Here is a 101,269-nt window from a genome sequence, read left to right on the forward strand (position 1 = left end):
CCCAGTCTACTCAACCTCTCCTCATAATCCAACCCCTTCAGCTCTGGGATTAACCTCGTGAATCTCCTCTGCACACCCTCCAGCGCCAGTACGTCCTTTCTCAAGTAAGGAGACCAAAACTGAACACAATACTCCAGGTGTGGCCGCACTAACACCTTATACAATTGCAACATAACCTCCCTAGTCTTAAACTCCATCCCTCTAGCAATGAAGGACAAAATTCCATTTGCCTTCTTAATCACCTGTTGCACTTGTAAACCAACCTTCTGTGACTCATGCACTAGCACACCCAAGTCTCTCTGAACAGCGGCATGCTTTAATATTTTAAATAATAATCCCGTTTGCTGTTATTCCTACCAAAATGGATAACCTCACATTTGTCAACATTGTATTCCATCTGCCAGACCCGAGCCCATTCACTTAACCTATCCAAATCCCTCTGCAGACTTCCAGTATCCTCTGCACTTTTCGCTTTACCACTCATCTTAGTGTCATCTGCAAACTTGGACACATTGCCCTTGGTCCCCAACTCCAAATCATCAATGTAAATTGTGAACAATTGTGGGCCCAACACGGATCCCTGAGGGACACCACGAGCTACTGATTGCCAACCAGAGAAACACCCATTTATCCCAACTCTTTGCTTTCTATTAATTAACCAATCCTCTATCCATGCTACTACTTTACCCTTAATGCCATGCATCTTTATCTTATGCAGCAACCTTTTGTGTGGCACCTTGTCAAAGGCTTTCTGGAAATCCAGATATACCACATCCATCGGCTCCCCGTTTTCTACTGCACTGGTAATGTCCTCAAAAAATTCCACTAAATTAGTTAGGCATGACCTGCCTTTTATGAACCCATGCTGCGTCTGCCCAATGGGACAATTTCTATCCAGATGCCTCGCAATTTCTTCATTGATGATAGATTCCAGCATCTTCCCTATTACCGAAGTTAAACTCACTGGCCTATAATTTCCTGCTTTCTGCCTACCTCCTTTTTTAAACAGTGGCGTCACGTTTGCTAATTTCCAATCCACCGGGACCACCCCAGAGTCTAGTGAATTTCGGTAAATTATCACTAGTGCATTTGCAATTTCCCTAGCCATCTCTTTTAGCACTCTGGGATGCATTCCATCAGGGCCAGGAGACTTGTCTACCTTTAGCCCCATTAGCTTGCCCATCACTCCCTCCTTAGTGATAACAATCCTCTCAAGGTCCTCACCTGTCATAGCCTCATTTCTATCAGTCGCTGGCATGTTATTTGTGTCTTCCACTGTGAAGACCGACCCAAAAAACCTGTTCAGTTCCTCAGCCATTTCCTCATTTCCCATTATTAAAACTCCCTTCTCATCCTCTAAAGGACCAATATTTACCTTAGCCACTCTTTTTTGTCTTATATATTTGTAAAAACGTTTACTGTCTGTTTTTATATTCTGAGCAAGTTTACTCTCATACTCTATCTTACTCTTCTTTATAGCTTTTTTAGTAGCTTTCTGTTGCCCCCTAAAGATTTCCCAGTCCTCTAATCTCCCAGCAATCTTTGCCACTTTATATGCTTTTTCCTTCAATTTGATACTCTCCCTTATTTCCTTAGATATCCACGGTCGATTTTCCCTCTTTCTTCCGTCCTTCCTTTTTGTTGGCATAAACCTTTGCTGAGCACTGTGAAAAATCGCTTGGAAGTGGCCTCACGGTAGCTTGGTGGTTAGCATCAATGCTTCACAGCTCCAGGGTCCCAGGTTCGATTCCCGGCTGGGTCACTGTCTGTGTGGAGTCTGCACGTCCTCCCCGTGTGTGCGTGGGTTTCCTCCGGGTGCTCCGGTTTCCTCCCACAGTCCAAAGATGTGCGGGTTAGGTGGATTGGCCATGCTAAATTGCCCGTAGTGTAAGGTTAATGGGGGGGATTGTTGGGTTACGGGTATGTGGGTTTAAGTAGGGTGATCATTGCTCGGCACAACATCGAGGGCCGAAGGGCCTGTTCTGTGCTGTACTGTTCTATGTTCTATGTTCTAAGGTTCTCCACTGTTCCTCAACTGTTCCACCATAAAGTCTTAGCTCCCAGTCTACCTTAGCTAGTTCTTCTCTCATCCCCTTGTAATCTCCTTTGTTTAAACACAAAACACTAGTATTTGATTTTACTTTCTCACCCTCCATCTGTATTTTAAATTCCACCATATTGTGATCGCTCCTTCCGAGAGGATCGCTAACTATGAGATCATGAATCAATCCTGTCTCATTACACAGGACAAGATCTAGGACCGCTTGTTCCCTCGTAGGTTCCATTACATACTGTTCTAGGAAACTATCGCGGATACATTCTATAAACTCCTCCTCACGGTTGCCTTGACCGACCTGGTTAAACCAATCGACATGTAGATTAAAATCCCCCATGATAACTGCTGTACCATTTCTATATGCATCAGTTATTTCTTTGTTTATTGCCTGCCCCACCATCTCGTTACTATTTGGTGGCCGATAGACTACTCCTATCAGTGACTTTTTCGCCTTACTATTCCTGATTTCCACCCAAATGGATTCAACTTTATCCTCCATAGCACCGATGTCATCCCTTACTATTGCCCGGATGTCATCCTTAAATAACAGAGCAACACCACCTCCCTTACCATCCACTCTGTCCTTCCGAATAGTTTGATACCCTCGGATATTTAACTCCCAGTCGTGACCATCCTTTAACCATGTTTCAGTAATGGCCACTAAATGATAGTCATTTTCGATGATTTGTGCCACCAACTCATTTACTTTATTCCGAATACTACGGGCATTCAGGTAAAGTACACTTATGTTGTTTTTTTTACCTCTGTTTTGAATCTTAACATCTCATTTAGTATCTCGCTTATCTCCTCAGCCTCCACACACAACTTCCCACCACTGTCCTTGACTGGCCCTACTCTTACCCTCGTCATTCTTTTATTCCTGACATACCTATAGAAAGCTTTTGGGTTTTCCTTGATCCTACCTGCCAAAGACTTCTCATGTCCCCTCCTTGCTCGTCTCAGCTCTCTCTTGAGATCCTTCCTCGCTTCCTTGTAACTATCAAGCGCCCCAACTGAAACTTCATGCCTCATCTTCACATCGGCCTCCTTCTTCCTCTTAACAAGAGATTCCACTTCGTTGGTAAACCACGGTTCCCTCGCTCGACCCCTTCCTCACTACCTGACTGGTACGTACTTATCAAGAACATGCAATAGCTGTTCCTTGAACAAGCTCCACATATCCAGTGTGCCCAACCCTTGCAGCCTACTTCTCCAACCAACACATCCTAAGTCATGTCTAATGGCATCATAATTGCCCTTCCCCCAGCTATAACTCTTGCCCTGCGGGGTATACTTATCCCTTTCCATCACTTTCCGCCACCGTAATACTGTCCTTGACTAGCAGCGCCACACCTCCCCCTCTTTTGCCCCCTTCTCTGAGCTTACTAAAACACCTAAACCCCGGAACCTGCAACAACCATTCCTGTCCCTGCTCTATCCATGTCTCTGAAATGGCCACAACGTCGAAGTCCCAGGTACCCACCCATGCTGCCAGTTCCCCTACCTTATTTCGTATACTCCTGGCATTGAAGTAGACACACTTCAAACCACCTACCTGAACACTGGCACCCTCCTGCAAAGTCAAATCTGTGCTCCTGACCTCTATACTCTCAATCTCCCGTACCCCAAAACTACAATCCAGGTTCCCATGCCCCTGCTGAATTAGTTTAAACCCCCCCAAAGAGCATTAACAAATCTCCCCCCCCCTCCCCCTGCCTCAAATGGTTGAGGCAGGGACATTGACAACATTTAAAAGGCATTTGGACAGATACATGGATAGGAAAGGTTTAGAGGGATGTGGGCCAATTCCAGGCAAATGGGGTTAGCTGAGGTGGGTTTTTTGGTTGACTTAGACCAGTTTGGCCCGAAGGGCCTGTCCCCGTGTCGTAGACTCGATGATTCTATGATATACATGATCATTTTAAATGTTTCCCTTGTGCACAGCTTATTACACGTTCAAAACGACATTGTCCTGTTGGTCTCCTGAACCTTGACCGGATACCTTGCTTCAACTTTCGGAAGACCGGTTTTTTGCATCACCAATATTTTCAACCTTTTGAAGCGATGCTTCCCACTCCGTCTCCGTGTTTTCTTGTATGTTGGTCTTCGTGCCAATGCTTGTGTCTTCACTGTCGCGGGTTCTATCTGGTCGACCAACTATGTCCTCAACTCTTCTTCTCTTCCCCTTCCTTCTCATTTGAATGATCTGCTCATTGCGTCTCCTTTTCTTTTTTACTTTAGTGGCATCCTTCTTGCTGCTGGACTCTGCCATGGGATTAGCTGCCACTGGATCGGTTGTTGCAATGGCTGCTTCTGGATTTTCTGAAAGCTAACTCTGGCTCTTCTGCCACAATAGCTGATTCTGAGGCCTTTGCTGGATTGAGGAGCTTTGGTTGATCCATGGTGCTTGCACTCCAACACTGTGATGCATGCCCCTCAACTGGTGAGGCATCCACTGTCAGCATGCATTTGGACGCTTTCGCAGTTGCAGGCAAGTCTGCGGCTTCAGGAATGATCTGCAAACTCTCGCATTCCGGTGTCTTAGCTGGAGCAATGTCCTCAACACTAGGCGCTGCTTCTTCACTTTGTGTTTTAGCCTCAATGAGCAGCTCATCCTCATCTGATATGAAGATATATGCTTCTTCTTTTGTAGGAGAACTAATTGGTGTCTCATCCTCATCTGATATAACAATACATGTTACATTGGAGAACAGGACGACGTATCCATCTGTTCTTGCAAGTCTTTTGGAGGACTGGCCTCAGGTATTGGGGAATCCACTGCAAGAACCATTCCGTAGGCACAGGATAATTCATTGTACTGTGCTGGAGCCAATTTTTCCAGAATGGGGATTATTTCTTCAGTTACCAGTTGGCTGTTTGCAGTTGATTTTCTCTCAGCTGATGTATCTGCTGCTGCAATCTCACTTTCAGCCTCTGCATACACCATCTTAGAGCTTTCACACTTATCATTGTCCAGCGCAGATTGGGTGCTCCTTGTGATCACCTTGTCACTACTGCCAAACCAACTGAATAGTTTTTCATGGTCGTCCTCTTCTGGTTCATCATCTGAGTCTTTACTTTCCTCATCATAATCATGGTTGACGTAATTATCATCGTAATCATCATCTGCAATGGCTTCTCCTGTAAAGTATGACATTGCATATGTGTTTACACAAGAAGTAACCAATTTCAAAGTCAGCAGCGAGTCTTGCTATAGAATCTTCATCCAACTCTTCATGCTCTGGAACCTCAGGAGGACTGAAGAAATTGAAGAAAGAGTTATTTGGTACAGTTTTCATAACTATTCTGCCAGTGCCCCAACGCTTAGATTTCTGCTTCATTTTAATGGTTTTCAATGGGACGTTTTTTCCTTTCTTCCAGTTGATCTGGCACCTGTGCATCCCAAGATTTCTGGTTCATCAAAGAAGAGAAAGTCTAACTTGTCAGGCTGAGACTTCATCTGGTATGATTTAGTGAGTACCTCATTTGTGAAATACTCATTTGGATCAAAGTTAAAATCCAGAGTGAAGCTCATTGGCTGTCCAAGCTCTGAACATTGTATGTTTATATCATGTAAATGCTTTAAAATAGGCTCATCATGCTCCTGTATCATGTCACTGACTGCATCCACATTTTTGAAGATTGTTAACCAGAATTCAGGAATTCCCTTTGGCTCCTCCATCTCTTCATCTGGTTTATCTTCCTCCACATCAACTCTTGCTTGTATCTCATCAGATAACTGCGCCATTATATCTCATTGCCAGTCACAATGATCCTCCATCGCCACGCTGTCTGGAATGTACAGAAGTTCAACTCGGTTTAGGGCCTCAAGCGTCCGCACCTATGATGGACTCGCGTTCCGAGACCACAATGGAAAATGGTATGATGTGACTTATTTTCTGTACCCATGCTTCAGGTTCACAAGCTCCCAGCGTCACAATCTCATTCCTATTGTTGCCTTTCAGCAGTCTCATTTGATTGGTGACTTTTAATTTAACTCGCAGCCCGTTCAAATTGGACAAACTGAGAAGGTTGGCCCTTGCTCCCTTGTTAAGCTTGCATTTGATCAATGTGGCATTCAGCATCACTGGAATTGTCCATCTGTCTTTGATGGCATCACCATCACTATTGCTGCAGCTGGTCAGTAAGACTTCTTCGCTCTCCATATTCAGACTTATCGTGTTCTTAGTCAAAATCAGATCACCAAAAAACAGGTCTTCAATGGACATCTCATCAATCACATTAACTGATCCTGCTTGGTCCACTGCTGGACGGGATAAGCATTGCTTCATGAAGTGATTTGTTCTGCCACACTTGGAACACACCTTCCCAAATGCTGGACATCGCCGTGGCCCATGTCGATTGTCACATCGCTGGCATAAAATGTGGATCCGGTTGGCCGCTTAAATTGGCCGCCCACACTGAGACCACGTTTCCTATTCAACTGAGTCACAGTGCTGATGGCGCTGGCGTCTTCTTCCAGATTGGCGGCAAAATGTTTCAGGTTGAGCGTACTGACCTGCTGTGCAGCTAGCGCGCTTGCATGGCAAAGCGTTTCCTGATTGAAGCTCAATTACCTCTCACTTACTTTATCATCAATGACTTTAACGTACTAAAATTGCATGCCTTCAACAGCAAGTCGATGACTAATCTATCAGAAGATTCGCCTGCTTTCTGGGCACGAGTATAAAATATATAACTTGCAAACTTTTCATTTTTCTTCGGAAGGCAATGCCGATCAAAGTACTTTATTACTTCATCTAAGCTCTTGCTGTCCTCTTGGCTGTCGAACTTGAAGGTATTTTAAATTTCTATTGCTTGAGGACCTGCTACCATGAGCAGCCACGCAATACACCACTGGTCAGGCTGTGACTTCAGGCCAAAGGCTACAGTCTGAATTGCTGCTTAAAAACACACCAATTCTCATCTACGTTACCAGTGACTTGAAGCTGGTGGGGTGTCTTCAGACCTTCCATCTCTAACTTCAGAGTCGTTCCTTGCGTTGAGTACCATAGAAGAACATAGAACAGTACAGCACAGAACAGGCCCTTCGGCCCTCAATGTTGTGCCGAGCCATGATCACCCTACTCAAACCCACGTATCCACCCTATACCCGTAACCCAACAACCCCCCCTTAACCTTACTTTTATTAGGACACTACGGGCAATTTAGCATGGCCAATCCACCTAACCCGCACATCTTTGGACTGTGGGAGGAAACCGGAGCACCTGGAGGAAACCCACGCACACAGGGGGAGGACGTGCAGACTCCACACAGACAGTGACCCAGCTGGGAATCGAACCTGGGACCCTGGAGCTGTGAAGCATTTATGCTAACCACCCTGCTACCAGTTGCCCATAGTTTACCAGGTAGGTGGAAGAATTAAAAAACATTTCTTCAGCCTGTTTTTTCCCGTCTCCTCCGTTGTTATCTTCAATATTGGTACTAATGACAGAGGCAGTAAGGGGCATGAGGTCCTGCAGCAGGAGTTCAGGGAGCTAGGCAGAAAGTTAAAAGACAGAACCTCTGGGGTTGTAATCTCGGGATTACTCCCTGTGCCACGTGCCAGTGAGGCTAGAAATAGGAAGATAGAGCAGCTAAACACGTGGCTAAACAGCTGGTGTAGGAGGGAGGGTGTCCGTTATCTGGACCACTGGGAGCTCTTCCGGGGCAGGTGTGACCTGTATAAGAAGGATGGATTGCATCTAAACTGGACAGGCATAAATATCCTGGCCGTGAGGTTTGCTAGTGTCACGGGAGGGTTTAAACTAGTATGGCAGGGGGTGGGTACCGGAGCAATAGGTCAGAAGGTGAAAAAATTGAAGGAGAACTAGGAAATAGGGCCACTATGGCTCTGAGGAAGACCAGACAAGGAGATGTTGCTGAAAACAGCGGGTCTGATGGCCTGAAGTGCATATGTTTTAATGCAAGAACTATAACAGGTAAGGCAGATGAATTTAGAGCTTGGATTAGTACTTGGAACTATGATGTTGCTGCCATTAGAGAGATCTGGTTGAGGGAAGGATAGGATTGGCAGCTAAACGTTGCAGGATTTAGATGTTTCAGGTCGGATAGAGGGGGAGGTAAAAGGGGTGGCAGAGATGCACCACTGGTTAGCGAGAATATCACAGCGGGAGGACACCTCAGAGGGCAGCGAGGCTATATGGGTAGAGGTCAGGAATAAGAAGGGTGCAGTCACAATGTTGGGGGTTTACTACAGGCCACCCAACAGCCAGCGGGAGATAGAGGTAGGTAGACAGATTTTGGAAATGAGTAAAGGCAACAGGGTTGTTGTGATGGGAGACTTCAACTTCCCCAATATTGATTGGGACTCACTTAGTGCGAGGGGCTTGGACGGGGCAGAGTTTGTAAGGAACATCCAGGAGGGCTTCTTAAAACAATATGCAGACAGTCCAACTGGGGAAGGGGCGGTACTGGACCTGGTATTGGGGAATGAGCCCGGCCAAGTGATAGAAGTTTCAGTTGGGGAGCATTTCCGGAACAGTGACCACAATTCAGTAAGTTTTAAAGTGCAGGAGGACAAGGATAAGAGTGGTCCTCGGGTGAATCTGCTAAATTGGGGGAAGGCTAATTCTAACAATATTAGGCAGGAACTGAAGAATCTAGATTGGGGGCGGATGTTTGAGGGTAAATCAACATTTGACATGTGGGAGGCTTTCAAATGTCAGTTGAAAGGAATTCAGGACTAGCATGTTCCTGTGAAGAAGAAGGATAAATACGGTAAATTTCAGGAACCTTGGATAATGAGAGATATTGTAGGCCTCGTCAAAAAGTAAAAGGAGGCATTTGTCACGGCTAGAAGGCTTGGAACAGACGAAGCGTGTGTGGAATATAAGGATAGTAGGAAGGAACTTAAGCAAGGAGTCAGGAGGGCTAACAGGGGTCACGAAAAGTCATTGGCAAATAGGGTTAAGGTAAATCCAAGGCTTTTTACACATACATAAAAAGCAAGAGGGTAGCCAGGGAAAGGGTTGGCCCACTGAAGGATAGGCAAGGGAATCCATGTGGGGGGCCAGAGGAAATGGGAGAGGTACTAAATGAATATTTTGCATCAGTATTCACCAAAGAGAAGGAATTGTTGGATGTTGAGTCTAGAGAAGGGTGTGTAGATAGCCTGGGTAATATTGAGATCCAAAAAGATGAGGTGTTGGGCGTCTTGAAAAATATTAGGGTCGATAAGTCCCCAGGGCCTGATGGGATCTACCCCAGAATACTGAAGGAGGCTAGAGAGGAAATTGCTGCAGTCTTGACAGAAATCTTTGGATCCTCACTGTCTTCAGGTGATGTTCCGGAGGACTGGAGAATAGCCAATGTTGTTCTTTTGTTTAAGAAGGGTAGCAAGGATAATCCAGGGAACTACAGGCCGGTGAGCCTTATGTCAGTGGTAGGGAAATTTCTGGAGAGAATTCTTCGAGACAGGATCTACTCACATTTAGAAGCGAATGGACGTATTAGGGAGAGGCAGCACGGTTTTGTGAAGGGGAGGTCGTGTCTCACTAACTTGATAGAGTTTTTCGAGGAGGTCACAAAGATGATTGTTGCAGATAGGGCAGTGGATGTTGTCTATATGGACTTTGACAAGGTCCCTCATGTCAGACTGGTACAAAATGTGAAGTCACACAGGATCAGGGGTGAGCTGGCAAGATGGATACAGAACTCGATAGGTCATAGAAGGCAGAGAGTAGCAATGGAAGGGTGCTTTTCTGATTGAAGGGCTGTGACTAGTGGTGTTCCACATGGATCAGTCCTGGGAGCTTTGCTGTTCGTAATATATATAAATGTTTTGGAGGAAAATGTAACTGGTCTGATTAGTAAGTTTGCAGATGACACAAGGTTTGGTGGAATTGTGGATAGTGATGAGGGCTGTCAGATACAGCAGGATTTAGATTGTTTGGAGACTTGGGCAGAGAGATGGCAGATGGAGTATAATCCGGACAAATGTGAGGTAATGCATTTTGGAAGGTCTAATGCAGGTAGGGAAGATACAGTGAATGGTAGAACCCTCAAGAGTATTGACAGTCAGAGGTTTAAGGTGCGAGGGGCAAGGTTTAGAAGAGATGTACGAGGCAAGTTTTTTTACACAGAGGGTAGTGGGTGCCTGGAACTCGCTGCCGCAGTAGGTGGTGGAAGCAGGGACGATAGTGACGTTTAAGCGCATCTTGATAAATACATGAATAGGATGGGAATAGAGGGATACGGACCCTGGTAATGCAGATGCTTTTAGTTTAGATGGGCAGCATGGTCGGCACCGGCTTGGAGGGCCGAAGGGCCTGTTCCTGTGCTGTACTTTTCTTTGTTCTTTGTTCAATTGTTCTAAACTCTTGGTACCATGTTGTGTTATTTGTTGTGGCCATCGTACAGATGCACACAGAACATCTAGTTCTTTGACTAATAAGATAGTTTTATCAACAAGCTGATCACGTGGAAAGATAACTAATGAACTATGATACAAATGGTAACGAGATAAATTATTTCAGTGAATTCTCCTGGAGTTACTTCTGGTGTGACTGTCCTCTAGTACAACTTACTACCAACTGTTGGATATGTCGAGTCACATGGTAGATATCTATCACCACCAGCTGGTTGAAGGTCGCATTGCTCACTATTTACATTGATAGATAACCATATACAAAACTGTGCACAGGCATTTCACTACAGTTCCAACTCACTGAAATTATCAGGAGCCTGCACACAACATATTGATCAAAGTCACTGTGGGCTGGTACACTTTCTCCATCAATAGGTTTATAATTTCCAGATCACAGGAAGTAGAACATTTCCCTGATAAAGAAAGACTTTTATATATCGACTTTTTCAAACTCTTTCAAACTTTTTCAAAGTAAGTACTTTACAGCCAATGACAAGATTTATGAAGTGTGACTTGAACCTAAAACTATCTGACTTGGAGTCGGAACTGTTACTAATCCATGGCTGACAATAACTTACAATATTTCTGTTGTGTTAGATTCAATTTATAAGGGGGTTAAGTCCCAAGGCTTAATAGAATGCTTTTACGTCTGTAAACTGGCAGCCTGAAAGTTTGCTTTGATTTAAAGTGCGAACTAGTTTGAGCTGCAGGTGTCAGTGTTGCCTTTGTGACTGGGTTCCTGAGGTGTTGTTTATTGATGCCCGTGTCCCTTTGAGGCAGCTCACAGAGAAAAGCTAGTGGGATGTTGAAGAACTGATTCAGGCACTGGTTACCATTAGTCCATAAGACAAAGGATCAGACTCAGGTCACTCGGCCCATCGAGTCTGCTCTGCCATTCAATCATGGCTGATATTTTTCGCATCCCCATTCTCCTGCCTTCTCCCCATAACTCCCTATTAATCAAGAACCTATCTATCTCTGTCTTAAAGACACTTAGTGATTTGGCCTCCACAGCCATCTACGGCAAAGAGTTCCACAGATTGAACAGACTCTGACTGAAGAAATTCCTCATCATCTCTGTTTTTTTTTTATAAATGTTTTTTTATTGAGTTTTCATATTTTATATATGACAAATTACAAGTTATTAGAGAGAGAGAAAAAAAAAAGGAAAACACAAAAATTTAACATGAATATTTACAGGTAAGCATCTTCATAACAATAATTGTGGCCGCCCCCTTTAGCCAGCATACATATTTTACATTCCCCAATATGGTTTTGGGCCTTGGCTTGCCATCAAACCCCCATACCGAGCCCGTAGCCCCCCCCCCCCCCCTCCCCCCGGCTACCTTCCCCCGATTCCCGTCCATTTTCCCCTGGTTCTTGGCCACCCGACTATTCTTCCTCATGTACGTTGGCCACAAACAGGTCCCGGAACAGTTGCATGAATGGCTCCCACGTTCTGTGGAAGCCGTCGTCCGACCCTCGGATGGCGAATTTGATTTTCTCCATTTGGAGAGATTCCGAGAGGTCGGACAGCCAGTCTGCAGCTCTGGGCGGTGCTGCTGACCGCCAGCCAAACAGGATTCTACGGCGGGCAATCAGGGAGGCAAAGGCAAGGGCGTCCGCCCTCCTCCCCAGGAATAGATCTGGCTGGTCTGAAACCCCGAAGATCGCCACTATCGGGCATGGCTCTGTTGCACGTTTTGCTATGGGCGCAAAACGCGTTTATTGGGGTGTATTAACTTGCCTGTGTTAAAGGCCGTGTGCTTAACACCACTAGGCTCTGTCTTATGTATTTTTCAGCTCAGGAGTCGCCAGTTGCCATATAGACAACTCACATATATCTCAAGGTCAAGTTCAAAGTAATAAAACGATACACCGATTAGTAAGTTCCAAACGATCAATATTTATTATACAATTATAATAAATACGCATGCACACACTAAGGGACTAAACTATGACTAGACTAAGCAAACAGAATACTTAACTACACAGGAACAGGCAAGGTCAGGGAGCGAGGCCTTCGTCCCGGTCTTGGGCTGCAACCTTCAGAAAGCGTGCTGGTCACTGGGGGTCTAGCGGGCTTAGTTCGCGTAGCAAGCATCGTACTGGCACTTACGGTTCGGCGGCTGGTGCTCAACGGCTGGAGTCAGGATGCGAGTCGGAGGTCTTGGTCAAAGCCGGAGCACGAAACAACAGACAGGACCATGTGTGGGGGTCTATATTTATAGGGGTCCCCGATGTCCTTCCCTCTTCTTGGGCGGGCTTTACCTTTGGTTATCTATTGGGTCAATTCCTCATCGATACTGTTTGAATTCCCCAATGCGAGGGGGTCTCCGTGATGGGGGGGGGCGTTTCTTATGCCCTTTTGTTTGGAGGTTTCTGGTGCCTCGATGTCTGGGCCTTGGTTCAAATGTGTCCATTCAGAGTCAAATGTTTCTATTGTGTGGGTGTTCAGGTCTGATTGCCTCATTAGTATGCAAAGCGTTTTGCCATTTGCACCTAACTAAGGTCTTCTCACCTGAGCCCAAACTGGTTTCTGCTACTTGCAGAATGCAAAATGCTCTCTTTGCAGACTGCTGTTTTGGCTAAACTGCCTTTTTCCCTGCAGTCTTAGCGCTTGGCTTACTTTGCAGCTCAGCGTCCATTTTAGGTGGCTACATTCCCTCCTTGTGATCCTCACAATCAAAATATTGTGAAGGATCACCTATGTACGTTGCCTTGAGTGCATCTGGGTTGCCTTCTTTGTGTTCCCTGACCTCTTGCCAGTTCCTGGGCTACTCTATCTTAAACTATGGGAGGAAAAAAATTTTTAACTGACATCTCTACTTGGCCCTATGTCAAAGGGACATGCATTACAAAGACTGGGAACCTCTACCTATCACTATTATCCTTAACCTTAACTTAAACATTTCATCACACTCTAAAACCTTAACCATTCACACCACAACATCACACTTCCTAACTCGGCAGTCGAGTATAGGACAATATAATACAGGGTCGAACTTTATTTACAGAGTGCTTTAATCAGTGAGGGGCTGAGGGGCTTGGTGAAATCCGAAGATGGGAGATTGAACTCCATAGACGGTTGAGGGGCAGGAACGGGAGGCTCTCCTCTTCCATTTCCTCAACCTGAGGGTCTGTACCAGTATAATGAGGATCGCAATCACCAGTAGTGATTCGATTACGTATGACATGGAGTACCATGTCATAAATTTTGTGCACCAGGTCTGAACCTCACTGATCAGAGCTGAGCACTGGGGAGTTGCTGTAAGGGAAACATTTACTGTGGGGGTTGTGGGGGAAACGTGTCTTGCTTCCACACATACAAATATAACATTTAAAAGCAATAGGTGAGCTTCCATCATCTTCAACTTGTTCTTCCTTCTTTCTTCCTCCTGTATGGACAATCCTTGCTTCGATCCCTGTCTCGTCCTTCGAAAGCTATGGGATCAAGCACAGTATCTGTCAATACACAGTTTAAGATCTTTACCTGTTAGTGCATCTGTCTTTTAAATTCCAATTGACCCTTTAAAAATGACTGGCCAAGTCACACCCTGTGACTCCCCTCATTTTTTTTTTCAAAAGCGAATTTGCAGACCAGAATACACCTAACAATCCTTCTCCTGCGAGCCGTCTCGCAGGCTTTGCTAGTTTACCATCCGAATGTTCCCGGATGTAAATAGCATGTGGGATGGCGGCCTAAGGGCTGCCTAATGAAAAATGAAAACAAATTTGAAATGAAAGGTCGAATGGGTTGCGTATGGGCCGCTACGGGTACGAGTTGGATGGGATCCCCGGGTAGGGCGTGCTGTGCCATACCCGAGCTTGGCTGACCAAGGTTGGTTCTCAGACAGGGCGGGTCCTCAGTGCCGTTTGTCCACTGCCTGAGTAACCTGGATTAAAACGGGTACGAATGTGTTAACCGTGACTTGCAGCCTCTATTCACCGAATAGAGGGGCACCTAAAAACAAGGGAGCCAAGATGCTCCCACTGAGGACTGAACTGAAGTTCTCAGAGATATCTGCGGACAAACTATTGGGTGTGTAAGGCGGTCACAAGCCTTACAACTTTGAAAAGATCTCCAATCAAACTGGTTGTTTGGAACCGAAGTTCTCAAAGGTATCGGCGGACAAGCTAACGTGAGGTGGTCACAATCTTTTCAGCTGAAAAGAAGATGTCCATCCTCCAACTGAACCATTTACATTCCTGAAAGACAAACAAACATAAAACGATAGACAAACATACATGCAGGTTCCATCAGAAAGGACATCGTTTCCCTCAAACGATTCCTATTTTACATCATCTGGACACCTCACTTTTCCTCTGTCTCTGTGAACAGGGTCACAAAGGGGTTGCCGTATCGGGATTCAGACACCGTGGCGTCCTGCTCTCCCGGATCCCACACCCTTGTGTGGATCAGGCATGATATTTTTGAATTGTGTGACCGGGGGTCACTTTCATCGTTGCGGACAAGTCTGTATGAATTGTCCCTGTGCCATAGTGTTGTGTCAAGTGTGTTGTCGGGGTAGTCGGGGTCGGGTGGTGGTTCTGGGTTTTTAAGGTAAGTGACTTCCATGGGGTCACTGGAGTCGGGGTCGTAGTTGGTGCAGTGTGGGCTGTATGGCTGTGTGCTGTCGCTGTCCTCAGAGTCAGTGTCTGTCCTGCTGTCTCTGCTGTGGCAGCTTGTGGGCGTTTCGGGGCGTGGTCTGTCGTGGTCTGTGGGCGGAGTCGTGGGCGAGTCCGTTGATGAAGTGGTCTGTGAGGGGGATGGTGGAAAGGTGTCTCTGGTGGGTGGGGTGAAGTGTTCTGCTGCGTCTAGCAGGACATGGTGAGCATGGTTGGCTTGTGTTCCATATGCCTTTAACTGGTTGATATGGAACCACGCGGTCTTCCCATTAGGATATTTTATCCTGTAAACTGAGGGGCTAATTTTATCCGAAATTGAGTATGGACCGGAATATTTTGGAGCCAAAAAACTGCTGGGGTTGTAAACAGATAACATTACCTGTTGCCCAACCTGGAATTCTGTGGGGTGTACGGTCTTATTAAAACAAGCTGTGCGTTGTTGACGGCGTTTCCCTAGCTGAACTGCGGCTGCAATCTGTGCAGACCTCACAGTCTCAACCAAGTCTTTAACCGTCTTTTCGTGTGTGAGGGCCGTCACTTCGGGGCTGGTCATGTCCAGTCCTAAAAGGAATTCTGTACCTTTCATAGGGCGTCCGGTCATGAGTGTGTGTGGTGTGTATCCTGTGGAAGTGGAAACAGTGTTCCTTATGAACATGAGTGCAAATGGGAGCACTGAATCCCATGTCGAATTGTTCTCCTGTACCAGTTTCCTAAGGGTAGTTTTTAGGGTCCGATTCATGCGCTCCACAATCCCGCTGGACTGTGGATGATACGCAATGTGGAAATTTTGTTTTATGCCGAATATTGTCAGGACGTTCTTCATGACCCGTCCTGTGAAGTGAGATCCCTGGTCCGAATCAATACTTCGGGGTAAACCCCATCTCGTGAAGATGTGGTGGGTCAGGATCTTTGCAGCTGTCTTAGCTGTATTTGTTCTAGAGGGGAATGCCTCTACCCATTTGGTAAAGGTATCGATGACCACCAGAACGTATTTATAGCCATTCCTACAAGGGGGCAATGGTCCTATAAAATCGATCTGGAGGTTTGTCCAGGGGCCGTTAACTGGTCGAGTATGCCGAAGTTGTGCTTTTTTAGAATACCTCTCCGGGTTATTCTGAGCACAAATAAGGCAATTCTCAATATAATGCGTTACATCAGTCCTGAGATTAGGCCACCAACAGAGCTGCCTGAGGTGCCTCGTGGTTGCATCAATTCCCTGGTGCCCGTGGTTATCATGAAATAAAGCAATCATTGTATTCCTGTCCTGCTGCGGGACCACATAAAGTTGTTCCTTTATGATCACACCCTCATGTGTGGTCAGTGCGTGTTTAAATCTCTCGTACTCTGGCACAAAGTTGCCTTTGAAAACCTCCCTGAGATCCTCATCCTGCTTCTGTGCTGCTACAAGATCTTTAATATCTGTCTGTGAGATTTGGACTGCGCTCACAGGGGCGCTAGCTGGTGCGCTAGCTGGGGGGGTCCATAAGTGTCCTCGCCTGGAACCTGCCTTAGCCAATGCGTCGGCTTTTACATTCCCAGGGGGTGATGACCTATGGTGACTTCTTACCTTTATTATTCCGAAGGTCCTGTCCTTCGCTTTTTCTAAAATATGCTGGAGTAGAGGGGCTGATGGAAGGGGTTTCCCGTCTGCGGAGACAAAACCTCGTGTCCTCCACAGGGGCAGAAAATCGGTTAAACTGTTACAGACATATAAGCTGTCTGAATATATGTCTGCTGGGCTGGGAAAAGAATCGGGGTGGTCCACTATATAAGCTATGGCCGCGAGCTCTGCTGCCTGCGCGCCTAAGTGTCCGGGTAGTTTTAAAGCTATCTCTTCGAGAGCGCGACCCTGCGCGTCCTCGACATAGATGCCGCATCCTGTGATACGCTCACCATTTAAAACTGTGGATGAACCGTCCACGTAAATCCTCAGGGGTCCACACGTGTCTGTGTGTGGGGTGCTTTGGGTTGGGTTCCCTAGCTTCCTGGGGGTGTTTTTGCGATAAAGGGTCCTGTGTTATGCAGGGGAGCTACAATTTCACAGTCTTGGGGCTGTCCGGGGTATTGGAGGTTGTCTGCTAAATATGTGTGTGTGCGGGTCCGTTTTACTGTAATGTCCCGTCCTTGTAAAAGGAGTGTCCATCTAGCTGCCCTAATCTGGCTAACTGAACCGTCCTTCAGTCGACCGTCTAGGAGTAGCTGTGTGGGTGTGTGTTCGGTCAGAATAGTAATGGGGTTGAGTCCGGTAATGTATGAGAAGTATTGTACTGCCCAGAAGACAGCAAGGAGGTGCCTCTCACAGGCAGAGAATCCTTGTTCTACCGGGTCTAACAGTCGGGAGGCATAAGCCACTGGTCTTAGCTGCTCGTGCCGTTCCTGAAGCAACACGGCCGAGAGGGTCAGATCTGTGCTCGCTACCTCTATTGCATAGGGGGAAAGTTGGTCTGGGACTAGCAGCGCGGGTGCTGCGCTAAGGGCTCTTTTTAACTCTTCCACAGCCTCTGTATGCTGCGGAAGCCATTCCCAGGGGGCTCCTTTCTTAAGGAGGTCTGAGAGTGGGGCAGCTTTTGTCGCGAATCCGTCGATGTGGTTCCGACAATAGCCAACCAGTCCTAAAAACGACCGGAGGGCCGAAACATTTTGGGGAAGGGGCAATTTGACAATCGAATCAATTCTTTTGAATTCGATCTCGCGTTTGCCGTGTGTGATGACTGTTCCCAAATACATCACTTTATTTTCCAAAATCTGGGCCTTTCTTGGGTTAACTTTACATCCAATTGAAGTCAACAGTTCCAGGAGTTCGGCCAGAAGCGTAATGTGCTCTGCCTTTGTGTCTGTCTGCAGTAGTAGGTCGTCTACATACTGTACCAGACATTCGGGGCGGGAGAATTTCTCTAAACCACTTGCCAGCTGTCGGTGGAAAATGGAGGGGGAATTGTGGAATCCTTGTGGGAGGCATGTCCACGTATACTGCTGTGATTTGAAGGTGAAGGCAAATTTGTACTGGCACGCTTTTGCCAATGGTATTGACCAGAATCCGTTACTGATGTCCAATACCGTGAAGTATTTGGAGTTGAGTCCCTGCTTGAGCATGGTCTCGGGACTAGTAGCTACCGTTGGGGCTACTGCGGGGGTTACTTTGTTGAGTTCCCGATAATCGATGGTCAGACGCCATGATCCATCGGGCTTCCTCACTGGCCAAATAGGGGCATTATTGGTCGAGGCTACCGTTCTGAGCACACCTTGCTCCAATAAGCTTCCTATCACCTTTTCTATTTCCACCTCTGCTTCCAGGGGAAATCTATACTGTTTCTGTGGTCGGGGGTCCTGTCCGGTAACGTGAACTGGTCCAGTCATTCTGCCACAGTCATGACGGTGACTGGCAAATGCTGTCCTGTGTTTGTTCAGTAGGGCTTTTATTTGTCTGTCGGTGTGGAGTGTAGTCAGGTCAAATGAGTACTCTCCCACTGCGCTAATGCGATTAGCGTAGTCTCCTACTGTGAGGGTGGCGGGTGCTCTGTCTGATCTAGCCATTCGCCAGACACACTGGTTCACTGGGTCGAATGACAAGCTATGAGCGTTCATAAAATCTATCCCCAGGATGTGTTCTGCTGTCCGGGGAAGATTTACTAAAACTACGGGGTGTCTTGTGGAAATGTTCCCTAGCTGGATTGCTACGGGTGCCGTAATGTGTCCCTGCTGCGAGTGTCCTGTGAACCCGCTAAGTGTAATGGTGGATGTGGTCGGCCACGTGTCTGCGTGTGCCGTGGTCGTAGAGTTAATGGTGGTGCGGGACCCTCCTGTGTCCCAAAGTAACTCTATGGGCTTCCCTTTTACTCTCTCTGTGACTACGGGTCTCCCTGATGGATCCCATAGTGTGTCACAGACCCAAGTGGGGGAGCCCGAACACCGTCAGTTCGTCTCGTCCACATTGGTGGGTCCTGCCTGTACTGCTATATTGTGGATGGGTTTTGCCTTACTGCGGTTCAGAGTGCCTGTCTGCTGGCCTCTCTGAGATCGCTGGGGTGCATTGCATTCCTTTGCCCAATGCCCTAACTGTCCGCAGTTATAGCATTCCTGTCCTTTCTGCTGCGGGCTGCTCTTCCCTTCATTTACCCATGCGGGTTTCTGGTGCTCTCTCACTGCCTGAATATCTGCTGCAGCCTGAGCCTCTTCTGGGGATTTAACCTTACTCTTTCCCTGAATTGATTGCTCCCAAGCGCGGGACAACCTTTTCAGGACCCATTTCTCATTATGGGCCTCTTCTGAGGGGTCATAACTGTTGCAAGCGCTCTGTCCTGCCTCTGTCGCGTGTGAGATTATGGTGCGCGTCCATTTAGCCATATTTTCCCGGTTCAAATGCGCTCTATTTAAATCGCCGAAAACTGCGTTGAAATGAATCCACAGCCTTCCTGCGAATGCTGTGGGGTGTTCGGATCTTTTCTGCCGGCACTTATTAAGTCCTTCTACGGGGTCACCTCGATTATACCCTATGGCATCTAAAATGGAGGTGTGCATCTCCTCTAGGGTGCCTCCGGCAACGTTCTGTGGGTCGGGGAGGGCTGCTACCACGGACTGGTCTAAGCTCAGCACGGTGAGCTTAACCTGCTCTCTCTCATCCAGGCCGTACATGGTCGCCTGCTGTTTCACTTTAGCGAAAAACTGGTGGGGGTCTGCGGTGGGGAGGAACGGAGTGATCTTCTCAAATGCGTCCCTGAGCTGGGTTACAATTAAGGGGGTGGTGTAGGTTATATCTGGTGCGCCTTCTGTTGTAGCTTTTCTCTGCGTGGTTACGGGATTCATGGGTGCGGTTATGATCTGATCTGTAGGGGGTTGGGGTGCTTGCCTTTTCTGTTGCGCTGCCGGCGCACATGTTCCCTGAACATAACGCTGCGCTGTCTCACTTAATTCTTGCCAATCTGGGGCATTTTCTCCATCTAACTGTGTTCCAAAGGTGCTTTGAAACCCATTTTGCACCGAAAGCAGCGATTGCAGCTCTGCAATCTGCTTCCTGCATTTCGCGTGATCCACAGTACTTTGCCTTTGCTCTGTGGTTGCAGCATGGAGCGCTCTCAAAGCTGCTTTAAGGTCAGAGCATTGCCTCTGCCAAGCCTCCACCTGCTTCTCTGATTCCTCTCTTATCAGAACGGCACGTTGCACGTCCTGATAGGCTTTTTCGTACTGGGTCTGGGAACTGCTGAGATGGGCTAGACAAGACTGGTGTGCCCTCTTGGCATCATCCACCTCTCTACCTTTCTCTGCCAACTTCCCTCTTAGATCCATATTCTCCCTTTCAATGTCCCTGACATCGACCTTACTCATTCGGTTCCTTTCTTCTAATTCTGCCCGGAGCGTCCTGACGACCTCCTCTGTGCCTCGCAACTGTGCCAAACAGGACACAATCGCCATCGGCTTACGTGCTTTACTCATGTTCTTTTTATGAATTTGAGAGAGGTTCTCCCACCAAGTATGTCCTATACTTCCGGGACCTGTCTCCTCATTCAAACAAAACTCTTTCCAAAGGGGCCATCCCTTTCCTTGCAGATATTTGCGGAGTTCCAGCTCCCACGTGGGACACTGACCTACTCTGCTACTGCTGCTGGTCGCTGCGACCACAAACCTTTCTGGATCCATCAGACGTTCCATTGCCTGCATGGCCATTTTCTCTGACTCTCTTTTAGTTAATTTGGAACAGGGGGTTGCTGGGGTTGTGTTTCAAGAAACGGGTACAGCTTACGCTATGTTCCGTTCACAAAACTACCGAAAGTTTGTCGCAACAAAAATGCTTTCAGTTTTACCTTACAGCCCTGTTAGTACGCATGCACTAAACACACTTCCGAATTACGCTTATTGCTTTGAACACCTTGAATATTTGTGATTTCTTTCCGTTTTCTTTACCAGATTTCCAATTCAAATTTCAGGGTCCTCGACGGAGTGGGGGTACCACTTGTAACCGTGTCCCGTCAGGAAGTCGCCACTAAATGTTGCACGTTTTGCTATGGGCGCAAAACGCGTTTATTGGGGTGTATTAACTTGCCTGTGTTAAAGGCCGTGTGCTTAACACCACTAGGCTCTGTCTTATGTATTTTTCAGCTCAGGAGTCGCCAGTTGCCATATAGACAACTCACATATATCTCAAGGTCAAGTTCAAAGTAATAAAACGATACACCGATTAGTAAGTTCCAAACGATCAATATTTATTATACAATTATAATAAATACGCATGCACACACTAAGGGACTAAACTATGACTAGACTAAGCAAACAGAATACTTAACTACACAGGAACAGGCAAGGTCAGGGAGCGAGGCCTTCGTCCCGGTCTTGGGCTGCAACCTTCAGAAAGCGTGCTGGTCACTGGGGGTCTAGCGGGCTTAGTTCGCGTAGCGAGCGTCGTACTGGCAATTACGGTTCGGCGGCTGGTGCTCAACGGCTGGAGTCAGGATGCGAGTCGGAGGTCTTGGTCAAAGCCGGAGCACGAAACAACAGACAGGACCATGTGTGGGGGTCTATATTAATAGGGGTCCCCGATGTCCTTCCCTCTTCTTGGGCGGGCTTTACCTTTGGTTATCTATTGGGTCAATTCCTCATCGATACTGTTTGAATTCCCCAATGCGAGGGGGTCTCCGTGATGGGGGGGGGCGTTTCTTATGCCCTTTTGTTTGGAGGTTTCTGGTGCCTCGATGTCTGGGCCTTGGTTCAAATGTGTCCATTCAGAGTCAAATGTTTCTATTGTGTGGGTGTTCAGGTCTGATTGCCTCATTAGTATGCAAAGCGTTTTGCCATTTGCACCTAACTAAGGTCTTCTCACCTGAGCCCAAACTGGTTTCTGCTACTTGCAGAATGCAAAATGCTCTCTTTGCAGACTGCTGTTTTGGCTAAACTGCCTTTTTCCCTGCAGTCTTAGCGCTTGGCTTACTTTGCAGCTCAGCGTCCATTTTAGGTGGCTACAGCTCCACCCTCACCCCCACCACTTTGGACATAGCCTCGAAGAAGGCTGTCCAGTACTCCACAAGTCTGGGGCAAGACCAGAACATGTGGGCGTGGTTGGCCGGGCCTCTCTGGCACCGCTCACATTTGTCCTCCACCTCCGGGAGGAACCTACTCATACGGTTTCTCGTTAAGTGGGCTCTATGTACCACTTTTAGTTGCGTCAGGCTGAGCCTTGCGCACGTGGAGGTGGAGTTGACCCTATGCAGTGCTTCGCTCCAGAGTCCCCACCCTATCTCCATCCCCAGGTCGTCCTCCCATTTCCTTCTTGTTGCGTCCAGTACGGTGTCGTCCCTATCTACCAGTCGGTCATACATGTCACTACAGTTCCCTTTCTGTAGGATACTTGCGTCCAGTAGGTCTTCCAGTAGTGTCCGTCGTGGCGGTTGTGGGTATGTCCTTGTCTCCTTTCGTAGGAAGTTTTTGAGCTGCAGGTACCGTAGCTCATTCCCCCCAGCTAGCTGAAATTTCTCTGTCAGTTCGTCCAGTGTTGCGATCCTGTCGTTCGTGTATAGGTCCCTGACTATCAGTGTCCCCCCGTCCTGCCTCCACCTTTTGAAGGTGGCGTCGGTCAGTGCTGGTTTGAACCTATGGTTGTTGCAGATTTGTCTTGTCCGACATTTTGTTCCCATGCAGGAGGCCTCCTCCGCACGCACCCACTCGGCTTCTGGCTCCATCCCCTTACTCGCTCGGCTGTTGCCGCCCAGTGGTAGAATTGTAGATTCGGGAGGGCTAGCCCCCCCCTGGATTTTGTTTTTTGTATGACCTTCTTTGGAATCCTAGCATTTTTACCCCCCATACGAACGCCATGATATGTTTGTCCAGCGCTTTGAAAAAGGCCTTGGGGATGTAGATCGGAATGGATCTAAACAGGAAAAGGAACCTGGGCAGTACGTTCATTTTGATCGTCTGGACTCTCCCCGCGAGGGAGAGCGGGAGTGTGTTCCATCTTTGCAGGTCCTTTTTAACTTCCTCCGTCAGGCTGGTGAGGTTCCATTTGTGGATCCCTTTCCAGTCATGGGCTATTTGGATCCCCAGGTAGCGGAATTTATTTCGGGCTTGTTTGAACGGCAGCCCCTTTAGTGCTGCCCCCCCCTTGCGGGTGTACTGGGAAGATCTCACTTTTGCTCATATTGAGTTTGTAGCCCGAGAAGGCTCCAAACTCTTTCAGGAGCGCTATGATTCCGTCCATGCTGCTTTGTGGGTCCGAGATATAGAGGAGCAGATCATCCGCATAGAGTGAGACTCTGTGCTCTCTACCTCCCCTTCGGATCCCCCTCCAATTTTTTGCTGCCCTGAGCGCGATTGCTAGCGGTTCGATTGCTAGTGCGAACAGCAGCGGGGACAGTGGGCATCCTTGTCTGGTGCCCCTGTGCAGCTGGAAGTATTGGGAGTTGGTATTGTTGGTCCGTACACTCGCCATGGGAGCGTTGTATAGGAGCTTTACCCAAGCGGTGAACCCTGTTCCAAGCCCGAACCGCTCCAGTACCTCTATGAGGTATTTCCATTCGACTCTGTCGAAGGCCTTTTCTGCGTCCAGGGAGACGATCACCTCTTGTGTTCTCTCCCCGGAGGGGGTCATTATCATGTTCAGCAGGCGCCTGATGTTCGCGGTAAGCTGTCTACCTTTGACGAAGCCCGTCTGGTCCTCTGTGACCACCTCAGGTACACAGTCTTCTAGCCTTTTGGCTAGGATTTTGGCCAGTATTTTGGCGTCTGCGTTCTGTATGAAGAGATATGGGTCTGTATGACCCACATTCCGTTGGGTCTTTGTCTTTCTTAGGTATCAGCGAGATTGAGGCCTGTGCTAACGTGGGTGGCAGTGTGCCCCTAGCTAGCGAGTCTGTGAACATCTCCCGCAGGTGCGGGGCCAGCGCTGTCGCGAATTTTTTGTAGAAGTCCGCCGGGAATCCGTCCGGTCCCGGCGCCTTCCCCGTCTGCATGGAGCTAATGCTCTCCATGATCTCTCCCAGTGCTAGTGGTGCTTCCAGATCCCGTTTTCTGCCCTCTCCCACGACTGGTATGTCCAGTCCATCAAGAAACCGGTTCATCTCAGCCTTCCCCGTTGGGGGCTCCGAGGTGTATAGCTCTTGGTAGAAGGCCTTGAAGGTTTCGTTAATCCTCTCTGATTCTGTTTATCATCTCTGTTTTAAAGGATCGTCCCTTTAGTCTGAGATTGTGTCCTCTGGTTCTAGTTTTTCCGACAAGTCGAAACATCCTTTCCAAGTCCACTCTATCCAGGCCTCGCAGTATCTTGTAAGTTTCAATAAGATACCCACTCATCCTTCGAAACGCCAAAGAGTACAGACCCAGAGTGCTCAACCGTTCCTCATGCGAGAAGTTCTTCATTTCAGGGATGGGGCTAGCTTAGCCCAGTGGGTGGCGGAATGTAGCGACCAGGGACTTTTCACAGTAACTTCATTTAAGCCTACTCGTGACAATAAGTGATTATTATTATTATTATCATTCTCGTGAACCTCCTCTGGACCCTGTTCAAGGCCAGCACATCCTTCCTTTTTTTTTTTTTTTATAAATGTTTTTATTCAGTTTTCGTATTTTATATTGAACAAATTACAAATTGTTAGGAGAGAGAAAAAAAAAAAACAAACAAAAACAAACACGCAAAAATTAACATACATATTTACAGGTAAGCATCTTCGTAGTAGTAACTGCGCCCCCCCCCCCCCCCCCCCTCAACATGTTTATTTAGCTTGGTTTTGGGCCTTAGCTAGCCATCGAACCCCCGTAACGAACCTGTAGCCCCCCCCCCCCCCCCTCCCGCTACCTTCCCCCGACTATTCTTCCTCTTGTACATTGGCCACAAATAGGTCCCGGAACAGTTGCATGAATGGCTCCCACGTTCTGTGGAAGCCGTCGTCCGACCCTCGGATGGCAAATTTGATTTTCTCCATTTGGAGAGATTCCGAGAGGTCGGACAGCCAGTCCGCAGCTCTGGGCGGTGCTGCTGACCGCCAGCCAAACAGGATTCTACGGCGGGCGATCAGGGAGGCAAAGGCAAGGGCATCCGCCCTCCTCCCCAGGAATAGATCTGGCTGTTCTGAAACCCCGAAGACCGCCACTATCGGGCATGGCTCCACCCTCACTCCCACCACTTTGGACATTACCTCGAAGAAGGCTGTCCAGTACTCCACGAGTCTGGGGCAGGACCAGAACATGTGGGCGTGGTTGGCCGGGCCTCTTTGGCACCGTTCACATCTGTCTTCCACCTCCGGGAAGAACCTACTCATACGGGTTCTTGTTAAGTGGGCTCTATGTACCACTTTTAGTTGCGTCAGGCTGAGCCTTGCGCACGTGGAGGTGGAGTTGACCCTATGCAGTGCTTCGCTCCAGAGTCCCCACCCGATCTCCATCCCCAGGTAGCACATCCTTCCTTAGATATGTGGCCCAAAACTGCTCACAATGCTCCAAATGGGGTCTGACCAGAGCCTTGTGCAGCCTCAGAAGTACATCCCTGGCGTATTCTTGCCATCTCGATATGAAGGCTAACATTGCATTTGCCTTCTTAACTGCCGACTGAACCTGCACATTAACCTTAAGAGAATCGTGAACAAGGACCCTTTGTGCTTCTGATTTCCGAAGCATTTCCCCATTTAGAAAATAGTCTATGCCTCCATTCCTCCATCCAAAGTGCATAACCTCACACTTTTCCACGTTGTATTCCATCTGCCACTTCTTTGCCCACTCTCCTAGCCTGTCCAAATCCTTCTGCAGCCCCCCTGCTTCCTCAGTACTACCTGTCCCTCGACAGATCTTTGCATCATCTACAAACTTAACAACAGGGCCTTCAGTTCCTTCTTTCGATCATTAATGTATATTGTGAACATAGAACATAGAACATAGAACACTACAGCGCAGTACGGGCCCTTCGGCCCTCGATGTTGCGCCGACCTGTGAAACCATCTGAAGCCTATCTGACCTACACTATTCCATTTTCATCCATATGTCTATCCAGTGAACAGTTGTGGTCCCAGCACAGACCCCTGAGGTACATCACTAGTCACCGGCTGCCATCCTGAAAAATACCCCTTTGTCCCCACTCTCTGCCTACTGCCAGTCAGACAATCCTCTATCCATGCCAGGATCTTACATCATGGGCTCTGTTGGAGGGCATTTTGTGATACTGGACTATGATATAAATTTTAGGTGGCCCTGTAACTACATTTGTGCTCCTATATTACTTTTGAATAGTTCTGATGAGACAAAAGGTACTCATTGGCTTAGATGCCTGTTTAGAAGAGGCAATTTGTAGAACTAGATAGTGTATACACAATGCTGTTAATATCAGAAAAGAGACAAAATGGCTGAACAAGCCACATTCTCTGTAAACTGTCTCATGAGACCCAAGCGTGGGTATGTATAGAGAGTGTCGCAGCAGCCGCTGATAACAGCTTCACAGAACAAGACTGTATCCTTGATAAGCTCAAGGTCTACAGCTGTAGGTAGGACACATTATTATGCTAGTTTTGAATGACTTCTGTATGAAGTTAGGGGTGGGTAAGACGACACCCACTTTACCATATACGTGATAATTGGGTATGCCAGGAAAATTGATTGGCTGCATGTAATAAGTGTGACGCGAATATAGTTGATTGATTGTATGTAAATGAGAAAAGAACTAATTCTGCACCTTGAATCTGTATATTAACCCGTCTGAGCTTTCGCTCAAGTGGGATAAGGTGCTGTCAGGGGCTGTGGAGTCCCCAGATCTTGTCTCCCAGAATTCTGACATAATAAACTGCTTTTTTTTACTTATACTTAGGCCTTCGTGTGAATATTTTCACCTCTAACAGGCTCTTAACCTATTTAACAGTCTCCTATGCGGCACCTTGTCAATGGGTTAGAGTATTTATCACCAAGCATGCTGGGCCTCTGTTGATCTATCTGCTCTTTTATTTCCGGCTACCATTTATCTACGGCCCTAAATATGCTTTCACCTCGAGTCCCCACTCAGTTGTGCAGTAAGTTGAATGTTGTCTGGCTCTTGGAGATAAAATTATCTGTCCAGAATTTCAGAGAGAATTTACAGTGCAGAAGGAGGCTATTCGGCACAAGTCTGCAAAAGCCTTTGGAAAGATCACCCTAGCCAAGCCCATACCCCCACCCTCCCCATAACCCAGTAACCCCACCCAACCTTTTTAAACACTAAGGGCAATTTAGCATGGCCAATCCCCCTAACCCGCACATCTTTGGACTGTCGGAGGAAACCGGAGCACCCGGAGGAAACCCTGCAGACACGGAGAGAACGTGCAGACTCCGCACAGATAGTGACCCAAGCCGGGAATCGAACCTGGGACCCTAGCGCTGTGAAGCAACTGTGCTAACCACTATGCTACCGTGCTGCCCTAAATGTGGGAAACCCACGTGGACTGCGGTGATCTGAGAAGAAGGTCCACCACCTCAAAAACAAGGAGAGTAACCAGAGATGGGCAGTAAATAAGTACCTTGCCAGTGACACGAACATTCAAAGTGTTTAAATGGCAGAGACGTGAGAAGTGTTCCCTCTGTCCTCTGGGGCCAATCCCACACCCGATATATATTTTTGCTTTTACTTGTGTCATTTTTACATGATTTTGCTCATCCTGTCCCTATCATTTCTCTTCCAAAAGCACACACTTCCTTGTCGAGGAATTCTCCGTCAGGTACCCGAATAGGCGCCTTAGTGTGGCGACTATGGGATTTTCACAGTAACTTCATTGCAGTGTTAATGTAAGCCGACTTGTGGTACTAATAAAAATCATTATTATTATTATTGTCAAAGGCCTTCGGGAAATCTAAATAAATCACGTTCACTGGTTCTCCTTTGTCTAACTTCATTGTTACCTCCTCAAAGAACTCCAACAGATTTGTCAGACATGACATTCCCTTGAATGAGCCGTGCTGACTCAATCCGATTTAATCATGCGCTTTCAAGTACTCCGCGATCTCATCTTTAACAATGGACTCTAAAATTTTACCAATGACTGAAGTCAGGCTAACTGCCCCATAATTTCCCGCCTTCTGCCTCCCTCCCTTCTTTAAAAAAAAAATAAATTTAGAGTAGTCAATTATTTTTTTATTTTCCAATTAAGGGGCTAAATTGCATGGCCAATCCACCTGAACATCTTTGGGTTGTGGGGGTGAATGTGCAAACTCCACACAGACAGTGACCCAGGGCCGGGACTCGAACCCGGGTCCTCAGTGCCGCATTCCCAGTGCTAACCACTGTGGCATATGCCGCCCTCTCCCACCCTTTTTAAACTGCGGTGTTACAGTCGCCACTTTCCAGTCCCCTGGCTCTAATGATTGCTGAAAGATCATCACCAATGCCTCCACAATCTCCTCAGCTATCTCTTTTCAAACTGGGGTGTCGTCCATCTGGTCCAGGTGATTTATCCACCTTCAGACCTTTCAGTTTCCCCAGAACCTTCTCCTTGGTGATGGTCACTGCACTCACCTCTGTCCCCTGGTTTTCCTGGAGCTCTGGCATCCCACTGGTGTCTTCCACCGTGAAGACTGATGCAAAGTAACTGTTCAGTTCGTCTGCCATTTCTTTGTTTCCTATTATCATTTCACCAGCCACATTTACCAGTACTCAAATGTCTATTTTTGCCTCTCTTTTACCTTTTATATATGTATATGTATATAAAAGGTAAAAGAGAGACAAAAATAGACATTGGAGGACATGGGAGGCATCCATGGCTGATGAAGGAAATCAAGGACCGCATAAAAGCAGAATAAAAAGCATTCAAAATGGCGAGGATTAGTGGGAAGCCAGAGGATTGGGAAGCATTTAAAAGCGAGCAGAGGACAACTAAAAAAGAAATAAGGGAGGAGAAGATGAAATATGAATGCAAGCTATGCAATATATATAACATATATATTTTTAAAAAATCTTCCTATCTTTTTTTATATTACTAGCTAGCTTGCATTCATATTTCATCTTCTCCCCCCTCATTTCTTTTTTAGTTGTCCTCTGCTCGTTTTTAAATGCTTCCAAATCCTCTGGCTTCCCACTAATCCGCGCCATTTTGAATGCTTTTTCTTCTGCTTTTATGCTGTCCTTGACATCCATCATCAGCCATGGATGCCTTGTCCTCCCCTTAGCATGTTTCCTATTCCTTGGGATGAATTTCTGTTGTGCCTCCTGAATAACTCCCAAAAACTCCTGCCATTGCTGTTCCACTGTCTTCCCTGCTAGGCTCCTTTTCCAATCAACTCTGGCCAGCTCCTCCCTCATGTCTTTGTAGTTACCCTTATTTAATTGTAATACCATTACATCTGATTGCAGCTTCTCCCTCTCATCTGCAGGGTCAATTCTGTCATATCATGGTCACTGCCCCCCGTGGGGTTCCTTCACCTTAAGATCCCTAACCAAGTCTGCCTCATTACACATCACCAAATCCAGAATTGCCTGTTCCCTAGTAGGCTCTGTCACAAGCTGCTCCAACCATCTCTTAGACATTCCACAGATTCATTTTCTTGGGATCCACGACCAACCTGATTTTCCCAGTCCACCTGCATATTGAAGTCCCCCATGATTATTGTAATATTGCCTTTTTTACATGCCTTTTCTATCTCCTGATTTATTTTCTGTCCCATATCCTGACTACTGCTAGGGGGCCTGTACATAACTCCCATCAGGATCTTTTTACCTTTGTGATCCCTCAACTCTTCCCAGAGATTCTATGCCTTCTGATCCTATATCGCTCCTTGATATCGATTTAACTTCATTCCTTATGAACAATGCAACCCCGCCCCCTTTGCCCATCAGCCTGTCCTTTCGATAGGACATAGATCCTTGTATATTTAGATCCCAGCCCTGATCCCCTTGCAGCCACGTCTCTGTGATGCCCACAACATTGTACCGGCCAATTTCAATGTGCGCAACAAGCTCATTTCCCTTGTTCCGTATACTGCGGCATTTAGGTACAACACCCTGAATCCTGCATTGACCACCTCCCTTCTCACATTTGTCACCTTTTTTGCTCTGCCTGAGGGTGATGGTGTTCTTTTATTTTGGTTCCCTATTTCCCCTTCAGTGTCACATTCTGGTTCCCACCCCACTGCCATACTAGTTTCAATCCTCCTGAGTGGCTCTCACAAACCTCCCAGCCAGGTTATTGGTGCCTCTCCAGTTTAGGTGCAACCCGTCCTTCTTGTACAGGTCACACCTGCCCCAGAAGAGATCCCAATGGTCCAAAAATCTGAAACCCACCCTCCTACACCACCAGTTTAGCCACGTGTTTAGCTGTACTATCCTCCTACTTGTAGCCGCACTGGCACATGGCACCGGGAGTATTCCTGAGATTACAACCCTAGAGGTCCTGCTTTTTAGCTTACTGCCTAACTGCCTGAGCTCCTGCCTAACTCCTCATCACTCTTCCTCCCGATGTCATTAGTATCTATGTGTACTACAACCTCGGGCTGTTCACCCTCCCCCTTCATGACTTTCTGTGTTTGTTCCGAGACATCCTTGACTCTGGCACGAGGGAGGCAACATACCATCCTGAAGTCTCTTTCACGTCCACAGAAGCGCCTATCTATGCCGCTTACTATAGAGTCCCTTATAACTATCACTCTCTTGCTGCACTTTGCCCTCCCCTGCTGAGCAAGAGAACCAGTTCTGGTGCCACAGTTCTGGCTGCTTTTGTTTTCCCGATAGGCTATCCCCCCCAACTATCCAAAACGGTATACCGGTTAGAGAGGACAGCCACAGGGGATTCCTGCGCTGACTGCCTGCCCTTTCTAGCGGTCACCCATCTGTCTGCCTGCACCTTGGGTGTGACAACGTCTCTATCTATGACGCTTTCCGGCAACTGCATGCTCCTAAGTGCATCCAACTGAACCACGTGGTTTGTGAGAAGCTGCCTTTAGAACATAGAACATACAGCACAGAAGGAGGCCATTCGGCTCATCAAGTTTGCACTGACCCACTTAAGCCCTCACTTCCACCCTATCCCCGTAACCCAATAACCCCTCCTAACCTTTTTGGTCACTAAGGGCAATTTATCGTGGCCAATCCACCTAACCTGCACGTCTTTGGACTGTGGGAGGAAACCGGAGCACCCGGAGGAAACCCACCTAGATACGGGGAGAACGTGCAGACTCCGCACAGACAGTGACCCAGCGGGGAATCGAACCTGGGACCCTGGAGCTGTGAAGCAACTGTGCTATCCACTTGTGCTACCGTGCTGCCCACGGTTGGTTACACTTACTGCAGATGTAGTTGACCGGAAATCTGGAACTGTCACGGATCTGCCACATCTCACAGTTAGAGCACTGCAGCCTGCTGAGTGATATTTATGCACCAGTTAATTAATTCAAAATAATACTTAAATTGTTACACCGGGGGGAGGGTCACAGTATTCATCAGAAAGAGAATGGTCACAATCATTCTAGTGTACTGAACGTTGAACAGTATCACTCTGAAATAAAGTCTAGAGCAGGACAGCCCAGGAGAGGAAGCAGGACAGGGGAAAGCCCTGGGGATGTTCTGAGACAGAAACTAGACGAGGTGAATGTTCAGCCTCTGACATTGGAGCCGACAAGGGGTGGCCTCTGGACAGGGCAGTGCTGTCAGACATCAACTCATGGGACATATGCTCACACAATGAGGCCCAGCTCACACTCTTTAGTCAAAGCTCAAGCACTGGATCCTTATCTTCTCCACTTGCCCCGCTGACCCACTCTCCTGTGCCCCTCTCTCACCTGTGCATGTGCTGATCCCAACACTGTGTGTCATCGCTGTCTTGGGTGCTGTGGGTCTTCCTCTGCCGTCAAACACATCCGAGGCTACACATTTCACACCAATGTTGTCAGTTTGAATGCCTTCGAGGATGAAGAATGCTATTCACACACTGAAAATCTCTGTCAAATGTTTACCCGGTAAGGAGCAATGTCTTTAAAATGATGTCATCCTATAATATCCACACTCGTTCAGGAATGAATATTCAATGAGTGATGGATGAAGACGCCAATGAATTACATCCCATAATATCCACACTAATGTTCTATCCTGTGGAGAACAAGGTGTGGAAATGCCATTGTGAGAAGATCCAGCCGAGAGACCTGGGGCAAAATTCTCTGACCCCCAGCAGGGTCGGAGAATCGCCTGGGGCCGCCAAAAATCCGGCCCCCACAGTGGCAGAGATTCTCCGCCACCCGGGAAGTGGCGACGGCGGGAATCACGCCACTCCGATCGGCGAGGCCCCTGCGGCGATTCTCCGGCCCGCGATGGGCCGAAGTCCCCCTGCTGGGAGGCCTCTTCTGCCGCCGAGGTTTGAACCACCTCTGGTGGCAGCGGGATCGGCGGCACGAGCAGGCCCCCGGGGGGCGATTGGATCCCGGGGGGGGAGGGTCCCCACGGTGGCCAGGCCCGCGATCTGGGCCCCCTGCTCAGACTCCGGGCCAGTGCCCTGGGTGCACTCTTTCTCTTCCCCGGCCGCCACGGTCTCCGCCATGGCGGAAGCGGAAGAGAAACCCACATCGCGCATGCGCCGGTGGTGACGTCAGCGGCAGCTGGCCGCTGACGTCACCGCCGGCGCATGCGCCGACCGGTGAAAGCCTTTCGGCTAGCCCCGCTGCCGGGGTCGCCGGTTTTTTGCGCCAGTCTTCTGGTGCCAACCGCTCTGGCGCGGGGCTAGCCCCCAAAGGTGCGGACAATTCCCCACCTTTGGGGAGGCCCGACCCCGGAGTGGTTGGCGCCACTCCCCTACGCCGGGACCCCCCGTCACGCCGGGTAGGGGAGCATCCCGCCCCTGTTTAGAACATAGAACATTACAGTGCAATACAGGCCCTTCGCCCCTCGATGTTGCGCCGACCTGTGAAACCCCTCTAAAGCCCATCTACACTATTCCCTTATCGTCCATATGCCTATCCAATGACCATTTGAATGCGTTTAGTGTTGGCGAGTCCACTATTGTTGCAGGCAGGGCATTCCACGCCCTTACTACTCTCTGAGTAAAGAACCTACCTCTGACATCTGTCCTATATCTATCACCCCTCAACTTAAAGCTATGTCCCCTCGTGCTAGACATCACCATCCGAGGAAAAATGCTCTCACTGTCCACCCGATCTAATCCTCTGATCATATTGTATGCCTCAATTAAGTCACTTTTTAACCTTCTTCTCTCTAACGATAAAAGTCTCAAGTCCCTCAGCCTTTCCTCATAAGATCTTCCCTCCATACCAGGCAACATCCTGGTAATTCTCCTCTGCACCGTTTCCAATGCTTCCACATCCTTCCTATAATGCAAGCAATACTCCAAATGCGGCCGCACCAGAGTTATGTACAACTGCAACATGACCTCATGGCTCTGAAACTCAATTCCTCTACCAATAAAAGCTAACACACCGTACGCCTTCTTTTTTTTTTTTAAAATAATTTTTATTGAAATTTTTCGATACAAACATTTACCCCTACTACATTTTAAATTATAACACAACAAATCCCCCCTGGAAAATCCTCCCCACGCCCCCCCCCCCCGCGCGCACCCCCCCACCCTCCCCCCCCCCCCCCCGCGCTACCAGTCTAGCAACCAAACCGTTTTTCCCTTTCTACTGATGGCCTCGGGCAGTCATTGCCCGCGACCCCCCGCTGACGTGCTCCCTTCGTTGCTATCCCCCCCCCCTCCCTTCCCCCCCCCCTTTCTCCCCGGGTTGCTGCTGTTTCGGCCTCCAGTTCCTATCTCTGATCCAGAAAGTCAAGGAAGGGCTGCCACCGCCGGAAGAACCCCTGTACCGACCCTCTCAGGGCGAATTTGATTCTTTCCAATTGGATGAAGCTTGCCATGTCGTTTAACCAGGTGTTAACACTTGGTGGCCTTGTGTCACCGTACGCCTTCTTAACAACCCTCTCAACAAATTAAATTTGGGCAAAAGCGAGGTTTTTGTGATACACCCGGGGGACCAGGGAGAGGGTATTGGGAGACTCCCCTTCAAGCGAGCAGGAAAGAGCTTTAGGTACTTAGGGGTGCAGGTGGCAAGGAACTGGGGGACCCTCCACAAGTTGAACTTTTCCAGGCTGGTGGAACAGATGGAGGAGGAGTTTAAGAGGTGGGACATGGTACCGTTGTCGCTGGCGGGGAGGGTGCAGTCAATCAAAATGACGGTCCTCCCAAGGTTCTTGTTTTATTTCAGTGCTTGCCCATCTTCCTCCCTAGGGCCTTCTTCAAAAAGGTGACGAGTAGCATCATGAGCTACGTGTGGGCGCATGGCACCCCAAGGGTGAGGAGGGTCTTTTTGGAGCGGAGTAGGGACAGTGGAGGGCTGGCACTACCCAATCTTTCGGGGTACTACTGGGCGGCAAATGTGTCAATGGTGCGCAAGTGGATGATGGAAGGGGAGGGGGCAGCTTGGAAACGAATGGAGAGGGCGTCCTGTGGCAACACAAGCCTGGGGGCCCTAGTAACGGCACCATGGCCGCTCCCCCCCACGAGGTACACCACGAGCCCGGTGGTGGCGGCCACCCTCAAGATATGGGGGCAGTGGAGGCGACATAGGGGGGAAATGGGAGGTCTGTTGGCGGCGCCAATAAGAGGGAACCATAGATTCATCCCGGGGAACATCGACGGGGGATTTCAGAGCTGGTACAGGGTGGGCATACGGCAGCTGAAGGACCTGTTTATAGAGGGGAGGTTTGCGAGCCTGGGAGGGCTGGAGGAGAAGTTTGAGCTCCCCCCGGGAAACATGTTCAGATATCTACAAGTGAAGGCATTTGCTAGGCGGCAGGTGGAGGGGTTTCCCCTGCTCCCCAGTAAGGGGGCGAGTGATAGGGTGCTCTCGGGGGTCTGGGTCGGAGGGGGGAAGATATCAGACATCTACAAGATAATGCAGGAGGCGGAAGAAGCATCAGGGGAGGAGCTGAAAGCCAAGTGGGAAGGGGAGCTGGGAGAGCAGATAGAAGACGGGACGTGGGCGGATGCACTGGAGAAGGTCAATTCTTCCTCCTCGTGTGCGAGGCTGAGCCTCATTCAATTTAAGGTGCTGCATAGAGCTCACATGACGGGGACAAGGATGAGCCGGTTCTTTGGGGGTGAGGACAGGTGTGTCAGATGTCTGGGAAGCCCAGCGAACCATGTGCATATGTTCTGGGCATGTCCGGTGCTGGAAGGGTTCTGGAAGGGGGTGGCAAGGACGGTGTCGAAGGTGGTGGGGTCCAGGGTCAAACCAGGATGGGGGCTTGCGATCTTTGGGGTCGGGGTAGAACCGGGGGTACAGGAGGCTAGGGAGGCCGGAATACTGGCCTTTGCGTCCCTAGTGGCTCGACGAAGGATATTAATTCAATGGAAGGACGCGAGGCCTCCAAGCGTTGAAACTTGGATTAACGATATGGCTAGCTATATTCAGCTAGAAAGGATCAAATTTGCCCTGAGAGGGTCGGTACAGGGATTCGCCAGGCGGTGGCAACCTTTCCTTGACTTTTTAGATCAGAGATAGACGTTCGGGGTCGTGGCAGCAGCAACCCGGGGGGGAGGGGAGGGGGGGGGGGAGGGAGGGAGGGGGGGGAGGGGAGGGGGGGGGGAGGGGGGGGGGGCAGCAAGGGTCGTGGGGGGACACGCACGACTGTAACGCGGGCAAGCCTGCTCGCTGCTCATGTCTGAAACTGTAGGCTGCCTTGGTTGTTAAGGTTGCCGGGGGGGGGGGGGGGGGGGGGGGGGGGGGGGACTGGTGCGCGTGAGAGGGCGGGCGAGGGAGGGACATTTGCCTAGAGGGATTGTGTTGTAAATAATTTAAAAATTAGTAGGGGTAAATGTCTGTATGGAAAAACTCTTTCAATAAAAATTATTTAAAAAAAAAAAAAACAACCCTCTCAACCTGGGTGGCAATTTTCAGGGATCTATGTACATGGACACCAAGATCTCTCTGATCATCCACACTACCAAGAATGTTACCATTAGCCCAGTACTCTATCTTACTGTTATTCCTTCCAAAATGAATCACCTCACACTTTTCTGCATTAAACTCCATTTGCCACCTGCCAGCCCAGCTCTGCAGCTTATCTATGTCCCCTGTAACTTGTAACAGCCTTCTGCACTGTCCACAACTCCACCGACTTTAGTGTCACCTGCAAATTTACTCACCCATCCTTCTACGCCCTCCTCCAGGTCATTTATAAAACAGATCCTTGTGGTACACCACTAATGACTGGACACCAGTCTGAACATTTCCCATCAACCACCACCCTTTGTCTTCTTCCAGCCAGGCAATTTTTGATCCAAACTGCTAAATCACCCTGAAACCCATGCCTCCGTATTTTCTGCAATAGCCTACCATGGGGAACCTTATCAAACACTTTACTGAAATCCATATACACCACATCAACTGCTTTACCCTCATCCACCTGTTTGGTCACCTTCTCGAAGAACTCAATGAGGTTTGTGAGGCACGACCTACCCTTCACAACACCATGTTGACTATCTCTAATCAAATTATTCCTTTCCAGATGATTATACATCCTATCTCTTATAAACCTTTCCAAGACTTTGCCGACAACAGAAGTAAGGCTCACTGGTCTATAGTTACCGGGGTTGTCTCTACTCCCCTTCTTGAACAAGGGGACATTTCCTATCCTCCAGTCTTCTGGCACTATTCCTGAAGACAAAGATGACTTAAAGATCAAAGCCAAAGGCTCAGCAATCTCCTTCCTAGTTTCCCAGAGAATCCTAGGATAAATCCCATCTGGCCCAGGGGACTTATCTATTTTAACACTTTCCAGAATCGCTAACACCTCCTTCTTATGTACCTCAAGCCCTTCTTGTCTAGTAGCCTGTATCTCAGTATTCTCCTCGACAACATTGTCTTTTTCCTGTGTGAATACTGATGAAAAATACTCATTTAGCACCTCTCCTATCTCCTCGGACTCCACGCACAACTTCCCACTACTGTCCTTGACTGGCCCTACTCTTACCCGAGTCATTCTTTTATTCCTGACATATCTATAGAAGGCTTTAGGGTTATCCTTGATCCTACCTGCCAAAGACTTCTCATGTCCCCTCCTGGCTCTTCTTAGGTCTTTTACTTTGTGCTTTGTGCTGAATTGTTTGATTGGAACAAACCCAACATGGGAGAAAGGGCCTGGAAGTTGGGATTTTTGATCCAGGGTGATGGAGAGCCCTGGGAGTAGGGCCGGGTGACCCTGGAATGAGTGTGGAAGATGCTGGGTGAGGAGACTGGATAGGTGAAAGGCCTAATGTGGAGAACCGGCACTGTATCACAATTTTAAAAACAGAGCAACATAAAACCGCCATCACCCCTCACACGCTCTCCAATCCCATCCACGCCAACCAATGCTCCCCACTCCCATGGCCACTCATACTCTCTATGTCATTCTATGCCATTCACTCATGGCGTCTCGTACACGCCATGCTAACCTATGTATCTAACCACATCCATGACTTCTCACATTCTCTGCCAACCTCTGTCCCTCACGCAATCCTCATGCCTGTTTATAGCCTCTGTGACAACTTAGGATCAACTCAAACTACCTCATGCCTATTACCCTTACAGCACCCATACCAACTCACCCACTATCCACAATGGGAAGACATCAGGACCCATGCTGAGCTTAAATAAAATGAAATTGCAAGTGTAGCAGACTTTATTTTGTTAAAACATTCATTCATGAAGAAAAACAATTATTGTTTTAAATTGTCTCAATTACATAATCCATTATGATACATCTCATTCAATTACATCCTTATAAAAATAAGCACTGAAATTCATAGTCCAACTTCAAAGTATCCGCATCTACATGGAGCTGTCAATCAAGTGTAAGAATCCTGCGAAAAACCTTTCTCTGTTCTATGTTTCTTTTTTAATTCCTGTCCTGCTGGCTGCCTTTAATCTTTTTACTAGCTGCTGCAACATTGAGACTTTTGCTTAAGCTACAGATTTGAGGCAAACTAAAACACCCCTTGTCTAATGAACTAGCCCAGGTCTTCCCATTTATGCTCTGTGGCAGAGTCCGTGATGTCAGATTGATAGATTTGGCAAGCAGTCAATTGGTGAGTCTGGAATTCTGAGACATCGCCTGTTCTCACTTGTAATTGGTGGAGCCATTCGGAACATTCCGGAAGAAAGGTGAGTCATATGAAGAGCTCAATTTTGTCCTGGGTTCTGTGAGGAAATTCAGCCAGAAAGCAGCTCTCTCTCTCTCTGCCAGGCGATTTAAGAGGCTCCCAGTCAGACCTGTGGAAGGCACTCTTATTTAAAAGACTGCAGTCAGATCTGTGAAGGGAAGGACTGGAGTGAAAGGCTGCGAGCAGGCTCTCCTCCCAGGTCTGTAATAGTTTAATCCTCTGTCTGAATGGCTAGGGGAAACCCAGTCTGAGTGCACCCTTTAAGATACAGGCAGAATCTCTGCACCATGATCAGACAAACAGAAAAAGGGAAACTGCACATAGGGTTTGCTTAATTTCTCAGGGGGTAGAGCTCCAGTAATATCTCAAGGAGAGGGAGGCTCCATCTGGTGATCGAAGGATAGAATTGCATCGACTTGAATCTCCTGCATGAGGCTTCATCCAGTAGTCGAAGGATGGAACTGCACTGACCCGAAACTCCTGCAAAAATCAATTTTCCAGAGGGTCACAAACCGGCGCCCTCAGAGACCACAACCCCATCAGCAAAGATCCTAAAATATCTCATACCTCTTAATCCTTGCTATTTTTGTAGCTTTCCTACTTCCCCTTACTGTGTGTCGGTCTTGTGTGGTCTGGGTGGAGGGTGGGGCGGGGTTTTGGGATAGGTAGACAAGTAGTCCATTGTTTCATTATTTCTATTATATGTTCATCTTTTACTCTTAGAACATTGAACGATACAGCGCAGTACAGGCCCTTCGGCCCACAATGTTGCACCGACATGGGAAGTCAAAAACTAAAGGCCATCTAACCTACACTATGCCATTATCATCCATATGCTTATCCAATAAACTATTAAATGCCCTCAATGTTGGCGAGTTCACTACTGTTGCAGGTAGGGCATTCCACAGCCTTACCACTCTTTGCATAAAAAACCTACCTCTGACGTCTGTCCTATATCTATTACCCCTCAATTTAAGGCTATGTCCCCTCGTGATAGCCACCTCCATCCGCGGGAGAAGGTTCTCACTGTCCACCCTATCTAACCCTCTGATCATTTTGTATGCCTCTATTAAGTCACCTCTTAACCTTCTTCTCTCTAACGAAAACAACCTCAAGTCCATCAGCCTTTCCTCATAAGATTTTCCCTCCATATCAGGCAACATCCTGGTAAATCTCCTCTGCACCCGTTCCAAAGCTTCCACATCCTTCCTATAATGAGGCGACCAGAACTGTACGCAATACTCCAAATGCGGCCGTACCAGAGTTTTGTACATTTGCAACATGACCTCATGGCTCCGGAACTCAATCCCTCTACCAATAAAGGCCAACACACCATAGGCCTTCTTCACAACCCTATCAACCTGGGTGGCAACTTTCAGGGATCTATGTACATGGACACCGAGATCCCTCTGCTCATCCACACTGCCAAGAATTTTACCATTAGCCAAATATTCCGCATTCCTGTTTTTCTTTCCAAAGTGAATCACCTCACACTTCTCCACATTAAACTCCATTTGCCACCTCTCAGCCCAGCTCTGCAGCTTATCTATGTCCCTCTGTAACCTGCAACATCCTTCCACACTGTCTACAACTCCACCGACTTTAGTGTCGTCTGCAAATTTACTCTTGTTAGAAATAAACAGTTTGTTGATGTTTTGCTTATAAATCTGGTGACTGTAACTCATTAGAGCAGTCAAGGGTTGAAGATCTCAGGAAAACACACATATTATTAGTTAATTCACTTATGTTGGGACTCTGAGGTCTGTGGGCCTGGAACTGACTATGCACTCACTTAGGGTGTTGTAATACAAGCCTGATGGCCTGTACCCTAAGGTATTAAGAGAAGTGGCAGTAAGGGCAGCACAATGGCGCAGTGAGTTAGCCCTGCTGCCTCACGGCGCCGAGGTCCCAGGTTCAATCCTGGCTCTGGGTCACTGTCCATGTGGAGTTTGCACATTCTTCCCGTGTTTGCGTGGGTTTCGCCCCCACAACCCAAAGATGTGCAGGGTAGGTGGATTGGCCATGCTAAATTGCCCCTTAATTGGAAAAAATTAATTGGGTACTCTAAATTAAAAAAAAAGAGGTGGCAGCAGAGATAGTGGATGCATTGGTTACGATGTTTCAGAATTCCCTGGACTCTGGAAGGGTCCCGGTGGATTAGAAACACGCTCATGTGACACCCCTATTCAAAAAGGGAGAGAGGCAAAAAGTAGGAAACTATAGACGGGTTAGCTTGACCTCTGTGGCGGGGGAGGTTCTGGAATCAATAATTCTTTTTAAAAATAGCAGCAGATGGCGCTGGAGCATGACGGTTCTCTGCAAGCTCTCCCTAACAGATCCCTTTTTTACTTATCTTACAATCGTTCCCTATTATGTATTTTCTTTTATTTCCTTTTCTTTTCATGTACTTAATGATTTGTTGAGCTGCTCGCAGAAAAATACTTTTCACTGTATCTTGGTACACGTGACAACAAACAAATCCAAATAAGGAGATAACTGAACATTTGGAAAGACAACGCTCAATCTACCATTGTCAGCATGGTTTTCTGAAGGGTAAATCATGATTGACAAACTTGCTTGAGTTCTTTGAAGATATAACCAGCAAAGTGGATAATGGGAAACTGTGGATATGGTATAGACATCCAGCTGGCTTTTAACAGGGTTCCGCATAAAAGACTGATCCAGAAGAGGAGATTGCAGGGGATTAGGAGGAGCGTACTAGTTTGGATTTAGGATTGGCCAACTGACAGAAATCAGAGGGTTGGGATAAATGGGTCCTTCTGTGGCTGATTAACTGTAAGTAACGGGGTGCCGCAGGGATCAATCCTCAGATTGTTTACAATCTGTATAAATGATCTGCAAGTAGGGACAGAATGTACTGTTTTCATTAGAACGACAGAGGTTGAGGCGTGACCTGATAGAGGTCTACAAGATGATGAGGGGAATGGATTTGTGCTGTACTTTTCTTTTTTCTTTGGAGGGATACGGACCCAAGAAGTGTAGAAGATTTTAGTTTAGATGGGCAGCATGGTCATCACAAGCTTGGAGGGCCGAAGGGCCTGTTCCTGTGCTGTACTTTTCAGTGTTCTTTGAAAGAGTTGATGGGCAGGCACTCTTTCCCAGGGTGGAGGGGTCAGTCACCGGGGTGCATAGGTTTAAGGTCTGTGGGGCAAAGTTTAGAGGAGATGTGTGAGCCAGGTGTTTTACACAGAGGGTGGTGAGTGCCTGGAACGTGTTGCCAGGGGAGGATGTGGAAGCAGGTACATTAACAGCGTTCAAAAGGCACCTCGAGAAATACATGGATTGGATGGGTATAGAGGGATATGGCACAAGGAAGTGCTGAGGGTTTTGCCAAGGGTGGTATCATGACCGGTACAGGCTTGGAGGGCCTAGCAAAATTTGCAGATGATCCTAAGATGGGAAAGCAGGCAGTAAAGAGGAAATAAAGATTTTACAGATGGATATGGGGCAGCACGGTAGCATGGTGGTTAGCATAAATGCTTCACAGCTCCAGGGTCCCAGGTTCGGTTCCCGGCTGGGTCACTGTCTGTGCGGAGTCTGCACGTCCTCCCCGTGTGTGCGTGGGTTTCCTCCGGGTGCTCCGGTTTCCTCCCACAGTCCAAAGATGTGCGGGTTAGGTGGATTGGCCATGCTAAATTGCCCGTAGTGTCCTAAAAAGTAAGGTTAAGGGGGGGGGGGGGGGGGGGTTGTTGGGTTACGGGTATAGGGTGGATACGTGGGTTTGAGTAGGGTGATCATTGCTCGGCACAACATCGAGGGCCGAAGAGCCTGTTCTGTGCTGTACTGTTCTATATAGATAGGCGAGGAGATTGGACCAAAATTTGGCAGATGGAGTTTAATGTGGATAAGTGTGAGGTTATCAACTTTGGCTGAAAAAATAGAAAGGCAAATTATCTGAATGGAAAGCAGATTCAAAATACATCTGGGCAGAGGGATCTGGGTGTCTTTGCTCATGAATCACAGAAAGTCGGTAGGTAGCAAATGGCTACCTACAGTTGCGGGACTTTGTTCGTAGACAGGTCCCATCTTTCCCACGCCTCCCGCCAATGGGGATCCTCGACAGAATAGTCTCTAGGAGGGAAGAAGGGGAGGGCAGAGTCTCGGGTATATATAAGGTGCTTATGAGGGAGGTAGGGTCCCAGACAGAGGAACTGAAACTTAAATGGGAGGAGGAGCTAGGCGGGGAAATGGAGGATGGGTTGTGGGCAGAGGCCCTGAGTAGGGTAAATTCGACCGCGACATGTGCTAGGCTCGGGCTGATCCAATTTAAGGTCGTTCACCTGGCCCATATGAGCTCGGATGAGCAAATTTTTCGGGATAGAGGACAAATGCGCTAGGTGCGCGGGAGGACCAGCGAACCATGTTCACATGTTTTGGGCATGCCCTGAGCTGAGGGGGTACTGGGAGGGATTTGCGGGGGTCATGTCCCAGGTGCTAAAAACAAGGGTGGTGATGAGTCCAGGGGTGGCAATTTTTGGGCCGATGTTTTGGCCTTTGCTTCCCTGATAGCCCGGCGACGAATATTATTGGCGTGGAGGGACTCAAAGTCCCCGAAGACTGAGTGGTGGCTTGCGGACATGTCGAGTTTCCTGGGGATGGAAAAAATTAAGTTCGCCTTGAGGGGATCTGTGCAGGGGTTCACCCGGAGGTGGCAACCATTTATTGACTTCTTTGCAGGAGAGTGAGCGTCAGCAGGGGGGTGGGGGGTGGGGGGGGGTAGAGTAGAGTAGGAGGGAAAATATGGCGGGTAGTACCGGTGGGAGGGGAGCGGGCTTGTGCAATATGTTACAATGGAAGTATTGAAAGTACGTGGATGTTTGCACATTTTTGCCTTTTTTGCTTTCTTTCTGATGATGTCTGTAACTGTTTATAAAGCCAAAAACTACCTCAATAAAATTGTTTATTAAAAAAAAAGAAAAGCAAATGGAATGTTCGCATTTATTGCAAAAGGACTGGATTATAAAAATAGAGATATATAGTTGCAATTGTATAGAGTATTGGTGAGACCTGATCTGGAATATTGTGTCCAGTTTTGGTCTCCTTATTTGAGGAAGGATGTGGTGGCAATGGAGGCAGTTCAGAGGAGGTTCACTAGATTGATTCCAGGGATGAAAGGGTTGAACAGTGAGGAATGATTAAAACATTTGGGCTCATACTCGCTGGAGTGGATCTGATAGAGGGAAATAAAACACGAAAAGAGATTGATAAAGTAAATGTAGATCCAATGTCTCCCCTTGTGGGGTAATCTAGAATGAGAGGTCACAGGTATAGGTTGAGAGGCGGTAGATTTAGAACTGAGATGAGGAGGCCTTATTTCTCACAGAGGGTGGTGAATTTGTGGAACTCTCTGCTCCAGAGTGCGATTGAGGCTGAGTCATTAAATGGCTTCAAGAAGGAGAAAGATATATTTCTGATACAAACGGGTTAAAGTGAGGTGAATTTGAGACCAGGAAGAGATCAGCCATGATCTGATTGAATGATGGAGCAGGCTTGAGGAGCTGAATTGCCTACTTCTGCTCCTAATTCTATGTTCCTAAGCTGTGAAATGTATTTTTGTATTCATTCATGGGATGTGGGCATTGCTGGATAAACCAGCATTTATCATCCTACCCAAACTGTCCTTGATCTGAGTGGCTTTCAGAGGGCAGTTAAGTGTCAACCACATTGCTGTGGATCTGGAGTCATATGCAGGCAGATTTTGTTCCCTCAATTACATTACACTCCACTGGAGTAGTACCGGATGATTGAAGGGAGGTGAATATCGTTCCCCTGTTCAAGAAAGGGAATGGGAAAATCCCTGGGAATTGTAGACCAGTCAGTCTTACGTGTGTGGTGAGCAAAATACTGGAAAGGATTCTGAGAGATAGGATTTATGATTATTTAGAAAAACATAGTTTGATTAAAGATAGTCAGCATGGCTTTGTGAGGGGCAGGTCATGCCTAACAAGCCTCATTGAATTATTTGAGGATGTGATGAGGTACATTGATGAAGGTCGGGCAGTGGATGTGGTGTATATGGATTTCAGTAAGACATTTGAGAAGGTTCCCCATGGTAGGTTCATTCAGAAAGTCAGGGAACATGGGATACAGGGCAATTTGGCTGTCTGGATACAGATTTGGCTGGCCGAAAGAAGACAGCGAGTGGTAGTGTCAGTGACCAGTGGTGTCCCACAGTGATCTGTTCTGGGACGTCTGCTCTTTGTGGTTTTTATAAATGACTTGGATCAGAAAGTGGAAGGGTGGGTTAGCAAGTTTGCCGATGACACCAAGGTTGGTGGAGTTGTAGATAGTTTTGAGGGCTGTTGTAGATCACAACAGGACATTGACAGGATGCAGAGCTGGGCTGAGAAGCAGCAGATGGAGTTCAACCTAGATAAATGCGAAGTGATTCATTTTGGAAGGTCGAATTTGAATGCTGAACACACGGTGAAAGGCAGGATTCTTGGAAGTGGAGGAACAAGGGATCTTGGGGTCCACGTACATAGATTCCTCAAAGTTGCCACCCGGGTTGATAGGGTTGTTAAGAAAGCATATGGTGTGTTGGCTTTCATTCACCGGGGGGATTGAGTTTAAGAGCCGCGAGGTTTTGCTGCAGCTTTATAAAACCCTGGTTAGACCACACTTGGAATATTGTGCCAAGTCGCCTCATTATAGGAAGGATGTGGATACCTTGGAGGAGGTTTACCAGGATGCTGTCTGGACTGAAGGGCATGTCTGATGAAGAAAGGTTGACGGAGCTTGGGCTTTTCTCACTGGAGTGAAGAGGGAAGAGAGGGGACTTGATGGAGGTGTACAAGGTAATGAGAGGCATGGATAGAGTGGATAGCCAGAGACTTTTCCCCGAGCAGAAATGGTTGTCACGAAACAACATAATTTAAGGTGATTGGAGGAAGGTATAGGGGAGATGTCAGAGGTAGGTTCTTTACACAGAGAGTGGTGGGTGCGTGGAATGAGCTGTCACCGGAGGTGGTGGAGTCAGAGTCATTCGGGACATTTAAGCGACTCTTGGACAGGCACATGGACAGCAGTAAATTGAAGGGGTGTAGGTTAGGTTGATCTTAGATTAGGATAAATGGTCGGCACAGCATCGTGGGCCGAAGGGCCTGTACTGTGCTGCACTGTTCTATGTTCTATTCGTGAACCAGATGGGGTTTCACGACAATTGACAATGGTTTCACGGTCATCATTAGACTTTGAATAAAAATTTTACCATCTGGTATGTTGGGATTCGAACCTGGATCCACAGGGCATTACCCTGGTCTCTGGACCACGAGTCCAGTGACAGTGACAGTACCACCACTTCGCCGCCTCCCAATAATGGATGGTGATAATGCGAGATCTGTCATGCAACACTGATCCAGTCCACAGAGTGAAAGGCAATCATTTTAACACTCCAATCAGTTTCTTCAAAGAGTTAAAGTTAAAGTGTGAAATGTCTTTTGAGCCTGACAACTTTCTGACAGTTTATCTTGACATTTTTAGCAATTGTTCTTGACAGTTCCAATGAGCTCTCAGTTCTAATGGATTTATGTACTTTATACACACATTCACGCCTACTTTTAGTATTTCCAAAGAACATTTTACTTTTCCCGGAGTGCAACCTACCTGCCCCAAAGATGTGTGGCAACCATATCCAAAGGAGTACCTTTCTGCTCCACAAGGGTACCCAATTTATCTATCCAAATGAATCAATGGATTTCAGTCCAGCACCTACTGGGTCAATTCTTTCAGACACCTCTCAGCCAAATCCACACAAGTGGAGGCAGCTGCTGATTTCTCTGGACAGCTGTCTCAGTGACATGCAAATCCTGACCCTGGCCTCATGAAAATAGGAAGTGCTGTTATTGTAGGGGACGGACTTCCAGATTCGGGGCTCTTCGGTCATTGGCCTCATGGCGGAGAGGCTTTCTGTCATGGCAAAAACCCAGACCAAAAAGAAAGGTATTCCTCATGATAGAGGAGGCAGAGTGAGATAGCGGAGGCAGTGAATCATAGAATTTACAGTGCAGAAGGAGGCCATTCGGCCCATCGGGTTTGCACCGACCCTCGGAAAGAGCATCCACCTCATTTAAGCCCACACCTCCACCCCATCCCCGTAACCCCACCTAACCATTTGGACATACAGGGCAATTTAGCATAGGCTATCCATCTAACCTGCACATCTGTGGGAGGAAGCCGGAGCACCCGGAGGAAACCCACGCAGACACGGGCAGAAAGTGCAAACTCCACACAGTCACCCGAGGCTGAAATTGAACCTGGGATGTGAGGCAGCAGTGCTAACCACTGTGCCACCGTCCAACACCAGTGTTGGAGGGAAGGACCCTAATTTCTTCTGCACCTTCCCCGTCCCCGTGACAGGATCTCTCCAGTGTTAGAGGCATGTCCAACAGCAGATGTCTCTGCACTGGGCTGCTGCTGGCCAGAAGGTGCAGGCACTTCAATCTGAGACAGAATCTGTCTCATTCCACTCAAAGTTTCATTGCTTCTTCGCAAAAGCTGACAAAGAACCTCACTCTGCTGCTGAAGAATTTCATTCTGCTGCTGAAGAATCTCATTGTTTCTTTGTAGATGCTGGTCTCGAATCTCATTCTGCTGTATCAGAACATTATTGTGCCACTGAAGAATCACATTGTTTTTTTGTAGATGATGCTGAAGAATCTCATTGTTTCTTTGTAGATGCTGCTGAAGAATCTCATTGTGTCTTTGCAGATTGTGGCTAACATCCATCTTAAATTCAGTCAAAGTTTGATGAAGCAAGTTAGAAGTGGCCTGACGACTGTCTGTACTTTTAACCTGTTCCTGATGTAAGCGCTCAAGAAGTTTCAAATCATCTTCATTTTCATCACCAGCAGCGTGGGCCTGATGCTTTCCATGTGCGCTTCTAGATTGCTGGACTTCTACTCCCAAAGCCGCAGGTTCCTCACCTCCAGAGGATTCTGAGTGCCTTCCCTCCATCACAGCAGTCAGGGCATTACAGGCCTCTTCCTTCACACAAGCCACAATATTTAACTTGAACTCATCAACATTAGCCTTCAAATCAGACATCTTCCCCTCCTGACAGTCCTCTCCCTCCTCCACTGCAGCTGCCATTCCACATTGCTGTGAGGTATTCACCTCCTTCCCTTCCTCATCAGCTCTTTCAGAAATCTTGAACACTGCTGCCAGCTCTCCTTCACCATCTGATATGTCCATAGACATCTGTGTATCTGTTACAGGCGGAAAATCACAATTATTATCACAGAGAAGAATCACAGAACAAGTGTAGAAAAGGCCCTTCAGCCATCGAATCTCCACCGCCGCATGAAAGGCGCCTAATCTGCCAATCCTAATCCCTTTTACCAGCACTTGGCCCATAGCCTCGAATGTTAAGATGTGCCAAATGCTCATCCAGGTACATTTTAAAGAATGTGAGGCAACCCACCTCTATCACCCTCCCAGGCAATACGTTCCAGACTGTCGCCATCCTCTGAGTAAAAATGATTTTCCTCAAATCCTCACTGAACCTCCCACCCCTCACCTTGAACTTGTGTCCCTTCGTAACTGACCTTGCAACTAAGGGCAACAGCTGCTCCCTATACACCATGTCCATGCCCCTCATAATCTTGTACACCTCGATCAGGTTGCCCCTCAGTCTTCTCTGCTCCAGCGAAAACAACCCAAGCCTCTCCAACCTCTGTTCATAACTTAAATGTTCCACCCCAGGCACCATCCTGGTGAAACGCCTCTGCACCCCTTCCAGTGCAATCACACTCTTCCTATATAAAAGCAAATTACTGCGGATGCTGGAATCTGAAACCAAAGAGAAAATGCTGGAAAATTTCAGCAAGTCTGGCAGCATCTGTAGGGAGAGAAAAGAGCTGACGTTTCGAGTCTGATGACTCTTTGTCAAAGCTAACAGACAAAGTGGGAAATATTTATACTGTGGAGTGACAATGAAAGATGAGTCATAGCCACAGAAACTCAGGGAAACTGGGTGCTAATGGCCACAGATATCAAGGAGAAAGAGTGTTAATGGCAGTCCCCAGGGAGAACAAAAGATCACAGCCAGCAGGTAAGTGATTGGCTGGTGACTGGTAAGTAGTTTTTCTTTTTTCTTTTCCCTGAAGTGTGTTGCCCCATGCCGGGCCGTGAGGTGCGGGAAATGGCGCCATTTGCCGAGGTGCGTTTGGCGCGGCGCCGGCCGCTGGAATCGGCGGGGCAGCCATTTCTCCGGCCCGGATGGGCTGAGCTGCCGCTCCGATACGACAGAATCCTGCTGGCGCCGTCCACCCCTGGTCGCGGCCGGCGGGAACTCTGCGGTAATGCTAGGGGGCTTCCGAAGGGGTCTGGCCCGTGATCGGAGCCCACCGATCAGCGGGCTGGCCTCTCCCGCCCGGGCCTACATTCCGCCGCGGCCGGCCCCTGAACACCGACCCCATGTTGGGTCGGGGTCAGCACACGTAAGAAGTTCCCTGCGCATGCACAGGATGGCACGGCCCAACTGCGCATGCGCAGGATTGAGCTGGCCCAACTGCGCATGCGCGGGTTGGCGCGGCGCCCATTTGGTGCCATGTACCGAGGCTGGAGCGGCGTGAACCGCTCCAGGAGCCGTGCTGGTCCCCTGTGGGGGCCAGAATAGAACGTGCCCGGGCACTGTTCGCGCCGTCGTGAAACGCGACTATGTTCACGACGCGCGAACACTTGGCCGCCATATCGGAGAATCGCCCCCAAGGTTTTTCTATTTCTATTTTTTTTTTATCGTGTCATTGGTAACAATTTTTCTTTTGTTTTCCTTTTTCATTTATCTATTATTTGATATTATAGTTGGACTAAGTTAAACTTAAGATTAAAAATGGCAGGAGATCTCAGACCCATGTTATGCTCCTCTTGCTCAATGTGGGAGTTCAGGGACGCGGCCGATGCCCGACTCCGTCACGTGCGGGAAGTGTGTCCAGCTGCAGCTCTTGTTGGACCGCATGACGGCTCTGGAGCTGCCGATGGACTCACTTTGGAGCATCCGCGATGCTGAGGAGGTCGTGGATAGCACGTTTAGCGAATTGGTGACAGCACAGATTAGGATTGCTGAGGGAGAAAGGGAATGGGTGACCAAAAGGCAGAGCAAAAGCAGGAAGCAGTGCAGGTGTCCCCTGCGGTCGTCTCCCTCCAAAACAGGTATACCGTTTTGGATACTGTTGGGGGAGATGGCTCACCAGGGGAAGGCAGTAGTAGCCAGGCTCATGGCACCGTGGCTGGCTCTGCTGTACAGAAGGGTGGGAAAAAGACTGGCAGGGCTATAGTCACAGGGGATTCAATTGTAAGGGGAGTAGATAGGCGGTTCTGTGGTCGAAAACAAGACTCCCAAATGGTATGTTGCCTCCCAGGTGCACGGGTTAGGGATGTCTCAGATCGGCTGCAGAACATTCTGAAAGGGGAGGGTGAACAGCTAGTTGTCGTGGTGCATATAGGCATCAATGATATAGGTAGAAAACGGGATGAGGTCCTACAAGCAGAATTTAGGGAGTTAGGAGCCAAATTTAAAAGTCGGACCTCAGAGGTAGTAATCTCAGGATTGCTACCAGTGCCACATGGTAGTCAGAATAGAAATGAAAGAATAGTTAGGATGAATGTGTGGCTTGAGAGATGGTGCAGGAGGGAGGGGTTCAGATTTTTGGGACATTGGGACCAGTTCTGGGGGAGGTGGGACTACTACAAATTAGACGGTCTACACCTGGGCCGGACTGGAACCAATGTCCTTGGGGGTGCTTTTGCTAACGCTGTTGGGAAGGGTTGAAACTAATGTGGCAGGGGGATGGGAACCATCCCCGAGCATAACACGGGTCTGAGATCTCCTGCCATTTTTAATCTTAAGTTTAACTTAGTCCAACTATAATATCAAATAATAGATAAATGAAAAAGGTTAGTGGACAGTAAGGATGGGAACTAAAGCCTGTAAGGAACTAGATCATGAAGTCAGCGTGACGAAGGGGACGAGTAGGCAGGGAGCGGATGACAAATGCAAAGAGACTAGTAGTCTGAGGTGCATTTGTTTTAATGCAAGAAGTGTAGTAGGTAAGGCAGATGAACTTAGGGCTTGGATTAGTACCTGGGAGTATGATGTTATTGCTATTACTGAGACTTGGTTGAGGGAAGGGCATGACTGGCAACTAAATATCCCAGGGTATCGATGCTTCAGGCGGGATAGAGAGGGAGGTAAAAGGGGTGGAGGAGTTGCATTACTGGTCAGAGACGATATCACAGCTGTGTTGAAGGAGGGCACTATGGAGGACTCGAGCAGTGAGGCGATATGGGCAGATCTCAGAAATAGGAAGGGTGCGGTAACAATGTTGGGGCTGTACCACAGACCTCCCAACAGCGAGCGTGAGACAGAGGTACAAATATGTAAACAGATTATGGAAAGATGTAGGAGCAACAGGGTGGTGGTGATAGGAGATTTTAATTTTCCCAACATTGACGGGGATACACTTAGTGTCAGAGTTCTAGATGGAGCAGAATTTATAAGGAGTATCCAGGTGGGTTTTCTCGAGCAGTATGTAAATAGTCCAACTCGGGAAGGGGCCATACTGGACCTGGTGTTGGGGAATGAGCCCGGCCAGGTGGTTGAAGTTTCAGTCGGGGATTACTTTGGGAATAGTGATCACAATTCCGTAAGTTTTAGAATATTCATGGACAAAGACGAGAATGGTCCTTAAGGAAGAGTGCTAAATTGGGGGAAGGCCAACTATACCAAAATTCTGCAGGAGCTGGGGAATGTGGATTGGGAGCAGCTGTTTGAAGGTAAATCCACATTTACTGGTTTAGCTGACCAGGCTAAATCGCTGGCTTTTAAAGCAGACCAAGCAGGCCAGCAGCACGGTTCGATTCCCGTACCAGCCTCCCCGGACAGGCGCCGGAATGTGGCGACTAGGGGCTTTTCACAGTAACTTCATTGAAGCCTACTCGTGACAATAAGCGATTTTCATTTTCATTTCATTTCATTTGATATGTGGGAGGCTTTTAAAGAGAGGTTGATTAGAGTGCAGGACAGACATGTCCCTGTGAAAATGAGGGATAGAAATGGCAAGATTAGGGAACCATGGCTGACAGGTGAAACTAGCTAATAGGAAAAAGGAAGCATACATAAGGTCTAGGCGACTGAAGACAGATGAAGCTTTGGAAGAATATCGGGAATGTAGGACCAATCTGAAAAAGGAATCAGGATGGCTAAAATGGGTCATGAAATATCTTTAGCAAACAGGGTTAAGGAAAATCCCAAAGCCCTTTATTCATATATAAGGAGCAAGAGGGTAACTCGAGAAAGGGTTGGCCCACTCAAGGACAAAGGAGGAAAGTTATGTGTGGAGTCAGAGAAAATGGGTGAGATTCTAAACGAGTCCTTTGCATTGGTATTCACCGAGAGGGACAAGACGGATGTTGAGGTTAGGGATAGATGTTTGATTACTCTCGGTCAAGTCGGCATAAGGAGGGAGGATGTGTTGGGTATTCTAAAAGGCATTAAGGTGGACAAGTCCCCAGGTCCGGATGGGATCTATCCCAGGTTATTGAGGGAAGTGAGAGAGGAAATAACTGGGGCCTCAACAGATACCGTTGCAGCATCCTTGAACATGGGTGAGGTACCGGAGGGCTGGAGAATTGCTAATGTTGTCCTCTTGTTTAAGAGGGGTAGCAGGGATAATCCAGGTAATTATAGACCGGTGAGCCTGATGTCAGGGTAGGGAAGCTGCTGGAGAAGATACTGAGGGATAGGATCTATTCCCATTTGGAAGAAAATGGGCTTATCAGTGATAGGCAACATGGTCATGTCTTCCCAAATTAATAGAATTATTTGAGGAAGTGACAAAGTTGATTGATGACGGAAGGGCTGTAGATGTCATATACAAGGAATTCAGTAAGGCATTTGATAAGGTTCCCTATGGTAGGCTGATGGAGAAAGTGAAGTCTCATGGGGTCCAGGGTGTACTAGCTAGATGGATAAAGAACTGGCTGGGCAACAGGAGACAGGGAGTAGTAGTGGAAGGGAGTTTCTCAAAATGGATAACTGTGACCAGTGGTGTTCCACAGGGATCCGTGCTGGGACCACTGTTGTTTATGATATATATAAATGATCTGGAGGAAGGTTTAGGTGGTCTGATTAGCAAGTTTACAGATGACACTAAGATTGGTGGAGTGTCAGAGAATACAGCTGAATATAGATAAGATTGGAGAGTTGGGCGGAGAAATGGCAGATGGAGTTCAATCCGGGCAAATGCGAGGTGCTGCATTTTGGAGCATCCAATTCAAGAGTGAACTATACGGTAAATGAAAAAGCCCTGGGGAAAATTGATGTACAGAGAGATCTGGGAGTTCAGGTCCATTGTACCCTGGAGGTGGCTGCGTAGGTCGAGAATGGTCAGGAAGGCAGACGGCATGCTTTCCTTCATCGGAAGGGGTATTGTGTACAAGAGTCGGCAGGTCATGTTATAGTTGTATAAGACTTTGGTTCGGCCACATTTGGAATACTGCGTGCAGTTCTGGTCGCCACATTACCAAAAGGATGTGGATGCGTTGGAGAAGGTGCAGAGGAAGTTCACCAGGATGTTGCCTGGTATGGAGGGCGCTAGCTATGAAGAGAGGTTGAGTAGATTAGGATTATTTTCATTAGAAAGACAGAGGTTGCGGGGGGACCTCATTGAGATCTACAAAATCATGAGAGGTATAGATAGGGTGGCTAGCAAGAAGCTTTTTCCCCCAGAGTGGGGGGCTCAATTACTAGGGGTCACGCATGGAAAGTTCTTTACGCAGAGGGTGGTGGGTGCCTGGAACACATTGCCGGCGAAGGTGGTAGAAGCAGGCATGATAGCATCATTTAAGGTGTATCTAGACAGATACATGAATGGGCAGGGAGCAGAGGGATACAGATCCTTAGAAAATAGGTGACAGTTGTAGATAGAGGATCTGGTTCGGCACAGGCTTGGAGGGCCGAAGGGCCTGTTCCTATGCTGTAATTTTTCTTTGTTCTTTGAAAGGCCAAACAGCAGAGAAACTAACATCTGAGGCTGAACTGCAGATGTGGGGGGGATGGGGAGGGGGAAGCAAAGAGGAGAAAGGTTAAGGAAAGATGGATAAGATTTGGGGGGGGGTTAATATATATTAAGAAAAGACAGATAAAATGAAATGGGATAAAAATAAATGGGTCGAGGTGGAGTAGAGCTGATCATCTGAAGTTGCTGAATTCGATGAGACAAGAAGATGAGATATTGTTCCTCCAGTTTGAGTTGAGCTTCGCTGGAACATTGCAACAGGCCAACATGTGGGCATGGGAGCAGGGTCTTTTGTTAAAATTGCAAGTAACGGGAAGGTCAGGGTCCTGAATGCGCACAGACCAAAGATGCTCAGCAAAGCGAGCACCCAGTCTGCTTTTGGTCTTTCCGATATAGAGGAGACCACATTGGGGGTTGTTGGGTTACTGGTGGATATGTGGGCTTGAGTAGGGTGATCATTGCTCGGCACAACATCGAGGGCCGAAGGGCCTGTTCTGTGCTGTACTGTTCTATGTTTCTATGGGAGCAGCTAACGCAGTGGACCAAATTGGAAGAGTTGCAAGTGAAACGCTGCTGAACCTGGAATTAGTGTTTTGGGCCTGGAATGTTAAGCATGGAAGAGGTAAAGGGGCAGGTGTTACACCTTCTGCGATTGCAGGGGAAGGTGCCATAGGTGATGGGAGAGGTACTATGTCTGGTGGAGGAGTGGACTAGATTGTCTTGGAGGGAATGGTCTCTGCAGAATGCTGACAGAGGGAATGAAGAGATGTGTTTGGTGGTGGCATCACGCTGGAGTTGGCGAAAATGGCAGAGGATTATGCTTTGCAAGCGGAGGCTGGTGGGATGAAATGTGAGAACGAGGGGGACTCTATCCTTGTTCTGGGAGGGAGGGGAGGGGGGAGGGTAGTGGCGTGGGAGATGGACCCCACACTGTTGTGGGCCCTGTCAACAATTGCAAATCACGGTTGAGGAAGAAGGAACACATTTTCGAAGCACCATTTTGGAAAGTGGCATCGTCGGAACAAATGTGACGGAGGCAAAGGAGTTGAGAGAAAGGGATGGAGTCCTTACAGGGTGTAGGGTGCGAAGAGCTGTAGTCCAGATAGCTGTGGGAGTCAGTGGGCTTGTAGTAGATATTAGTAGATAGTTTATTGCCGGAAATGGAGACAGAAAGATCAAGGTAGGGAAGGGAAGTGTCTGAGATGGACCAGGTGAAAGTGATGGAGGGGTGAAAACTGGAAGCGAAGATGATGAATTTTTCCAGGCCCGGGCGAGAGCACCAAAATAGGCATTGATGTACCGGTAAAGGAGTTGTGGGAGGGGGCCTGGAACAAGGAATGTTCCACATAGCCCATGAAAAGGCAAGCCTAGCTCGGACCCATGCGGGTACCCATTGCTACACCTTTGACATGGAGAAAGTGGGATGAGTTAAAGGAGAAGTTGTTGAGAGATAGAACGAGTTCAGCCAGGCGGAGGAGAGTGATGGTGGATGGGAATTGTCCGGGCCCCTTTTCGAGAAAGAAGCAAAGAGCTCTCAGGCCATCCTGGTGTGGGATGGAGGTGTAGAGGGATTGCACATCCATGGTGAATAGAATGCAGTTAGGGCCCACGAACTGGAAGCTGTCAATATGACGCAGGGCATCAGAGGAATCCCGGATGTAGGTGGGGAGGGAATGGACCAGAGGAGTGAGGATGGAGTCACAATAAGAGGAATTAAGTTTGGTGGGGCAGGTGCATGCTGACACAATGGGCCTGCCGGAACAGTCCTTTTAGTGGATTTTGGGAAGAGACTGAGGTTGGAAGCCGTAGGGGGAAGGCATCCGGAGAAAATTAGGACGCCAACGGCGTTGGAGATAATGGCTTGATGTCCAGTGGTCTGGTCATGGTCCAAGGGAAGGTAAGAGGGAGTATCTGAGAGTTGGCACTCAGCCTCTGCGAAGTAGAGGTCAGTGCGTCAGACGACAACAGCACCCCCTTTTGTCGGCAGGTTTGATGACAAAGTCTGGGTTGGACCTGACGGAGTGAAGGGCAAAATGTTCGGAGAGAGGTTGGAATGGGTGATGGCGGCAGAAAAATTAAGACAGCCAATGTCCCGCCGACAGTTCTCAATGAAAAGATCGAGGGCAGGTAATTGTCCCGGCGGGGGGGGGGTCCACTTGGGAGGCACAATGTTGGAGGCACATGAAAGGATCAGTGGAACGGGGGGAGGATTCTTGCCCAAAGTGGGCACGGAGACGAAGGCGATGAAAGAAGAGTTCAACATCACGTTGAGCCCGGAATTCATTGAGGTGGGGACGTAAGGGTACAAAGCTGAGTCCTTTGCTGAGAACAGCACGCTCAGCCTCAGAGAGGGGAAGGTCAGAGGGTATGGTGGACACGTGGGAAGGGCTGGGGATGGGAGTTATGGGGTACGAGGGATTGGGACTGGTGGAGAGTCTGGGATGGGCAGCGGTGTTGATGCATTGTTGAAGCTTGCGTTCCTTAACATCTGCAAGAAACAGGGAAAGATTCTTATTAAGACGTCGAATGATGCGAAGGATGAAATGAAACTGGGGAAAGGGACAGCTTTGAGAGAGAGTAAGACGGTGTTGCTGGAGAGAGATGTCGAGTGTCTCCATGTGATGCCGCATGGCACTGAGTGTGGCTTTCAGGATGCGGCGAGAGCAGCAGTTGGAAGAATGTTGTATATCCTGGAGGTACCTGTAATCCTGGAGGTTACATGCTGGGTGGAATTTAAGTTGAAATCCCCGTGGGGTAAGTCGGAGACGAAGACAATCACTGAGGAAGGAAATATGGCTGTGGAAGCGAGTCTTGGTAAATACCTTGTCCAACACTAAGAGAGAAATGGAATGCCATTACCTCGCCATTCACCTGAGGAAGGAGCTGCGCTCCGAAAGCTCGTGTTTGAAACAAACCTGTTGGACTTTAACCTGGTGTTGTAAGACTTCTTACAGAGAAATGGAAAGCAGTGAAGGTGGATAGTGGGGGAAGACCATACGGAAATTGTGTCGGAGAGAAGAGCAGCAATTCTTCAGGGTCGGCAATCCTGGAAGAGAAGTGGCAGTGAGTTAAACACTGGATATAAGCAAATTACTGTGGATGCTGGAATCTGAATCCAAAGAGAAAATGCTGGAAAATCTCAGCAGGTCTGGCAGCAGCTTCATCTTCCTTCCTAACAAGTATCTCCTCGAGCTTACCAGTCTGTTTCACACTGTCCTCTCCAACAATATGGCCGCTCTCATTCGTAAATACTGAAGAAAAGTACTCGTTCAAGACCTTTCCTATCTCTTCAGACTCAGTATACAATCTCCCGCTACTGTGCTTGATCAGACCTACCCTCGCTCTAGTCATTCTCATATTTCTCACATATGTGTAAAAGTCCTTGGGGTTTTCCCTGATCCGACCCGCCAAAGATTTTTCATGCCCTCTCTTAGCTCTCCTAATCCTTCTTCAGTTCCCTCCTGGCTATCTTGTGTCCCTCCAGCGCCCTGTCTGAACGTTGTTTCCTCAGCCTTACATAAGTATCCTTCTTCCTTTTAACAAGACATTCAACCTCTCTTGTCAACCATGGTTCCCTCACTCGACCATCTCTTCCCTGCCTGTCCGGACCTGCCAACATCTCCAATATCTTGTCCCTCCCTATGACAACTTCTTCAATAATCTCACAGTCTCTCTCCCCGAGTTCCATATCTGCCTCCTCATTCTCTTGGGTGAAGACAGATGTGAAATATTCATTTAACATCCTACCAATGTCTCTGGTTCAACCCACAGATTCCTCCCTTGGTCCCTAATGGGCCCTACTTTTCCCCTAGTTATCCTCTTCCCATTGATATACTTAAAGAATATCTTGGGATTTTCCCTACTTTTACCAGCTAGAGATTTCTTATACCCCCTTTGTTCCCCTAATTGATTTCTAAGCGCTATCCTCCATCCTCATCAGTAACTTGTTCCAATCCACTTTGGCCCGATCCTGCCTTATGTTACTAAAGTCTGCTCTCCCCCAATCCAAGACCTTTTTCTGCAATTTGTCATATTTCCTTGTCCATAACAATTGTACCATGTTGTGGTCGCTATCACTAAAATGCGCCCCCACCATCACATCAACCACCAGTCCCGCTTCATTCCACAGAATTAGGTCCAGCACTGCACCATCCCTTGTTGGACCCTCCACATGTTGAGCTAAAAAGTTATCTTTTATACATTTTACAAACTCTGCTCCATCTATGTCCTTAACACAATGACTATCCCTGTTAATGTTGGGAAAGTTGAAATCACCCACTATAATTCCCTTATTATTATTTTTACACACTTCTGCAAATTGCGCACATATTTGCTCCTCAATTTCCCGCTGGCTACCTGGGGGTCTATAATAAACACCTAGCAATGTGGCTGTCACTTTTTTACTTCTGAGCTCTACCCACAAAGCTTCATTTGACGCCACCAAGATATCATCTCTCCTTACTGCAGTAATTGACTCCTTCACTAATAGTGCAATGCATCCCCTGTTTTGCCCCCTCTCCTGTCCCTCCTGAAGATTCTGTATCCCGGGATGTGAAGCTGCCAATCCTGCCCCTCCCTCAACCACGTCTCCGTGATGGCTACTATAACATAATTTCACGTGTCAACACTCGCCCTTAACTCATCCGTTTTACCTGAAACACTCCGGGCATTAAAGTAGAGGCCATTCAGCCCCGTCAGTGGCACCACAACTGGCTCTATTGCTCAGCAGAGGAGGGCAAAGTGCAGGAAAACAATAGTTATCGGGGACTCTATAGTAAGGGGCACAGATCAGCACTTCTTTGGACGGGAAAGAGACTCCAGGATGGTATGTTGCCTCCCTGGTGCCAGGGTCAAGGAAGTCTTTGAACGAACACAGGACATAAGGGTAGCATGGTGGTTAGCATAAATGCTTCACAGCTCCAGGGTCCCAGGTTCGATTCCCGGCTGGGTCACTGTCTGTGTGGAGTCTGCACGTCCTCCCCCTGTGTGCGTGGGTTTCCTCCGGGTGCTCCGGTTTCCTCCCACAGTCCAAAGATGTGCGGGTTAGGTGGATTGGCCATGCTAAATTGCCCGTAGTGTCCTAATAAAAGTAAGGTTAAGGGGGGATTGTTGGGTTACGGGTATAGGGTGGATACGTGGGTTTGAGTGGGGTGATCATGGCTCGGCACAACATTGAGGGCCGAAGGGCCTGTTCTGCGCTGTACTGTTCTATGTTCTATAAGAAGGGGAAGGGTGAACAGCCAGAGGTCGTAGTACACTTGGTACTAATGACATAGGGAGGAAGAGTGTTGCAGAAGGAGTTCAGGGATTTAGGCAGCAAGCTAAAAGCAGGACCTCTAGGGTTGTAATCTGAGGTTTACTCCCTGTGCCATGTGCCAGTGAGAAATAAACTGGTTATGGGCAGCACATGTGGATAGTACTGTGGCTTCACAGCGCCAGGGTCCCAGGTTTAATTCGCCGCTGGGTCACTGTCTGTGCGGAGTCTGCACGTTCTCCCCGTGTGTGCGTGGGTTTCCTCTGGGTGCTCCGGTTTCCTCCCACAGTCCAAAGACGTGCAGGTTAGGTGGATTGGCCATGCTAAATTGCCCTTTGTGTCCAAAACGGTTTGGAGGGGATAGGGTGGAAGTGAGGGCTTAAGTGGGTCGGTGCAGACTCGATGGGCCAAATGGCCTCCTTCTGTGCTGTATGTTTTATGGTGGCTTAGGAGGGAGCGTTTCAGATTTTTGGACCACTGTGATCTCTTCTGGGGCAGGTGTGACCTGTACAAAAAGAATGGGGTGCATCTAAACTGGTGGAGCACCAATATCCTGGCTGGGAGGTTTGCTAGAGTCACTTGGGAGGATTTAAACGAGTATGGAAGGAAACCAGTACACTAGCGTAGAAGGCGTAATAACTGAAGGGGAAATAGAGAACAAAAATATGAGAACAACATCACCCTGTCTGCTTAAATGCATTGGATTGAAGTGTATTTGTTGCAAGCCAGATGTATAGCGGGTAAGGCAGATGAACTTGGAACACTTATTAGCACTTGAAATTACAATGGCTATCACAAAAACATGGTTAAAGGACAGGCAGGATTGGCACCTGAACATTGGAGGATATGGATGCTTCAGGAGAGATAGAGGGGGATGTAAAAAGGGTGGGGGCGGGGGGGGGGGGGGGGGGGGGGGGTAGCATTACTGGTTGGGGAGAATATTATAGCCATACTGTGGGAGGACACCTCTCAGGGCTCATTGCCCAATGAGGCAGTCTGGGTAGAGCTCAGGAACAGGAAGAGGGCAATCACAATGTTGGGCATTTATTACAGGCCCCCCAACTGGCAGCGAGAGATAGAGGGACAGATAGGTAGAGAGATTTTGGAGAGGTGCAAAAGTAACAGGGTTGTTGTGGTCGGGGATTTTAATTTCCCCTATATTGACTGGGACTCACTTAGTGCTCGGGATTTGGATGGGGCAGAGTTTATAAGGTGTGTCCAGGAAGCCTTCTTGATGGAACTAGGGAAGGGGCAGTTCTGGATCTGGTATGGGGAATGCGCCTGGACAGGTGGTTCAGGTTTCAATAGGGGAACATTTTGGGAGCAGTGACCACAATTCCGTACGTTTTAGGGTACATTTGGACAGGAATGAGGGTAACCCCCGTGTTAAAGTCCTAAACTGGGGTAAGACAAATTACAATAAGATTAGACAGGAATTGAAGAATTTGGATTGGTTGCGTCTGTTGGAGGGTAAATCAACATTGGACATGTGGGAGTGTTTCAAGCGACAGTTCATTAAGATTCAGGAAAGTCATGTTCCTGAGAGAACGATGGATCAGTATGGGAAGTTTAGGGAGCCTTGGATAATGAGGGATATTCTGAACCTCGTCAAAAAGAAAAAGGAGACTTTTGTACGGTCTAGAAGGGTGGGGACAGTCGAAACCCTTGAGGATATTAAGAAAGTGGGAAGGTACTGAAGCGGGAAATTAGGAGGGCTAGGAGGGGTCATGAAAAGTCCTTGGCAAGTAGGATTAAGGTGAATCCCAAAGCTTTCTATTCATATGGAAAAGCAAGAGGGTGGCCAGGGAAAGGTTTGGACCACTTCAGGACAGGGGGGGGAAATCTATGTGTTGAGCCAGAGGAAATGGCCGAAGTACTAAATGAGTACTTTGCATCAGTGTTCACCAAGGAAAGGGACTTTGTGGAAGATGATTCTTGGATAGGGTTTGTGAATAGTCTGCATCATGTTAACATCGAAAAGGAGGTATTGGGTCTTTTAAAAGATATTGAGGTACATAAGTCTCCTGAGCCGGATTTATCCCAGAATACGGAGGGAAACAAGGGAGGAAATTGCTGGGGCCTTGACTGACATCTTTGTATCCTCATTGGCTACAGGTGAGATCCCAGAGGACTGGAAAATAGCTAATGTGGCACTGCTGTTCAAGAAAGGTAGCAGGGATAATCCTGGAAACTATAGGCCGGTGAGCCTCACATCGGTAGTAGGTAAATTATTGGAGAGAATTCTCAGGGACAGGATTTATACCCATTTGGAAACAAATGGACTCATAAGCGATAGACAGCATGATTTTGTGAAGGGGAGTTCGTGCCCCACTAACTTGATCGAGTTTTTTGAGGAGGTGACAAAGATGATTGATGAGGGGAGGGCAGTGGATGTTGTTTACATGTACTCATGGAAGACTGGTACAAAGGTCACATGGGATCAAAGGTCACATGGGGTAAGATGGATACAGAACTGGCTCGGTCACAGAAGGCAAAGGGTAGCAGTAGAAGGGTGTTTTCCCGAATGGAGGGTTGTGACTAGTGGTATTCCACAGGGATCTGTGCTTGGGCCTCTGTTGTTTGTAGTGTACATAAACAATTTGGAGGAAAATGTAGCCAGTCTGATTAGTAAATTTGCAGATGACACCAAGGTTGATGGAGTGGCAGATAGTGTTGAGGATTGTCAGAAGATACAGCAGAACATGGATAGGTTGGAGACTTGGGCAGTGAAATGGCAAATGGAGTTTAATCCGGACAAATGTGAGGTAATGCATTTTGGTAGGTCTGACATAGGGGGGAAATATACCGTAAATGGCAAAACTCTTAGGAATATAGTAAGTCAGAGAAATCTGGGCGTGCATGTCCACAGATATTTGAAGGTGGCAACAGAAGTGGACAAGGTAGTCAAGAAAGCATACGGAATGCTTACCTTCATTGGACGGGGCATCGAGTATAAAAACTGGCAAGTCATGCTACAATTGTATAAAACCTTGGTAAAGTTGCACTTGGAATATTGCGCACAATTCTGGTCGCCACACTACCAGAAGGCTGTGGAGGCTTTGGAGAGGGTACAGAGGAGGTTTACTAGGATGTTACCTGGTCTGGAAGGTGTTAGCTATGTGGAGGCTGAATAGACGCGGACTGTTTTCATTTGAAAGACGGAGGTTGAGGGGTGACCTGATAGAGGTCTACAAGATTATGAGGGGCATGGATAGAGTGGATGGGCAGGCACTCTTTCCCAGGCTGGAGGGGTCAGTCACCAGGGGGCATAGGTTTAAGCTCCGTGGGGCAAAGTTTAGAGATGTGCGAGGCAGGTTTTTTTACGCAGAGGGTGGTGAGTGCCTGGAAGGCATTGCCAGGGGAGGTTGTGGAAACAGATACATTAACGGTGTTCAAAAGGCATCTTGACAAACACATAGATAGGATGGGTAAAGAGAGATACGGCACAAGGAAGTGCTGAGGGTTTTGGCAAAGGTTGGTATCATGACTGGTACAGGCTTGGAGGGTCGAAGGGTCTGTTCCTGTGCTGCATTGTTCTTTGTCTTACTCTCCTGAACTCTCCGTATCTTTTGACACGTAAATTAACTCTTGTCTTGATGGTTCAAACACTCATCCCCACTGTCTCACGAATAGAAGATAGAGAGTTGGGATAAGAGGGGCATTTTCAGGATGGCAACCTGCAAGTAGTGGAGTGCCACGGGAATCAGTGTTGAGGCGATAAATATTTGCAATATATATTCATGACTTGGATGAGGGAAATGAATGCACAATTGCCAAGTTTGCAGATGACACAAAAATAGATGGAAAGTGTTAAAGGTGACACAAAAATTCTGCAGAGGGATACAAACAGGTTAAGTGGGTGGGCAAAAAGGTGGCACGTGGCGCAGTGGTTAGCACTGGGACTATGGCGCTGAGGACCCGGGTTCGAATCCCGGCCCTGGGTCACTGTCCGTGTGGAGTTTGCACATTCTCCCCGTGTCTGCGTGGGTTTCATCCCCACAACCCAAAGATGTGCTGGTTAGGGTGATTGGCCACGCTAAATTGCCCCTTCATTGGAAAAAAATAATTGGCTACTCTAAATTTATTTTAATAAAGTGAGTAGGCAAAAACCTTGGCAGATGGATTATGATATAGGAAAGTGAGAAGTAATGCACTTTGGCAGGAAGAATAAAGGAGCTGAATATTATTAAAATAGAGAAAGACTGATTTAAGCTGCAGCACAGAGGGATTTGGAGGTCCTTGTGCATAAATCACAAAAGCTAGCATGCAAGTTCAGCAGGTAATTGGGAAGGCAAATGGAATATTGTCCATTATTTTAAAGTGAATGGAGTACAAAAATAAGGAAGCCCTGCTAAAACTATACAAGGCGCGAGTTAGACCACACCTATAATATTGTGAAAGTTTTGGTCCCCTTATCTAAGGAAAGATTGGAGGCAGTCCAAAGAAGGTTCATTAGGTTGATCCCGGGCATGAAGGGATTTTCGTATGAGGAGAAGTTGAGCAAGTTGGGACTCATTGAAGTTTAGACGAATGAGAGGCGACCTTGAGATTTACAGGATTCTCAAGGGGCTTGACAGTACAGATGCTGAGAGGATGTTTCCACTTGTGGGAAAGTCTAGGACCAGAAGGGATAATCTGAGTAAGGTGTTGTCCATTTAAGACAGCGTTGAGGAGGAATTTCTTCTCAGAGGGTAGTGAGTCTGTGGAACTATTGACTGCAGAGGGCTGTCGATACTGGGTTAAGTATATTCAAGGATGGACAAATTTTTAATCAGTAAGGAAATCAAAATTTATGGGGGTAAAGCAGGAAAGTGGATTACTGCATCAGATCAGTCATGATCTCATTGAATGGGAAAGCACACTTGATGTGCCAAATGGCCGACTTTCGCTTCTATGTCTGATGGTCTTATATATGATCCACCATTGGTTATCGTGGGTATGGAGAGGTCAAACAGATTCCTCATGAACTCCTCCTGTTCCGTCAGCTCCTTTATGTATGGAACCTTCCGTCCAGTCAATGGGTGCTCCTGGGCATTCGGCGCCAGCTCTCCCTAAAGGAAGAAATGAAAAAGAAATCATGATCCAGACTTTGGTGTGCTGTCTCTTGACACATTTTCCAAGTGCTGGAGACAGCTTTCAGCCTGCACCCAGAGGGACTTCGGATTAGAGATAACATTTATGACAAAGTCAAAGCCATAGAGGAGAGGTTTACAGCATGAAAACAGACCCTTTGCCCCAACTTGTCCACGTTGCCCAGTTTTTACCACTAAGCTAGTCTCAATTGCCCGCATTTAGCCTACATCCTTCTATACCCATCTTTCTCATATAACTGTCAAAATGCTTTTTAAAAGACAAAATTGTACCTGCCTTTCAACTTTCCCAACATCAACTGGGACAGTCATTGTGTGAAGGGCTTAGATGGAGCAGAGTATCTCTGCTCGGGAACCCGTAATTTCCTGCTCAGCCTCCCACAACGTCCTGGGATACATTTCATCAGGTCCTGTGGATTTATCTACCTTGATGCGCTTTAAGACTTCCAGCACCTCCTTCTCTGTAATATGTACATTCCTCAAGACATCACTTTTAATATCCCCAAGTTCCCAAACATCCATGCCTTTCTCAACAGTAAATACTGTTGAGAAATATTTATTTAGGATCACACTCATCTCTTGTGGATCCGCACATAGATGAACTTGTAGATCCTTAAAAGGCCCTACACTCTCCCTAGTTACTCTTTTGCCCTTTATGTATTTGTAGAAAGTCTTTGGATTCTTCTTTGCCTTATCTGCCAAAGTAATCTCATGTCTCCTTTTTGCCCTCCTGAACTCTCTTAACTCTTCTCCGGCAACCTCTATACTCTTCAAGGGATCCACTTGATCTCAACTGCTGATGCATGTCATATGCCTCCTTCTTTTGGACCAGGGCCTCAATATTCCGAGTCATCCAGGGTTCCCTACTTCTACCATCCTTGCCCTTCACTCTAAAAGGAATGTGCTTACCCTGAACCCCGGTTAATAGACTTTTGAAAGCCTCCCACTTACCAGCCGTCCCTTTGCCTCCCAACAGACCCCCCTAAAACGTTTGAAAGTTCCTTCGGCCTTGCCTCAATTTAGAATTTTAACTTTTGGGCCAGACCTATCATTCTCCATAGGCATCTTAAAACTAATGGAATTATGGTCAATGATCCCAAAGTGATCCCTCACTCACACTTCCATTACCAGCCCTTCCTTATTTCCCAAGAGGAGGAGGTCGGGCCATCCACATACTGAATGAGAAATTCCTCCTGAATACACTCAACAAAAGTTATTCCATTCAAGCCCCTAATGCTGTGACTGTCCCAGTCAATGTTGGGAAAGTTAAAGTCCCCAACTATTATCACCCTATTTTTCTTGCAGCTATCTGTTATCTCCTTACATATTTGCTCCTCAATTTCCCGCTGACTATTTGAGGGCCATCTCCAAGACAACTGCATTTTACAAAACCTCATAAAATTAGTGAAGAAACATTTGTGATTTCTGTCCTTTCAACTCAAAAACTACGATTTAAAGTTTCAAAAATTAACATATATATACACAGATTTAATATTCAGATATTGCCCTCTTGTTCATCGTCAGGAAACTTGTGCACAAGCAGGAGCTTCTATACATATTGATATCTTCTTTTGATGATGTCTGCCGATCTGGACAAAGGTTAAATTGACCTTTTTAAAACAACTGGACTGATGGTGGAGAGGTTGGAGGCAGACTGTGCTTTGGAAGGACAGCTCCCCTGTGTGAGGACTGGAGGGTAAACAACTTTAACATCTCTCAGTGTAAGCGAAGTAGGTGAGCCGCAGTGTGAATGCACTGGTATCTGAGGAGGTTGGTGACTGAGAGAATGATTTGTCGCACATCTCGCATATGAATGACTTGTCTCCTTTGTGAATGCGTTGCAGTGTGCAGAGGGAAGCAATGATTTGTCACAAAGTGTACATATGAATATGCTGGTGTATACAGAAGCCAGTGAGTCCAAGAATAATTAGCCTCATACCTTGCATGGGTAGGGTTTCTTTCCTGTTTGAACGCGTTGGTGCTGATGAAGGGTAGATGTGCACGAGAATGCTTTGTTGCACACCTCGTACATGAAGGGTTTCTCCCCTTTGTGAATGCGTTCGTGTCCACGAAGATGCGATAACTGCGAGAATGATTTGTCACACACCTTGCACCTAAAGGGCTTCTCTCCCGTGTGAATGCGTTGGTGTGCACGGAGGTTCGATAACTTCGAGAATGATTTGTCACACACCTTGCACCTAAAGGGCTTCTCTCCCGTGTGAATGCGTTGGTGTTCACGGAGGGTCGATGACACTGAGAATGATTTGTCACACACCTTGCACCTGAAGGGCTTCTCTCCTGTGTGAGTGCGCTGGTGTACACGAAGCATCGATGACTGTGAGAATGATTTGCCACACACCTCACATGTGAATGGTTGCTTTATGGAAAAGAAGAATTGAAAATGAAATAGAAATCATGATCCAGACTTTGCTGTGTTGTCTTATGACACATATTCTGAGTGCTGGAGATAGTTTTCAGTCTATTAGAGATAATGGGCTGGATTCTCTGATTTGGAGACGATGCCCCCACGCCGCCGTGAAAACGGTGGCATTTTTCGCCAGGAAAGCTGCCGATATGGCCTGGAGAATTGCTGGGACTCTGCCTGTGCATGCGCATGGTGGCGGCCTTCAGCAGCCGCGCCGTGCTTCATGGTGGTTGCCTCTTGCGGACTCGGCCCGCGAGTAGTCCCCCCTTTTGGCCAGCTCACGCACCCTGGACCGCCCCACCAGTGCTCCCAGCTCCGAATATGTCCACCCTTGCCTGCAGATCAGCCCTCCCCCGACTGTGGTGGTGCTGGACGGAGACCGCAGCCGCTGCGCTGACAAAGTCAGAGCCATCTCCAAGGCATTTTACAAAACCTCATAAAATTATGTTAAAAACTTGTCATCTTTCTGTATTATCGATTCAATAACTACGAGTTAAGGTTTCAAAAATTAACAGATAGATATTTAATATTCAGATATTGCCATCTTGTCCATTGTATTGAAACTTGTGCATGAGCAGGAACTTCTGTACATATGATGGCATCTTTTGATGATCTGGTCAAAGGTTAAATTGACCTTCTGGAAACGATTGGGCTGATGGTGGGAGAGGTTGGATACAGAGACTGCTCAGACAGATAGTTCTTTGGAAGGACAGCTCCCCTGTGTGAGGACTGAAGGGTAAACAACATAGTGTAAGGGAGCAGGTAAACCACAGTGTAAATGTGCTGGTGTCTGTGGGGGTCTAATGATTGGTCCGAGAATGATTTGTTACAACCAACACATGTGAATGGTTTGTCTCCCGTGTGAATGTATTGCTGTGCAAAGAGGAAATGAGACCCTGGGAAAGATTTATCACATTCAATACATGTGAAGAAGTAGGTGTACACAAGCCAATGAATCCAAGAATTATTTGTCACATACCTTACATGAGAAAGGTCTCGCCCCTGTGTGAATGCGTTGATGTTTGCGGAGGGTCGATGCCTGCGAGAATGATTTGTCACACACCTCGCATGTGAATTTCTCCCCTGTGTGAACTTGCTGGTGTTGACGGAGGTTCGATGCTTGTGAGAAGGACTTTTCACAAACATCACACCTGAATGGTTTCTCCCCTGTGTGAATTACATGGTGCCTCAGGAGCTTTGTAGAATTCACAAAACCTTTATCACAAACATCACACCTGAATCGTTTCTCTTCCATGTGTCTGCACTCGTGGTAACAGTAGTTGTAACAAATGCACCTCAGAAGATCTTATGTACCTGTATAGTTCCCGACACACACTTCAGACTGGAACAGCCTCTCATCTGCAGGAATTAGTCAGTGGTTCATGAGATTTGATGAGTGATTGAAGCTCTCACTTCACTTGGAGTCAACATACACTTATACCCAGCCTCACCCTAATCGATCAGCAACATGTGAAGCTTCAGAAAGGTTGGTTCTGATGGAAGGTTCCGTACCACTGACCAGTTTCAGATCTGATGATATGTCAAAATCTCTCCTGACCCAACTGATTTCCAGATGATGGTTTCAATACCTAACCTTCTCTGTGTTGAGCAATGCTGTGGAGGGACCAGATGTCTTCTCACAGTTGTGTAGTTGTTCCTTAGGTGATGGTCAGGATCTATCTGTGATGGTTATCCAATCTCTATGTATTCTCTGGTATAGTGCAGTGCAATATTTCTGTAAAATAAAAAAGTAAACATGATTTCCTCCAACTCCCTGTCTTCCTTTGCTGAAGGGGCTGACTCCTCAGTTAGAGACTGTTCCACAGAGAATGCCAGTCTGTTATTCCTGCTATCAGATACAAGTCCTTTCTTTTTCCTCTCTTGACTGTCACACATCCTGTTTCCAGCAGTAGAATGACCAGGAGCAGACAACATGGCTACTTACTTTCCTCCTCATCTTCCCAGAAACTGAAAAAGATTCTGGCTGAGGGTAAAACAGGCTTACATTCACGATGAGCTCATGTTGTGCGTTCAAAGACTAGTTTTACCCATAGAGTGTATGTTTAACATAAAAGCACTCAGTAGAAATGTTCATTCAAGGGCAGCACGGTGGCCTAGTGGTTAGCACAACCGCCTCACGGCGCTGAGGTCCCAGGTTCGATCCCGGCTCTGGGTCACTGTCCGTGTGGAGTTTGCACATTCTCCCCGTGTCTGCGTGGGTTTCGCCCCCACAACCCAAAAATGTGCATAGTAGGTGGATTGGCCACGCTAAATTGCCCCTTAATTGGAAAAAATAATTGGTAATCTAAATTTATAAAAAAAAAAGAAATGTTCATTCAATGGTAATTTGAAATTTCTCACCTTGTTTTCCCAAATTACTTGAAAAGACAAAGGGCAGGATATTTAAAATTTTTTTTAGAGTACCTAATTAATTTTTTTCAATGAAGGGGTAATTTAGCGTGGCCAATCAACCTACCCTGCACATCTTTGGGTTGTGGGGGTGAAACCCACACAAACACGGCGAGAATGTGCAAACTCCACACGGACAGTGACCCAGAGCCAGGATTGAACCTGGGACCTCGGTGCCGCAAGGCAGCAATGCTAACCACTGCACCACCCTATAGGGCAGGAAACTGGTGGCCTGGTGGCACAATGGATCTCACTTCTGTTTCACAGCGCTAGTGACCAGGGTCAATTCCGGCCTTGGGTGACTGTGTGGAGTTTGCACATTCTCCCCATGTTTGTGTGGGTTCCCTCCTGGTTCTCCTGTTTCCTTCTTTTGTCTAAAGCTGTCCAGTTGAGGTGGATTGCCAATGCTAAATTTTCCCTTGGTGACTTAGGGCAGGGAGTTGGATCTGGGTGGACTGCCCTTTTGGATGGTCGGTGCAGACTCGATGGGCCGAATTACCTCCTTCTGCACTGGAGGGATTCTGTAATTCTGTGGTGGATTCTATGAAGCGTTGGAAGCTGAGGAAAATGTTGCTTCATTGCTGGTTTATCCTGGGAAATTAGACACACAGCACTCACTCAGACTGCACATCACAAATTCAGATAGACACAGCTCTGTGCAAAACTATCAAATCCAGGCCCAGGCTTTTGGGAAAGGATGCGGCCTTCAGGTAAAATGTTTAAAGAAGGCATTACAAACATTTGAATAAATGTGTCTCTGCCGGGTAGCATGGTGGTTAGCATAAATGCTTCACAGCTCCAGGGTCCCAGGTTCGATTCCCGCCTGGGTCACTGTCTGTGTGGAGTCTGCACGTCCTCCCCCTGTGTGCGTGGGTTTCCTCCGGGTGCTCCGGTTTCCTCCCACAGTCCAAAGATGTGCGGGTTAGGTGGATTGGCCATGCTAAATTGCCTGTAGTGTCCTAATAAAAGTAAGGTTAAGGGGGGGCTTGTTGGGTTACGGGTATAGGGTGGATATGTAGGTTTGAGTAGGGTGATCATGGCTCGGCACAACATTGAGGGCCGAAGGGCCTGTTCTGTGCTGTACTGTTCTATGTTCTATGTTCTATGCCCCTGCCAGATAATTACACCTCATCTTCTCATATTCAGGACTGACCCATCAACAAAACTCAGCCTGTAAATCAGAGGGGAAAAGCTTCCAATAAACACTCAATATCCAACACAGTCAATCAAACAGTTCAGCACAAAGCACCGAGTAAACAGGTCTCTCAGCTGGATCTTCTCAGACAGAATAAGGGGCATTTCCACAGCTGATTCCCACAGGATAGTCAGACTGCCTGAACATTAGTGTGGATATTGTGCAATGTAATGATTCTAAATTCTGCTCCTTCACTCACCATCTCCTGACTTGGTTTGGAGTCCCTACAGGAAATGAAGCAGCTGTGGTAGAGGAAGAGGAGAGAATGGGCAGAGTGGGTGGGCCTCTCTGATTGACGTCTCTCACAGACAATCCAAATATTTCTGCAGTAACTGGAGTTTCCTGAAGCTTGGGAAACTGATGGTGAAACAGAGGCGACTTGGAGCAGCATCAAGTGGGGATTTAAACTTGTCCTTGTCCCCTCTGAATAAAACCTCACTTATTGTAACTGTTGTCTCAGTTCCCCAGGTAAATGTTGTTTTGTTATGCTCTTGGCGTAGCATAAGCGGCTTATTTGATGTTCACTCTGACAAAGGAAGGTTCAGACATGGAAATAATTTCAACACGTTTATTAAACTATTTACAATTCTCCTACTTAGGTTCGCCACTACTGTTAATCCTTCTATAACTACTCAGACTGACAAACAAGTCTGCTACAATCCATGTGGTGGGTGTGATCAACCCTGTGTCTGCACTCACTGAGTGTCTCCACTGGAAAGAGGAAAATCATGTGTGCTGTGTCCTTTATATATATATATATATATACATATTTATATATGGGTTGGTAGTGTCACCTCTGGATGTATCGTGAATGCCCATTGGTCGTGTGCCATAGGCCCACTGACCTATTGGTTGAATGTCAAAAAAGAACAAAAGAACGGGGCAGCACGGTAGCATTGTGGATAGCACAATCGCTTCACAGCTCCAGGGTCCCAGGTTCGATTCCGGCTTGGGTCGCTGTCTGTGCGGAGTCTGCACATCCTCCTCGTGTGTCCGTGGGTTTCCTCCGGGTGCTCCGGTTTCCTCCCACAGTCACAAAGATGTGCAGGTTAGGTGGATTGGCCATGATAAATTACCCTCAGTGTCCAAAATTGCCCTTAGTGTTGGGTGGGGTTACTGGGTTATGGGGATAGGGTGGAGGTGTTGACCTTGGGTAGGGTGCTCTTTCCAAGAGCCGGTGCAGACTCGATGGGCCGAATGGCCTCCTTCTGCACTGTAAATTCTATGATAATCTATGATAAACAAAGAAAATTACAGCACAGGAACAGGCCCTTCGGCCCTCCCAGCCTGCGCCGATCCAGATCCTTTATCTAAACCTGTTGCCTATTTTCCAAGGTCTACTTCTCTCTGTTCCCCACCCGTGTCATGTCTCTGGTGCTCCCTCTAGTGTCTAGCTAGTCGATGTGTACTTACATTAACCCCTTGTGTATCTACAGTGATGCATATCACCATATCCCCCCTTTTTCGTGTTACATATTTTCTGTACACTGTTGAAGAAAATTGAACAAAAAACAGGGAGATAAGCGATGCTCTGTTCAAGTTATGATAACAGTCATTAAACACTAAGTCCAAATCATATGTGTGAATCCAAAACCCATCAATTATCATAGTCGAATGTCTTTCTTCTTAGAACATAGAACATTACAGTGCAGTACAGGCCCTTCAGCCCTCGATGTTGCGCCGACCTGTGAAACCACTCTAAAGCCCATCTACACTATTCCCTTATTGTCCATTTGCCTATCCGATGACCATTACAATGCGTTTAGTGTTGGCGAGTCCACTACTGTTGCAGGGCATTCCACGCCCTTACTACTCTCTGAGTAAAAACCTACCTCTGACATCTGTCCTAAATCTATCTCCCCTCAATTTAAAGCTATGTCCCCTCGTGCTAGCCATCACCATCCGAGGAAAAAGGCACTCAATGTCCACTCTGATCATCTAGTATGCCTCAAATAAGTCACCTCTTAACCTTCTTCTCTCTAACGAAAACAGCCTCAAGTCCCTCAGCCTTTCCTCGTAAGATCTTCACTCCACACCAGGCAACATCCTTGTAAATCTCCTCTGTACCCGTTCCAATGCTTCCACGTCCTTCCTATAATGCGGCGACCAGAACTTCACGCAATACTTCAAATGCGGCCGCACCAGAGTTTTGTACAACTGCAACATGACCTCAGGGCTCCGAAACTCAATTCCTCTACCAATAAAAGCTAACACACCGTACGCATTCTTAGCAACCCTCTCAACCTGGGTGGCAACTTTCAGGGATCTGTGAACATGGACACCAAGATTTCTCTGCTCATCCACGCTACCAAGAATCTTACCATTAGCCCAGTACTCTGTCTTCCTGTTATTCCTTCCAAAATGAATCACCTCACACTTTTCTGCATTAAACTCCATTTGCCACCTCTCAGCCCAGCTCTGCAGCTTATCTATGTCCCTCTGTAACTTGTAACATCCTTCTGCACTGTCCACAACTCCACCGACTTTAGTGTCATCTGCAAATTTACTCACCCATCCTTCTACGCCCTCCTCCAGGTCATTTATAAAAGTGACAAACAGCAGCGGCTCCAAAACAGATCCTTGTGGTACACCACTAGTAACTGGACACCAGTCTGAACATTTCCCATCAACCACCACCCTTTGTCTTCTTCCAGCTAGCTAATTTCTGATCCGAACTGCTAAATCACCCTGAATCCCATGCCTCCATATTTTCTGCAATAGCCTACCATGGGGAACCTTATCAAACGCTTTACTGAAATCCATGTACACCACATCAACTGCTTTACCCTCATCCACCTGTTTAGTCACCTTCTCAAAGAACTCAATAAGGTTTGTGAGGCACGACCTACCCTTCACAAAACCATGTTGACTATCTCTAATCAAATTATTCCTTTCCAGATGATTATACATCCTATCTCTTATAAACCTTTCCAAGACTTTGCCCAGAACAGAAGTAATGCTCACTGGTCTATAGTTACCGGGGTAACAGCAGAGGGCAGCAGAGCTACTGATCAGCTGTTCTGGGGAAATTTGCATACGTGCAGTGCGGTCAGCCTAATTTGAAGGTGTACCTGCGAAGAAGACCCGAGGAGTTTGAGTGAAGGGAGGCATCCAGCAGAGGGCAGCAGAGCAGAGCTACTGATCAGCTGTTCTGGGGAAATTTGCATACGTGCAGTGCGGTCAGCCTAATTTGAAGGTGGTTTGTGGAGCGGCTGTTGTTTAGTGACAATTAAACCCGAAACACATCATTAGTGTTTCCCACCCTACCTCCTCCTCCCCCCCAACGGTTGTTGGGAAGCGGGAGCAGGGGCCTGTTGTGAAGGTGAGTGAGTGCCTTTAAATTTACTTACCTTTCAGCGGGAGCAGGGTTTGAGTGAATATCAGATAAGCTCTTCCTTTCTTTTTCTTGTTTTTTTTTTAAATCTAGAGGTGATGTCAGGGAAGGCAGTACAATGCTCCTCCTGCAGAATGTTTGAGGTGAGGGATGCCATCAGTGTCCCTGCTGATTTCATCTGTGGGAAGTGCACCCAACTCCAGCTCCTCAAAAACCGTGTTAGGGACCTGGAGCTTGAGCTGGATGAACTTCGGATCATTCGGGAGGCAGAGGTGGTCATAGATAGGAGCTTCAGGGAAGTAGGGCAAGAGTTATAGCTGGGGGAAGGGCAATAGCTGGGGGAAGGGCAATTATGATGCCATTAGACATGACTTAGGATGTGTAGGTTGGAGAAGTAGGCTGCAAGGGTTGGGCACACTGGATATGTGGAGCTTGTTCAAGGAACAGCTATTGCGTGTTCTTGATAAGTACGTACCAGTCAGGCAGGGAGGAATGGGTAGAGCGAGGGAACCGTGGTTTACCAAAGAAGTGGAATCTCTTGTTCAGGGAAGACTGGAGCTAGATGGGTAACTGTAAGAGGGACTGGGAAGAAGCAGTCAGTGCAGGGACCCCCTGCGGTTGTTCCCCTGAGTAACAAGTATACCGTTTTAAGAACATAAGAACATAAGAACTAGGAGCAGGAGTAGGCCATCTGGCCCCTCGAGCCTGCTCCGCCATTCAATTAGATCATGGCTGATCTTTTGTGGACTCAGCTCCACTTTCCGGCCCGAACACCATAACCCTTAATCCCTTTATTCTTAAAAAAACTATCTATCTTTACCTTAAAAACATGTAATGAAGGAGCCTCAACTGCTTCACTGGGCAAGGAATTCCATAGATTTACAACCCTTTGGGTGAAGAAGTTCCTCCTAAACTCAGTCCTAAATCTACTTCCCCTTATTTTGAGGCTATGCCCCCTAGTTCTGCTGTCACCCGCCAGTGGAAACAACCTGCCCGCATCTATCCTATCTATTCCCTTCATAATTTTAAATGTTTCTATAAGATCCCCCCTCATCCTTCTAAATTCCAACGAATACAGTCCCAGTCTACTCAACCTCTCCTCATAATCCAACCCCTTCAGCTCTGGGATTAACCTAGTGAATCTCCTCTGCACACCCTCCAGCGCCAGTACGTCCTTTCTCAAGTAAGGAGACCAAAACTGAACACAATACTCCAGGTGTGGCCGCACTAACACCTTATACAATTGCAACATAACCTCCCTAGTCTTAAACTCCATCCCTCTAGCAATGAAGGACAAAATTCCATTTGCCTTCTTAATCACCTGTTGCACTTGTAAACCAACCTTCTGTGACTCATGCACTAGCACACTCAAGTCTCTCTGAACAGCGGCATGCTTTAATATTTTATCGTTTAAATAATAATCCCGTTTGCTGTTATTCCTACCAAAATGGATAACCTCACATTTGTCAACATTGTATTCCATCTGCCAGACCCGAGCCCATTCACTTAACCTATCCAAATCCCTCTGCAGACTTCCAGTATCCTCTGCACTTTTCGCTTTACCACTCATCTTAGTGTCATCTGCAAACTTGGACACATTGCCCTTGGTCCCCAACTCCAAATCATCAATGTAAATTGTGAACAATTGTGGGCCCAACACTGATCCCTGAGGGACACCACTAGCTACTGATTGCCAACCAGAGAAACACCCATTTATCCCAACTCTTTGCTTTCTATTAATTAACCAATCCTCTATCCATGCTACTACTTTACCCTTAATGCCATGCATCTTTATCTTATGCAGCAACCTTTTGTGTGGCACCTTGTCAAAGGCTTTCTGGAAATCCAGATATACCACATCCATCTGCTCCCCGTTATCTACTGCACTGGTAATGTCCTCAAAAAATTCCACTAAATTAGTTAGGCATGACCTGCCTTTAACGAACCCATGCTGCGTCTGCCCAATGGGACAATTTCTATCCAGATGCCTCGCAATTTCTTCCTTGATGATAGATTCCAGCATCTTCCCTATTACCGAAGTTAAACTCACTGGCCTATAATTTCCTGCTTTCTGCCTACCTCCTTTTTAAACAGTGGCGTCACGTTTGCTAATTTCCAATCCACCGGGACCACCCCAGAGTCTAGTGAATTTCGGTAAATTATCACTAGTGCATCTGCAATTTCCCTAGCCATCTCTTTTAGCACTCTGGGATGCATTCCATCAGGGCCAGGAGACTTGTCTACCTTTAGCCCCATTAGCTTGCCCATCACTCCCTCCTTAGTGATAACAATCCTCTCAAGGTCCTCACCTGTCATAGCCTCATTTCTATCAGTCGCTGGCATGTTATTTGTGTCTTCCACTGTGAAGACCGACCCAAAAAACCTGTTCAGTTCCTCAGCCATTTCCTCATTTCCCATTATTAAAACTCCCTTCTCATCCTCTAAAGGACCAATATTTACCTTAGCCACTCTTTTTTGTCTTATATATTTGTAAAAACTTTACTGTCTGTTTTTATATTCTGAGCAAGTTTTACTCTCATACTCTATCTTACTCTCTTTATAGCTTTTTTAGTAGCTTCTGTTGCCCCCTAAAGATTTCCCAGTCCTCTAATCTCCCAGTAATCTTTGCCACTTTATTTTGGATACTGTGGGGGGGGGGGGGGGGGGGGGGGGGAGACGGGGGGGGGGGGGGGACGGGGGGGGACGGGGGGGGGGGGGGGGACTTACCAGGGGTAAGCCATGGGGTACGGGCCTCTGGCACGGAGTCTGTCCCTGTTGCTCAGAAGGGAAGGGGGGAGGAGAGCAGAGCATTAGTAATTGGGGACTCAATAGTCAGGGGCACAGATAGGAGATTTTGTGGGTGCGAGAGAGACTCACGTTTTGTATGTTGCCTCCCAGGTGCAAGGGTACGTGATGTCTCGGATCGTGTTTTCCGGGTCCTTAAGGGGGAGGGGGAGCAGCCCCAAGTCGTAGTCCACATTGGCACTAACGACATAGGTAGGAAAGGGGACAAGGATGTCAGGCAGGCCTTTAGGGAGCTAGGATGGAAGCTCAGAGCGAGAACAAACAGAGTTGTTATCTCTGGGTTGTTGCCCGTGCCACGTGATAGTGAGACGAGGAATAGGGAGAGAGAGCAATTAAACACGTGGCTACAGGACTGGTGCAGGCGGAGGGATTCAGATTTCTGGATAACTGGGGCTCTTTCTGGGGAAGGTGGGACCTCTATAGACAGGATGGTCTACATCTGAACCTGAGGGGCACCAATATACTGGGGGGGAGATTTGTTAGTGCTCTTTGGGGGGGTTTAAACTAATTCAGCAGGGGCATGGGAACCTGGATTGTAGTTTTGGGGTACGGGAGATTGAGAGTATAGAGGTCAGGAGCACAGATTTGACTTCGCAGGAGGGTGCCAGTGTTCAGGTAGGTGGTTTGAAGTGTGTCTACTTCAATGCCAGGAGTATACGAAATAAGGTAGGGGAACTGGCAGCATGGGTTGGTACCTGGGACTTCGATGTTGTGGCCATTTCAGAGACATGGATAGAGCAGGGACAGGAATGGTTGTTGCAGGTTCCGGGGTTTAGGTGTTTTAGTAAGCTCAGAGAAGGGGGCAAAAGAGGGGGAGGTGTGGCGCTGCTAGTCAAGGACAGTATTACGGTGGCGGAAAGGATGCTAGATGAAGACTCTTCTTCCGAGGTAGTATGGGCTGAGGTTAGAAACAGGAAAGGAGAGGTCACCCTGTTGGGAGTTTTCTATAGGCCACCTAATAGTTCTAGGGATGTAGAGGAAAGGATGGCGAAGATGATTCTGGAAAAGAGCGAAAGTAACAGGGTAGTTGTTATGGGAGACTTTAACTTTCCAAATATTGACTGGAAAAGATATAGTTCGAGTACATTAGATGGGTCGTTCTTTGTACAATGTGTGCAGGAGGGTTTCCTGACACAATATGTTGACAGGCCAACAAGAGGCGAGGCCACATTGGATTTGGTTTTGGGTAATGAACCAGGCCAGGTGTTAGATCTGGAGGTAGGTGAGCACTTTGGAAACAGTGACCATAATTCGGTGACCTTTACATTAGTGATGGAAAGGGATAAGTATACCCCGCAGGGCAAGAGTTATAGCTGGGGGAAGGGCAATTATGATGCCATTAGACATGACTTAGGATGTGTAGGTTGGAGAAGTAGGCTGCAAGGGTTGGGCACACTGGATATGTGGAGCTTGTTCAAGGAACAGCTATTGCGTGTTATTGATAAGTACGTACCAGTCAGGCAGGGAGGAATGGGTAGAGCGAGGGAACCGTGGTTTACCAAAGAAGTGGAATCTCTTGTTAAGAGGAAGAAGGAAGCCTATGTGAAGATGAGGCGTGAAGTTTCAGTTGGGGCGCTTGATAGTTACAAGGAAGCGAGGAAGGATCTAAAGAGAGAGCTAAGACGAGCAAGGAGGGTACATGAGAAGTCTTTGGCAGGTAGGATCAAGGAAAACCCAAAAGCTTTCTATAGGTATGTCAGGAATAAAAGAATGACTAGGGTAAGAGTAGGGCCAGTCAAGGACAGTGGTGGGAAGTTGTGTGTGGAGGCTGAGGAGATAAGCGAGATACTAAATGAATACTTTTCGTCAGTATTCACTCAGGAAAAAGATAATGTCGTGGAGGAGAATGCTGAGACCCAGGCTATTAGAATAGATGGCATTGAGGTGCGTAGGGAAGAAGTGTTGGCAATTCTGGACAAGGTGAAAATAGATAAGTCCCCGGGGCCTGATGGGATTTATCCTAGGATTCTCTGGGAAGCCAGGGAAGAGATTGCTGAGCCTTTGGCTTTGATTTTTATGTCATCATTGGCTACAGGAATAGTGCCAGAGGATTGGAGGGTAGCAAATGTGGTCCCTTTGTTCAAGAAGGGGAGTAGAGATAACCCCGGTAACTATAGGCCGGTGAGCCTCACGTCTGTTGTGGGTAAAGTCTTGGAGAGGATTATAAAAGATACGATTTATAATCATCTAGATAGGAATAATATGATTAGGGATAGTCAGCATGGTTTTGTGAAGGGTAGGTCATGCCTCACAAACCTTATTGAGTTCTTTGAGAAGGTGACTGAACAGGTAAACGAGGGTAGAGCAGTTGATGTGTATATGGATTTCAGTAAAGCGTTTGATAAGGTTCCCCACGGTCGGCTATTGCAGAAAATACGGAGGCTGGGGATCGAGGGTGATTTAGAGATGTGGATCAGAAATTGGCTAGTTGAAAGAAGACAGAGGGTGGTGGTTGATGGCAAATGTTCAGAATGGAGTTCAGTTACGAGTGGCGTACCACAAGGATCTGTTCTGGGGCCGTTGCTGTTTGCCATTTTTATAAATGACGTAGAGGAGGGCACAGAAGGTTGGGTGAGTAAATTTGCAGACGACACTAAAGTCGGTGGAGTTGTAGACAGTGTGGAAGGATGTTGCAGGTTACAGATGGACATAGATAAGCTGCAGAGCTGGGCTGAGAGGTGGCAAATGGTGTTTAATGTAGAGAAGTGTGAGATGATTCACTTTGGAAAGAAAAACAGGAATGCGGAATATTTGGCTAATGGTAAAATTCTTGGCAGTGTGGATGAGCAGAGGGATCTCGGTGTCCATGTACATAGATCCCTGAAAGTTGCCACCCAGGTTGATAGGGTTGTGAAGAAGGCCTATGGTGTGTTGGCCTTTATTGGTAGAGGGATTGAGTTCCGGAGCCATGAGGTCATGTTGCAGCTGTACAAAACTCTGGTACGGCCGCATTTGGAGTATTGCGTACAGTTCTGGTCGCTTCATTATAGGAAGGACGTGGAAGCTTTGGAACGGGTGCAGAGGAGATTTACCAGGATGTTGCCTGGTATGGAGGGAAAATCTTATGAGGAAAGGCTGATGGACTTGAGGTTGTTCTCGTTAGAGAGAAGAAGGTTAAGAGGTGACTTAATAGAGGCATACAAAATGATCAGAGGGTTAGATAGGGTGGACAGTGAGAGCCTTCTCCCGCGGATGGAGGTGGCTAGCACGAGGGGACATAGCCTTAAATTGAGGGGTAATAGATATAGGACAGACGTCAGAGGTAGGTTTTTTACGCAAAGAGTAGTGAGGCCGTGGAATGCCCTACCTGCAACAGTAGTGACCTCGCCAACATTGAGGGCATTTAAAAGTTTATTGGATAAGCATATGGATGATAATGGCATAGTGTAGGTTTGATGGCCTTTAGTTTTTGACTTTCCATGTTGGTGCAACATCGTGGGCCGAAGGGCCTGGACTGCGCTGTATCATTCTATGTTCTATGTTCTATGGTTGTCTCTACTCCCCTTCTTGAACAAGGGGACAACATTTGCTATCCTCCAGTCTTCTGGCACTATTCCTGTAGACAAAGATGACTTAAAGATCAAAGCCAAAGGCTCAGAAATCTCATCCCTAGCTTCCCAGAGAATCCTGGGATAAATCCTGTCCAGCCCAGGGGACTTATCTATTTTAACACTTTCCAGAATCGCTAACACCTCCTTCTTATGTACCTCAAGCCCTTCTAGTCTAGTAGCCTGTATCTCAGTATTCTCCTCGAGAACATTGTCTTTTTCCTGTGTGAATACGAACAAAAAGTACTCATTTAGCACCTCTCCTATCTCCTCGGACTCCACGCAGTACTTCCAACTACTGTCCTTGACTGGCCCTACTCTTACCCTAGTCATTCTTTTATTCCTGACATATCTATAGAAAGCTTTAGTGTTATCCTTGATCCAACCTGCCAAAGACGTCTCATGTCCCCTCCCTGCTCTCTCTTTAGAGCCTTCCTAGCTAACTTGTAACTCTCAAGGCATGTCTTTGTGAATGCCATCAGTGTCCCTGTGCATAAGGAACCAAGAGGTGGTCAAACCACTTTGTTGTCTGATTTAGAGCCTTTTTTTCTTCCTATGCTTGTGATAGCGATGTTAGAACATAGATAGAACATAGAACATTACAGCGCAGTACGGGCCCTTCGGCCCTCGATGTTTCGCCGACCTGTGAAATCATCTGAAGCCTATCTGACCTACACTATTCCATTTTCATCCATATGTCTATCCAGTGACCACTTAAATGCCCTTAAAGTTGGCGAGTCTACTACTGTTGCAGGCAGGGCGTTCCACACCCCTACTACTCCCTGAGTAAAGAAACTGCCTCTGACATCTGTCCTATATCTACTACCCCTCAATTTAAAGCTATGTCCCCTCGTGTTAGTCATCACCATCCGAGGAAAGAAACTCTCACTGTCCACCCTATCTAACCCTCTGACTATCTTATATGCCTCTATTAAGTCACCTCTCAGCCTTCTCCTCTTTAACGAAAACAACCTCAAGTCTCTGAGCCTTTCCTCGTAAGACCTTCCCTCCATACCAGGGAACATCCTAGTAAATCTCCTCTGAACCCTTTCCAAAGCTTCCACATCCTTCCTATAATGTGGTGACCAGAACTGCACGCAGTACACCAGGAGCGGCCGCACCAGAGTTATGTACAGCTGCAGCATGACCTTGTGGCTCCGAAACTCAATCCCCCTACTGATAAAGGCTAGCACTCCATATGTTTTCTTAACAGCCCTATTAACCTGGGTGGCAACTTTCAGGGATTTATGTACCTGGATGCCGAGATCTCTCTGTTCATCTACACTACCAAGAATCTTGCCATTAGCCCAGTACTCTGCATTCTTGTTACGCCTTCCAAAGTGAACCACCTCACACTTTTCCGCATTAAACTCCATCTGCCACCTCTGTTGGATGGCATCTGTCCTGAAAGCTAGGTTGCCTGTTGGTAGTGCAGCACACGTGAATGGGAAGTTGCATCATCCTGCCATGGTATGTCATTGTGCTGAGCTGAGCAGCAACATGGGCAGAGTTGTACCATGCCGTACCAGTCATAGTTCCATTGGTGTAGTCTTTGTCGTGCTTGCTGTCGACGATGTTGTTTTTGGTACGCTTCTGGATGTTGCTGTTGGTTCTGTTGTGGTGTTCGCTGTGCTCAAGGACCACACTCTGTGGATAATATGAGTCCATCACACAGTTACTCGTGTCAGCGTGCTCTGTGGCATCTGCTGTCATCTTGAGCGTGACGTCACTGAGTTTGCGGCACTCCCCGTTTGGAGTCATGTCCGGCTTACTTGAATCAGCTTTGGCGTTTCGTTGATTCTCCCCATCTTGAGTCTGGTCTGTTTCACCTTAGTCTGTGTTGGCTTGTCAATGCTCCCCATCCGGAATCATTTCAGGTTCACTTGTGTCAGCTGAGGTTTCTTGATGCTCCATGTCAGGAGTCAAAATATTCAGGAATTCATTTTCTTGTGGAGAGGCTCGAGCGAATGAGGTTTGAAGTAACGTGGTGTCACAGTGATCGTCGAGTGCCTTTGTACACACTAGCTGAGGTCTGTCACATTGCACATCTTGCATGGGAAGTGGGATGCTGTGGTCACTTGTCTCACATACAGTGGCTCAGCCTCAGTAGCTTCTTGTTGTTCACTTGGGCTGGGTCTATTGCCAGAGTCTTCTTCTGGTGGCTCAAACAATGTGGGTGGACTGTCCTAGTCACTTTGTTGTTTACTGGAGCGTGGTAGACTGTCACAGTCTTCTTGCTGTGCACTTGAGCATGGCAGACTGTCATAGTCTTTCTGTTGTTCATTTGAGCGTGGCAGACTTGCATCGTCTGCTGCTGGTTGCTCAGAGGAGGTTGCTAGAGCCTCATGGTCTTGTTCAGGCAAGGACTGGGCTTTGGAGTCTTGCGTTGCTTCGATCGTGGAGGCTGTCCACAAGCTCGCTGTGGAGGCTTGTGTCACTCGAGTCACTTCTTGTTCATGCAAGGACTGTGGTGTGGAGTCTTGCGTTTCTTCTATTGTGGAGTCTGTCCACGAGCTCGCTGTGGAGGCTTGTGACACTGGAGTCACTTCTTGTGTGGAGACGTGCAGTTGTCTCACTGTCGAGTCTTTCATCGCTTCCTGTGTTGAGGCTGGGACCCTTTGTGGTGCGTGGACCACTCTCTGTGTGGCAGCAGGCCGCTCTCTGTGGGCTTGTACCTTTCTCTGTGTCTTGGTGTCAGGCCGCAGCATAATCCTGCACTCGGGATGTCGTATATGCTGGGCTGAAGATCCTCAATTCCGAAGAACTCGTCATCGGGGTCTTAAGAACATAAGAACTAGGAGCAGGAGTAGGCCATCTGGCCCCTCGAGCCTGCTCCACCATTCAATGAGATCATGGCTGATCTTTTGTTGACTCAGCTCCACTTTCTGGCCCGAACACCACAACCCTTAATCTCTTTTTTCTTCAAAAAACTATCTATCTTTACGTTATAAACATTTAATGAAGGAGCCTCAACTGCTTTGCGGGGCAAGGAATTCCATAGATTCACAACCCTTTGGGTGAAGAAATTCCTCCTGAACTCAGCCCTAAATCTACTTCCCCTTATTTTGAGGCTATGCCCCCTAGTTCTGCTTTCACCCGCCAGTGGAAACAACCTGCCCGCATCTATCCTATCTATTCTCTTCATAATTTTAAATGTTTCGATAAGATCCCCCCTGATCCTTCTAAATTCCAACGAGTACAGTCCCAGCCTACTCAACCTCTCCCCGTAATCCAACCCCTTCAGCTCTGGGATTAACCTCGTGAATCTCCTCTGCACACCCTCCAGCGCCAGTACGTCCTTTCTCAAGTAAGGAGACCAAAACTGAACACAATACTCCAGGTGTGGCCTCACTAACACCTTATACAATTGCAGCATAACCTCCCTAGTCTTAAACTCCATCCCTCTAGCAATGAAGGACAAAATTCCATTCGCTTTCCTAATCACCTTATGCACCTGTAAACCAACTTTCTGTGACTCATGCACTAGCACACCCAGGTCTCGCTGCACAGCGGCATGCTTTAATATTTTATCATTTAAATAATAATCCCTTTTGTTGTTATTCCTACCAAAATGGATAACCTCACATTTGTCAACATTGTATTCCATCTGCCAGACCCTAGCCCATTCACTTAACCTAGCCAAATCCCTCTGCAGACTTCCAGTATTCTCTGCACTTTTCGCTTTACCACTCATCTTAGTGTCGTCTGCAAACTTGGACACATTGCCCATGGTCCACAACTCCAAATCATCTATGTAGATTGTGAACAATTGTGGGCCCAACACGGATCCCTGAGACGTACAACACGTCTAGTTGTGGTTCGGATTTGGGACTGGGGTATCCTCCCAAGGTGAAAGCTTCGCCTGAGTCGTCGTCTTCCAAGACCATATCATCACGTTTTGTGTCGGAGCTGGCATTGGGCTCATGATGTAAAAAGAAGAATTCAAGGTCTGAGTCAGAGTCTTCAAGGACTGTATCATCTCTTTGGGCGGTGCTAACTGCTTGTTGCAGGGTTCTGCGGAGGTTACTTTCAGCTACTGGTTGAAATTCAGGCACTGTGCTGTCGTTCCAGGTGAAAGAATTTTGTTTTACGGCTTTAAATCTTTTTTTCCGTGTTTTCTGAGACTCATTTAGCCCTTCCCGTTATTCTCCTGAGATGTCCTGGACCATTGATTTCTCCTGGAATATTCCAGTCCATTTTCCTCTCCTGGGATGTCCAGGTTTATAATCCTCTCCAGGAGTGTCCCTATCCATTCAACTTTTGGGATGTCCCGATCCATTCACCTCTCCCGGGATGTCCTGGTCCATTTTCCTCTCCCAAGGTGTCCCAGTCCATTCTCCTCTCCAGGATATAAGCAAATTACTGCGGATGCTGGAATCTGAAACCAAAAAGAAAATGCCTGAAAATCTCAGCAGGTCAGGCAGCATCTGTAGGACCCTAAGGGTCATCTGAAGTCGAAACGTTAGCTCTTTTCTCTCCCTACAGATGCTGCCAGACATGCTGAGATTTTCCAGCATTTTCTTTTTGGTTTCACCTCTGCAGGATATCTTGGTCTATTCAATTTGCCTAGGATGTCCTGGTTCATTCTCTTCTCCTGGGATGTCGCAGCCCCAGGGAGTTGGTCTCTGAATGCCCAAAACCCCTGAGCGTAAGTTGAAGAATCATCTCAAACAGGCACAATCAGCAGATACTCACCACTCATTATTCCCATCTTGGACCGTGGTCATTTCTGTGGCTGGTAACAGCTTTCTGGGTGATGTTTAATGAACCAGCTTTAAATATCGCAACATTCAATTTACACTTTATATCCAATTTATATTTTAAATTCTGGGTATGGCCAATTTCAGCCAGATTACACAGCACAGTACTGGCCCTTCGGCCACGATGTTGTGCCGACCACTAATCCTAAACTAAGATCCTCGACTTCCTCACCAACAGACTGCAACCAGTCAGACTAGGCAACAGCACCTCCTCCCCAATAGTCCTCAACACCGGAGCCCCGCAAGGATGTGTGCTCAGTCCTCGACTGTACTCCCTATACATACATGACTGTGCGGCAAGATTTAACTCCAACTCAATCTATAAGTTTGCGGATGATACGACTGGTGGGCTGTATCTCAAACAACGACGAATCAGACTACAGGAGGGAGATAAATCACTTGGTTGCATCTCAATGTTCTCTCTGTCAATGTTGGAAAGACCAAGGAACTGATCATCGACTTCAGGAAGCATAGCTCGAAACACACTGCATCAATGGCTCCGAAGTGGAGATGGTCGATAGCTTTAGTTTCCTGAGGGTCACCATCACCAACAGTCTGTCCCTGTCCACTCACACTGATGCAACAGTCAAGAAAGCCCTACAACATCTCTACTTCCTATGGAAGCTAAAGGAATTTGGCATATCTGCATCGACTCTCACAAATTTCTACAGATGTGCGATAGCGAGCATCCTGTCCAGCTGCATCACAGCCTGGTATGGCAACTGCTCGGTCCAAGATCGCAAGAAAATGCAGAGTGTGGTGAACTCAGCCCAACGCATCACACAATCTTGCCACCCCCACATTGATTCAGTATACACCTCCCTCTGCCTCAGGAAGGCAGACAGCATTATCAGAGACCCCTCCCACCCAGGCATTGCCTTCTTCTAGACCCTTCCATCAGGCAGAAGTACAGACGTCTGAAGACTCGCACATCCAGACAGAGGAACAGCTTCTTCCCCACAGCTACAAGACTCCTCAACGACCCCCCCCCCCCCCCACCCCCCCCCACCCCCACGGACTGATCTGTTCTCTGTAAGAACACTATTCAAAACAGCACGAGAGGAGAGACAGCCAGGAGAGTGAAAACAGCGCGAGAGGAGAGACAGCCAGGAGAGTGAAAACAGCGCGAGAGGAGTGACAGCCAGGGGAGTGAAAACAGCGCGAGGGGAGTGACAGCCGGGGGAGTGAAAACAGCGCGAGAGGAGTGACAGCCAGGAGAGTGAAAACAGCGTGAGGGAAATGACAGCCGGGAGAGTGAAAACAGTGCGAGAGGAGAGGCAGCCGGGAGAGTGAAAACAGCGCGAGAGGAGAGGCAGCCGGGAGAATGAAAACAGCGCGAGAGGAGAGACAGCCGGGAGAGTGAAAGCAGAGCGAGAGGAGAGACAGTCGGGAGAGTGAAAACAGCGCGAGAGGAGAGGCAGCCGGGAGAGTGAAAGCAGAGCGAGAGGAGAGACAGTCGGGAGAGTGAAAACAGCGCGAGAGGAGAGACAGTCGGGAGTGAAAACAGCGCGAGAGGAGAGACAGCCGGGAGAGTCAAAACAGCACGAGAGGAGGGACAGTCGGCAGAGTGAAAACAGCGCGAGAGGAGAGACAGGCGGGAGAGTGAAAACAGCGTGAGAGGAGAGACAGCCGGGAGAGTGAAAACAGCACGAGAGGAGAGACAGGCGGGAGAGTGAAAACAGCGCGAGAGGAGAGACAGCCGGGAGAGTGAAAGCAGAGCGAGAGGAGAGACAGTCGGGAGAGTGAAAACAGCGCGAGAGGAGAGGCAGCCGGGAGAGTGAAAGCAGAGCGAGAGGAGAGACAGTCGGGAGAGTGAAAACAGCGCGAGAGGAGAGACAGTCGGGAGTGAAAACAGCGCGAGAGGAGAGACAGCCGGGAGAGTCAAAACAGCACGAGAGGAGGGACAGTCGGCAGAGTGAAAACAGCGCGAGAGGAGAGACAGGCGGGAGAGTGAAAACAGCGCGAGAGGAGAGCCAGCCGGGAGAGTGAAAACAGCGCGAGAGGAGAGACAGGCGGGAGAGTGAAAACAGCGCGAGAGGAGAGACAGGCGGGAGAGTGAAAACAGCGCGAGGGGAGTGACAGCCGGGAGAGTGAAAACAGCACGAGAGGAGAGACAGCCGGGAGAGTGAAAACAGCGCGAGAAGAGAGAGAGCCGAGAGAGTGAAAACAGCGCGAGAGGAGAGACAGTCGGGGGAGTGAAAACAGCGCGAGAGGAGAGACAGTCGGGAGAAGTGAAAATAGCGCGAGAGGAGTGACAGCCGGGAGAGTGAAAACAGTGCGAGAGGAGTGACAGCCGGGAGAGTGAAAACAGTGCGAGAGGAGAGACAGCCGGGGGAGTGAAAATAGTGCGAGAGGAGTGACAGCTGGGAGAGTGAAAACAGTGTGAGAGGAGAGACAGCCGGGGGAGTGAAAATAGTGCGAGAGGAGTGACAGCTGGGAGAGTGAAAACAGTGCGAGAGGAGAGACAGTCGGGGGAGTGAAAACAGCGCGAGAGGTGAGACAGCCGGTAGAGTGAAAACAGCGCGAGAGGAGAGACAGCCGGGAGAGTGAAAACAGCGCGAGAGGAGAGACAGCCGGGAGAGTGAAAACAGCGCGAGAGGAGAGACAGCCGGGAGAGTGAAAACAGCGCGAGAGGAGAGACAGTCGGGTCATTGAAAAGCAGGAGAGGAGCCAGAGAGTTAAAAGCGCGGGAGAGGAGCCAGAGAGTTAAAAGCGCGGGAGAGAAGCCGGAAATTTAACAGCGCGGGAGAGGAGCTAGAGAGTTAAAAGCGCGGGAGAGGAGCAGGAGATTTAAAAGAGCAAGAGAAAAGGCGGAGATTTAAAAGCGGGAGAGGAGCCGGTGATTTAAAAGCGGGTGAGGAGCCGGAGCTTTAAAAGCAGGAGAGGAGCCGGAGGTTTAAAAGCAGGAGAGGAGCCGGACATTGAAAAGCAGGAGAGGAGCCAGAGAGTTAAAAGCGCGGGAGAGGAGCCAGAGAGTTAAAAGCGCGGGAGAGAAGCCGGAAATTTAACAGCGCGGGAGAGGAGCTAGAGAGTTAAAAGCGCGGGAGAGGAGCAGGAGATTTAAAAGAGCAAGAGAAAAGGCGGAGATTTAAAAGCGGGAGAGGAGCCGGTGATTTAAAAGCGGGTGAGGAGCCGGAGCTTTAAAAGCAGGAGAGGAGCCGGAGGTTTAAAAGCAGGAGAGGAGCCGGACATTTAAAAGCAGGAGAGGAGCCGGAGATTTAAAAGAGCAGGAGAGGATCCAGAGGTTTAAAAGCGCAAAAGAGGAGCCGGAGATTTAACAGCACGAGAGAGCAGCCGGAGATTTAACAGCGCGAGAGAGCAGCCGGAGATTTAACAGCGCGAGAGAGCAGCCGGAGATTTAACAGCGCGAGAGAGCAGCCGGAGATTTAACAACGCGAGAGAGCAGCCGGAGATTTAACAGCACGAGAGAGCAGCCGGAGATTTAACAGCACGAGAGAGCAGCCGGAGATTTAACAACGCGAGAGAGCAGCCGGAGATTTAACAGCACGAGAGAGCAGCCGGAGATTTAACAACGCGAGAGAGCAGCCGGAGATTTAACAGCACGAGAGAGCAGCCGGAGATTTAACAGCGCGAGAGAGCAGCCGGAGATTTAACAGCGCGAGAGAGGAGCCGGAGATTTTAAAGCGGAGAGGAGCCGGAGATTTAAAAGCGCGGGAGAGGAGCCACTTCGTCTAACCTAAAGGGTTGAGTGAATATCAGGTAAGCTCTTCCTTCCTTTTTCTTGTTTTACCCGCACGTTATCCAGAATCAGGGAAGGCAGTGCAATGTTCCTCCTGCAGAATGTTTGAGGTGAGGGATGCCGTCAGTGTCCCTGCTGATTTCACCTGTGCGAAGTGCACTCATCTCCAGCTCCTCAGAAACAGTGTTAGTTAATTTTGATGCAAGCCGCTGTGAAACATAATGCCAAGGTACTCAAAATCCTTAACTCGCCGAGAAAATCACCTTTTTCCCAAAAAGAATGTTTGGCAAAAATTTGTAATTTTAGATGCAATCAGCTTTGAACTGGTGGTCAAAGGTAGAAGCTTCAGGGATGTAGTTACTGCGAAGAATGAAGATAAATGGGTGATGGTGAGAGAGGCTGGGAGGAAGCAGTCAATACAGGGATCCCCTGTGGTCGTTCCCCTCAGTAACAAGTATACCGCTTTGGATACTGATGGGTGGGTCGACTTACCAGGGGTCAACCATGTGGTACAGGTCTCTGGCACAGTGTCTCTCCCTGTTGCTCAGAAGGGAAGGGGGGAGAGGAGTAGAGCATTAGTTATTGGGGACTCCATAGTCAGGTTCCCCCCGCCACGCCAGGGCACAGAGGTAGATCTCCACCTTAACAGGATCCGCCTTCGGGCGATCAACGAGGCAAAGGCTACAATATTTGCCTCCGCGTCCGTTTCCAACCCCGGCTGGTCCGACACCTCGAATATAGCCTTCCGAGGGCCTGGGTCCAGTTTCACGTGCACCATTTTAGAGATTACCCTAAAAACCTCCTTCCAGTTATCCTCCAGCTTTGGAAAGGACCAAAACATATGAACCTGGTTTGCGGGGCCTCCCGCGCAACGTTCACACACATTTTCTACCCCCTCAAAGAGCCGGCTCATCCTCGCCCTTGTAAGGTGCGCTCTATGTACCACCTTCAGCTGTATCAGCCCCTACCTCGCACACGAGGTGGAGGCGTTCACCCTCCGGAGAACCTCACACCAGACCCCCTCCTCCATACCCTCTTCGAATTCTTCCTCCGACTTTGCCTTGATCCCTTCCAGTGGTGCCGTCTTCTCTTCCAAAATAGCCCCGTAAACCGCCGATACTATCCCCTTCTGCAGTCCCCCTGTCGTCAGCATCTCCTCCAGCAATGTGGAAGCCGGTTCGACTGGGAAGCTCTGTATCTCCTTTCTGACAAAGTCTTGAACCTGCATGTATCTAAATATTTCCCCCTGCTCCAGCCCTTACTTCGCTCCCAGCTTCTTCAATCCTGCAAACCGACCCCCAAGAAACAAATCTTTTAGTGTCATAATTCCTTTCTCCTCCCATTTCTGAAAATTCCCATCCCACTTCCCTGGCTCAAATCTATGGTTCCCCCGAATCGGCATTTCCATTGACCCTGCCCCTAACCCGAAGTGTTGGTGAAACTGCCTCCAAATTCGCAACAAAGCTATTACTACCGGACTCCCTGAGTATCTCTACGAGGCCGTCGGGACTGTTGCTAGCGCCTTCAATCCCGACCCCCGACACAAACTCTCCTCCCTTCTGATCCATTGGGAGTCAACCCCTCTGACGCAGCTCCGTACCTTCTCCACATTCGCCATCCATAGAACATAGAACATAGAACAGTACAGCACAGAACAGGCCCTTCGGCCCTCAATGTTGTGCCGAGCCATGATCACCCTACTCACACCCACGTATCCACCCTATACCCGTAACCCAACAACCCCCCCCTTAACCTTACTTTTATTAGGACACTACGGGCAATTTAGCATGGCCAATCCACCTAACCCGCACATCTTTGGACTGTGGGAGGAAACCGGAGCACCCAGAGGAAACCCACGCACACAGGGGGAGGACGTGCAGACTCCACACAGACAGTGACCCAGCCGGGAATCGAACCTGGGACCCTGGAGCTGTGAAGCATTTATGCTAACCACCATGCTACCCTGCTGCCCCATTATCCAGTAATAATAAATCAGGTTTAGAAGAGCCAAACCCACTGCCTGCCTTCCTCTCTGTTGTAGCACCTTTCTAATTCTGGCCACCTTCCCTCCCCATCTGAACATAGTAATCATCCCTTCAAACTCTCTACAAAATGCCTTTGGCAGGAAAATCGGCAGGCATTGGAAAATAAACAGGAATCGCGGCAACACATTCATTTTAACCGCCTGTACCCAACCCGCCAGTGACAGAGGGAGACCATCCCACCTTGCCAGATCAGCTTTCACCCTCCCCACCGAACTAGAAATGTTGTACCTTGACATGTGAGAGTACCTTTAAGAAATAGGTGTTTATGAAATGGACCTTTAAGAAATGGAGACCTGAACATATGCAGGTGGATGAAAAGTGGGCAGAAGTTCAACAAGTAGGATTGCCGGTCGGGTATAGAAAGGAGGTGTTGCGAGTTGCACATGAGGTACCAGTGGGAGGTCATTTGGGAATAAGGAAAACTCAAGCGAAAATACAAAAACATTTTTATTGGCCTGGACTACATAAAGATGTAGTTAAATTTTGTCAATCATGTCATACATGTCATGTGAGAGGGAAACGTCAAGCAGTGATAAAACCAGCACCCTTAATACTGTAGCCACCTAAGATGGACACTGGGCTAACAAAATGGAGAACTGCTAAGACTGCAGGGAAAAGCAGTTTAGCCAAGACAAGCAGTCTGCAACTGATTAGCATTCTGCACGTAGCAAAACTAGTTTCTGGCCAGGTGGAAGATCTCAACCAAAGGTGTTAATAGCAAAACGCTTTGCATATTAATGAGGCAATCCAGATCTGGGCACACACAATAGCAACATTTGGTTTTGAATAGATACTTTAAGTGGAGGCCCAGACAAAACGGCACCCGAAGTATCCATCTCAAAAGACCCTAGAGACCGCCCCACACATCGAGAAGGGACCCTCAGATTGGGGGATTAGTGAGACATCGATTGGGAATTGATCCAATCAATGCATGGAAGGTAAAGCCCGCCCCGAAAAGGCACGGACATTGGGGGCCACTATAAAGATAGACCCCCACACATGGTTTTGTCTGTTTTGTGCTCCGGCTTGGACTGCTGTTTTGACTTCGACCCAGATCTGCTGTTGTATCCTGACTCCGACTCCAGCCGTTGATCCTGTCTTCCATCACCAGCCGTTGAGCACCAGTCATCGTTCAGTAAGTCCCAAAACGACGCTCGCTACGTGAACTTATACAGTACTCGTCTAAATAACGAACAGAAGGTGCAGCCCATAAAGGAACAAAGGCCTTGTCCCCTGACCTTGCTGGTTCCCACTTAGATAAGTATTTAGTCGTTTAATAGTAGAAATAGGTATTAGTCTTGAGCGTGTGCATGCGTATTTATTATATTTGTATAATAAATATTGATCGTTGGAACTTACTAATCGGTGTATAGTCTTATTACTTTGAACCTGACCTTGGAATACTTGTGAGGTGTTTATATACGACACCTGGCGACTCCGAGCTGAAATTACACATACAGAGCCTAGCAGTGTTAAGCACACGGCCTTTAAACGGAGGCGTGTTAATACACTCCAATAAACGCATATTACACTCAAGTAAAACGTGCAACAATACCGATTCCAGCATTTGAGAAACCTTTTACAAGGGTCCTAATTGATTGGGTAGGACTGCTTCCTAAAACGAAAACTGGGAATCAATATCTTTTGACTATAATGGATGTGTTTACTAGGTTTCCAGAGGCCATTCCAGTACGTAATATTACAGCTAAAAGGATTGTGGAGGAGTTACTTAAATTCTTTACTAGATATGGACTATACACAGAAATACAATCGGATCAAGGATTGAATTTTACCTCAAGGTTATTCGAAGAAGTTATGGATAGCTTAGGAATAAAACAATTTAAATCAACTGCTTACCATCCAGAATCGCAGGGAGCGTTAGAAAGGTAGCATCAGACATTAAAGACAATGTTGAGGGCTTATTGTCACGATTATCCAGAGTATTGGGACAAAGGAATTCCATTCGTACTGTTTGCAATTAGGGATGCACCTTAAATGAAAATGAAATGAAAATTGCTTATTGTCATGAGTAGGCTTCGAAGAAGTTACTGTGAAAAGCCTCTAGTCGCCACATTCCGGCACCTGTTCGGGGAGGCTGTTGCGGGAATGAGTCAACCAAATTCAGTCCTTTTGAACAAATTTTTCGTCATGAGGTAAGAGGACCACTTAAATTGATTTAAGGAAAACTTGGTGAGTGAGAAATCGGAAATTATTTTATTGGATTACGTGTCAAATTTTAGGGAACGATTAAATAGAGCAGGTAAATTGGCTAGACAACATTTAAAAGTTACACGAAATGTGATGAAATGGGTAGGGGACAAGGAATCCAAAGTTCGTAGTTTTGCCAGTGGAGATAAGGTTTTAGTATTGTTACCAGTGGTAGGTGAACCTTTAAAAGCAAGGTTTTGTGGACCTTATCAGATTGTAAGGAAATTAAGTGTTGTATTCTTTGGGGGTTGTATTTGAATTAATGGTTGCTAAGATGTTCACTGTATGGTTTTGAAAAGGTTAACTAGAGTTCATAGAATAAACATTGTTTTGCTTTAAAAAATATTTTCCCATTTCTGCTGTCCCATACCTGTAGATTGTTTCCATGTCGGTGCAACATCGTGGGCCGAAGGGCCTGTACTGCGCTGTATCGTTCTATGTTCTATGTTCTAATACAGCGCAGTACAGGCCCTTCGGCCCTTGATGTTGCACCGACATGGAAAAAACTAAAGGCCATCTAACCTACACTATGCCCTTATCATCCATATGCTTATCCAATGAACGTGCTGTACTGTTCTATGTTCTATGTTCTAAACGCTTTACTGAAATCCATATACACCACATCAACTGCTCTACCCTCGTCCACCTGTTCAGTCACCTTCTCAAAGAACTCGCTAAGGTTTGTGAGGCATGACCTACCCTTCACAAAACCATGCTGACTATCCCTAATCATATTATTCCTATCTAGATGATTATAAATCGTATCTTTTATAATCCTCTCCAAGACTTTACCCACCACAGACATTAGGCTCACCAACCTATAGTTACCGGGGTTATCTCTACTCCCCTTCTTGAACAAAGGGACCACATTTGCTATCCTCCAGTCCTCTGGCACTATTCCTGTAGCCAATGATGACCTAAAAATCAAAGCCAAAGGCTCAGCAATCTCTTCCCTGGCTTCCCAGAGAATCCTAGGATAAATCCCATCAGGCCCCGGGGACTTATCTATTTTCATTGCCAACACTTCTTCCCTACACACCTCAATGCCATCTATTCTAATAGCCTGGGTCTCAGCATTCTCCTCCACAATATTATCTTTTTCCTGAGTGAATACTGACGAAAAGTATTCATTTAGTATCTCGCTTATCTCCTCAGCCTTCACATACAACTTCCCACCACTGTCCTTGACTGGCCCTACTCTTACTCTAGTCATTCTTTTATTCCTGACATACCTATAGAAAGCTTTTGGGTTTTCCTTGATCCTACCTGCCAAAAACTTCTCATGTCCCCTCCTTGCTCGTCTTAGCTCTCTCTTTAGATCTTTCCTCGCTTCCCTGTAACTATCAGGCGCCCCAACTGAAACTTCACGCCTCATTTTCACATAGGCCTCCTTTTTCCTCTTAACAAGAGATTCCACTTCTTTGGTAAACCACGGTTCCCTCGCTCTACCCTTTCCTCCCTGTCTGACTGGTACGTACTGATCAAGAACACGCAATAGCTGTTCCTTGAACAAGCTCCACATATCCAGTGTGCCCAACCCTTGCAGCCTACTTCACCAACCTACACATCCTAAGTCATGTCGAATGGCATCATAATTGCCCTTCCCCCAGCTGTAACTCTTGCCCTGCGGGGTATACTTATCCCTTTCCATCACTAATGTAAAGGTCACCGAATTGTGGTCACTGTATCCAAAGTGTTCACCTACCTCCAGATCTAACACCTGGCCTGGTTCATTACCCAAAACCAAATCCAAAGTGGCCTCGCCTCTTGTTGGCCTGTCAACATATTGTGTCAGAAAACCCTCCTGCACACATTGTACAAAGAACGACCCATCCAGTGTACTCGAACTATATCTTTTCCAGTCAATATTAGGAAAGTTAAAGTCTCCCATAACAACTACCCTGTTACTTTCGCTCTTTTCCAGAATCATCTTCGCCATCCTTTCCTCTACATCTCTAGAACTATTAGGTGGCCTATAGAAAACTCCCAGCAGTGTGACCTCTCCTTGCCTGTTTCTAACCTCAGCCCATACTACCTCGGAAGAAGAGTCCCCATCTTGCATCCTTTCTGCCACCGTAATACTGTCCTTGACTAGCAGCACCACACCTCCCCCTCTTTTGCCCCCCTTCTCTGACCTTACTAAAACAGCTAAACCCCGGAACCTGCAACAACCATTCCTGTCCCTGCTCTATCCATGTCTCTGAAATGGCCACAACATCGAAGTCCCAGGTACCAACCCATGCTGCCAGTTCCCCTACCTTATTTCGTATACTCTTGGCTTTGAAATAGACACACTTCAAACCACCGACCTGAACACTGGCACCCTCCTGCGAAGTCAAATCTGTGCTCCTGACCTCTCTACTCTCAATCTCCCGTACCCCAAAACTACAATCCAGGTTCCCATGCCCCTGCTGAATTAGTTTAAACCCCCCCAAAGAGTACTAACAAATCTCCCCCCCAGGATATTGGTGCCCCTCAGGTTCAGATGTAGATCATCCTGTCTATAGAGGTCCCACCTTCCCCAGAAAGAGCCCCAGTTATCCAGAAATCTGAATCCCTCCCGCCTGCACCATCCCTGTAGCCACGTGTTTAATTGCTCTCTCTCCCTATTCCTCGTCTCACTATCACGTGGCACGGGCAACAACCCAGAGATAACAACTCTGTTTGTTCTCACTCTGAGCTTCCATCCTAGCTCCCTAAAGGCCTGCCTGACATCCTTGTCCCCTTTCCTACCTATGTCGTTAGTGCCAATGTGGACTACGACTTGGGGCTGCTCCCCTTACCCCTTAAGGACCCGAAAAACACGATCCGAGACATCACTTACCCTTGCACCTGGGAGGCAACATACCAAACGTGAGTCTCTCTCGCTCCCACAAAATCTCCTATCTGAGCCCCTGACTATTGAGTCCCCAATTACTAATGCTCTGCTCATCTCCCCCCTTCCCTTCTGAGCAACAGGTACAGACTCCGTGCTAAAGTCCCGTACCCAATGGCTTACCCCTGGTAAGTCCCCCCCCCCACAAGTATCCAAAACGGTATACTTGTTACTCAGGGGAACGACCGCAGGGGGTCCCTGCACTGACTGCTTCTTCCCAGTCCCTCTTACAGTTACCCATCTAGCTCCAGTCTTTGGTGTAACTACTTCCCTGAAGCTCCTATCTATGACCACCTCTGCCTCCCGAATGATCCGAAGTTCATCCAACTCCAGCTCCAGTACCATAACTCGGTCTTGTAGGAGCTGGAGCTGGCTGCACTTCCTGCAGGTAAAATCAGCAGGGACACTAACGGCATCCCTCACCTCAAACATCCTGCAGGAGGAACATTGCACTACCTTCCCTGCCATCCCACTTAATTTCAACCAAGTTCTGGTAAACAAATATAAAACAAATAAAAAATAATAATATAATATAGCACTTACCTGCTCACCCCAATGGGTCTTATTATTAGGTTAGAGGAGGAGGGCGGGTGGGAGACACTATACGTGTAGTGTCTCGGGTTTCCTCTCCACCAGAATTTATTGGCTAGGAGAAAATCCTTCCCAGAAGTCCGCGGGTCGTACTTCCGGTTCCCACCTTATATTATCTTTGCTCCCACTGGCACCCCGCCGCTCTCAATGTGTCCACTCGCGCTCTTTCACTGACTCACTGCCGCTCTCCGTAGTTCCTTCCTCTTTTCCAACTTCACTGAGTCTCCACCTTAAGCATTTTGCCCATCGAGTCTGCACCGGCTCCTGGAAAGAGCACCCTACCCAAGGTTAACACCTCCACCCTATCCCCATAACCCAGTAACCCCACCCAACACTAAGGGCAATTTTGGACACTAAGGGCAATTTAGCATGGCCAATCCACTTAACCTGCACATCTTTGGACTGTGGGAGGAAACCGGAGCACCCGGAGGAAACCCACACACACACCATAAGACCATAAGACATAGTAGCGGAAGTAAGGCCATTCGGCCCATCGAGTCCACTCCACCATTCAATCATGGTTGATTTCAACTCCATTTACCCGCTCTCTCCCCATAGCCCTTAATTCCTCGAGAAATCAAGAATTTATCAATTTCTGTCTTAAAGACACTCAACGTCCCGGCCTCCACCGCCCTCTGTGGCAATGAATTCCACAGACCTACCACTCTCTGGCTGAAGAAATTTCTCCCTCATCTCTGTTCTAAAGTGACTCCCTTTTATTCTAAGGCTGTGCCCCCGCGTCCTAGTCTCCCCTGCTAATGGAAACAACTTCCCTACGTCCATCCTATCCAAACCATTCATTATCTTGTAAGTTTCTATTAGATCTCCCCTCAACCTCCTAAACGCCAATGAATATAATCCCACGATCCTCAGACGTTCATCGTATGTTAGGCCTACCATTCCTGGGATCATCCGTGTGAATCTCCGCTGGACCCGCTCCAGTGCCAGTATGTCCTTCCTGAGGTGTGGGGCCCAAAATTGCTCACAGTATTCTAATGGGGCCTAACTAGTGCTTTATAAAGCCTCAGAAGTACATCCCTGCTTTTATATTCCAAGCCTCTTGAGATAAATGACAACATTACATTTGCTTTCTTAATTACGGACTCAACCTGCAAGTTTACCTTTAGAGAATCCTGGACTAGGACTCCCAAGTCCCTTTGCACTTTAGCATTATGAATTTTGTCACCGTTTAGAAAATAGTCCATGCCTCTATTCTTTTTTCCAAAGTGCAAGACCTCGCACTTGCCCACGTTGAATTTCATCAGCCACTTCTTGGACCATTCTCCTAAACTGTCTAAATCTTTCTGCAGCCTCCCCACCTCCTCAATACTACCTGCCCCTCCACCTATCTTTGTATCATCGACAAACTTGGCCAGAATGCCCCCAGTCCCGTCATCTAGATCGTTAATATATAAAGAGAACAGCTGTGGCCCCAACACTGAACCCTGCGGGACACCACTTGTCACTGGTTGCCATTCCGAAAAAGAACCTTTTATCCCAACTCTCTGCCTTCTGTCTGACAGCCAATCGTCAATCCATGTTAGTATCTTGCCTCGAATACCATGGGCCCTTATTTTACTCAGCAGTCTCCCGTGAGGCACCTTGTCAAAGGCCTTTTGGAAGTCAAGATAGATAACATCCATTGGCTCTCCTTGGTCTAACCTATTTGTTATCTCTTCAAAGAACTCTAACAGGTTTGTCAGGCATGACCTCCCTTACTAAATCCATGCTGACTTGTCCTAATCCGACCCTGCACTTCCAAGAATTTAGAAATCTCATCCTTAACGATGGATTCTAGAATTTTGCCAACAACCGAGGTTAGGCTAATTGGCCTATAATTTTCCATCTTTTTTCTTGTTCCCTTCTTGAACAGGGGGGGTTACAACAGCGATTTTCCAATCCTCTGGGACTTTCCCTGATTCCAGTGACTTTTGAAAGATCATAACTAACACCTCCACTATTTCTTCAGCTATCTCCTTTAGAACTCTAGGATGTAGCCCATCTGGGCCCGGAGATTTATCAATTTTCAGACCTTTTAGTTTCTCTAGCATTTTCTCCTTTGTGATAGCAACCATATTCAACTCTGCCCCCTGACTTTCCTGAATTGTTGGGATATTACTCATGTCTTCTACTGTGAAGACTGACGCAAAGTACTTATTAAGTTCCTCAGCTATTTCCTTGTCTCCCATCACTAGATTACCAGCGTCATTTTGGAGCGGCCCAATGTCTACTTTTGCCTCCCGTTTGTTTTTAATGTATTTAAAGAAACTTTTACTATCATTCCTAATGTTACTGGCTAGCCTACCTTCATGTTTGATCCTCTCCTTCCTTATTTCTCTCTTTGTTATCCTCTGTTTGTTTTTGTAGCCTTCCCAATCTTCTGACTTCCCACTACTCTTTGCCACATTATAGGCTCTCTCTTTTGCCTTGATGCATTCCCTGACTTCCTTTGTCAGCCATAGCTGCCTAATCCTCCCTCTGATAACCTTTCTTTTCTTTGGGATGAACCTCTGCACTGTGTCCTCAATTACTCCCAGAAACTCCTGCCATTGCTGTTCTACTGTCTTTCCCACTAGGCTCTGCTTCCAGTCGATTTTCGTCAGTTCCTCCCTCATGCGCCTGTAATTACCTTTATTTAACTGTAAAACCTTTACATCTGATTCTACCTTCCTTCTTTCAAATTGCAGACTTAATTCTACCATATTATGATCACTGCTTCCTAAGTGTTCCCTTACTTTAAGATCTTTTATCAATTCTTGCTTATTACATAACGCTAAGTCCAGAATAGCCTGTTCCCTCGTGGGCTCCATCACAAGCTGTTCCAAAAAGCCATCCTGTAAACATTCAATGAATTCCCTTTCTTTGGGTCCACTGGCAACATTATTTACCCAGTCCACCTGCATATTGAAGTCCCCCATGATCACTGTGACCTTGCCTTTCTGACATGCCCTTTCTATTTCGTGGTGCATTTTGTGCCCCTGGTCCTGACCACTGTCAGGAGGCCTGTACATAACTCCCATTATGGTTTTTTTGCCTTTGTGGTTCCTCAACTCTACCACACAGACTCCACATCGTTTGACCCTATGTCGTTTAGTGCTATTGATTTAATTTCATTTCTAATTAACAAGGCAACCCCGCCCCCTCTACCCACCTCTCTGTCTTTTCGATAGGTTGTAAATCCCTGGATGTTTAACTGCCAGTCCTGAACCCCCTGCAACCACGTCTCTGTGATGCCTACCACATCATACCTGCCAGTCACAATCTGGGCCACAAGCTCATCTACCTTGTTCCGTACACTGCGGGCATTTAAATATAGCACCTTTAATTCCCTATTGACTGTCCCTTTTTGTTTTCTTAGTGTGGTGGACCTTGGTTTACTGAGCCTTTCCATACACTGTGTCATATTTTGTGAGATGGGGACTATCGTAACCTCTCCTGAGCTCTGTCTTTTCGTGATTTTTTGTAATCCTAAGCAGCTACGCTTCTCACTGATTCCTTCACCTCTTGGTTCCCTGACTTTCCCTTCCCCCCCAATCTCTAGTTTAAAGTCCTATTGACCACCCTATTTACTCTTTTCGCCAGAACACTGGTCCCAGCTCGGTTCAGGTGGAGACCATCCCAAAGGTATAGGTCCCCCCTGTCCCAAAACTGATGCCAGTGTCCCATAAAAAGGAACCCCTCTTTCCCACACCACTCTTTCAGCCACGTGTTAACTTCCCTTATTCTTGCCTCCCTATGCCAATTTGCACGTGGCTCGTGCAGTAATCCGGAGATTATGACCCTTGAGGACCTGTTTTTTAATTTGAATCCTAGCTCTTTATAATCTCTAAACAGGTCCTCTTTCCTAGACTTGCCTATGTTGTTGGTACCGACATGGACCACAACAACTGGATCCTCCCCCTCCCTCTCCAATATCCTTTCAAGTCGGTCAGAGATGTCCCGCACCCTAGCACCGGGCAGGCAACATACCATACGGGACCCTCTATCCTGCTCACAAAGGATACTATCTATCCCTCTGATAATAGAATCCCCTACAACTACAACTTGCCTATTTACTTCCTCCCCTTGAATGGCCTGCTGAACCATGGTGCCTTGGTCAGCTGACTCATACTTCCTGCAGCCCTGTTCGCCATCCACACAGGGAGCAAGCGCCTCGTACCTGTTGGACAGGGTCAAGGGCTGAGGCTCCTGAGTTCCTGACTGCTGGTTCCCTTTACCTGCCTGACTTGCAGTCACACCCTGCTGTCCCTGGCCACTGGCAGGATTTAAACTATTTACTCTGACAGGTGTGACTGCCTCCTGAAACATAGTGTCCAGGTAAGCCTCCCCCTCCCGGATGTGCCTCAGTGTGTGAAGCTCAGACTCCAGCTCATCAACTCTGAGCCGGAGTTCTTCGAGCAGCCAACACTTACTGCAGATGTGGTCGCTGCGGCTCGCAATGGGATCTGCCAGCTCCCACATCAAGCAGCTTAAGCACATCACCTGACCAGCCATCTCTAATTAATTAATTTGTTTAATTTAAGTTTACGAGTTTTAAATTTGGGGCAGATTGGTTATCAACCAATCAGATCACTGCTTCCCTCTGACGTCACCTTTGAAAAAAAAGTGGAAAACAGGAAGTTACCGTTAGGTCTGTATACCCACCCAGAGACTGCTCCTCCTCCTCTGAACGGCTCCCGAAACTAGGCCTCGATCCTCGGGTTAAAGTGAGTTTTTATACTCACCCAGAGACTGCTCCTCCTCCTCTGAACAGCTCCCGAAACTAGGCCTCGATCCCCGGGTTAAGTGAGTTTTTTATACTCACCCAGAGACTGCTCCTCCTCCTCTGAACGGCTCCCGAAACTAGGCCTCGATCCCCGGGTTAAAGTGAGTTTTTATACTCACCCAGAGACTGCTCCTCCTCCTCTGAACGGCTCCCGAAACTAGGCCTCGATCCCCGGGTTAAAGTGAGTTTTTATACTCACCCAGAAGACGGCCCTCCTCCTCTGAACGGCTCCCGAAACTACGCCTACGATCCCCGGGTTAAGGGGAGTTTTTTATACTCACCCAGAGACTTCTCCTCCTCCTCTGAACGGCTCCCGAAACTGCCTCGATCCCCGGGTTAAAGTGAGTTTTTATACTCACCCAGAGACTGCTCCTCCTCCTCTGAAACGGCTCCCGAAACTAGGCCTCGATCCTCGGGTTAAAGTGAGTTTTTATACTCACCCAAGACTGCTCCTCCTCCTCTGAACGGCTCTCCGAAACTAGGCCTCGATCCCCGGGGTTTAAAGTGAGTTTTATACTCACCCAGATACTGCTCCTCCTCCTCTGAACGGCTCCCGAACTAGGCCTCGATCACACCGGGTTAAAGTGGTTTTTTATACCTCACCCAGAGACTGCTCCTCCTCCTCTGAACGGCTCCCCGAAACTAGGCCTCGATCCCCGGGTTAAAGTGAGTTTTTATACTCACCCAGAGACTGCTCCTCCTCCTCTGAACGGCTCCGAACTAGGCCTCGCTCCCAGGGTTAAGGTGAGTTTTTATACTCACCCAGAGACGCTCCTCCTCCTCTGAACGGCTCCCGAAACTAGGCCTCGATCCCCGGGTTAAAGTGAGTTTTTATACTCACCCAGAGACGATCTCCTCCTCTGACGGCTCCCGAAAAACTAGGCCCTCGATCCCCGGGTTAAAGTGAGTTTTTATACTCACCCCAGAGACTGCTTGCTCCTCCTCTGACGGCTCCCGAAACTAGGCCTCGATCCCGGGTTAAAGTGAGTTTTATACTCACCTAGAGACTGCTCTCCTCCTCTGAACGGCTCCCGAAACTAGGCCTAAATGATGCCTAGAATGAGGCCTAGAAACTAAATGATGA

The 101,269-nt window shown here is 47.6% G+C and overlaps 1 protein-coding gene and 1 pseudogene across 3 annotated transcripts; both read right to left on the reverse strand.

Annotated features, from left to right (window-relative positions):
* Positions 1–4,332: 4,332 nt before the first annotated feature.
* On the reverse strand, positions 4,333–5,837 carry LOC119964250 (annotated as a pseudogene).
* Positions 5,838–37,644: 31,807 nt separating this feature from the next.
* Positions 37,645–91,628, reverse strand: LOC119965007 (zinc finger protein 234-like). Of its 3 annotated transcripts, XM_038795205.1 has the most exons (6): positions 69,754–69,800; positions 66,930–67,685; positions 65,465–65,902; positions 63,357–63,486; positions 46,678–47,370; positions 37,645–38,623 (listed from the first exon to the last, which is right to left on the reverse strand). In XM_038795205.1, the coding sequence occupies exons 2-6, from the start codon at positions 67,203–67,205 to the stop codon at positions 38,475–38,477; spliced, it is 1,686 nt and encodes a 561-aa protein (XP_038651133.1). In that variant the 5' UTR covers positions 67,206–67,685; positions 69,754–69,800; the 3' UTR covers positions 37,645–38,474. The 3 variants fall into 3 exon arrangements, with proteins under 3 accessions (XP_038651133.1, XP_038651132.1, XP_038651131.1); XM_038795204.1 differs by lacking the exons at positions 37,645–38,623; positions 69,754–69,800 and adding an exon at positions 91,604–91,628 and having other exon boundaries at positions 46,354–47,370; XM_038795203.1 differs by lacking the exon at positions 37,645–38,623 and having other exon boundaries at positions 46,354–47,370.
* Between the last annotated feature and the right edge of the window lie 9,641 nt (positions 91,629–101,269).

This window comes from Scyliorhinus canicula, chromosome 4, assembly GCF_902713615.1.
Source record: "Scyliorhinus canicula chromosome 4, sScyCan1.1, whole genome shotgun sequence".
Classification (NCBI taxonomy): Eukaryota; Metazoa; Chordata; class Chondrichthyes; order Carcharhiniformes; family Scyliorhinidae; genus Scyliorhinus; species Scyliorhinus canicula.

Excerpts from the sequence above, each read along its gene's own strand:
- LOC119965007 (XM_038795204.1), bottom strand. The coding sequence starts at position 67,205 with ATGGAAGAGAAACGATTCAGGTGTGATGTTTGTGATAAAGGTTTTGTG. Across the intron at positions 65,903-66,929 it reads CGAGACCTTTCTCATGTAAG|CAACCATTCACATGTGAGGT; the intron begins GTATGTGACAAA and ends TTTTCCATAAAG. Across the intron at positions 47,371-63,356 it reads CATACCCACGATAACCAATG|ATACACAGATGTCTATGGAC; the intron begins GTGGATCATATA and ends CGCCTGTAACAG.